The sequence below is a fragment of the Rhipicephalus microplus genome, chromosome X, assembly GCF_043290135.1.
Source record: "Rhipicephalus microplus isolate Deutch F79 chromosome X, USDA_Rmic, whole genome shotgun sequence".
In the NCBI taxonomy this organism is placed as follows: domain Eukaryota; kingdom Metazoa; phylum Arthropoda; class Arachnida; order Ixodida; family Ixodidae; genus Rhipicephalus; species Rhipicephalus microplus.
The window spans coordinates 124,723,452-124,845,347 of record NC_134710.1 but is presented as its reverse complement, the minus strand read 5'-3'; the positions used below and the strand labels follow the sequence as shown (position 1 = coordinate 124,845,347).

General features: G+C 45.5%; 3 protein-coding genes across 3 annotated transcripts in view; 1 reads left to right on the top strand and 2 right to left on the bottom strand.

Moving 5' to 3' along the window:
- Positions 1-890: 890 nt before the first annotated feature.
- jub (LIM domain-containing protein jub) lies at positions 891-95,124 on the bottom strand. Its single transcript, XM_037427662.2, has 10 exons — positions 93,819-95,124; positions 33,490-33,591; positions 30,991-31,058; positions 27,678-27,740; positions 27,220-27,350; positions 22,212-22,263; positions 22,078-22,146; positions 18,512-18,646; positions 11,634-11,699; positions 891-1,031 (listed from the first exon to the last, which is right to left on the bottom strand). Exons 1-9 carry the CDS (start codon positions 94,951-94,953, stop codon positions 11,655-11,657), a joined length of 1,800 nt encoding a protein of 599 aa, XP_037283559.1. The 5' UTR covers positions 94,954-95,124; the 3' UTR covers positions 891-1,031; positions 11,634-11,654.
- Positions 95,125-96,049: 925 nt separating this feature from the next.
- On the top strand, positions 96,050-112,742 carry Pfdn4 (prefoldin subunit 4). The gene is made up of 4 exons (XM_037427661.2): positions 96,050-96,263; positions 97,094-97,198; positions 100,114-100,184; positions 107,795-112,742. Exons 1-4 carry the CDS (start codon positions 96,237-96,239, stop codon positions 107,994-107,996), a joined length of 405 nt encoding a protein of 134 aa, XP_037283558.1. The 5' UTR covers positions 96,050-96,236; the 3' UTR covers positions 107,997-112,742.
- A 7,798-nt stretch (positions 112,743-120,540) lies between these two features.
- Positions 120,541-121,896, bottom strand: part of mRpS17 (mitochondrial ribosomal protein S17) — a 3,959-nt gene continuing 2,603 nt past the window's right edge. Inside the window, exon 3 of the mRNA XM_037427660.2 lies at positions 120,541-120,834. Within this exon, the coding sequence (XP_037283557.1) occupies positions 120,616-120,834 (219 nt within the window). The 3' untranslated portion in view covers positions 120,541-120,615. The remainder of the gene's footprint in view (positions 120,835-121,896) is intronic.

Below are 121,896 nucleotides of genomic sequence, written 5' to 3'. Positions count from 1 at the left end.
TAAGCGTGCTGAAAGAGAGAGAGAAAATACTTATCTAAAAAAGTTTGACGTCCAAAGAACTGGAAGGTGACTACAAGATCTCCAAGCTAATAATGCACAATTCATAAGTTCCCTTTGCAAAAACGACAATCTAAAGTTTCGGAAGTGAAATGATAGTCACTGTAGAAGATAAAGGGCAGGTGAGCGGAACAAACTTTCCCCAACTGAATGGCTGCATTCAAGTAGTCTTAAAGTGCATGTGGATTAATTATCGTTCATTCACACCAGATACTTCACGTGTGCAGGAAATGTCACCTGTATGCCAGTATATTGTGTGTGTGCTTCAGAGCTTCTTTATTCGGATAAAAAAGAAAGAAGTACACAGAAGAAGAAAAAAAAATACAGAAAAAAATGGGCTGCAGGCGTGACAGTGGATGCTGCTGCTTTGGACCCTCAGCATTTGACAGAATAACGCTTTATGCACCATGCCCAGTGTTCTTCATATGCAAGTGCTATGTACTATCGGCGTCAAATGAAACCCGAACAGCGGCAAGCCTCTGCGATAGTATAGTGCATGTCGTCCAGTTATCACCGTTGAGAGGCGCGCGCATCCTGTCCGGCATCTCTGCGCATAAGTGTGTGCCTGTCCAAGGTGATAAGTGGACGGCACACACTATACCATCATAAATGCTTGCCACTGTTCGGGTTTCATTTGACGCCGATAGTACATGCTACTGCCGTGCCACCTAGCACTTGTACGCATCCCTCTGCTGCCGGCGACTGGAACATTGGTCATTTAAACAAGTCGCCCATGGGGTCTCTAAACAAACCTTTCATTCACTGAGACAAACAAAAAAGAAAAGTGCTGTGCATATACATTATATATATGTATATATATATATATATATATATGTATATATGTATAAAAACATTTCTCGAGGAGTTGAATGTTGTATTGGCACTGCTTGCTGCAAAAGAAAGGGTGCCCTCCATCTTCAGGCAACTCTTGTGTTTTATTTTGTTTGTTTAGTTGTTCCTCTTAAGGACCAGCCCTGAAATAAATAGTAAGGGCCAAGACAGACTTTCAGGTGACAAAAGCAAAACAGATGGATTAGAACAACAGAAATCCTCATTTCTTGAATAAAAGATTGCAATAACATTTTACAAAAACACACACAAAAAAAAACAAATATGGAGACTGGACATGACATTACATGAGCTTGCACCAAACTTAAGAGGCCCTCATTACAGTTAAGTAACTTTGTGCACTGCTAGTATTCAAAGGTGCACCAAAAGGGGGAATGAAGTAAACTGCAAATCTAGCTTCATTAAACTTATCACTGTAAACAGCAATTAGGCAAGGGTTATTACAAAATTGAAGTTTCTTCTTGAATGTGGTATTTAAAACACTTGCAACAGCACACTACGGCAACTTCACTGAGTTTTACAATGAACCATACATAATGTAAGTGCACAAAATATGGATGGAAACGCGAGAAGCGCAGAGTATCAACTGAGGCTTTATTGCAAGAACAAGGTCATCTAAAGGGCAGGATAAAAAGCGAGAGAGAGCAAACGGGGGAGGAGAAAGAAAGGCACGAGGGACCATATCACAAAAATATAAGCCACATCTAAGCATAGCACGCCCATATACAAAACCCAGATAACTTAACTCTTTATCACGTATGGGGACAGATGGAACACAGATGCAAGACTCAGATTTCTCGTGAATAAGCACAGTCTCAAAAAGTTTGAGCACTCTTAGGTTCTTATTCCGGAACAACACTGAAGTATCACTAAAGAGCGGAGCACAGCCGCATTTCTTACAGTGGGCTGCTAAATGAACGACAGATAGCCTTTTAGAGAATAAATATGTTCTCTAACATTCAGACAGTGACCTTTTTGGCTCACGTATACACGACTGCATGACAAAAGTATGGAGAAGACAACCCCGGTTATAAAGAACACATAAATATTGCCACGTTCCATTTCCCTAGTTTTCGTTATCGTCCCAAAACACCACACGATTCTCAGCGCAAACCGCGCCTGCAGTTTTCGAGAAGGTTCCGGACTGTAGTAGATCATTTCGATAAGATCACGCCTACTGTGCGAACGGTACAGATTGTTCTGGAACCTACGCCACCGCCAGCGATAACGCTAGAACATTCGATGGCAAGAGTATAAATGCCGACGCGCTTCTAGTTGAACGAAGGCCGACGCTCTGTTCGCCGCTATCAGTCCGAGACTGCTGCTGTAATCGGACTTTCCGTTTACTGGGCACAGGTTCGCCCAAATAAACAGTTAAATCCCAACACGAAGTCTCCTGTCTTCGGCCACGTCACGACCCCGTGACATCTGGTGGAGGTGCTGCTTCGTTCATGTACCGGACGCCCCCGTCGAGCCGTGAACCCAGCCCACGTCGCGGAGAAGACAACGACGCCAACCAAGAGCAGCGAACAAGCCGCCGACAGCAAGGTCTCCCACCGGAGTACGGGCTTCTACAAGACAAGGCGCGGAAAGCCAAGGCGATGACCTCTACTGCAGCGACTATGACAACCGGAGCATCCCAGCCCGCGATCGTCATTCATCAACCCAGGGAACCACCAACGTTTCATGGGTCATCGTTTGAAGACCCGGAAACCTGGCTAGAAACATACGACCGTGTGGCCGCCCTCAACCACTGGGACAACGAAGAAAAGCTCCGTCGTGTGTACTTCTACCTGGAAGACACCGCAAGGACCTGGCTAGGGAATCGGGAGTCCACGGTCCGAACGTGGGATGTCTTCTGCGGCGCATTTCTGCAAACGTTCGCGAGCGTCGCTCGCAAAGAGAGGGCCGCTGCTCTACTAGAGACCCGGGTTCAGCTACCAAATGAAAAGGTTGGAATTTTTACAGAGGAGATGACCCGCCTATTTCGTCACGCTGACCCAGACATGCCTGAGGAGAAGTAAGTTCGTTTCCTCATGCGAGGGGTCAAACAGGAGCTCTTCGCGGGACTAATGAGGAATCCACCGAACACCGTCGAAGAATTTGTATCCGAGGCGACCACCATCGAAAAAACCCTGGACATGCGCACCAGACAGTATAATCGTCGCCTGACTCCAGAATGCGCTGCTGCTCAAGCCAGTGACTTCGACAACCTGCGTGAAACGATCCGAGCGATCGTGCGGGAAGAGCTGCGCAAACAGTTGCCTTCGGCGCAACCACAAGTGGATTCGATCGCCGACATTGTGCGAGAAGAAGTTCGGCAATCGCTTCGAATTCTCCAAACACCGATGCCCGAGCCAGAAACTATGACATACGCCGCTGCAGTGCGCCACAATGCTCCTCCCGGTCAAGGCCGAAACGCCGCCCCGTAGCACTTCCGTCGCCAGACACCACCGCCGCCACCACCCCCACCGACGACCTGCCGTTCGCCAGCGGGCCAGCGCAGTGCGCCGAGGAAAACCGACGTTTGGCGCACCCCTGACCACCGCCCACTGTGCTACCATTGCGGCGAGGCCGGGCACACTTACCGCCGTTGCCAGTACCGACAGATGGGACTGCGTGGCTTCGCCGTCGATGCACCACGTCCGCAGCCAGGGGAACGACCACGTGACATCGCCCACTACCTGACAGGAACTCAATGGACACCACGAAGTCCTTCCCGTTCGCCGTCGCCCAGCCGCCGCATGTCACCGCACCCCCGGCAGTACTCCGGCCCAACGCGGGGCCGGTCTCCTAGCTCGTATCCGGGAAACTAAGGGCAGCAACCGGTGGAGGTGCGGTTGCTGTGGTGCGACGAACTACCGAAGATCCTCCGACGACGACGACGCCGCGACGGAGCTTTCCGAACAAAACGCCAACCAGGCAAAGCCCTGACGGCGAAAGCTCACTTACCGAAGGTGGCCTGACGACGCAACATGGAAGCAGCGGAACAAGCCGACGCAGCCGTGACCCAACGCCACGCCCTAACTGTAATGCGAGACGGCGAACTAGCAACCTCGACGTTCTTATCGACGGCCACAGTGTGACCGCTCTCGTCGATACTTGAGCTGACTATTCTGTCCTCAGTGGGCCGTTCGCCGCGAAGTTAAAGAAAGTTAGGACAGCTTGGAAAGGCCCTGAAATCCGCACAGCTGGAGGTCATCTCGTAACACCTGCAGGAATCTGCACAGCGAGAGTCACCATTAACGGCCGTATTTATCCTACAGACTTCGTAGTCCTCCAGCGTTAACGAAGTGAAAAAACAGCGCGTAACACAGGACACAGGACAGAGAAGAGACGGACGAGGCGCTGACTTACAACCAAAATTTATTTCGTACAGGGGTGTATATATAGCACACGAAAAAGAGGGAGAGAAGTCGAGTGACATGAAAGAGTAATTTTTGTTATGATTGTATGCGTATAACAAATAAACTGTGATTGCGCACTCATTCGCTTGTCAAATACGCCAATTCCCTGGTGAGGAGCGTTATCGAAGGTGCACTGACACACATATCGCCTTTCTTGATTATGCAGAATGCCTCATAAATCTCACGTGTCCTTTTATCTCTGTAGCGTCGAAGTATCTTGCATTTGTCAAACAATGCACGGCATCCACAAATGGAGCTGTGCGCAGCTAAGTGGCTGCCAACAGAACCCCGCATTAGATTGCGGTGTTCCCTGAGGCGGTCATTTATACAGCGGCCAGAATGCGTTGCTCCAGCGTTGCTCGAGAGATGCCATCCTTGGCATGGACTTCTTATGCCTCCATGGTGCTGTCATTAACCTACAAACAAAGTCGATAACGTTATCCACAGAAGAAGCACTACCGCCGCGCACGCCGTCAGGACAACATGCCTTGAATGTGCTGGAAGAACAAGTCACCATTCCGCCTCGCTCAAGCGTAATTATTTCAGTCGGCGCTCATAAATCACCTGACTTGGAAGGCGTCGTTGAAGGCAGTCAGCATCTGTTAGTCACCCGAAATATTTGCGTCGCAAGAGGAATTGCAGAGCTGCGGGGAGGCAAAGCAACGGTTATGCTCACGAATTTCAGCAATGAGTACAAACATGTGAACAAAGGAACAACGGTCGCATACATCGAAGAAATTGTCGAAGCCACCAGTGCTTTCGCCCTCGCCGATTCTGCGGAACCTGCTCAGAGGAACCAAGCCCCTCCCATAGCTTTCGACGTCAATCCCAGACTTCCGAACGATAAACAAGAACAGCTCAAGGCCCTGCTCCTGCAATACGAAGATTGCTTTTCGTCGTCATCGAAAATTCGGCAGACCCCAATCACGAAACATCGCATCATAACCGAAGAAAATGCCAGACCACACCGTCAAAGTCCGTACAGGGTTTCGACGCGAGAACGTGAGGCCATGAAGAGACAAGTAGATGAAATGCTGATTGATGACATTATCCAGCCGTCCAAGAGCCCATGGGCATCCCCCGTGGTGTTAGTGAAGAAAAAGGATGGGACCCTACGTTTCTGCGTCGATTATCGCCGCCTGAACAAAATCACAAGAAAGGACGTGTATCCTCTCCCACGAATAGACGACGCACTTGATCGGCTCCGTAATGCCAAGTACTTTTCGTCAATGGACCTCAAGACTGGCTACAGTCGCCGACCGTTTATTCGGACGCCGAAAATTCGGACATGCCCGTTTATTCGGACATCTTCGTGGCACCGCCACTCGCCCCATTGAACCTAATGTAAACTCACGACCGAAAATTCGGACGCCCCGCTGTGCGCCGTTCGATTATTCGGACTCAGTTTGACTGACCGGATGCGTCGCCGTACGCCATGACACGCTGACAGGGACGTTAACAATACGTTTGCTAGGTTGCCAGCACTGATATGCTGCACTAGCTATGGATGGACGTCGGGCCAGTGTCAAAATGCACGCAGAAATCGCCATTGCCGATCTCAAAGGCTATGTTTGGCGACACGTTTTTTTCGGTTTTAGCCAGTCGAGCGGCCAAGCCAAGCCACTTACGGAGTCTGTTCGCTGTGGCGTTTGGCGTTTGTGTCAGCGTGTCAGTGGTGTCAGTCAGTTGCTTCTGCGGGTAGGCCTGGTTCGTCTTGTTCTTTGTGTTCTCGCTCTCTTGTGTGTTCCGTGGCGTGCTGAAATGGCTCCGACGCCACCCGTTGCTGCGCCGTCGGGAGTGAAGAAACGCGGCCAACGTGGGAGCTACAAGACGCTCACGATGGCGAAGAAAGCGGAGATAATTCGCCAGGTAGAAGGCGGCCGACCTCAGTCTGAAGTTGCTCGGGAATTTTCCATTTCCAAGCAAACCGTCTCGGACTACCTCAAGCAGAAGGCCAAGATCCTGGAGGCAGCTGAGAAAGCGTCTGCGGGTACGCAGAAAAATTTCCGGGACGGCAGCCACCCGCAGCTTGAAGAAGCGCTGAACATGTGGTTGAGTGCCACGGTGGCTAGGAAAATACCCGTGTCTGGCGATCTGCTGAGACAGAAAGCAGAGACGCTCGCCCTGCGCATGGGTATTACCGGCTGCAAGTTCAGTGACGGGTGGTTGCGCAACTTTAAGAAAAGGTACGACCTGGCCTTCAAGCGAATGTGCGGCGAGAGTGGTTCCGTCGACCAAACGCTCGTGACCAACTACCGCGCCGACAAGCTGTGCGCACTGCTGCGCCAGTATCCACCAGAAAACGTCTTTAATTGTGACGAGACTGGACTTTTCTATAAGATGCTGCCCGACAAGACGCTAGCTTTGTCTGGCGAACCCTGTCATGGGGGGAAGCATAGCAAGGAGCGACTGACAGTTGTTGTAGGAGGCAACATGACGGGGACGGAGAAACTTCCGCTCCTCGTGATAGGGAAATAAAAAAATCCAAGATGTTTTAAAGGCGTCAAATCACTCCCTGTGTGGTATGAAGCGAATTCGAAGGCGTGGATTACGCAAAACCTCTTCGAACAGTACCTTCGCAAGCTCGACCGCCGGTACGAACAGCAAAATCGCAAGGTGCTGATGTTCGTCGACAACTGCGGTGCCCATGGGCATATCGACAACTTGAAGGCTATGACAGTGGAGTTTTTGCCGCCTAACACGACAAGCGTGTTGCAGCCCATGGACCAGGGCGTGATCAAAAACTTGAAAGTTCATTACCGGTCGCGCCTCCTGAATCGTGTGCTGTTATGCGTCGACAATAACAAAAACTACGTCGTGGATGTTCTGACGGCCATCAGCATGTTGTCCGATGCCTGGAAGTCAGTGACTCAGGAAACGATCCACAACTGCTTCCGCCACGCAGGATTTATTACTGGGATTGAGGAGGACAGTGCCACAGGCCAGAACCCCGCGGTTGAGAGTCCGCCTACCGCAGCAGCGGACATTTTGGACGACCTTCGTGCTAGCGGGGTCGATGTGGGGGCGGGTACGTTTGAAGAGTTCGCCAACTTCGACAGTGCCGTTTTGCCTTGCGCAGAGATGGACGATGACGAGATCGTCCGTCAGGTCTGCGAGCCGGCGCTGGCGGACAGTGACTCCGACGATGACGCGCCGCCCGCACCACAGCCATCAAATGCGGACTTAGCGCAGGCCATATCGATGCTGTTGTCTGTCTACAGCGACGGCCAGACACTCGCAGAGGTACAGGCCGACGTGGTCGCGCGTAAGCGTGCGTGTATGCAGACGCGCATAGACAGTTTTTTCGGGCGATCGGGCCAATAAAAGTGCTTTTTTTCGAGTGCATCCGTTTTTTCGGACTCCCGATTATTCGGACTTTTCGGCGGTTCCCGTCGAGTCCGAATAAACGGTCGGCGACTGTATTGGCAAATCGAAGTCGACGAAAGAGACCGAGAGAAGACGGCGTTTATAACACCGGACGGCCTCTTCGAGTTTAAGGTGATGCCATTCGGCCTTTGCTCAGCGGCTGCAACTTTTCAACACGTTATGGATACAGTACTGGCAGGATTGAAGTGGCAGACTTGCCTTGTGTACTTGGACGACGTCGTCGTGTTCTCCTCGAGTTTCGACGAGCATCTTCGGCGCCTTGAAGCTGTACTTCAAGCCATCAAGACGTCCGGACTCACACTGAAGCCAGAAAAGTGCAGATTTGTGTATGAGGAGCTCTTGTTTCTGGGGCACGTTATCAGCAAGTCTGGAGTTCGTCCCGATCCACGGAAAACAGCCGCCATCGCCGACTTCCCGCCGCCCACTGACAAGAAGGCCGTGCGCCGATTTCTGGGCCTGTGCGCCTATTATAGGCGGTTCGTGAAAAACTTCGCCCGCATCGCCGATCCTCTCACTAACCTTACCAAGGCCGACGTGGAATTCAAGTGGGAAACGCCACAGGAACACGCTTTCCAGGAGCTTAAACATCGCCTCCAGACGCCTCCGTTACTTGCCCATTTCGACGAATTCGCCGAGGCAGAAATACATACTGACGCAAGCAGCGTAGGTCTTGGCGCCGTTCTTGTGCAGAGGGCTGACGGACTTGAAAGGGTTATTAGTTACGCCAGCTGATCGCTATCCAAAGCAGAAGCAAATTATTCCACAACAGAAAAGGAGTGCCTCGCCATCATCTGGGCTACGTCGAAATTTCGCCCCTACCTCTACGGCAGGCCCTTCAAAGTTGTGAGCGACCACTACGCCTTGTGTTGGCTAGCCACCTTGAAGGACCCTTCAGGTCGCCTCGCACGATGCAGCCTGAGACTTCAAGAATATGACATTACTGTCATTTACAAGCCCGGCAAAAAACACTCCGACGCCGACTGTCTCTCTCGTGCGCCTGTCGACCAACCACTACCAGACGACCCGGATGACGACTACTTCTTGAGAACGATAACTACAGACGACTTCGCTGAACGACAGCGGGCCGACCCGGAACTTAAGGCCCTAATAGAATACCTCGAAGGCAGGACCGCCGAAGTCCCGAAGGTATTCAAGCGCGCACTTGCGTCGTTCTTCCTACGAAACGGTCTTCTACAAAAAAAAAACTTTTCACCGCTTCGAACTCAGTACCTCCTTGTGGTGCCTTCAGCTCTGCGACCAGAACGCCTGCAGGCCCTGCACGACGATCCGACGGCAGGGCACCTCGGTGTTTCTCGCACGCTCGCGAGGATACAAGAAAGGTACTACTGGCCACGTCTTACCACTGACGTCACTCGTTATGTGAGGACATGCCGGGACTGTCAAGCGACGCAAGACACCGCCGACAAGGCCAGCGGGACTTCTGCAGCCAATTGATCCACCTTGCCGACCTTTCCAGCAGATTGGTATGGACCTACTAGGGCCGTTCCCGACGTCGGCTTTCGGAAACAAGTGGATCGTGGTAGCTACCGACTACCTTGCCCGCTACGCCAAGACAAAAGCCCTGCCAAAAGGCAGTGCATCCGAGGTAGGTAAGTTCTTCGTCGAAAATATCGTCCTACGTCACGGCGCCCCGGAAGTCCTTATCACCGACAGAGGAACGGCATTCACTGCCGACTTAACTCAAGCGATCTTGGCATACAGCCAAACAAACCACCGCCGGACGACAGCGTACCACCCACAGACCAACAGCCTCACCGAGCGGCTTAACAAGACGATCGCCGACATGCTGTCAATGTACGTCGATGTCGAACACAAGACATGGGACGCTATTCTTCCATATGTGCCCTTCGCATACAACACGGCGGTGCAGGAGACGACACAGATATCTCCATACAAATTGGTCTACGGAAGGAGCCCGGCAACGACGCTCGATGCCATAATACCCAACGTCACCGACGAAGAAAGCCTCGACGTGAGCGAGCACCTTCAACGTGCGGAAGAAGCCCGACAACTTGCGTGTCTCCGTATCAAGAATCAACAGACGACAGACAGCCACCGTTACAACCTTCGAGGACGCTTCGTGGAATACCAGCCCGGTGAACGTGTTTGGGTGTGGACGCCGATACGCCGACGTGGACTAAGCGAAAAGCTTCTGCGACGCTACTTCGGACCGTACAGGGTGGTTCGACGTCTCGGCCCACTTGATTACGAGGTTGTCCCCGACGGCATCACGAACTCTCAACGACGCTGATCACGACCTGAAGTCGTGCATGTCGCGCGCCTCAAGCCGTTTCATGCATGTTAACAAACTGAAACAGTGTTTTTTATTATTGTTTCACCGTAACTTATTCATTGCACTTTCTTGCATTATCATTGTACCTTCATCTTTAGTTAAAGCATCGGGACGACGCCTTTTTTCAGAGGGGGGCAATGCCACGTTCCATTTCCCAAGTTTTCGTTATCGTTCCAAAACACCACACGATTCTCAGCGCAAACCGCGCCTGCAGTTTTCGAGAAGGTTCCGGACTGTAGTAGATCATTTCGATAAGATCACGCCTACTGTGCGAACGGTACAGATTGTTCTGGAACCTACGCCACCGCCAGCGATAACGCTAGAACATTCGATGGCAAGAGTATAAATGCCGACGCGCTTCGCCGCTTGTCAGTAGTTGAACGAAGGCCGACGCTCCGTTCGCCGCTATCAGTCCAAGACTGCTATCTGTGCAAGACTGCTGCTGTAATCGGACTTTCCGTTTACTGGGCACAGGTTCGCCCAAATAAACAGTTAAATCCCAACACGAAGTCTCCTGTCTTCGGCCACGTCACGACCCCGTGACAATACGATCATGACTAATATTGCATGTATCTTGCTGAACATTTTGCTAATTTGCCACTCGTGTGTCTACTATGGTGCATAAAGTGGATAACTTTTTCCTGGCAGAAATAAGCACTTGGACGTCATATCTTGATGCAAAATTTTTTAGGCGGTGGGGAAAACCGTGAACATATGGAAGAGCAGCAAATTTCTTATGCTGCGCCTTCTCATCCAACTAACAACCATCACCAGGACCTCTTTTATTTTCTTAATGAACTTCTCGCACACCTTTAACTATAAATCTCGCGGGAAGCTTGCTGGTTTCAGTTTTTGGACTTCTCCAGAAAAAAAAATTTTCAACTAAATGAGTGCAGGATTTCTTCAGTGCAGAGCTATAACATGAGAGTGCAATAGGATTTTTTACCAGTTTCGTATAAACCGATTTACAGTTCAGCACAAGTTTCACCGCAGCACCAACACACATGCGTGGGCGACAACTGCAGCTGTAGACCGATTAATTGGGCACATCGGTCAATTAAGTATTCCAAAGTAAACTTCAAGCCAAGGCTCTACTGCTCAAAACTCTTTGGAATACCTGCTGACATACCTTCAGTTCCCTTGCGGAAAAAAAAGCGTGCCTCGTTCTTGCAATAAAGCTTCAATTGATAGTCTGCGCTTGTCTATCCTTCTCACTGATTTCATGTTTTCATCTGTTTTTTGCAGAGTTACATTATGAATCATTACTAACTCGCCCAACTTACAGTCTTCTTTTGACAATGAACAATTCGACATAATGACAGCACAGCAACATATAAATTGCCATAGATTGACAAGTAAATACTACACATATCAACTAATAGACAACAATTCCAGCTAAACTAATGGCTCATGTGGAATTAAATTTTGCATAATTTTGCAGTTTAAAAATCTTGACTACACATACTTACCTAGCCAATAATAACTGCTGTACCACCAAAGCTACTAGAATTATAATGAAAACAATATGCTATTTTGCAGACTCAAATATACACAATGAACACTGTGACCAGTAGAATAGTACATGCATAAAGAACAAAAGGACTACCGTGATTGCTTACCTGAGAGAAATATACCAAGGCCTAATGTAGCTGTGCTCCATTCCATACAATCTGTGCTTGTGCCCCCTAAAATAAAACAATAGAAATGAACAAATATGCCTTGTTCATGCCTAAAAATCATTCTTACCATAATTCTGCTTACAATTCAAAACTTAGAACATATCTGCATGTTTTCAGGGGCTCCAATGAAACACATAGAGTTCATTGAGCACAAGAATAGCTTCAACTAACAACACTGATTAAAGAAGCATTATCAATTGAACGAAATAGACTTTATAATGAGTGCACACCCAGGCATCGTGCAGGATGTGGAAGTGGTTGGCAAGGTACGATGCAGTTACCATAGAATGGTGCGGTCTCGAATTCGCCTAGACTTGAAGAAGGAACGACAGAAACTGATAAGCAAGAAGAAAATCAATGAGCTAGCACTGAGAGGGAAAGTACAGGAATTCAGAGTCTCGCTCCAGAACAGGTACCGTATTTACTCGATTCTACCGCGCCCTCGATTGTAACGCGCACCCGATTTCCACCCCGAAAAAAAAAAAACGCAAGACATTGATTGCAACGCGCACCCATTTTTCTCGCTGGCCCGCACGATCACGCCACTCGAAAAAACGACTCCTTTCGGGAGCGTCTTCCACTTAAATATGAGGTACGGGCGAAGCTTGTGCCCTTCTGACGTGTAACAGAGCATTGCCGTCACTGTAGTTTTACCGTGGACCGATGTCAGCACGCGAACTTACTTCGCCCCCTTCTTTTCGACGGTTGTAGTGCCAGGCATGTCGACGTAAAGAGGCGTCTGATCGGCATTCCCGATTTGCCCAAGCAGGTAGCCATTGTTGTGCTGCAAGTTTAGGACGAACCTCTGAAAACTGTGAAGCTTTTCATCGTACTCCTCCGCAAAACTTTTCACATATGCCCGTTCCCCTTCGGAGGCAAAATCCTTTCCTCTTGATAAAGTTAGTTAGCCTGCACCTGCTCGCTTTAAACTGGCTCCGCATTAAACTTTTTTCTAAGGCTAATTGCATAGCCCGCACTTGGAGCACTTTTGTCGTCACGGGCCGCTGTGCCGCTCGGTGCTCAAGCACATCCTTGCCAAGCAGCTCTTTAATTTGCGGAAACCGACCCTGCTGTGGTCCACTGAAGCCTTTGCGTGAAGCTCTGCTGTCAACAATCTTCTGCTTTTGTTTACGCCAGTCCCGCACGCACGTTTCGGGAACTCCGAATGATCGTGATGCGGCCCGATTTCTGTCCGTTTCTGCACACGCGATGACTTTTCTTTTAAAAGCGGCATCGTGGTGCACTAGAGTTTTTGGAGTCGGCCCTTCCATGCTGTCGATGCTAATGCACTACAAGATGGCGAACTCCTCAGCACACGTACTAAGTGCTGCACATGGGGAACACATAGGCAGAAATGGCCGACGCGCCATGCCGACGCACGTAGGGGGCTGCCATTTTGAAAATTTCGATGGCAATAAAATGACCGTATTCATTTTTTTTCGTACTCGATTCTAACGCGCACGCGATTTATGAACTCGCTTAACCGGAAAAAAGGTGCGCGTTAGGTTCGAGTAATAACGGTACTCGGCTCTTAGTGAGGAAACCAACCTTAGCGTAGATACAATGAATAATAATCTGACGAGTATCATTACGGAGTGTGCAGTGGAAGTTGGAGGCAGGGTAGTTAGACAGGACACTGGAAAGCTTTCCCAGGAAACGAAGAATTTCATTAAGAAACGTCAAATCGTGAAATTCTCAAGTACAACAGACAAAGTAGAACTGGCAGAGCTTTCAAAGTTGATTAATAGGCGTAAGGCATGCGATGTAAGAGGTATAACATGGAGAGAATTCAACACGCTCTGAAAAACGGAGGAAGCGTCAAAGCAGTGAAGAGGAAACTTGGAATAGGCAAAAATCGGATGTATGCATAAGGGACAAAGAAGGCAAAATAACTACCAATATAGATAGGATAGTTAAAATAGCGGAGGAGTTTTACAGAGATCTGTAGAGTAACCGGAACAACCACAACAATAATACTATAAGAACTAGCAGTAACCCAGATCACACCCCACCAGTAATGATAGAAGAAGTCAGAAAAGCTTTGGAGAGCATGCAAAAAGGCAAAGCTGCTGGTGAGAATCAGGTAACATCAGATCTCCTGAAAGATGGAGCACAGATTGTGTTAGAAAAACTAGCCACCCTGTTTACGAGGTGTCTCCTGACTGGAAGAGTACCAGAGTCTTGGAAGAGCGCTAACATCATCTTAATACATAAGAAAGGAGATGACAAGGACTTGAACAATTACAGGCCGATCAGCTTGCTCTCTGTAGTATACAAGCTATTTACAAAGGTAATTGCTAACAGAGTAAAGAAAACATTAGAATTCAATCAACCAAAGGAACAAGCAGGATTTCGAACAGGCTACTCAACTATCGAGCACATTCATACTATCAATCAGGTAATAGAGAAATGCTCAGAATATAACCAACCACTATACATAGCCTTCATAAATTACGAGAAGGAGTTTGATTCAGTAGAAATATCAGCCGTCATGCATGCACTGCCGAATCAGGGCATCGATAAAGTATATATAAACATCCTGGAAGGAATCTAAGGGGGGTCAACTGCTACCATAGTGCTTTATAAAGAAAGCAACAGAATACCAATCAAGAAGGGTGTAAGGCAGGGGGACACAATCTCCCCAATGCTATTTACCGCATGCTTACAGGAGGTTTTCAGAAACCTAGAATGGGAACAGTTAGGAATTAGAGTTAATGGAGAGTACCTTAGTAACCTGCGCTTCGCCGATGACATTGCATTGCTGAGTAACTCAGGGGACGAACTGCAACTCATGATTATGGAGTTAGACAAGGAAAGCAGAAAGGTGGGTCTTAAAATTAATCTGTAGAAAACAAAAGTAATGTACAACAACCTCGGAAAAGAGCAGAGCTTCGAGATAGGTAATAGTGCACTTCAAGTTGTAAAAGACTATGTCTACTTAGGGCAGGTAATAACCGGGGAGCCGAACCACGAGATTGAAGTAACTAGAAGAATAAGAATAGGGTCGAGCACATTCGGCAAGCACTCTCAAATTATGACAAATAGATTGCCACTATCCCTCAAGAGGAAGGTATATAACAGCTGTGTCGTGTCGGTACTTAGCTCAGGAGCAGAAACCTGGAGACTTACAAAGAGGGTTCAGCTTAAATTGACGACGCAGCGAACAATGGAAAGAAAAATGGTAGGTGTAAGCTTAAGAGACAAGAAGAGAGCAGAGTGGATTAGGGAACAAGCAGGGGTTAAGAATATCATAGCTGAAATCAAGAAGAAGAAAAGCAGGGGTTAAGAATATCATAGCTGAAATCAAGAAGAAGAAATGGACATGGGCCAAGCATGTAGTGCGTGGGCAGGATAACCGCTGGTCATCAAGGGTAACTAACTGGATTCCCAGAGAAGGCGAGCGAGTTAGGGGGAGACAGAAGGTTAGGTGGGCAGATGAGATTAAGAAGTTTGCGGGTGTAAATTGGCAGCAGCAAGCACAGAACCGGGTTAACTGGCAAAACATGGGAGAGGTCTTTGTCCTGCAGTGGACGTAGTCAGGCTGATGATGATGATGATGATCAATTGAAATGGGCAATATACATTAGACTCCTTTTAAACAAAACCTGAAGGGACCAGGAAAATGTGTTTCTTTTAATAGAAGTTTCGTTTACTGAAGATTAATAGGGGTACAACATTAAAGTAGGAAACCAGACGTATTAGTGGCAGTTGCTCCATTTAAGCAGCAATTTCATTTAAGAGAGTTTCACTTAACGGGAGTCTACTGTACTACACATAGTTAAACCTCGATATAACCACGTCGATAAAATAAGAAATTTACTTCATTACACTGAAACTTTGTTAACTTGAACTTCCTACAAGCATACCTGCTTGAACTTCAAGCAGGTATGGCTGCAAAAGGCTTTGTTTTGCACAGGAAGTGCCAGGACAATGACTGAACAACGCGAGAGTGAAAAAATGGAATTTTTTTATAATGAAATACATTTTCTTGATTTGGAGATCTGACAACTGCAAATCTCAAAAAAAGACCTCTTCACAGTAGCCAAACACCGCGTGTAAACGCAAAACAAACGCAGGCCAATCACACAATGGTAATATGGAATAGGTGAAGCTATCGTGCTTGTTCTGCCACCGCGGCTCATTATAAAAAATCTGGTGTTGCCCGCAGTAGTGCTACACCAATGCTATCATGTTCCCCGAACTGAATTACTTGCTTTCTCCTTACTTTGATATGCGCCCAACGTCGATAGCAATTAAACATCCCAAAACCAAAAGAGCTACAGTCTAAAATCACATAAAGAACTGGAATCACGCAATACTACGAGTGGTCCCATTTCAGATTAATAAAAAAAATCCGATAAACACTTACAAAAGAGTTTGGGACTATTTGAATTTATCTTATAGACTCAGATTTTAAGAGCCAATATGATTAAATTCCCATTTTTACCTAAAGAGCATGTCCTAAACAGTCATTGATACATCAGCCAGCTTGGCTTATGTAAACTCTATTTACTTGTCATACCTTACACGTCCCAATAAGACATTGAGTAAGGGAGGGGCGAGTGCAAAGTAAATAGAGAAAAATATATCACTATATACAAGAAAATAAATAAACAGAAAAAATAATACACTGCAAAAAAAGAAAAACAACTAAAGAAGCGAAAACACAGACAAGCGCACACACACACGTGCACACACACACACAGTACAGTGCAAAGCATGTTCGGACTAAACAATAGCATTTTTTATTCTATGAAAAACAGGTGACGACACAATGCTATTTCAAAAAATATTTATGCAACCGATCCAGACTATCTTGCAGACAGCACCCATAGCACGTTTATGAAGACCTTGTCACGCACAAAGGGAGAGACATCAACATACTACGTGGGGCTTCTTGGAGCACGGTCCCCTGGTGGAACTCGAGCATGGCAGACGACATTGGATACAACACAGTCCTCGAAAAGTATCCTTAGGTCTACTACTATAACAAACTTTAAGCTGATAATACACACAAACATAGGTGCTTTATATTCAAGTATTTGTGCTTGTGTGCATACGTGTTTGTATGCTCAAACATTTGAGACAACTGAAATACCGTATTTACTCGATTCTACCGCGCCCTCGATTGTAACGCGCACCCGATTTCCACCCCGAAAAAAAAAAACGCAAGACATTGATTGCAACGCGCACCCATTTTTCTCGCTGGCCCGCACGATCACGCCACTCGAAAAAACGACTCCTTTCGGGAGCGTCTTCCATTTAAATATGAGGTACGGGCGAAGCTTGTGCCCATCTGACGTGTAACAGAGCATTGCCGTCACTGTAGTTTTACCGTGGACCGATGTCAGCACGCGAACTTGCTTCACCCCCTTCTTCTCGACGGTTGTGGTGCCAGGCATGTCGAAGTAAAGAGGCGTCTGATCGGCATTCTCGATTTGCCCAAGCAGGTAGCCGTTGTTGCGCCGCAAGTTTAGGACGAACCTCTGAAAACTGTGAAGCTTTTCATCGTACTCCTCCGCAAAACTTTTCGCATATGCATGTTCCCCTTCAAAGGGAAAAGCCTTTCCTCTTCATAAAGTTAGTTAGCCAGCACCTGCTCGCTTTAAACTGGCTCCCCATTAGACCTTTTTCTAAGACTAATTGCATAGCCCGCACTTGGAGCAGTTCTGTCGTCACGGGCCGCTGTGCCGCTCGCTGCTCAAGCACATACTTGCCGAGCAGCTCTTTAATTTGCGGAAACCGACCCTGTTGTGGTCCACTGAAGCCTTTGCGTGAAGCTTTGCTGTCGACAATCTTCTGCTTTTGTTTCCGCCGGTCCCGCACGCGTGTTTCGGGAACTCCGAACGACCGCGATGCGGCCCGATTTCCGTCAGTTTCTGCACACGCAATGACTTTTCTTTTAAAAGCGGCATCGTGGTGCACTCGAGTTTTTGGAGTCGGCCCTTCCACGCCGTCGATGCTAATGCACTACTAGATGACGAACTCCTCAGCACACGTACGAAGTGCCGCACATGGGAAACACATAGGCAGAAATGGCCGACGCGCCACGCCGACGCACGTAGGGGGCGGCCACGGAGGAAGGAAAGGTTTTTCCTTCCTCCGTGGGGGCGGCCGTTTTGGATTTGCCGATGGCAATAGATTGACCGTAATTTTTTTGTTCGTACTCGATTCTAACGCGCATGCGATTTATGAACTCGCTTAACCGGAAAAAAGGTGCGCGTTAGATTCGAGTAATTACGGTAAGATTCGTGTGTTTTTATGTTTTTTTTTGTTCATATATCAGTTCATTTAGGATATTGGAGTATTGAGAATAATGCAAAACTGAACAACTAATATCAGGGAAATGGAGATTAAGGAAAAATCAACTCCAAAAACACGGAACCCAACTTAAATGTAATGAAAAATAAAGATTATTTGGTAGCAGGCAAGGAGTAAATATTTACCATTTAAGACATCACCATGAATTTACTGGGTTTAAATGTAGTCTCCTACTGTACATTCACTAATGCAATCCTTTCAAGAATTTCTGCATCAAACTGAGTATTCTACTGCTGTCATACTTAAACATAAGAGTTTCTCAGTGGTGAAAATCTTGGAATATTCAGATGGTAGACAGTACTGAAATGACAGAGTCGCGATGGCATAAGTGACATTAAATGACCTTTATCTTTTGATCTACTGGTCCGCTGTGAAGGGCGCAGGATTTCTACTTGGCTCATCTTACATTCTAATGGCTCCATCTGGAACTTACTCTAAGCTAATAACATGTAGATTAATGCTATTGCAATAGCTGAGTAATGAATGTAGATTTTCACCTGAGGTGGTGGCTCCCCTCGGGCAGCAGAGCCCTGAGCCTGCAGCCTCCGAACGTGACAACCCTGGCACAGCAAGTGGCCGTCCAGTGGGTAGCACCGCTTATCCCGCTCATCTGTCAGCTGCAGGTTGCACTCCTAAAATGCCAGTAAACAACAATACACTTAGAATGCAACCAGAAATATTCGGAGAGTAAATATGCACTCCAGTGCAAACTTCCATGTTGAATCATGTCAAACAAAAATGAGAAATAAAGGTATCTTGTAAAGCACAGCGAAGATTTATGCGTTTTGGAAAGAAACTTTATTTCAGTGGGCGCTACCTATTGAACAGTGCTTGTGATGATAGGCATATCAGCAGGGGGGGCATGGGGGCACAAGCTTCCCCACTTTCAACAGTGTTCACTGTTGGTTGCACGCTAGTGAAAACAACAACTAAGGCAAAATTTTCCTTCACCACTGTAATCGCCCAATCATAATGTTACGAGAAAAAGAAAATAGTACGAGGCAAAGGTACAATATGCAGTGATAATTTTCCATCATTCCAGCAGTGAATATTTTCCTTGAAGGCTATTTGCGACGCTTTCCGCCCTGTGCTGTAGCACTGCAGAGCAGGCTAGCGCTGAACAGGGGCCCTATATATTGCATCACTTGTTCATGTTTTCATTCTGCTGTGACTGGCCGATGCAGTTATAGATGGAAACGAACAAACTTTTTATGGACTGGTCAAAGCATTTCAGGAAAATCATTTTCTTTCATCAAAAAGTATTACCATCACCGCTGCTCTGTCGAACCTGCTGTGAGCACATGATTGCGACTAAGCTTTCTAAATATTTTAGGTTTGCCTTACTGGAAGCACCAAAAAAAAATTTCCGCTTTAAGGACCTGGAAAACCAGCGACAACTCGTCACCAGGGCCAAGAGGGCAGCCGAAACCAGAGGGTTCCTTGACTAGAGAACCCTTCCACCTTAGGGTGACACCGGGCCATGCTCGGAACACTGTTTCTAAATAAACGTTTATTTCTCTCTTTTAATCTCCGATAAATCTGATCAGCCTTGCTTATGGCAACTTGGAGAGATAGAGGCAACTTGCAAAGCGACGACAAATAAAGCAGTGTACTCGAGCTCAGTAGAAAGCTAAAATAAGTAGATAGAAATGCTCAAAATACTTTTGGTTCCTCCAGTAGTGCTTCACATTTAAAAACTGAGATCTTTGTGAGCTGTTTTTAGTCATTACAAATTTTATTCAATGATAAAATATTTACAGTTGAGGAGGCTGCCATCAACATGATTGTACTCATGCGGAAAGTTGTGAAGTGATGCATAAAAGCGTCGTGCGTAATATTATTACATGCATCATGCATGAAAGACCTATATGTGTTGTCCCAGTGCATGTTGCTTTAAACTGAGTGTCCTTTTTTTTTTCCTTGTTTTTTATGCTACTGAACAAGTGCTGTGTGTATGAAAACCCAGGTGAAAGAGCGAGCACGAGGTAGAAGTGGTCTCTCTCAGATTATATATATATATATATATATATATATATATATATATATATATATATATATATAGTTGGTACACCACTGCTTGTGATTCTGCAAGATGTTGCTAGCTAGACCGAGAACTTGGTGAATGCTAGAGCCTTGCCTTCGAGAGTAGACCCCGATAGTGTGATGAGGCCACATTTGCATCATCTCCCCTTTTGTTTACCTGGCTTCACTGCTCAGTGGACAACTGTATTGTGCTGCGAGGAAAGGCACATCTACACATGTAACACTTTTTTAATGCCAAATGCAAGTACAATTTTGAAGTGCCAGTTATGGCATAATTAATTAATTTGCTAAATATCAAAGCACCCTCAGCCTGCTCATAAGATAGTATATGCACCTGCGCAGCTGCACACTTTTGTGATGTTGCTGCTGCTCCTGATGATTGATTAAGCCTGAGCACTTTGTAAAGGGTGGGCCTTGAAACCACCCACTCTATCGTGTGATTCTACAATTCTGCCATGTAATTCTATAAATGAAAAAATGACTTCTTACACTTTATGACAACTGTATAGGTTTCTCTCTCTTTCTTCTTCCCCCCCTGAAACAGTTTACACTTTGTGGTATAACACCTCACAGTCATGCTGAAGGCGTGGGCTCAGTTTTAGCAAAGAGCCACGATTCTTATTATTTGCATTCATCATACTGTTTTGATTATGTACAATAATACCACTGATGTCAATGCCAACACCAGAATTTCTATACATGCTCTTTAACACAGTTTTTTGCATAATACCAGTATGCGGACCACAAAAAAAGCAAGAAGACAATGAAAGTAAACGTTTGGTGACATCATGACTGATCTTTTACACTCCCGCAGAAAACATTACAAGTGTTAGTGCCCCCCCCGAAAAAGAAAAATTCTGGCTAAGCCCCTGCCAACAATCTTTTTTATGACTTTGACTGATTCTGGAAAAACTACTGTTTTATAGGAACTACAAAAGCTTTCAGACTAGAGGGACATCTGCTGGAAGGGTGTTTGCACAAGGGGACACGTGACAAGGCAGTGTATCTGTTTTGATAAATGCCCCTCATGGAAAGGGATACATCCCAGCTTCTTTTGGACTGCAAAAACTTGACCCCATGTGCAGGTCTTCAACAATGGCAAACATTGCAAAACATTATGATATCTTATTATTACTTTCAGTGCCAATCACACAAATGTGACATATATGTCATAGCTTCTGCACCACTTGTACGATCTTAAACATATAAAACAACACTTCTTTAAATGGACTTCTCTTTTGCCATTGGCTCTCATATAAAGACTATATAAAAATGTAAAAACACCAAACCAGTCACGGTAATCCTTGCAAAATTTCAATACACTGATTAGAACATTCGATAACTCAATTTGCCTTCAATACTACAGAGAGAGGCAATGACAACACATGATGTCACCAAAGCACAGGAATTTCTGTCAGTATAGCAAGTCGTCTGATTGATGACATAGTAGTTAGTACATAGAGAAGGCTCAAATCCTTCAGCATCAAATAATTGCCACCAAAGGCATGCATGCCGATGAGGGGGAGGGGGGGGGGGGTCAAGAGGCCCCCTACTATCTCACTTACCTACCCAAGGTTACTCTATACTTTTAATTATTCAGACCTGCCCTGACATTGTTTAAAGTGTAGATATATGACCATGCAGGTTTTTGATAATGGCAACAAATGATTTTTGATGTAGCATCCGCAGAACAGTGTACTGTAACCCCAAAAAACTAGGAAGCAATATCAGAATAATGCTATGTGTCTACATTCGCTTCATTTTCATTTCTGCAAAAACAAGTGGGCGGCGGTGAACCTTGCCACCACCACCCGCTGCCACTACTGCACTAAATTTGCATTTGGCATAGGTGAATAGCACCACAGGAGGAGAAAGATGTAGAAAGTGTGTTTTAATTATAGAAAACTAATAGAACCTTTCTCCTCAAGTATCATATCTAAACTATGGCACAAACCTCTTTAAATCTTGCATGAACATCACTAAATAGAGTAAATTGCTCATTAAAAAAAATTCACTTTACCTCACAAACATAGCAGTCCACATGAAAATCCTTGTCCATTGAAACAACTCTGACAGTTTCATCAGTTCCCTGTAGAAATGAATATCATAAGTCAAAATAGTGCTTTCAGGGAATAGCAAGCAGACAGCTCTCACCTCCACAGGTGTAATTGCCTTCCCACAAGCTGCACACTTCGGCGCAAACATTCTGGAAAAATAGACACAGGTTGAACCATATAAATATATGCAGCAGGAGTGATAAATATGTACATTTCACCAAAGTAACAACCATGACAAGTGAAGAAGAGCTGGTTTTGAAAAGATCCATTCTTAAAAACTGAGCCATCTGCCTGATTGAATGTGGTGCTTCTCAAGGAATATATTTGTAAGAAATGTTTGAAAATAAGCCATGCATAACGATATGAAAAGTAAAAAGTTTACACTCCCTTTCAGCTGTCAACTCGTTGGTTCTAGTCAGATGGGACAATGCGAACAGCAAGGTCCGGCCTATCTAAGAGACCGTGTCTATTTCCTGCAGCACTTTAATAGATACCCTGCCGAGGTTCGCACATCACAAAAGTGACAAAGAATGAGAAAGATGCAGTGACATGACAAGTGAAATTAAGAACTGCTGCTTACTGATTACACATTTCCGGAAGCAAGGGCATACATGCATTTGTGAGCTTTCTCAAAACACTAACTCTATGTCATTATAAAACAATCTTCCAACCGCTCACGTTTCTGGGTCATCACATCTGCCGTAACATAATCGCTTATGTTAGGGAGGAAAAAATGCAGGGACCTTAAAAGGTACCGATAAAATCAAGTGACCAACTATAAGCTAAGTGTATGTAATTAAACATTTTTCTTGCAGGTTCATGGCCACAATGTCTAAAGATAGGTAACATTTTCTTACTGCATTCAAATAGTGTTTCTGTGACACATTACATATATGTTAGTGAACACCGTGTTGAACAGGGCACCTGAGTGAAATCCAGTCAGAGTTTAAAAATGCGACAACACACACGAGGATGACGAGACCAGATGCATGTTGTTGACTATTGCATGGAGTATATCGAACTATACTTGTGTTCTATTAAATATTTTAATTAAGAAATACTGATTGATATTCATTTGAAGCAATAAACTTGGACAAAAATTCCAATCAGGAAGTTGTAGATTAGTTTGCAAAACATCGAAATGGCAGTTCCTAGTATCTATCTATTATTTATTGGCGTTCTTATGTTTACTAGGGAATTCTGCGAAATACAATAATACAACATGACATGGACACTTGTGCACCACGATCACAGTGCTTCCTAATGTTCCATGTATGCTCAAACCTCAATATATCAAACCTAGATATAATCAAATATTGGTTATATCAAAGTAAACAAAGTATGGTCTCACTATAGATATGGTGTTAGGGATATACATTTATAATGAATTTTCAGATATAACAAACCTATTTTCATGTAAGATGCAACTTTGTTATCAAGAGGTGTGAGTGCACAAATAATATGCTTCTCTCATAGCGGCTCATGACAGTGATAAGCAGTTATCATTTGTGCAGCTGAAAGCAACAGATTTGTCATTGTGCATCCACCACCTTCGCCACTGCCATGTTGCTTTTAAGCAGCAGCACACATGACAAGTACTATGAAGCATGAATCGTTAGGAAGCACTGCAATCATGGAGTGCACAGGTGTGCAAGCAGGCATGTCACATGGTATTTTTTAAAATCTTGTGGACAGCTGTACCAAGCAGAAAAACACTTAAACTTTAATAAATAGAAAGACTGTCTGATCAAATGTTTTGGAAACTGATCAATAATATTTAAACTTTTTTCTCCCTTGTTGTTCAAAAAATTTGTAAACTTTGTTTATAAAGAAATTAAGTTGAACACAGCAAAGTGCAACTCACTTCATGCAATAAATAGTCAGCAACATGCATGAAGTCACATCATCCTTGAGTATGTGTGTATATTTTTAAACTCTCGCTAGAATTATCTGAGGCATCTTTTAATCAGTTAAAGCTTGTTCACTTGAATTTCGCAGGACAGGAAGAGACGTATGATTTAAATGCCAAATTATTAAATGTATCAAGAAAATAATAAACTAATGTCTGTTACATCCACAAATTTTCATTTTCTCGATGAATAAGTCAATTCTGTTCTTATTTTGTATAAGAGCAGTGTAAAAGCCACAATTTTCATCATCCTGTGATTTCATTCTCAGTGACTATGTATAATTAGCCTAAAATGAGCTCTGAACTGCTTCCTTATTATGTATTGCCAGAACCACTATGTGCATGTGACAATAGTTCTTACGGAGGTAAAATGACCAAGAACTAATACTTCATCTATCCCTATGCAGCAAACAAGCTTTATGTGAGCATACCACCGTAGCTCAAAGCTTTTAGCTTCCTCTTTGTTTGAGTTTTGAGACAGTGCATGCATTTCATCATTGAAATGATGCTGCTGAGTGCTGGATCCAGACGTGGACAAAACCGTGGTTACTAACTGATGAAAATAGAAATGTGGACAGTACCGTCTCGCTTCGGTTGTCTGTGAACGCCGTTTTCGCTTTTTTGCATCACACATTTGCAATGCATCGCGCTCTCCCAGGATCGTTCGAATGAACCAGGCAGAGGCCAAATGTGACAAAGAACAAGTGCTTCATGTCATCAAACAATGCATATGCTGGCTGGGACAAGAGAACACGTCCAAATCAATGTTGGCCGAATTAATGAGCTTTTACGGTATCTACTTCTTTATTGATGTGATGCATTATACTCAAATACTACTGCAGTGGCTCAATATTTTCACACCGCCTTGCAATGCACTGTTTATCATCAACCATCATGCAGTTTCTATGGAAATAAATAAAGCAATATTAGCATCCCTATTAATATTTCGTAATATGTGCCTCTCTATGAGTGTATCAGCTATACATGCTTTTTAATGCTTTTAAAACGCTATGTGCTCTTATCTCTGTGCTGGAGGTCTGCTAATATGCGAATTTAACATGGGCCTTTAAAAAAGACTTCCATATTTTTCAGTTTAAAATTTAAACTCGAACTATGGATGACATAACATGCACACCTACGGCACCTCATCCTCGAATATGGCCCTATAAATATTAATACAATGTATGATAATGCTGACTATGGTGATGAGGCTCAGGCTTTCAGAGAAGCTGGCTTTCTACAGCGATCAGGCTTTTTTTTTTTTTTTTTAGGGGCGAAGCTCCTTAGGGCGTGGGCTGTGCGTCCCCTGTAGCCTGTATGTAGCCACCTCTAGTTTAGTTCTTGCAGTGTTCACTAGATGGCGGTACCGTCCCCTGTATGTAGCCACCTCTAGTTTAGTTCTTGCAGTGTTCACTAGATGGCGGTACCGTCTCCTGTATGTAGCCACCTCTCGTTTAGTTCTTGTAGTGTTTACTAGATGGTGGTACTTGTAGCTGATGATGAAAAGATGCAAGATGTTATAAACTAGAAAGCGGTACTTGTAGTTGATGAAAGACGCGAGATCTTATAAAATAGGAATGATGTCACATATGGCGCGTATCATTGGTTGAAGGCAATCGTTCGATTTAGTGTGGCGACGTACGCTAGGGGGAGCGTTGTAATAAAATCCGTTCGCTGTTGGCGCGCGCTCGGAGTCGCCGGATGGATAAGGCTGCACAGCGGAGAGAGCGCAAGGCGACAGCAGCGCGCGCTCGCAGACAGAATCTCGATGTGCGAGCGCGCGAGGCAAGGGACATCGCAAGCGATCCATCCTCTAAGAACAAATAAAAGTTGATTTGTGTATATACACACACAGCGTTTCTCACGTCTTTACATGATCATCGACTGGGCGAATTACACGAAAGATTCACAGTTTACCGATGAATCCCTCCGGAGCTTCGCCCATTCATCATCATTCACCCCGTGAATATGCCGTAATTTTTTTAGTGAAGCTGGTGCTAAAATTAAATTTCTTTTTGCAGAAAAATTCTGGCGATGTTGACATTTTAGATGGCTGCGAAAATGCTCAAAGCCTGCGTACTTAGATTTAGGTTGCCCTTAATGAACTTCAGGTGGTCGAAATTTTCGATGCTCTCCACTAAAGTGTCTTTCGATCATATTGTCATTTCGGGACATTACACCCTATAAATTATTATTATTGTTTCTGTAGAAATGACATACCAGATCCATTACTACTATCTGTGTATGTATGATAGCTTACAGTACTCTCAGCTATAAAATATAATAAGAGAAGCAAGAATCACTGCTGAAGTGACAAAGCATTGAGATGGATTACAGAAGCTTTGCAGAACAGTAACAAAATTCTCAACCACGGCTAAAGACTTACTTATTCAATCAACAATTTTATAAAATGCAATTTTATAGAACACTTTCACATTTTAAGATGACTATATTCCCACGTTTCATTTCCCAAGTTTTTGTTATCGTCCCAAAACACCACACGATTCTCAGTGCAAACCGCGCCTGCAGTTTTCAAGAAGGTTCCGGACTGTAGTAGATCATTTCAATAAGATCACGCCCACTGTGCGAACGGTACAGATTGTTCTGGAACCTACGCCACCGTCAGCGATAACGCTAGAACATTAGACGGCAAGAGTATAAATGCCGACGCACTTCGCCGCTTGTCAGTTGTTGATCGAAGGCCGATGCTCCGTTCGCCGCTATCAGTCCGAGACAGCTATCTGTGCAAGACTGCTGCTGTAATTGGACTTTCCGTTTACCGGGCACAGATTCGCCCAAATAAACAGTTAAATCCCAACACGAAGTCTCCTGTCTTCGGCCACGTCACGACCCCGTGACGATATACTTTCACAGGCAGAAGTTAAGGACCACTTTCTATTTAATTTCTTAGAAAGCATCATTTTGTGTAAACATAGACAAGAAATGGGCTTTTCATGTCTTTATGTTTATGCATGTCTAGTAAATGTTTGCACTGCACATACAAACAATAAAATAGTATGAGGAATGGTGTAGTGCAAAACCTACTCAATAATAAGGCACCAGCTAGCATAAGCTCCAAGCTTTTCTATGCAAGAGCAATTAGTCGAATTAGTTTCATTGCTAATAGACACAATAAAATGGCAAAGAACACAATAAAAAAGGAATAAAGAAAAAATGTCATAACACAGAAACTAACTTGTGGTAATCGTTGACGCAATATATTTTGTTGTCCATGTCAATTGTGAATGGGACCCCATCCAAGCATTCATTGCATATGCAACAGCGAAAACAGCCAGGATGATAAGACTTTCCCATGGCTTGCAGAATCTGCAACAAAATTGCACATTTATGTACAATAGAATATCAGTGCTTCTAAAGAAACTTCAGAGAAAAAGAGCTCAACACTTCTGTACCAATGCTCAACAAAACAAAGCACACGCATTTTGTTCCAAGTCAAAGCTTTAAGAGTGAACTTGTCGGCTAGTTGGTTAAACATATCATAGGAAAGCAGCACGGAAGACAAGTCCGGAAAAGGACACATAAAACCACACGCAGCACTATGCGTGGCTGTGCTTGCGCCTTTTTCGTGCTTGTTTTTTGAGCTGCTACAATAAAGCTTTATTACTAAAGGCACATGGTGAGTGTTGCCCTTACCATTTCCATAATCAAGTGTCCACAAACAGCACATTTCTCTGCAGTCTGCTGAAAGCCAGAGTACTGTAAAAGAGGCAGGGAAACAAAAAAATTTACATTCTTTTACCGAATGAAATTTCAACAGCCGAAGCTTCAGCAATGAATGAAGCTCATTTTACTGAATGCAAGGGCACATTGCACAAGAGTATGTATGACTAGGTTGATTTATGGCAGCAGCTAAGTTGTTTGGCTTCCTGTGCTTATCAGGTCACAAAGAGGTGCTTTCAGAGGTCTATTTTAGTCTGCAAGCCATAAAGTTAACACAACGACATGAAGACTGCTGCCACATTGTGCGGTAAAGATACCGGCATGCTAGCCTTGGGTGCAGAGCAGTTGTATGTCACCTTTTAGAAAAAAAACTGTGGTACAGATGGCACCATTCATCCACAGTCATGAAGGAACAAACACAATGAATTTAGAGGACTCATATAGATGTATAATGACTATGCATGTTTCAAGCAAGGATCTCTCTTCATGTGTGAAAGGAATCATGTGCAAGAAATATCATACAGTGCCCTGAAGCAATGAAATAGTCGAGATTTGAATGCATGTCTGAATAGAAAGCTTTTGGAGATTCTTAATACAGCAGAATCTTCTACGTGGCCTCAGGAGACCGCAGAAGTACATTCAGGATAGTGCTGCACCTGTGCACATCTGCGCACACCTGTGCCCTTTTAAAGCTGGTAAGGTATACTAAGCACCATGAAGTATATGTAGTGGCTAGATTTTCCTGTGGTTTGGCCGCAGTTGACAGCTACTGTATTTACCACTCCTCCCTAGTTTCTATTCCACGGAGGCACCAACAAAGTTTGAAACATAGCTCTTACTGCTTCAGTTGGTGGCTCAATAACCCATGGCATGCAAGACAAGCCCAAAATACTAAATGATTCCCTGCAAGCTATTGAAAATTTGGGCTCTACTTATTTTTATCTATGAGGGTGAGTGATGATGCTATGAAGCTGTACTGGCCTGTGCATGGTGTTCATTATAAGACTATCCTGTCTTTGTTTCTTTTAGAGTTTTTGATTACTTTTAAAGATGACTTTCAGGAAAGAAAACAGGTGCAGCACAAGAGATACTCCGAATCCTACATCTTTCTAGGAAAAAAAAAAAACTTGCTTCGGTGGTGCTAGTTATAGAGAGCCATGAAGTTAAAGAATGTTACCTTACATAATCAAGTGTAAAATCGACCAAAGTACACTCAGTACAGTAAAACCTTGTCAATTCAAAGACACTGGGACCGAGAAAAATCTTCAATTAAGTGGGTTTTCAAATTAACAGAACATACAAAGTGTGGAATGCAATACAATTAAAATTATTCAAATTACAAATTAACCAAGGCTGGTCATTTGCTGTGCCAACTAGTTTGTTGCTCCAAGGGTTATCTTCTCCAGCAATACCTGGTTACAGCTTTGCCGCAAACAAGGGAAATTCCGGACCTAACTGCTGTCCCGACATAAAAAAAAAAGTTGCAGCTTTGCCACAAAGCAATGAACGTAATAGCAACAAATTAGAAGGTCACACCAAAAATTGCAAGCAGATGAAAACGTGCCTCGCATTTCTCACTAACAAATGACGCATGAAACATACTCACAGGCACAGATGAACGCAAATAAGGGTCTCGGTTGTTACTTCGCTGGATGAGAAAAGCACGCTCTTTTCGCAAACAGAGACTGTGCAATGAGTGCGTGACCCTTGTGCGCCCGGTAACTATAACAGAATCGTTCCGGCGAAAGCCCAAAGTTTACGATTGTCCCCACCGAGAAATAAGCAAGCACACGCGAGAGCGTCCCCTCTCCGCGAAGCAAAGTACGCGTGGGATATGAAAGCGCACACCACCGCGTCATGATGATCTGGCAACGCGTGCTTATGGTGCCATCTTGCTGGTAATGCTGAAAACACAATAGTAGTTCCACTCAGATGCCCATTGCCAGTGGTAAGTGTTAGAATAGAATAAATAGCCTGCCGTTTGAAGGTTGAAGCAGGTGCTCCTTCGTGGCTCAGTGGTCAACGCTTCACACTTCAGAGGTCAGAGGTTCGATTGCGCGTGCCGGAGTCTTTTTTTCCGGGTTATCTTTGTTTCTTGCACTTTCATATATATGGATATGTATCCATACACGGTGAATGACGACAATGGCGACACCAACGTTAACTCTGGCGGCAAAATTTAGCCGAGAGTGTCCATTTATTGCTATCACAATAAAAAAAAAGTGATCAAATGAAATGAGCGCCTGTGGAAACCAAGACGCAGGCAGCATGTCGCCTACTCCTCGTGCCAGCACGTCATGATGCGACCATTCGATCATTCTTTCTCGTAAAACAAAGAATTCAATAATGGACAGTGTGACGAAATTTGCGATGTGTTTTGGCTGAAAAACATAACCACTTAAACTTTCGACCCGAGTTTTCGCAGTAGGCGTTGCAGGCAAGAACTCTGCCAGCTGTGCAAGTGAGCGAATTGCTCGAGCAACCAGCACTCGAAGGTTCGCATACATTGCAGATTTCCCCAGACTGTCCTTCATTATATTTCTTCAAATTCCCAGAAAGAATGGATAAATCGTGACGCCCTGACGTTGCGAGAAGCATGCAACATGCTGCCCACACGTCACTGCTGTTTTGCAGTGAAGCATGTCTTGCTTTCCACAGGCGCATATTTTGGATCACGAGAGCGTTTTCTTTTATATAGAGGTACTTCAGCTACTACTCAATAGTATCATTAAAATACAATGCCTGGCGACTCCTAAAGGCCACCGTTTCCGTGGATTTGCAGCTAAATTGGGAATTCGCACACTGCACGCAAGGCTTTCGAATTAACCGGACTTGTGCTGACCGCCACTTCAAATTATATGCTCAAACTTACATTACAAAATACGGGACCGAGGAAATGCTTCGAATTAAGTGGGATTCCAAAATAATTAAGTGGGATTTTAAAATAACCAAGTTCAAAAGAACGAAGGTTTACAGTACAGTTTTTTCACATTTTTCATTCAACATGATTCTTTTGTGTATGTGAAAGTACAGTATGTGTTTGTACCTATACAACACTGCATAATAAATACACACATAGAGATGAGGCACTTTGAATCACATATGCTTCCAATGCTTTCATGTAACGTTTTGCCCAGAATTCAGCATTAAAAGCAGTTGGTAAGCATGCAAAAGTCATCAAAAATGCTGAGACAACTTGCTCGGAAATCCATTTTCAGAACTGTTGCCATACAGATTCCCACAGTTAATAATGTTATAACAAACGGGAGGGAAAAATTATACACACCAGGTAGTCTTCTTCACAGTATACCTTTCCATGTACATTATAGAATGCCTTGCCTCTCAGAGCACGCCCTGCAGGTAAAGATTTCAACTTCTGTTAGGAAAAACACTAATTTAGTTAATATACATCGAAGTTCAATCCGTTTCATGCAGCTGCGTTTTTATACTGCGAGGGGAAATTTAGTATGGACACTTGACAAGAACTTCAAGAGCAATAAGCTCCCAGTTTGAATGCCACAAAATTATTCAACATGTGTAATATTTTTAAACATAAACATATAAGTGGCTTCCTCACTATAAGTGGCTTCCTCACTATATTAGCAATGTTGTTTTCTAATTCATCCTAATGTTTTGCATGCAAATTCATAAATAATATTAATCTAAAAAATAATAAGGACACCACAGAAACCAGTGTCGTTGCTTCTATTATTACAATGTCCTGGAAAGAAAGAATGTACCAGACAGACTCTCAAAAGAGCTGCACACCGGCTCTGCAGCTCAAAATGTGGGAAACGAAGAAAAAAATATCGCTGAAAACAAAAACAAAAGAAAAGCAAACTCTCAGTGATGTAGTTTGATGCAGAAAAATATTACAACAGCCAAACTCTATAGGTGACTGCTCTTACCAGCTAGTTAAAATAGGAGGAATCTAACACCTGGCACTGAAGACAATCAGTCCATAAAGTGATGGCAAATGGTGTGTAAGTAATAGTGGCACCAATAACAAAAATCAGTAACCAATTGAAAGGCCTTCATGAATCAATAGATTCACCCTGAAAAGGTTAGCATTTCAATTTGAGGTGAGTGATGAAAAATGACACCAGATTATTGCAAATGTAAAAATTATATCCAATGGCTCTGCTCCATGTAAGAGCCCCAGCTCATCGAAATTTCAAAAAAAATCTGGCACTCACAAGAGCCTGACCAATATAAGTTATCCGTCCATTCAAAGGTTCCAGACTGGCAATGTACACATAAATATTTAACAATACTAATTTCTAGAACAAAAATCTACACAATGCTCAATTGGGCTCTTTAAAAGTGCACTGCACATAGTGGCCAACAGAATCAATACATAATATATATCCATCTCATTTTTAAGGTAAGTGCATGCATATTTGATAAACCGTTCCTCTAATATATCTTTTATTTGGAGCAGAACCTCATGCTGCCCGACAGAAGTATGCTATATTTTCGCACATGAACAGTGTTTAAAGCTGGGAGGTTCTAAACAAATAGCCTGAACCCCCCAAAATTCAATATGCAGTTTGGCAATTTTTGCCTTGTGATCAGAAATACATACATACATCCTCTCCCAACCACAAATGCATGCAAGCACCCCCATATTGAACAAAGCGAGACTTTACGAAGTGCGTAAGAAATCAGGAGACAGAGAGAACACAAGGAGAAAGGCAGGGAGGTTAACCAGGGCTGAGCCTCGGTAGGCTACCCTGCACTGGGGAAGGGGAGAGGGGGAAGGATAGTTATAGAGGAGGAGATAAAAAGTCCCTGACTGGGCCGACGTGTAACAGTTTCACCATCACAAACGATTGCCTGTGTCTTTGAGAAAATGCAACAGTGCTTTTGTTGCCTTTCGGGAATTGGATGGGCAGTGCCATGGTCACAATACTTTCTCGACAGTGAAATCACCTCTGTCCAGTTGATTTAAAACACTGCGCAGTTGGAGCCTCTCGTTTGTGTATGCCGGGCAGTAACATAAGATGTGTTCAAATAGTCTCATCGATGGCACAGTCGTTGCACTCCGTGCTGTTGGCCATCCGTATCTTAAATGAGTAGGCATTGGTGAAGGCGACACCCAGACGCAGACGGCACAACACAGTACCTTCCTCCCTAGAAAGACCAGAGTGTAGCCGCAGTCGTATTGATGGATCGAGAGAATATAGTCGATGATGTGCGAACTGTGATGACTGCCACTTCTGGAGTGTCATGTCCTGCGCCAGCTTACTTAAGTATCTAGCCGAGTCAATCCTAGATAAAGGTACGGACACAGGGTTTGCTTGTACGTGTGCATTTCTGGCTGCTTCATCGGCGAGGTCATTGCCGGAGATACCGCAATGACTTGGTATCCACTGGAACACAACGCTGTGTCCTTGTTCGGTCGCATAGTGCAGCGTTTCTCTGATCTCCCATACCAGTTGTTCGTAGGACCCGCAACGAAGTGCCGACGAAAGACATTATAGAGCCGCCTTGGAGTCACAGAATACTGCCCATCGATTAGCCGGTAAGAAATCGAGATTTGTGTGAAACCATGGAACTAAACATCAGGGCACCTGTTCTAGTGTCCCCGCTGTGTAGCACATAGCATGTAATGTCCAGGCTTCCACAGCCTCAGCCGAAGCTTCAAAGCAAATAAAAGTTAGCACCTGAGAGCTCCTTTAATGAAGAGGATGTGTATTAGATATTAAGAGCAATGCCCAGGAAGTTACAGTAGTTACTCATGAAAGGTATACGGATACAATGCACCGCAACACAGCCTCCTTACCACATGAACAGCAAATGAAGCAGTTAGTGTGGTAGAGGTTGCCCATTGCTTGACAGGCCTGGCCAGCACCCGTCACTTTTTCACCACATGTATGGCAGATACCTGAAAAGAATGAAGACAATAATTTTTATTTGAAGTGAAAAACACTAATAATGCTGCTCACATGGAAGTTGGAAATTGCCCCTGAAAGGGGCAAAGTTTTACAGTGCATAGGCTTACAAACTGTACTGAATCTGAAATAAGAATGAAACAGTCTAGCACAGGTGAGAAAAATAAAAGCTGATGCTCAGAGAGGATATTACTAAATTTGCCCCTATTGGACCAAAATCACACTAATTATGTGGACCACTTATGTGAAAAGTGCTTCAATAGAAAATCAATGAACAATGGTAATTTCAGGTCAGCAAAGAAGTGAAGATAGAGCTATAGTTTTTGCTCTGTTGAGTGCTGTAGACTGCCATTCTGTTTTGACTTCTATGTCAATGCGATTTTCACATTATAATTCATTTCCACTTGACTGGTTACCACTCAGGCTATCACAAAAATGAAATCATGCTGCAGCAACGAATGTAACACTATGGCATGATTTCATTGAGACTGTATTCCCAGCAGGGCTTCTTCTATTATTCTTTTTTTATAGCATTCTCAATTGGACAGGCTACAGTTCGTAGGCAACTGGTGCACAATTTATGGTAGCTACAGACACTTATAGAGATGCTCAGCTCTACTATTGTGCTCCATGGAAAGGGCTTTTTTTTTTTCTTTGAGATATAATAACCAAGCAAAGAGTGAGGGCGAGCGACACTCTATCAAACAGTAAGTGCAAACTGAAAAATGACCTTTTCCCAGAGTGATGTTTACACATCATTAATATACATGATGCCTGAAAGGCCACGAGTAAACTAGGTTAATGATCCAGGCCCTGGGTAATCATCATATAAACAGACAGCTAGAAAGCTGCTACTTTTCTGAGCGTAACAAAAAAAAAATTGCGACTGTCATGAAGTGCTGAAAATATCTTTTTTTTTTCAGTGAGCACGTGATTTCCAAATACAAAAAACAGCTGTCTCAAAAAAAGACTGCATGTAGCAGGTACGACAAACGAAACCAATACTGTAATGAAATATAGCATGCGCGCAGAGCAGCTTCAGTGCAAACTTTTAGGCGTGAAATCGGGGCGGAAGCGTCACGTAAAGTGAGAAAAAGTTGTGGGACGGGAAATGCTGATAATAACAATTGCCGGAAGCGACGCGCAACGAAGGCATGGCTCCTCGGTATCGAGATTACACGTCGCCCGCGGAGGAACTTACGTCACATCCGCTAACCACCTGGTGCGCGCGTCGTCTGCTTGGATGCTGTTTGAAATGAAAATTGTTGGGATTTTACGCCCTGAAACCACGATAGGATTATGATGGACTTCTTAGTAGTGGGCTGCAGAATTTTAGACCACCTGAGTTTTTTTTCAACGTGCACCCAAACTTTTATAAAACGGGCTTCGAGAATTTTTCGCCTCCACTGAAACATGGCTGGGATTCAATCCTGCTTCCTTCGGGTTAGATGCGGTTTGAAAGGCTGCTAACAAGAGAGCTACACAATACCAAATACTGCGGCTCGGTCTAACGACAGCAAGTTCCCGCACCTACCACGTGAACCGACTGAAGCTGGCAGCCTCCAAAACTTCTCCTGTACCACGACAACAAAAATACAATAAAGTACTTTGAATTTTACAAGCACACAGTAATGACTGAGCAAAAAAAAAAATAATCCGACTTTCATTTGTCCTTTTGAAATTAACATCCAATAAAGCAGCGTTTGCTATAATACTTCAACAATTGATCGCACTCAATCCTATACTTTCCGTATCCCTCCAACGTTATAACGCTTGAAAAAGCTCACAAATTACGTTCGGAATGACCACTTGTCACAACCGTAACAATGCACCAAATCCACAAACACAGCAACAACGAAAAAAATATATACAAAGCAGCCATGCTTTTCAAGTCTAAAAACGAATGCTGCGCCTCTTTAGCAATTTTTATTCGTACAAACTCCCGTTCGGAAACACAGGCTACGTTTCCTGGGCGGACGCAAGTAAAGCGAAACAAAACGACACAGTAGTGACGCATGTGGCAATTCCCAAGCAAGGATCGCACGCGCCCCTCCCTCGTTCGATTGCCGCCAACGCTCGGGCGCGACACTCCCGTTATCACTCATGCGGCGTGGCCGCGCACACCAGAAGTCGCGCCACCGACAACGAGGAAAAATGAACGAAGAAAAAAAACCAAGTAGCGTTGTACTTTAAATCCCCCCCCCCCACACACACACACAAAAACGAACCGCGAGGAGGAAGATCACCAGAGCACACATGCACTGCGCGTGACTCAAGCAAGCAGCATGAGTCAGTGTCCCTGGCTGCCAGGCGCGCACATAAACCAACCACCACCAAACCCGGCGCCGCCAGCAGAGCGAACGGAGGGGAACCTCAAGGCGATTGGCTCGCCTACCTGTTTCTTCAGCGGCGCAACGGCAAAGCAGGGTATTCTCCCCCTGGAGCTAACGAGCCGCGGTGAAGCCCATTCGGGCGTGACCGCGCACGGTAGTGCACACCGCCAGCCAAGCAAGAAGGGCTCCGGAGCCACAATCCTCGGAGCTCCGACGAACAACGAGCGGCCTCTTGTGAACAGAACGGAAACGCGGCAGTGCATGAGTTCGAATTCGCCGCGCTTCAAGCATGAATAAACAGGGTATATATATATATATATATATATATATATATATATATATATATATATATATATATATATATATATATATATATATATATATATATATATATATAAAGGGAAAGAAGTGTATACCTAAGGGCTCGTTTCCCCGTGTTTTAACACAATATTAATGAGATCTAACAGACAGTAATGCCAAGGAATGTACAGGGGAAGTTAATAAACCAATGGAATGTTGGAGCATCGAACGCGTTATTCGAGGGTCGTAGGTTCGTTTCCTGCTCACGGCTGGTTATTTTTTCATCCACCTTTCTTCTTTCTTCTTATATATATATATATATATATATATATATATATATATATATATATATATATATATATATATATATATATATATATATATATAGTGCGGGCGTGCGGGCGCGCGCACGCAGTGGTGGCATTCGTTTTCTCATGTACTCGCCTATTTCCGTTACTAGGCGGCTTGTACGCGAATGTAAAAAAAAAAAAAACTAAGCCAAACCAAGGAAGAAAAAAAAAGCCCCAAGCAAACATCACAGTTATCTTATACATGTTCTGGGAAAGGCAAAGCCGTTCACAATGGAGGCAACGGAAACGCATCTAAAGTTACCGCGAATATGGTGGGAACGGGCTTCTGCGCCTGCGCACCGTAACCTGCGCCGTTGCCAGCTCACCCTTTCGCCTACATAGGACACACGCACAACAGTGCTGAGCCAACAATTCCGGCTCCTGTTCTTATATTCACTCCCGCCGTCCGGATGGCGTCAAAAGGCGCAGAGAACGGCGGCGACATGCGACTGCGCCCACATGCAGCGGCCGACCTCGCGGCAAACTTGGAAAACGCCCAAACGGGCGATTTCCGGCGGTCGAACAAGATCACAACGATCCGAGATCCTCCTTGCCCACAATGAGACCACTGGATTCGGGCTCATCGGGGCGCCGCTTAATATTCTGCACAATGCGCACTTGGTGCACGGAGAGAACCGCACAGTACACGTGGCATCATCTATTGGGAGCTTGAAGCGAGTACAGCTGCGAGAAAAATACTGCCGGTGCCACGCGGCGCAAAGGTGATCGCGCCCGATCGAGAACAAATTTCTGAACAGCGATTAACAAAAGTAATTGATTGATTGATTTGTGGGGTTTAACGTCCCAAAACCACCATTTGATTATGAGAGACGCCGTAGTGGAGGGCTCCGGAAATTTTGACCACCTGGGGTTCTTTAACGTGCACCCAAATCTGAGTACACGGGCCTACAACATTTCCGCCTCCATCGGAAATGCAGCCGCCGCAGCCGGGAATCGAACCCGCGACCTGGCGATTAACAAAAGTAATAGTAGGGGTTTGACGTCCCAAAATCACGATGTGATTAATGACGGACAACTAGGGCTCTGAAAATTTCGACCACCGCGGTTTTTTTAACGTTCACCTAAATCTAGGTACACGGACCCTGAAGGAGTACCTTGAAGAAAAAACAAAAAAATTTTCGGGGCGCCGTCCCAGTGACATGTCATACCAGTGTGACGTCACGGGGCGACAGCAACTCGCGAGCGTCAGATTCGTCAACTGCTCGTGGTGCGCGTAAACAAAGATGAGTGAATTATTATTGTGCAGCAACCCCCACTGATTTTTTTATTTTTATTTTTTTTTGCGATTTCAGCTGCGTGCAAGACGCAGAGTTCACAAATTCAGCGAAACTGTGTTGACTCGTGGGTACAATGTCTATTGCTGTTATGTTGGCTTTCTAATGTTCAGCGAAGAAAACTTTAAAATCGAACTAAAAGCTTTGTCCGACTCCGGTGTGTAGAGAGCGTAAACACTATACACCAAGGAAACGAAAAACAGTCCTATTCCGATCGGTCCTCAAAATCGTGCGAGTACTCCTTTGCGCATTTTGCCTCCATTAAAATGCGGCCGGAATTCGATCCCTCGACCTTCGGGTCAGCAGTCGAGCCCCGTAACACTAGACCACCGTGGCGGGTTCTCAATAGTGGTTGGATCTCTTGTGCAGCTTATGTAAAAGCGCCAGCCACGAAAAGGAAATTCGATCCGGATAAAGCCCGATCGCGATCTCCAATGACCGAAGTCGGCTCGCCTCCCTCTCGCTGGCGCCCGCATGGGCGAGCCGCCGTAGTAGAGTGCCCAATGTGCCCAACATTGCGAGGAGGAGACGTCTACTCTTCCCTACTTCCCGCTGCGCAAAATGTGACGCAACGGCCTGTCAGTTTACTCCTTCGTTCACATAGAGAGAGTCTGTATATTAACTTTATCTTCCTCTATGTACACCATACACCGTGTGGCCGTCCTCGGAACGTCGAAACTTTAGCACGTTTTCATTATCAGTGGCAAGATGGCGCGACGGGCTCGCGTTGGGCGCGCTCTAAAGGTCGTCGCCAAAGCCCCTAAAGGTTCTTGAGAGGGAAAAGTGAAGAGAAAAGCGCGGAGCTGTTATTGTCTTTCAATACGAAGGCACCGTCACGGCTCCACGCGGGGGATGGGGAATGAAAGAAAGAGGAGGAAGAACTTCACGAAGTAGCGACTTACGTGGTTATTCACGCGCCCCCTCTCTTTTCCCCTCCTCCGACCTCCCCGAGGCCGGTATTGGTCAGATGCCGTCAAGTGGGACCGCTCGCAGTGTTCATTTGTTTACAGTCGCTCGCGACTACTCTCCAGGCGCGCACTTCTTGGGGCTCAGCGCATCTGTTTCGACGGGTACGAACTCGTCCTTCCGTGCGCGCCATTATTTAGTGAAATACTTTTCACTAAATAATGGCGTCGCTGTTCGTTACTGTGAATGGTTTCTGCGCCTGCTGATGCCAGAACAAGTACAGTGACGGCCGAGAGCACTTTATGAAACCACCCGTTAAGCGCAACGAGTTGCGACAAAAGACATGGTTGCATAGAATCGGAAGTGAGAACTTCAGGCGGACATTGTCGAATCCACTTTGCGAAGTAATTTGAGCGTCTTTCATTATGAGTGTGGTTCGATGTTCGCTCAATTCAATGCCTGCATTGACGCCGCAGGCAGACGCAGTTGATTGCGCAGGAGGTCGCGATCTCTCACTCAGGTTTCATAAACGCTTCTGCTGGGGCTGCTTTATTTTTTTATTTTTGCCAACAATACATGCTCGCGCGTTCTGCTTGTCGTCATACGCCGACCGGTTTGTGTTCGCAGTACTGGTTTGTACACTTAGCACGTACGCGGAAAGACGCTAGAAATTGTAATTTCGAAACGTCACAGATTTCGCGCTGCCGTTTTGAATAAACAAAATTGCAGTGCAACAACTCACACTAAGACTGATACTCTCCGCTGCTTTTTGTTGCGTGCTCGTACATTTCACTGCAAATTGCTCTCTGTGGCTTCTTTTACGTTGACCGATCACCTGGGGGACTCGCGAAGCGAGGGCAGCTATGCAAAGCGTGCATGCCGCCTTCGAGGGGTGCGTGGATCATTTAGAAACCACACACACGCCGTGCCACTTCGCGTAGTAGTTTTTTTTTTATATTTCGTGTGAAGGTTTATATCCACGACTAGAGCTCTCGTGAAGTAATCACGTATGGTAGCACGCTAGTTCATTCATAAGCTAGCTACTTCTTTCAGCGATATAGTTCGTACGTGCACAAGGCGCACTTGTTAAATATGATTGGTGCGTCTAACCACTTCACGAAACAACCACAGAAGTTCGAGTGTATCAACTGTGCGCCTTCAGACACATTATTATTGCTTTAGATGCCTCCCCAAACGCTGAAATTGGCCGCCGGCGACATCGCCGTCCCGCGTCGACAGCGTCAATGCAACTTGTCGCTTCCACTGCATGACATCACTGTGAATGCTCTCAGCACACACTGTATACCGAATATACGCCGAAGCTTCCTCCATCCGTGCGCTGAGTAAGGAAATACAGTCGCACTGTCCCTTCGGGCGCTATTGCACCATCTAATAGAAAGGTAAGCCATAAGAGCCGCACATGAACATTTCAGCGATGTTATTTACAGTGTAAAACTTATTCTAAGGCGCGCTAAACGATGGGCCAAGAAAAAAAAAAGGGGGGGGGGGGGCGCAGTGGTCTAGTGGCTAAGGTACTCGGCTGCTGACCCGCAGTTTCGATGGAAACGGAAATGCTTTAGGCCCATGTGCTCAGATTTGGCTGCGCGTTAAAGACCCCCAGGTGGTCGAAATTTCCAGAGCCTTCCACTACGGCGTCTCTCATCTAATCATATGGTGGTTTGGGGACGTTAGACCCCACATATCAATCAATCAAGAAAATGGGGGTTCTCACTAACAATCACATCTTTACGTTTAAAAACATACATACTAAGGGGTGGTACGCACAAAGTTAACATTCGGTCACTGCGACGAAGATTGATTCGATCAAGGCTTGATCACACGTACGTGCTGCGCGTGGCACTAAACAGAGCTGTCATGAGCCAACGTCACACTAGTTAAGATAATTTTAGGATGAGTAAGACGGCTGGCGCAAATTCTCTCAGCGTGCTGCCTGCCGAGCAAGCGCTCTCGTCGCCAAAGGGCGTCTGCTACGCAGGAGGCAAGGCAGGTGGCGCCACGTTCGGAAAGATATTGCGAAGGAGAGGAGACCGGAAAGAAACGAGAGCGGAGGAAGACAGTGGCGCTACTTAGCGAAGTTCCGATTGACCGCCCCGCCGGATAGCATGCATCACCAAATGGGGCCCTGGACGAAGGTTTTCTCTGATACATCCCAAGCAAAACAAAACAAAATTCTACGCTATGGCACTACCCCTGACGACCATCCACGAACGCGACAAGTGAATAATGACTGATATGATGATATGTGGGGTTTAACGTCCTAAAACCACCATGTGATTATGAGAGACGTCGTAGTGGAGGGCTCCGGAAATGTTGACCACCTTAATACTTACAATGAAACACAGTCACGAGTATGCATAGTATGCCTCAAAGTATAGCGGTAAACAATGGTAATCCGTCGTAAAAACGAAAACGATTCTACATAGACAATGATAGATTGATATGTGGGGTTTGATATGTGGGTAAACACACGGTTGATATGTGGGTAAACACACGATATTACGCCATGTCATCCGATGTTTTTTCGCGGTTTCAGAACACAAAAAAACACATCAGTCATGAGTATGCGCATTTCTTAACATTTTAAACATTTTTGTTCGCACAGCCCAAAAACAATAGAACGGTTGGCAGCACGAGCTATATATTCTGAACTATTATTTTGTTCGAAGAATCTAATGGGTGAAAGCAGGGGCTAAAAGTTCAGCGCTCTTTAGCATGTATGTCACTCAAGAACTCAAGTGTATTTTTGCTCGGCAGACCATGTGTTTCGTGTCTACGCAGAACCTCCCTACCTCCCTCTTTATTTTTTTTTTCTATTGAGTGAATAAGAATGAAAAAGTAAGCCTATTTTAGCACCACCTATACTCAAAAACGAAAAAGCTTGTAACGACGAGCCTAGTAGTAACTGCCGCTGTTACTAACCTTTTTGGACGCTGATTTTTCACTACCTATGTTAACAGACACTTAAATGCTTCAAAGGTTACTACCCCTCGAGTACCATTAGTAATTTTTTGGCATGCACCTGTTAAACAAACTAGCTAACCTAATTTTAGAAGCTATTATTACGAGCTTCTTACAGACCATTTACTAACACGGGGATCTATTCAAGTTAATTGTGGCGAGATTAGTAAGAACCCCGTCTCGGGTCTAGTATATTAGGTCATTTGGAGGCGATATTATGCAAAATAGACGGAACATATTCTTTGTCTTAATATTCTTGGTTAAAGTCCTACGCTAAGTTGTGTCAAGCACCTAATAATTTTACAGGCAACATAAATATAGGCGCATAACCTAAACTATAGACCCCAAAGCCTTACTTCTCAGCGGCGCCACTGCATACCGCGAGGAGTAGGGTAGGGAAATAAATGCTCGTGGAACCGCTTACGAATTATACGTGTCACGTAGCCTTGTCGCCGTGTAAAAGTGCTACACTCACGAATGACAATCTGTGATTAACTACTTGATGATACATCGCAACGTTGATGATCGCCAATCGGACCGTTATAAGAACAAGTGATTCGTGAGGCGAAACAACCATAGTAACTGCGTTTTTGTGGCGCAGTGCCCATTACTACTTCTATTTTACTAGTTAGTAACGAGAATGCTAGCAAGTGCCCAGTGCGTTTTTAACGTCGAGGATTGTAACGGTTATAAACCTCCCCGTTATTAACCCCACTTACTACCAGAGTAGTAACATACGTGACAAGTAATTATTAAACCGAAGTTAGTACGTACTACAACATTTATTAAGCGTGTACAAGCTACCGCGAGGACCCAGACGGTACGAGACAATAACACTACGCACACTAAAACACAACTACCAATTACACGTGGGGTATCATCGCAGGTGCCAGCACCGGAAGCGTCGTCCAGTTTCGCCAAGATCGTTCTTGGCCTCGTTGCTACCTGCTGCGAGACGTAATTATCGCTAAAAGGTCGCACACCAAAACACAGACACGAAGGAAAACAATCACCACCCGCGTTGTCGTGGCGAGCGTTTTCCTTTCCTCCCTGCTTTCGCCTGCGACCATTTAGCGGCAAATTATGCCTCGCACAGTCAACAACAGTGTTAACAGGAGCACCACAGGGTGCCCCTACGTCGCATTTAGGCGCAAGGAATATTCGGCTGCCAACCAGACCCCCTACATCCACCACGGGCTGTTAGAAGTAACGCCCCCCCATAAAAGACAAATTTGAGCATATCCTTCTCAGGTACCCACGGCTCTCATTCCGTCGCATTCATACCTCGATAATTATGCGGGCAAAGCGCGCGACATAATAGCGGGGCGACCGAAGGGAGACGCCCTGAAAATTCGCAGAGTCCTGACCGCAGCCGAAGCCCACAGCCTAGGGCCGCAAGGACTCGGATACGATGGTGGAGAACCTCTACACGCTGAGTTTCACAAGCCGCGTTAAAGCGCATAGAGTATACTGACAGAGGAACGGTCACGCTTCCTAACCAGCGTCGTCCTTGAGGGCGTTTTGCTGAAAAGAAAGAACAAAAGCAACGGCTGCTGTCGTACCAGGAAGCCATTCGAGTTCTCGCGAACACTTCTTGAGAAGTGGACGTGAGAAGCATCAACGCACGAGTTAAAACCCGTAGCAGCGATGAAGATTTTAATTCTCTTTTTTTTTTTTTACTACTGCAGGGAACGTGACCACCTGCAGCAAAACGTATACTAACGGGTCGCGCTATACTATAGCGTACACTAGCGGGAAAAAACAACAACGAAAGAAGGCAGCGCACGCACTACTCGCTGAAAAAGAAACATGAGAAAGGCAACAACCGCATGCGAAGAGTAAAGCTATTACGAGGTATCGCGTTGCGACTGCCGGATAGTTTATCCGCCGCTGTCATTCGGAGAAGTTGCGCCGCTACACATCTTGCCAGCTGTCGCGGGTTCGATTCCCGGCCGTTCCAAAGGCACATGGAGGCAAAAAAAAAAACATCTGTGTGTTTCAAGACATTACTTCGCACCCAGGCCGGCAAAATAACGCGTTCATCGTAACTACAACGGGCTTCATATAAAGCTCCATCGTGGCGGCTATAAAAGAACATCGTGCTATATTAGAAGATTACATTCTGTGGAACTGCAAATAGTCGTAACTGACACGCGTGCGCAGGTTCAAATACATTGCAGAAAGCCACACGCTTCGGTGACGTCCACGCGCCAGCTCCTCGTGACGTATGTATACGATTTCCGGCGGAAGTCACATTTCTATGGAGGAGAAATGCTAGAGGTACTGTACGATAGTCAGTGCACATCAAAAGAGCACATGATGGTCGAAATTTCAAGAGCTCTCCAATACGGCGTCCACCATAATCATATCGTGGTTGTGGCCCGTAAAACCCCAAATATTATATACGTAATTGCGGTAGCGTTCACTACACGTGGGCCAGTTCTTTTTTTTTAATTAACAAATATTACCCTCCATAGAATTCTCAAACTGGCAAGACACTAAGCTGTAACACTGGCAACTTTTGCAAGGAGAAAACGGCCTTTATAAGTACGCTAAAGCACTGTCAAATTCGCAACGACGAACAAGAGTGACGGGTTTGATTGATTGATTTGTGGGGTTTAACGTCCCAAAACCAACATATGATTATGAGAGACGCCGTAGTGGAGGGCTCCGGAAATTTTGACCACCTGGGGTTCTTTAACGTGCACCCAAATCTGAGTACACGGGCCTACAACATTTCCGCCTACATCGGAAATGCAGCCGCCGCAGCCGGGAATTGAACCCGCGACCTGCGGGTCAGCAGCCGAGTACCTTAGCCACTAGACCACCGCGGCGGGGCCAAGAGTGATGGGACTCTCTTGTTTCGTATGAAGCGAAGTAACAAACAAATCGAAATAGGAATGCCCGAAATTTCCCTGCTTAGTTCCATGGCACGTGCTATATGGTTGAGAAATTGATCTGAAGATGTCAAATCCGCTTTCCGCAGCATTTTTAATTTTTGTTCTCTTCAGATAGCCCTTTTTACCACATTTCTAAAACAGGTTTCACCTCCAGGTAGACGCTAAGCCTGCAGTACATAATTGTTTAGCGTCTGACACATTCATGTGCGCATTCTTCTAAACAGTAGTACAGTAATCGCTTGTTTTTAATATTTTCCGTACAGCGACGTGTTTTGCGCACGCAAAACGACGCACGTTTCGACACGATTCCACGTCACACGAGTACGGCGAGAGAAGCAACTCTTTCGCGTAGAAAGAAATCGAAAAAAAAAACTGAAACAGGAGGAATTGGATCTACGAAAACACCGCTTTTAACCATAATACTCCCCCTCGGATCATTAGTGTCAAAAGCACGTCGAGACGGCGGCGCCCACGCGAGAGCGCAGGTAAAAATAACAGCAAATAAGCAACATCCGTCACACGTGCGTACTTTCTCAAACACATTTATAGAAAAGTGCAGCGGCAGTGTGCGCGCAAGCAATGGCCTTGGACGATGCAGTTCACTCGCACAGTTCCGGTCGTTTGCGAGCTTTATTTTTGTTGATGATTTTACGATATAATACAAGATCAAAAAGAAAATAAACAGCGTTCTTTATTTACACTACAGGACTTGCAACATTTATTTTTACTTTCTTTTTTGAAGCGCATACAACTTCCTGATGCTTACACTGAGCACGACGTATTTAAACAATTGAGCTTGTTATTTCAATTTATTTATGGAACATGTACGACTGCGGCATCTGCAGGGCTCCTTCGTATGCCCTACGTATGCCGACGACAAAGAGACGAACAATGACGTTGATCACTGACGAGACAGAAGGGAGTATCGAATATACGGTCAGATGTCGAAGACACGAGAGGGAGGGAACCACGTAGAATCGAACTACGGTGTAAATACAATCGAACCGGCGTGGGACACAAATTTATATGCATCTACAGCGTCGCAAAGGAACTAATCCGCTGTATGGTCTGGCTCACAAAAAACGGATCAGCAGGCACAGTTGGCGCCTTGGCAAACGTGGCTGCGCTAGTACCCATCGCCGAGCTTCAACCTCAAACCGTTAACGAGGAGCGAGCCTCGCCGCCTTGGGCAAGATGAATGCACGCAGCGTGTCGACCGATCATTCGTCCTCGGCGGGTCATATACCTTCCCACGGTTGCGGCGCTCGGAATCATCACACCTCGGCCGCAGCAAAAGACCGTGACGGCCGCCAGCTGCGGCGCGTCTCGATCAGCTGCTAGCTTCGCTCCTGCTATACACGCGCGCTATACGGTACGCGCACGCTGAAAGGCTCCCGACAGCGGCTCGCATCACCGGATGCAGTGCTTGCGCGATGAGAGCTAATGCGCAGTTTCTACGCCGACAGTCGGATCGAATACTACGAAGGGAATACTGCCAAAACCTGCCCATGGCACGTTCTAATTACATACGATTCCTTGAGAGACAGCGCCGGCTCTGCACGTATCACCTAAATACTAAAAAAGAAGTACCTTCTTCAAAGAAACTTGTTTTCGCCAACATAAAAACAAACTCGTACATCAACGAGTGCAAATGCACATACTACACACTTTTCAAACACAAGCTAAATTGCGCGGCTTTCATGCTATATGGCACAGTTCCCGTATATACACTATACGGAATTTTCTACGACATATTTGCTCCTTAAATTGTTATCATTATTCTTACATCCAGACCACCTTAATTTAATCAGATGTTTTTTTTTTCCTTTTAAGACACATACACGGATGACGATGTGCAACGGTTGACATGTCTAGGGGCCGAGCTCCTCCTAAAGAAAATAAGTAAATAAAAGAGGGCCAGACCCCCCCCCCCCCCCCCCCCCCCTGCTCGCTCCCTGATTTAAGCCCTGTTCAAAGCGTGTACGTGACATGCACATAATTTCACTGATAGCAAAGTAAGGTATTGGACTCGTCGGTTATTCATTATTAAAAGACTGCGCTACAGTTACTGCGAAATACGAAGTTAGGGAGGAGACACAAAGACACGTAGCGTCCACTTCGTTTCGTGTCTCCTTCCTAACTTCGTATTTCGCAGTAACTGCAGCGCAATTTTTTTTAATCATTCTTTCATTGCACTGGCGCGTCACGAATAATTTCGCGAAGCTTCGTTGAAAGTGAATGCCCGATCTGAAAACCAGGATGCTGACAGTTATTAGCTGCGATGGAAGCACCATTTTGATTCTTGGAGCAGATTCTGCAGCAGAAAAAACATTGCTTTAGAGCGGCCATCGGAGCAGGAAAAAAAAAAAAAAAAGCTAGTTTAGAGCAGCTATAGGCGTTTTTGAGGCAGATGACAAAATATTCCAAACAACTCTCGGAGTAACTGAAACATCATTAAAGCATCTCATAAATATTATTATCTACTACTCACAGGCGTGCGCACGAGAGGCACAAGGGGGAGCACGCCCCCCCACCTCCACCCTAGCCCTCCTTAGGCACCTCAGAGGAGGGCGCAGAGTCATCCTCATACATTGACATAGTAGGGAGGGCGAGGGCGCTGTGACTTGGAGGGGGGGGGGGGAGCACAGTCAGCCTCTTACATTGACGTAATTGGGGGGGGGGGGGCGCTGCGACCCCCCCCCCCTAAAGGGGAACCCTGCGCACGCCTATGTACTACTTAAAGTATTCCGCACGACGGATTCCGCTAACGTATTCCGCTAACGTATTACGCACGACGGAGAACCGCGGTTACGCGAAAAACAGGAACAAACTTCGGAGCAACACAGTCGATACTATGACAGAATCGTACTATAGTATAGGCGCGCTGTTCATAAACGTACCACGCTTGTAATCAGTCGTCATTTTAAAAATGCCACTTTATTATTCAATCCGAGGATCTTGCTAATGTTCGCCGTTTAAAACACAGGCCGTCGACGAAAACTTGCTCTATATTCGAAAAAAGACGCAATTCCATTCCCATTCGATTTGGTGCGAGAATCACTAAATTGCGTTCCCCTTCCATTACTCAAAGCGTTGTCCCCCTTCCATTCCGGGGTCGCGAAAATGTGGAATGATTCCAGAGTCCTTCCCATTCCGCCTGACATTAACAGTATACATGTAGCTAGCTTTGTTTTCGTTAAGGATCGCTTAATTGTTAAGGCACAATTAATGCTCGTAATCATTAGGACATCAATAAAGTTCACTGTGTTCAATTTCCAAGCGCGATTTTGAAGCAGGTTCGGAGTAGGTATTAAAAAATATTACAGTTCAGAGCAGCATCATTTCCATCACTTTAGCGACGCTCGATATTGCGCTTTTCCGAGCGTTCATCAGATTTACAGTCACTTTAGGTGTACAGTCATAAAAGAATGTTTGGCGCTGAATATTCTACAGCCGTTCAGTATAAGCTAAAGGCCTATTCACAAAAATTTTTCTTTCGTGAGCGTTCTTTCTCATTGGTCGGCTGGTTTCTCTAACGGTAAACATTCACTCCGTCTATTTGCACCTGAATAGTTCGGGGTCACGTGGTCTGAGCAGAAACCTCACGCATGACTTCACTGGTTAGAGCGACACATCACAGTCGGATGCTGGCAAAATGGCGAGAACCACCAAGTGGCGTAACATGTAGAGGGTCAAATTTTATGGAAGGGAGAACACGGGAACGCGTGGCCAGCGCGCTCCGGCGGCTGCTGGCAGCGCCTTCAAGCGGGAGCGAGAGCAACCACAGTCTCTTGTCGCGTCACCTCGCATGAGCAAAACAACCGTTCGCCGCTGATATGGAACCAGCAGCAAAGTTGCGAGCCTCTTCCCCATTCAAGGTGATCAGCAACGAATGGTTGTTTTGCTCGCCGCGAGATGACGCGAAAAGAGACTGTCGTCTCTATCGCTCCCCCTTAAACGCGCTTCCAGCAGCCGCCGGAGCGCACAGGCCACGCGTCGCCGTGTTCCCTTTAATAAAAGTTGACTCTGTACATACGTTAATGGGCCCCCAGAACGGTGTAAGAATAACTTATTTTTACACCGTGGCCCCCAGTTACACGGTCATTGACAATGGCAAAAGGAGCGATGCTTATGAAAACGTCAGGCCGTGCCTTGCCTTTTGTACAAATTGATTGATTGATTGATTTGTGGGGTTTAACGTCCCAAAACCACTATATGATTATGAGAGACGCCGTAGTGAAGGGCTCCGGAAATTTCGACCGCCTGGGGTTCTTTAACGTGCACCCAAATCTGAGCACACGGGCCTACAACATTTCCGCCTCCATCGGAAATGCAGCCGCCGCAGCCGGCATTCGATCCCGCGACCTGCGGGTCAGCAGCCGAGTACCCTAGCCACTAGACCACCGCAGCGGGGCGACATTGCCATCGGGCGTCAGAACATGTGATTATCATAACGACTTCGTGGCTTAGTGCCGGCCCTCCATTGCAAAAGGCACAGACGCGCGTATTCCATTTAAGACCACGCAGTCGGAGTCATAGCAAGCTCGAGAACATTTCACGCGCATAACTGCTCGTGACTATTACACGCGAGCTTGATGTCACTGCGGAGAGGGGCCAATCCTATGGTTGCAGTCCTGTTTGCTATGCTACCCATTACACAGAATGCAGCCATGTGCGAAAGCTTCCCTGACACAAGCCACTTTGAACTTTCTCAATTACATTGTCGTAATCCAGAATTTAAACTTGTCGAGTAAGATCCTATAAAAAAGCATACACTAATTGGTTAAGTACGCACTAGGGATCGGCTATCATAGCTATCGCGGTCAACTCTTACATTTATCGCTAGACACAACTACGTGAAAACAACGGATAATGAAGTCAAGGAACGCGAAGGACCTTTATTTTTTAAAATTAAAGAGTATAAATATAAAATGAAGCAAAATAGAAGTGGACCAAGAAATATGTCATAGTGAAGCAGTTTGTTGAGCGATAGCTCGGTTTCACTTGCTTTACTTTTGGAAATTAGGAGATCATCGGTCGGCAGAGATATTACTGTATTGCGCATCATGGTGCCCCTCCGCGGTGGTCTAGTAACTAAGGTACTCGGCTGCTGACCCGCAAGTTGCGGGATCTCGGCTGCGGCGGCTGCATTTCCGATGCAGGCGAAAATGTTGTAGGCCCGTGTGCTCAGATTTGGGTGCACGTTAAAGAACCCCAGGCGGTCGAAATTTCCGGAGTCCTCCACTACGGCGTCTCTCATAATCATATGGTGGTTTTTGGGACGTTAAACCCACATATCAATCAATGCTCATCATGGTTTAAAAGCAAGGACGAGCATGGCTAAGCAAGGAAGCCAAGCCTTCAGCGTCGAGCTGCTCCGTGCTGCATGAGCAACTGAAGCTCGTTCTTATCTGCAGATACTCATGCGCGCACGCTTTTTCTTCAGCGTAACTAGCACTTCGCTGAAGCTCTTTGAATGGCGTTGCAACGACACGCGATGCGCGTGGAACTACAGGCCTGAACACAAGTACCCGTTGCAGCACGCCAGTGCGTGGAATTTTGACGCGGTGCCGCGCCCTCTCCCTATGGAGAGAGAGAGAGAGCTTCGCGTAGCTACGGGCCCTCCCTCTCTTTCCACAGCGCTGATACGCTGGAGAAATGTCGGCTCGAACTTTGACTATCTCGCGGGCAATGTATGTGTGAAGGATTTTCTGTGACGTTGAGGCAGCTCAAGAGACGTTGGCAGTGATTCACAGAACGAGGCACATTACGCACCTCGAATTAAGCTGCGGTCAGCGATCGCCGACAGCGCTGTCAAACGCTGCCGGTAGAGTTCCATCGCTAAAAAGCAGTACTGACAGCTTTTTGCGGTGACTTACACTGTTCGCCATTGGCAAAGTATTAATCTTACGTATTGGTGCCGACAAGTCAGGTGAGGGAGAACGATCGCCCAAACAAAATAAACGCACAGCCACAGCTGCGTGCGCACGTAGACAGCAACAATAAATAGAAAGGTCTCATCCACGCATCACAATCTACAGCGCCAAATGGCGCCACCGTTAACGCGCAATCGGAACCACATAGTATTTCATTCCAGTCCGTGGCGCACCATCGCACTGTCGCAAACTACGCCTGCTGTACAGGCCTACGACACGCTACACGGTTACTTAGTTCCGTCGTGTTTCGGGCCATGACGCTTCGACGAAGTTGGCGGCGGCCGCTACTCGTACCGTGTATGTAAGCTCGCGTGAAATGGGTGCTGCACCCCCCGCGCGCGGGCAGGCCGGGGAACTCGGCACGCGAAAGGATTCCCCCCCGGAGCTGCCGGTCCGGGGCGTCCGACCGACACGGAGGGGCAGCAGCTGCACCCCCGGAGGCGCGCGGGGGGCCACGCAACGGGGGCCAGCTGCAGCCGAGAATGCGCCGCCGTCCAAGGCCGCATACCTGGCCTCTTCCGCGTCTGCCCGAACCCCGGTCGCCCTCGCCCTCCGAGGAAGCGCGCGCGCCTTCGCAGCTGGCGCCCGGCGGGAGAAAGCGACCGCCGGAAAGGGGGCCGCCTTTTATCAGCTGAGAGCGCAGTTTTAAATACAGCAATGTCAAGGATTCCACCCGGGACCGATATGTCCGAACGCACGAAACACTCTGCACCGCTGGCAGCACACGGACGCACACGAGGGGCGCAAAATATGGAAAGGCCGAGCAAAGGTCCTCCCAATCTTTGAGGCTATCGTGAAAACATCGCGTGCTTCTTCTACACCGAGAATAGCACGTGTCCGCAGGTTGAGTGCTTCTCAGACACAAAGATCTACATCGCCAGAACAAACAGAAAATACCATACCGGGGCCGCAAAACTTGCTTTTTACGCGCTTCCCGCTATCTTAGGCGCCACTATACATGTTCACTGACCTCAATAAGAATTCTATTTATTTACTTACAATATACTGCGGTCACTGAAGACCAGGCAAGTGGGGAACATTACATTCGACAATATATGCAGATATCGAGAAAAAAATATTGGAATAAACTAATTTGCAAAAACACCAAATGGGCGATACAACAAATATACAGGGTGCATACCAATTTGCTTTTTTCGAAATTCCCTGAATTTTCCAGGTTTTCCATGATGTTTAAAGCAAATGCCATTAACCTTACGTCTTCTTGGAAACCTCTGTGCACTGGAAACAGACCTTCGAGTGATGAAACCAAAATCAGGCGCTCATAAAAATAAGTAAATAATTGTAACACAAGTGTGAGAATCTGAGCACATGCGGTGAACATGAAAAATGTGTATATCTAGCCAAAATGAAACCTCCAAGTGAGAGAGTAAGCAAGTTGGCTGCTTATTGTTTCGAAGAACCAGAAAGCAAACACACCAGTTCATATTAGCCGGAGCTAAAAATTTAAAGAAGCCCACGAGAGCCCTACAATGCAGCCAAAATCAGCTAGAAAACGTAGAAGTGGCACCATCTCGTGGCATCTGTGTAAAAGGAGGACGCCGGGGTCCGGTCGGTTCCACCACTGGAATACATTCTAGTTCACTATAATGGTTACAGCCCAGGCCGCTTAGGATGTGGATTGAATTAGATTGACCTGTATTTACTGAATTGACTATTTATGATGTGGATTGAATTGGATCTGATGCGACATGGATTGCGGTATTTACTATTGATTTGCGTCTCCACCTAAATTGCACACATTAAGCATTTACTTTTCAGGCGAAAAAAATTGGCCCCATATGTGCATGTTACACTGCAGATGTCGTCGAAATGCGATAGCCTTCTAGTCGAGCGAAATCACGGTAAAGATAAACATGCACAAGTTTAACGACATGAACTATGTTGTGGTTGGAAAGTCAGATATGCTCTGTGATATGTAGACGCAACATACATCAACACAGTGTATGTACTAATATGGAAGCTAGTGAACACTTTAGACAACGTGAAGGACAAGTTGTCAAGAAAAATTTTCCACTGTCCTTTTTTTTTACTTTAGGCTGCCACAATTGTGGCCCTGATTTGACACAATTGTGACACTGCCACACGGTGAGACCACTGATTTTAAGAAAAGACTTACCCCCTCCCCCTCATTCATCATCATCCAGAAACGACCATCTACAAAAAGTTTATATTCCTCACTGTTAAAAAAAAAACACAAATATGACGTCAGCAAACTACGTGACCTCATATGCCCTCGCTAAACATGTGGCTTCTACAGGCCACCAAACTGACTGGTCAAGTGTGCGTGTTCTGCCTACAAGAAAGCTTGCATCGTGCCTGCACATGGAATACCAGTACATGCAGACAACAGGAGTGATGGGACGCTTCCAACAATGTACTTCCGGTGCTTACGTCACGCACTTAGGCACAGTTCATTTCATTTTTTTTTCATTTTCAGTATATTGTTTTCAAAAAAAAGTAACAAGATCAACAAATATACAGGCGAGGGTCCGAAAGTAAAAAAAACTGTAGCGGGACGCTATGCCTTTTTTATGGCTATTTTTGTGAACAAGGCTCCCGTAGAGGGTGCCATAATGCCAGTAAACTTTGTATTCTTTTGGTAGGTGTATCATTTCCCGTCTTCACTAAAAAGCAACAGTTGCGCACAGCTTTTTTTTTTTTTTTCACACAACTTTTCGCTGTTCACTGTAGTTGCAGCCGAAGGAGTGGCTTTCTAAACTTTGATTTATGGTAATGCTTATTTTTGTCATGGTCGCACAGGCTACAGTCAGTTTTCATGACCAATTTTTTCAGAAATTTCCCGACCTTTCCAGGTTTTCCTGGTTGGTAGAGACCCTGATATAACAAAAAGATAAAATCTATATATAAGAATAAACAATGGCAGAAATGAAGTGACGAAGAAAAGCAGTATTTACATACGCACAGACAAATTTACACACATGTAAACGCCTCAAGTATAACAAATACTTGGCACCAACAACCCCAAGAAGTAATATTGCATGAACACAGAGTATGGTCATTATAGTTGCACTAGAAGTACAGAGAAGGTGCACGAATCAGTTGACTTAAACTTAAAATAAATAAAACGTGCAGCGCGTCTTTGAACCATTTCAAGTTTTTTTTTTTTTTTTTGTAAAAAGGGTCCTAAACCCCTGATGCATATTCAAGTTTAGGATAATATAAAGTTTGTATGCGAGCATTTCAATTTCGGGGGAAGGGGGGGGGGGCTTTTTTCAATTTGTTGCCTCAGAAAACCAAGCTAACGAGAAGCTGATGCGCAGACATTTGCCATATGTGCGGTATTTACTCATTTACTTCCCGTACTAGCGTTCCTTGGACGTGGTAGGTAAAAGTGAATGTTTCTTTTTTTCTTATCACACGTAGGAGTACCGTTTTGTGAAGGTTTAATGTTTTCAATCAATCAATGAGTTTTATTATGACGAAAATGATGCACACAAAGTATAAATATACAGACGAGGGTTCGAAAGACCGAGTACACCGCTCACTAAAATGTGTTAACACAAGATTGACATCAACCTGATCCTGTTGGCTTGTCCTTTTCTTATGGAGATATATATAACACAAGCGCCAGCGAACAATCTGATATTAATGTTAAACTCAACCATGTACGCTATGTCATTATAAGAAAAAGAATCGGCCTTGGAGAACACCTGATAGTACCAGTAATGTGTTGGAAATATGTACCCCCGCGTCAAGGTACCGAGCGCGATTTGAAAGATAAGCATCTATCCAATTTATGACCAAAGATGGAACATTCAGGTTTCAGAGCTTCAAGAGAAGTTTGCCATGGCGAACGCGGTCGAATGCCTCGGTGAAGTCTAAAAAAATTAAATCAACATGGCCTGAAGAATGAAGTATTTGTGCGATATCATGAACTGTTGCAACTAGCTGCGTACACGTTGATAGTTTTTTTTCCGAAAGCCATGCTGGGCTGGAGACAACAGGTTACAATTTTCAAGAAAATCGGTAATAAAGTGAGCAAATTATGTGTTAAAGTACCTTGCAGCATGCAGACGTAGGAAAATTGGGCGGTAGTTTTTTTTTTTTTTTTCAGCAGGCGATCACCTTTTTTTATGCACAGCTAACACTCTGGCGAGATGCAAGTCATCTGGTAATGTCGGCGTTTTGAGTGATTCAGAGAAAATGGTGGTAAAAATATGCGATATTGGTTCAGCATATCTATGCAAGAAAGAATTCGGAATGCCGTCAGGGCCACCAGAGAGGGCCACAACTTTAATCGAAGCGGCAAGCTGCAGAAGAATTACATCCTCTCCCCCTAGACGGCAGCTAAGAGTCCTAGGGCCCTATCGAAATCTTCGGCTTGTCTGGTCACTCGTAGCTGGTCCTGGATGTTTGAGCTAAGCAGCGCGGTCTCCCACTGCTGTGCGTTGAAATATTTGGAGTTTGGCCCCTTCGCGAGGTTACGACCGGCCCAGATAACGTGTTTGAGGTCCGCCCGCTGATTGCAGAGTTTACATTTGTTGGAGTGGAGATCTGAATAGCAATGCCTATAAGCAATTGGGTTTGGGACGGTGCCTGTTTGTAATAGGTGCTATGATGCTGTCGCCTGCTGTTTATTCAATGAGGTATGTGACGGAGACCATGCGCTCTCTCTTCACACACGGTCTTCACGTAATTCCTGCGCAGTTTCTCGTTGTCCGGGTGGGAAGAGTGAGCGAGCGTCCATAAGACATAGAGCCCTCAGTGAATGTTGGCCAGAATTCTTTTCGCCTCTTTCGAGACCCTAACATGAGCAAAATCATAAATTGTGGTTTACGCGTCGCTGATTATAACGCTGGCTGTCGTAGATACATGCACCAACGCTACGGTCGCTTTCTCGGCGATTTCTGACTTTCCTCATTCAATGTAACTGCTGGCGAGCAGGTGGCCCGCTTGATTTGAAGCGACCAATGCCATATGTTGACCGTCCAGATACTCCGCCGCATCCACAATGAGGATTCTTCTTTACGCGAAGTAACAGTGATAACTCACCCTCAAAGCTTACGAAATCCGAATAGGGCAAGGATGAAACAAGTTCGATATTTGCGGTATCTTTTGAAGAAAACACAGAATGAAGATAATCATTCATTATGTTGGAAATTCCTGTTAAATCGGTAACTGCTAAGCAATTATACCTAATTTTTTTTTCTAAAGTAGGAGCTTTATTTCTCAAATATTGCCAAAAAATTCTAGATTATTCTCTAGGAAACTCGGTAACGTCGATGAAAAATATATGTCTCGGGATGCTGTTAGTGCGCAAGAAAGTTCAACTTGAAGTTATCGAATGACATCAGGATTCCTGTTCAATTTATTTTTGGTGCACTTTAGTTTCCGCTGAATGTGTACAAGTACTAAAAATATACGTGCCAAGCGATATGGCTAGAAGTCAGCTTATTTTCCTGAAAATGAATTTGAAATATCGGTAGCGAATTCCAAATCACGCATTTGAATGCGTGTCACCCTGTGTTTGTGACGTTTGTACATAAGGTTTCCCTAACTCGCTAAGCGCAGCGGCGGCTTAAAGGAAACCGACCATCTTCCCGCGCTCAAAATGTCGCTGAAATCTTTGCTGTCAAGTTCCGGAAGACTGGCATAGCTCAATCCAGTTTTAAGTTTCCAGAATGCAAAAGGGCGATAAAAATAAAAAGAAAATAGAAACGGCTGCTATTGCCAACAAAGCTAAGGTCAATTTCCTGCTGAAGAACTGCGATCCACGGTACCGCGGAAAGTACGCCGCGGTGGTTAAAAAGAGAGAGAAAGACGAAAAACTAGGGCATCGAACAAACTGGCCGCCCCGGTGGTTCCCAAAGCAGGCATTTCCGTAAGCGGGTCGCACTGTGCTTACGGGCGACAGAAGAGACGGCCGCGACTCGGCGCAGCATCCACAACTAACGACCGAGGCAGCGGGAAACCGGGCGTAGAAAATGGATGTGCGGAAGAATCCTTTCTGGCGCCACCGTTGCAGCAGTCAGCGACAGCTGCCGTGTATCTGCCCGCCTTTGGTCACAGCGCGCGCGCCGGCTTCCCGCCAAAGCGGCGGGAGTCTCCGAGGCGCACTCTCTCCCCTCAACGGAACAATAATGGGCTGGTCGCTTTCCACACTGCAGCCACGGTGACAGTGGTTGACCGCCCGAAGCTCACACGGCTGCGGGTCAATGGTTAAGACCGAACTATTTGCAGTGTTTTTTGCCGGCGTTTCGCAGGCCAGCGTCGCTCGGCGCAAACACTATGGGTGACGGTGTCCGAAACGTCCACTTCTGGACGGTGAAGATATCTACAGCGTGGGCATCGACGCCGGAAGCGGTTCGATGGGCGGAAAACCAATCAGTGCACGCTTGGCAGCGACTTGCGCTGCGTAATGGTGGCTGCAGCCCAACTCGGATATATTAAGTCGTCGGCGTGCTCTGTGTGACCCAAAAGTTTTCATCTGATTCTTGTACTTGACTTAACTTGTTCCTCAGAAGCTTCGACAACATGCGCTCTGGAGTTCCTCGAACCATTTTAGAGCGCCATTATCAAGTTCATCGGTACGCTTAGGAGTCCCGAGTGTACTGGCTGAATACGCGGCCTCGACAATTCACAACTTCCAAGCTCAGAGGCCGTATATTGCGAGTTTCTGGTTCTTATTCTCAACAACTGGCACTACAAGTAAAAAAAAAAAAAGTCTTGTGGTGGCACGGTTCCCTCGTCTCGGAACTATGAATGAGACATAAAACCTATTATCAGAAATATTTCTTGAGTCGCGGGATCAAATCCCAGCTGCGGCGGCTGCAGTTTCGATGGAGGCGAAAATGGTTTAGGCCCGTGTGCTCAATATGAGTGCACGTTAAAAAACACCGGGTGGTCGAAATTTCCGGAGTCCTCCATTACTGCGCCTCTCGTAATCATTTGGTGGTTTTGGGACGTTAAACCCCACATACCAATCATTCAAAAATATACCTTGTTGATCCATCGACAAATACTGCACACTACTTGCGAGGTGTCAGGTTTATTCCATTTGGTCGCAATGTGTGACGCTCAGCTGGCGCTGGTCTCCACGTTGTACGTGTGCTAGGCCGACCTGTCCGACTGCGTGTATGTCATGATGGACGAGAGACGCAGCGCCAGAAACCGCCGGTAAAAACGGTGCATATAGTTCGGCCTTGTGAAACAAACGCCGTTCAAAGTAGACCACCTCTACCATATTTACCAGACACAGCCGGGCCAGGCTCCAAAGTCGAATCTCTCTCTCTCTCTCTCTCTCTCTCTCTCACACACACACACACACACACACACACACACACACACACACACACACACACACACACACACACACACACACACACACACAAAGCGTCGAAGATTACATCAACCAAAACAGCGAACACGGCCACATGGAATAGCATTATAAATGCCCACTTCTTCCCGTTTCAGTGCAATGCCTATGAACAAGGCGCCGCCGGTGTACGCTGAGTCATCGTGCACTGCGCTCCACAAAACCACGAGACAATTCTACAATGCGATCATTTGTGATGTCTAGATGTCTGCGGCTGTCCCCTGAACAAATGCGAACCGCGCAAGCGAATTAGTGCCACGTACTACAGCCTCTACAGCGACTGTTTCACTGCTGCTGAATACGGCGAGCATGTTCTCCAGCGCTGCGCGAATCGCGGTCAGGCTATTTACATCGCCCGCAGCATAAGAGGACGTTAGTCCGGAAGTGATGTCACTCGACTGCAAACGCAGAGATAAGCATGCGCGCCGCGGTAGTGCAGACAAAACAAGCGCGACGAAAGAACGCAAGATGCGCCCGCGCTCCCATTGCTCGCCACGGATTCTGCAAACACTTCACGGCCAAAGCAAACGTTCAATCATCCACTTATGATGGATTGCGTAAACCCTGGAATGAAACCCTACCGGACACGAATATTGAACTGATGAAATATTTAGTGAAAGGAAAATCGTGTAATACGAATGCTGCTCAGTACATTTGGAGTTCAAAAAGCATGTGCGCGAAGGTTTTGTTTTATGGACACGCCACACCGAAGGCCTGCAGACCTCTTTGAAGTAAGCATGGCAGATTGGGCATGTCGCTTTAGTATATCTGAAGTGCGCGACGAGGACAGCGGACAGAGGGAAAGTACAGTGCACGTCTGAGTGTTTTTACTCGCCCTCTGTCCGTTGCCGTCATCTCGCCATACACTTAAAGGGGCGCTGAGACACTTTTTCAGGAACCAGGGAAAGAATTAATTCACTGGAAGAGCTTATTGCCTCACGAATTCAACGCCGAAAAAATTTTAAGAATTCGTCCAGTGCGAGTGGAGTTACAAGGGTTTGTCGCATGCTGCAATTGCATTCTCTCTTCTCTCGTCCCGACGAAAGCGCTGGAAGCAAAGCACGGAGGGATGGCAGGGCCACAGAAAAACGTCACGCACGCCTCGTGACCTTGATGACTTTTTTTTTTCTTCGAATGCGCGGCTTTTTCAGTGTGATCGGGCGCACACGCGTGGACAAGTAGCGGCCTCCCAGGGCAATCTCTGTAACAAGCGAGCGCGCCATGTTCAAATCAACGAATGGCTGATCGATGGGCTTACTACGCGTGATTTTTCGGACATATTGCGTGATTTGTCGAGAGAAGAGAAAGCAATTTTTAGCTGACTTTGATAATTTATTGTGAATTTCAGGCCGAGTGCTGCGCTATAATATTTGTATCACGTGTTCTCGGGAGCCTCTACTACCGATCGGCAGCATTTTGTGAACATGCTGAAAAAGTGTTGCAGGGCCCCTTTAAAAAATGTCTGTTGGAAGGATACTCAGTTCACACAAACTTGGAGCCACTTGTGAACCTACGGAGCACTATTTTTCCGCACTGCGAAAATACATTTTCGAAACACTAAAGTTGGCGCGGGCAAGAAACGTTTTTTTTTTTTTCGCTTTGTTTTTCGCTGCATGCGCTAACGTTCCACTAAACGAGTCACAGAATAGAAGCACCCAACTTGGAGTAACGTTGACTTGGACGATGTTACAATGAATGCAGTTTCTATGGCTCACGCAGAGAACACGTAGTTGACGAAAGCACGTTACCGCAAGCGCGGTCAAGTTAGATTGCGCAAGCAACGTAAATCTAACAAATGACGACACAACTACCCATGAAGGGCATTTTCCGAAGTATATTTATAAATGCAAACTATTGCCTTACGAAAGCGCACGTAAAATAAGGTATGTTCTATAAACTGCCGGATGTGAAAAGCACAATAGCAGGAATCTCTTATCGAGGAGAAAAACAGCCATGACGACGCACCTTCCAGCTTTTTGCGTGGTTCAGGATCAAAATTATGCTACGTATCAAAGAAAAGAGAAATACTTTCTGGTTATCTCAGCTGCGTAGCTAAGTTTGAGGTTGCCATGCCGAATATGTAAAGGTATCTTATTCCGCTTCTGTTCGCACACAAAGCGCGCCACTGGTTTTATAGCCCATAGTTGGGACGAAGGAACCGTCCGGCGCGCTGAGCCAACAAAAGTGGCACTCGGCAGCGAACAATGGACGGCGCATCACGGCGCCTCGTTCACTGGCGCATGCCGGCATCGCCACTGTGAAACGGGGCGCGATTAGGACGATCGCGGGGCCCATCAAACGAGGTCTCGCAGACAACGGCCAAAGGTCGACAGGACTGGGTATCTTCCAGTGCAGAAAGAAAAAAAAAATGCACGCTCAGTGGGAGGATGTGCGAGTGCGAAAAGCGACAGCCGGACATTTCTACAACTCCCGTCAGTGTATCCAAGTCGATTTTGACGCCCGTTGGTCCAGCTAAGACGTCGAAATAAAAAAAAATGGAACACGATTTCCAAAAATGGAGCACGGGCAGGCCCTGCGCCGTGCTCCCGACCGGCGCAGGAGGGCCGAACAAACGTAGGCATGCGCAACGAAATACTGCGGGCTGACGACAAAGCGACAGCGATCGACCGACCACACGCTCTCCTGAAGGTGCACTGCGCCGTCTTGGAAGCACAAGCCATCGCCTAGCATCCGATGTAAAATTAGACCTTGCGGGGGCGGGAGCCGTCGACACACATCCCGTACTGGGTAGAAGCGGGGGAAGGGAGAAACGGAATGCCCGACGCACATGTTTCGCGGCGGCAGCCCCCGGGAATGCGTGCAACGCGAGCAACGCAGGATCGTCGGCGCAAGCAGTGTCACTGCACCCCGCACGCAGAGGAATGCCGCGTCGGAACAAAAGTCCGCCCAAACGAACGCATCCATGGCAGCGACAAATGTGAGCACGCACCAACGCGTTAGATTTCGCTACGCCGCTCAGGGGGGCAGCAGTGTGCCCAGAATACTGCACAATGAAGCATATCTCGCGATTCTAACAACGTTCCGCGTGCTTTGAAGCGAGCCGGCATTCCGGGATCTTTAATGAGCTCGCTGTGTTGCGCTTAATCCTCGTCACACTCCGTCAGGGGTTGCTTCTCGTTGACGTGTTGTTTTCTTGTAGGCGAATTTTCCCTCGGCCGCGAAGAGGGGAAGGCTGAATGCCATCAAAATATGGCGAGGGACGTTGGAGGTGCCCTTCGTCCGCTGCTCAGAGCCCGCGGCGTTGTTGCCGCGTAGAGAGAGATTCCTCCTCGCCCGCGATTCAAGCTCATCCCCACCCCCAGCTGCCCACGAAGGGCCAAGATCACGAACGCACGTTTAAATCGTACACTGCCGAGGCCGGATAGGTGGCCAGAAGAAGAACCGCGCATGCGTGCTGGCCAGCGGCGCCCTCTCCCTTCTCGCCGAGGTGGCTGACCCCGGGCGGTCCGGGAGACGGCGGCGGTCGCGCCTTCCCCTACGCGATGGACACACCACTCCGCCTCGACCAACAACGCTCCACGGCAGCCGCCCGTCGCCGGAACTGGACCGGCTGGGAGCCACGGTTTCAAAAGGGAGACACGGAAACGGGCAGCGACAGCCCGGGGAGGTCCTCCACTCCTCCTGAACACGTGGCCGCGACTCTCTACACACGACGACGCACGTCAGCGGCCATCTGTCGCTGCTTGCGGGCCCACGATTCGTGACGAACGATTTCTTGGCAATACTGCCGACCTTCGATTGTGAAACCACACAAATCAGGAGAAATTCGTTAAATGACTCAAACGCTGTAAAAATCATTCGAGATTCCCCCGAAAACGATGAACACGACACCAACGCCGATTGATAAATGATAATTTTCCCAATGATGCCAATTCTTTGCGGCTGCCAGTACGATACACCTTCTAAAAGCACCTTTGCTTACCCAGTTTGTGCGCCTTTACCGTAACATTTTGCAGGAAGGCTGCACATACAGCAGTAGATTACAAATGCAGGGAAACGTGCCAACTTTAACACGCCACGTTGTTAGGACCGGGGGTCTTACGGTGTCCCACAACTGCCACCAGTTGTTAGGACTGGTGTCCGACAGCAAACCACCTCTGCTGCCAGCCGGTTCGGCTCGGGTCCGGCGGGTCTTGTCGTACGAAGGCGCATTCTTCGGGAGATATTTACAGAGGTTTATTTTACATTATTTACAAGCGAGCGTTTCTCGGCCCATGACGAACGTCTAGACGCAGACGTCGTCCTACATCGTGACGATCTCGTCGAAGGCTCTACATCGAAAAGGAATCAGCATCAAAATCACTGCATCAAAATAACACACGAAGCAGCCCGCGAGGGCTGATTATAAACAGTCCCTTTTCCCAAGATCTTTGGATGGGAGAAAGGACACTAAAATCACTGTCCACTCCCAAGATATACACCACCATAGGCCCTACGCCGTGCTCCCGACCGGGTTGCAGAAACTAGGTGCCTTTCTCATCTTCTAACCACTACAACCACCACATACACCACGCGGCCGCCCGCACACGCCAACGCTTTTTACTGGGAGGGGGGGGGGGGGGGGGGAGTCACCACAATTCTACCATGGGGTCCTGTTTGAGCGTACCCTTAACTTCCCTTAGAAGTGTGGCAGCTTGGGCTAGTTGGTATGGCATGACGATAGTTACAGCGCGAGAACAAAACGACGACACAGAGACAGTGCCTTTCGTGTCCTTCTTGTCTCTGTGTCGTCGTTTTGTTCTCGCGCTATAACTATCGTCTTAACTTCCCGTCTTGGAATAACAATGCCCTGGCAGGAACGGCTTTCCGCTGGCCAGCAGCCCCTCAGCGACTCGTTCGCAGCACCCGGAATCCCGCTTCCCCTCTCGGCCGAAGCGCCATACCTAACAACGTCCAGCCTCATGTGATGCAGGAAACAAAGATGCGCGGTTATACCACACTGTTCGCAATGAACAAGCAAGAATAACGGTCTACATTACGTTATGATGGATGGATCTACGATTATGCTAAAATTCGTGTGCGCGCGTTAATGACATGAATGGCCACGAAAAAATTGGCCCGAATCTACATGTTACACTGTAAATGTCGTCGAAAGACGATAGTCTTGCGTCCGGAGAGAGTGAACAAAACGCTTATTTGATGTTCTGCGACAGAAAATCGGTCAATGGTATTCTGCAGGCGCTGCGTAATGCCTAGTTCACACTGAAACATCCGCTTTCTACAGCGACCGAAATTCCCCTGCCGCCGAAACGCAGCGTCGTTCGCACTGGACGCGCCCCGCGCCGCCGAATATGCCATCTACTACGGGGCGAACGCGGGATGGATGCGCTGTCACCCTGTTGTGGTCGCGGCTCGCAAACGCCACAACGCTATCCGGTGGTGTATACTTCGACGATTCTCGTACGCAAGAAGCAAGAAAGACAGTACTGCTTTGCTGGCAAGTGGCTGTCTTGTACACGAAGAGCAGAAAAACCACCGACGCCAGCGGCGTTGGTGGGTTCGTTTTGCTCTGCAAGACCGCAACAAGCTCGGTCACGCCAACAACAAGCTCAGTCATCTTTCACGAAACACGGAGGCGAAGTAGGCACAGAGAAGGTTAAAGTCCCGTTGGTTTCAACATTCAGTTACGTGCACTGCGGCATAACAAGTGAGTAGGGCTTGGCCACCATTTTTCGAAATTCCTTGACTAGCGCTCCTTTTGGTCCGCGGTGACCGATTCGGCGGCAGACGCCGCAAAAATCGGTCCGAGAGCGATCGGCGCGGAGAGGGCCCTTTCGGCGGATCTCGCCGCCGCCGAACCGGATTCGGAGCACTTTCGGCGGCCGGAATGCTCAGTGTGAACGCGCCCTTTTAGAGTGCCTCGAGCGTGTGGCGGAGGCGAACGAGCGCATCTAGGCACGTTAGACACAAGTGCCATCTGGCAGTTATCTTCGAAAACGGAGGCGTGTAGCCCGCGGATAAAGATGCGCGCCAGTTTCGGAGAGATAAGGTGTAGAACGCAAAACGACGGGCAGGTGCCACCACAGTGACGTCGAAGCAAAGCGTTGGAAACACCTTTTTGAGCATCGCGTTGCACTGTCAGCGCAGCGCGATTAAGCGCTACATTCCTTAGAGTTACTTGTGTGTGCCTCTTCTAGTATAAAGGCAGACATAGAAAACATCGAAGCGTTGTTGCGGCGCCTCAGATATGCGCAATAATTGCTTTTCAATTGACAATCGCACAACTATGAACGCTAAACCTTCAGCAATACTGCTGGGCGCTGTGGATTGGGTTGGTCGTTTGGAGCCGTTTGAGGTATAGTTAGGGCGGACACACAGACAAATGTACAGACAGACAGGCAGACCCAAAATTTTTCCGTCGAAGGTCCCCAAAAAAGACTATCGTCTTTAAAACACGTCAGATAATCGCGGCAGCGTGCGACGTTAAACACGTAGGTGTTGCACGACTTCTGAGAGTGAGGTAACGCAGCAAAACCGATAAGGCAGGAAAAAAAACGCTTGTGTTTTATCTACACATAGCCCCGATAGCCGTGCTCTCTTTAATTCCAGAAGGAAATGTGATGTAAACTGCATCGCCACGTATAACGAAACCACGGAAATGTTTCCGTTTCAGCTACGGCATGCGTTAAAACATAACACCAAAATCATGCACACTTTTAGTATACACTGAGGGAACGATGCCCCGAACGAACTCGGGCATCGTATCCTTTCAATGGTATGGGCACATTCCCAGCTATCTGGCAAGACAACTCGCCACGTGGAGGGCAGAATCAAAGCTTCATTTTAAGAACGAATTCGAACTCCAATGACCGAATTCAAGTGGGCGATTGATTGATATATAGGGTTTAACGTCCCAACGCCACCATATGATTCTGAGAGACGCCGTAGTGGAGGGCTCCGGAAATTTCGACCACCTGAGGTTCTTTAACGTGCACCTAAATCTAATCACACAGGCCCCAAACATTTCCGCCTCCATCGGAAATGCAGTCGCCGCAGCCGGGATTCGATCCCGCGACCTGCGGGTCAACAGCCGAGTACCTTAACCACTAGACCACCATGGCAGAGCGAAAGACTGCGTATGACGTATAGTGAATACTGAACAAACAAACAAAAAATCTTCACTTGCTCAGGTAGAACACCAGCAATTCAAAATAAGCAAGAACTTATAATGGAAGAAGAAAATGGCGCTAAAGCTGTATTCCACTTCCACCATTTACACCACGGACGTCATCGCGGACGAATCGGTCACGTGACATGCGACGTGATTCGGCTTTCTCCGCGATCAGCGTTCACACGGTAAGGCGAGAATTTGGGCGTTGCTCCTCGAGGATCCCAAATGTGGTTGGAGCCTTTGTCGTTTGGTGACGTAGTACGCAAACCGCAGGCTCGAATCGCGATTTGGTCTGTCGTGTGAGTACAGATTAACCATTGATGCGAGAAAAAAAAAAAAACGTGTCCCCCTCTATCCCACCCACTGCGCAGCCTTCCCGTCAAACACGGCAATGCAACGACGCAGTTTATTCTTTTTTTATGATGAGAAAAACCACGCCAAGGACAGGACGTGACAAACAGCGGACACACGGCATTTATATCACTACCGACCAAGCTACGCTGTCAAAAAAAAAAAACCATCAAATTACAAGTATCCAATCAAGACAGAAATAATAGATTATTTCTCTTTCCATCCTAACCCATTCACAGATTGCTTCCTTCGTTTGGTTACCGGACTATCAGATTGTGGTAAATGTGGCCCAGCACGTAATAAATAAATGTAGCCATCTATTAGTGGCCAAACGTTTCGGACGACTCAACGACGAGGTCTGAACTAGGCACGCTCACGATCAGCCAGTACATGAACGCAGAAACCATAATTGTGAACGAACTCAATTTTTCATTTGTCGTGTTAACGAGGTCAGACTGTGCAATGTGAGTACATAAGAGTACTGGAAAATCACGGCGACCGGCGCAGATACAAAATGCCACATCTTTCGGCATTCACCTACAGCTGCGTGCCACCGGAGTGGTCTTGCCAGTGGAAGACACCTGCAACTTGCGATCCTTTCTCGGCTGCTGCTAACACAAGTGCACTAACGACAACGTTCTCTATATTCAGCAAACATGCAAAAAACAGGGCAAACACTAAATATCGCTACTGGGTGAAATCAGAAAAGATTACAACGATACACAGCGAATATTAGGAGCGGACCACAAGCAGCTACATGAGCGATTTAAAAACAATGGTATGAAATCTTTTACTCTGCCTTCGTTCACAAAAGTTCTTCGTGTACAAACAAATTGAGGGGGAAAATAATGAGATATAAACTGACAGCAAAGGAACACAGGGTGACAAACGCGCACACAGTCGAAAACAAGCGAGCAGACTGTTTTGAAAGAAAACAAAACCCAAATAGGCAGTCACTTCGTCAAGTGAGGTATACATATATGTTCTATGACAAGCACGAACTGCACACGTGGTACAAACGAGCGAGAAGAGGATGAAAAAAAGGCAAAGCAAGGCGGGCAACGTGAGCGGCGTTTCCGCGGCGGCTACAGCGCATATGGCTGAGCGCCAAGATGCGACTGCTCGGCAATGCGACACGGACACTGAGGCCAGTCGAACGCGCCACTGTGGCTCCCGACAACGTGCCCGCGAAGGTCGTTGCACAACCGTCCGCCGCCGCCGCCGCTCCGTAGTCGCAGCAATCAGTGATTTTCGTATCATTTTACGCGGTGGATGGCTTAGGTGGCACAATGATGTCGTACTAACTAGCCCAATCTTTCGCCCTCCCAAGTGACACGAGAGCTCGGGTTAACCTTTCGCCGGGGCCCACGAACGACAGCGAAGGGGCCGTACCGCCGAAAAGCGCACGTCTACAGGTTCCCATTCGCGGCACACCGATAGCAATGTCGAAAACGGAGAGCCACTGCATCAGCACCGTTATCGGCGCTGCTATTTCCTGCCACTACTTCAGAAATTCTCCGCAAAGCAAGGAAGCAGGAACCGAATGTATTAAAACAAACGATACCGCAAAGTGTACCGCAAAAAAAAGATATCTTTTTTTTTTTGCGATACCGCAAAAAAAGATAAAACGGCATCCCAATGCCAAATAAAAACACGTGCATGGGGTGCCATTTCCGGTGACCTATAGCAGACAGATGTAAGAAGCGAAATATAAGCTTATGGGACACAGCAATTATACGGTTTTTGACTATTAAAATAAAGATCGTCACCATGTACATACAGTAAAATGACTTACATAAGCCGCCTAGCTTTGGCTGTTCCCGACCATCCGAAAAAAAAAAAAAGAAGAAATGAGGCCGTGACAAGCGTAGCAAAATGTACGAATCAGCGGCGCAAAACGCCTGCCAACTGCAAGCTGTCGCGGCCGACGCTTCCACCACCGAACAATGGCAAGCAACGCCTGAGAACAAGGCGACGAGAACACACGGCAGCAGTGGTCCGGCCGCAGACGGGTTTTCCTTTACCTGGCGCCACCGCTTCGGCCCACGGAGTGACGACCGGGGCATCGCTGGCTTCGGCATCCATAACCAGAATGGCGGGCACACGCCGAAGGACGTCGCCCGCCACCGACGCGCTGGGACCGCGGGTTCCGCCAGCCTCGGGCCTGCTCGCCTCTCTCTGGAGCCCTCAGCCAGGGCCCCAGACGGCCGCCCAACGACGCCGCCTCCCGGCAGGCCAGAAATAAACGTCCGCCACGGATGCCCGGAGAAGGTACGACGCCAAAACAAAGATGGCACGCCCAGGGGAGCAGTGTGCCAGACAAATAACGCGAGCCTGCCCCGCTTGCTGCCGGCAAATGCAAACACGCCGCCGCCGCTCCAAGAGGCATTCCACCCGCAAACCCCGTTCTCTCTCTTCCGCTAGGGAAACACGCGTCACGAGCACACACGCGCCGCAGCACTAGGGGGGCCCAACAGCTGCTTCGTATTTATTTACTTTGCTTATTGCGTGAAGCATGGTCGACTCGAAGGGCGACGTGACAATTTCGCAGAAGTGGACCCCTATGCATCTACATTCAATTAGTATTCACGCTGCAGTAGGCCTCACGCGTGATCGTGCTCCAACACCTACATCGGGGATCTCTTAATTTACCTCAGCTAGCTGCGCCACAGTACCAGACAGTGAAGGAGGAGAGAGCGGAAGGGGGGGGGGGGGGGCGGTTGTACAACTTATCCCCTAATGCCGCCATTTGAAAGAACGCCTTCCTCTTACTACATATATGGGTCATTTCTGAAGATTCGACTCAAGGTTTCGAAACAACATATCGACACTGATTTCCAAAACGACTAACATCTGGGCGCCGATTCTGAAATACACGGAGTTTTCGTGGTGTTTAAATCCACGGTGGTGTTTCACTTATACAGTGCCCAAATGGGGTGCCTGATGACGAAAAAAAAATGCCTGTCACCACTACCATCTCTGTAGCATACCCTAACAATGCTATTAATTGCAACAGACCAGAAAACAAAGCAAGTACCATTAAATAGTCACAAAATTTTATTCCGTGTGAAGCCGCGGGCCGCTATCCAAAGGTCCGCGTGTTTGAGACCTGCTGATCTACACCATGCTACCCAGTACAAAACCACGCCGGCCACGTAGGTAAACATATGAATGAGCTGGTTGGCGCTACACCTAGACCAAAACCTCGACGAAGCACACGACGACAAACAAGGAGCTTCGCGGCGTCAACGCACGTCGTTCGGCTGTTCCCTGCCCTTCGTCTAGTGATACAGGCCAACTGTCGTCGTGCTAACAACGCCTGCTGTCAAACTAGTCAGCAAAATGTGACCGTGCGCAAAGCACCTGTCAGTGCAGGGCATGGTTATCCCTCAAAGCACTGCGTCGTAATGAAAGCAGCATTGTTCGTCGCATCCACTGAGTGCGAGTAGCTGACACGTTTTGCACTCAACAGGATGGAATGAAGTGGACCTCTGTAGGACTATTTACATATTTGGCCAGTGACGGCTCTCTATCTTTATGTTTGGCCAGTCCCCACAGCACTATAAATAAATAAATAAATAAATAAATAAATAAATAAATAAATAAATAAATAAATAAATAAATAAATAAATAAATCACATCAAGTTTACAATGTTCCGTAGAAATTTATATGATTAGCTGCCCGCGCTCTTCTTTCTGAAGCGTTTACAGTAATCATACTTTTTGGACAGGTAAGCAGAAATAAAGGGAACGTTGTAGTTCTCAAATTACAAGCGAAGAGGTATCGCTTACGCAGAGCTTCGCAACGAGTGATCGCCGATGTTCCATCTCTTTAGCAGCCAATCACGTGCATTCGCAAATACACAAAAACGAAGTGAACGATGGTAAGGACATGAGCAAAGCAACAGTCCACATTGGCTCTTATTAGACGAGAGTACACGCGGAACAACATAGAGAAATTGATTGATTGATATGTGGGGTTTAACGTCTCAGAACCACCATATATGATTATGAGAGACGCCGTAGTGGAGGGCTCCGGAAATTTCGACCACCTGGGGTTCTTTAACGTGCGCCCAAATCTGAGCACACGGGCCTACAACATTTCCGCCTCCATCGGAAATGCAGCCGCCGCAGCCGGGATTCGATCCCGCGACATGCGGGTCAGTAGCCGAGTACCTTAGCCACTAGACCACCGCGGCACGGCCAACCTACAGAGTCAGAGAACTTCAAGCAAACAACCATTATATGGACATTCATACAAATCCTACGCGCACATGGTGTCTGCAACGACGTATGACCACATTCCCTTTTTTCCCGCTTATTTCAAGCATTATCTATGCATAAAAATTATCGATGTGTAAGGTGTGACACGACAATTATCTCAACCCTAAAGCAGTCATTGAGTGTACTTTCGACAATTAAAGACATGTGCAGTGGTTTCGATTCGCCAAATGCATACACAAAAGGCCACACCCATTCCGCCAAAGGATACTTTGTTGTTTTATTATACCTGGAAAGCTAATGTGGATTTCGTATTTGCAAGCACTCTAACGAGCTGTTATGCAAACGAACAGACCAATATTTAGTAACTTCCGTACGCGACTCTTCTATAGAGGAATTTCGCTTTCATATGTGCACAAGGAGCTGTGCCGCGAGTGTGAACGACAGTTTCGGTTCAAATCGACACAATAGGACCAGCGCGTCATCTGGTCCCGCATTTTCTCCTGATCACGCTTGAGCATATTCGCTTACATAAGGCGCAGAGTGACTGCTCAAAGAAGCGGCGTGAATTGGCTCGACCTACTCGTGGTCAGTAATATATCGCTGTTTGATCACGGTGCCACACACTGGCAGATGGAGCACATGAATCGGGGTGCTTGCTATCTGCCACCTTCGCCGGCTTCAGGTCGGGAATGCGACCATGCAGGAGTCAACGCTCCGTTCTGTCTTGATGGGCTGCCCAAATCACGTGTTCGGGAATCACCTTGACTGCAGACAGCTTCTCGCGAATTAACAAGAGCGTAATCGTCACACAGCTCGACCGGACATCAGGTTATTCCTGACGCAACTGTCAGCAGGGGTCAGCGGTAGCGCGTAAATTTTCATGTCACTAAAGAGTCAGAGCTCGACCTCACGGCAGAACTTCACATAGCGAAGAAGCACAGACGCAGTCAACAAGTACTGAACAGGTCAGCGCGCGGCAATAGCCGTATGTCACGGTACGGAGCCCGCGGTGAGGCGCGACGGCCGCAGGGCGAGGCCAGACCGTGGGCAGCAGCGGCGGCGACACCATCCGCCCACGGAGCGCACGATAAGGGATGCGGTACCTGTATGGTACGCATTCATGAAGCGGCTCGAGGTTTTAAAGTGGCTACAAATGCCAAACACCCACGCGAACGGCTTCGAACCCGTCTGTGGAAGGGCACTCCGATGACCGAGGAAAGAGCGGGATGGCAGAGGCAGGAAACACGCCCGCCACTGACGCTCGTGCAGGATAAGGACAACGCACTCCGTCACTTGCTCGTTCCATGTGGAAAGGCCACCAGAAGTACCATCGGCATCCGCTTCTTTCAATGATAGACGGGCGATCATGGGATGGGTCAAGCCCCCAGAGACCGATCGTATCTCAGATTTTGCACCCACGTACGCGAGCGCGCTTCCTCACAGCGTTATCCGTTCGGCGGAATAACTGGAGTCCTAGCTCAGCATTCTATTTCATGTATACTCGTCCCTACCCACTTAGGACAAAAAGCAAGGCAAAACTTGTGCGAACCGCTGTCTCCACCACAATCTCTCAAGGAACTCGCCCTCGTATGGTGGTAACACAGCGATGTAAAGCCTGCTATGTATCGCTTCATTAGCGTTCATTCCGCGAACTTCGTGCATTGTTTCACTGCGCTGCCCAAAAGCATCAAGCGAACAAACGCATGGATCTGCATTCCGAAGCAACATTCTTTACTAGGGATACCAAACTCGGAGGCCCTGGCAGTGGTTACGGGCTTTCAGTTTGAAGCGCATGCTATTATCTGGACAGGAGTGCTTTCGCTCTGAAGCTCGTTAAAACGCGACAAACACGTCTTTATATCTTACACGAAGAACAGTGACGTCAAACGACCAAGGAAGGTAGTAAGTAGAGTGGAAGACGCAGCTAGCACAGCCATGCCTCATGCAAGTGCCCTTTAGCTGCAACACAAAACGTGCTTGCCTCCGTCCCGAACTTCATGAACTTCAGCAAAGTAGATCTGCTCTCATGACGAAACGCGCTTTTTTTTTCCTCTCTTGCCTTTTTTCACTCGACAAAGTTGTAGCGACGTTTGGAAGCCAGCTTCCGCGCGCTACTAAAGCCCACTTCATCAAACATAGGGAATATGGCACGTAATAACGCATGTGTTTGCACTTAAACAACAAAATATTACTAGTCGGCTACAGCAAACTACTCCACCTAGTAAATAGATCTAAAACATAAGTCCGGAGGGTCAGCTTCGGAATAGAGAAAAAAAAAAAAGCATCCGCGGAATACAAAACGTGTCACGACGCTTTGTGCCCACTGGGAGAAGAGACTTGATGGGTCGACCACGAGGGGCGATAACAAAAGAAGCTCCAGATTAGTGCGACAGCGGCACGACGCTACTCAGTGGTGGCGCAGAGATAGGGCGCCACACAAGTTTCGATAACGAGCCGCGGTCTGCGAGGTAAACACCGGTGGCGAGTTCCGGGAACATTTTGCAGTGCTCATTTTTCATGCGGCAGCAGCGCGAGAGAGCGCGTCGTTTGTCTCTCCGGTCCTCAATGAGCTGTTTGCAGAAAAAGACAAAAGCGAAACAAAAACACGGCTTCGCTAGACGCGGCGGCGAAGGAAGCGCCCGCAGTAGAGGCCTTTCCATTTCCTCGCTTTCGCTTCGGAACATAGTTGCGCAAGCGTACAAGACGTCAACGACAAAGAACGCGACACCCAGAGAAAAAAAAATACACTTCCTACAAAAGAACTGCGGCGAATGTGGGGGGGGCGGGTGGGGGGAGGGATAAGCTACCTGGCCAACTAAGTAACCGCAGCGATACTCAAGGCATTCCGCGCGGCAGAGGAATTCCTGTGTGTGCGGGGTGGGGAAAGGGGGGGTCGCGCGCTTTTCCCTTTCTTCAGCGACGGGTCGCGCGCCCGGCGAGAGAGTAGTCGACGGCAGAAGCCCCCGGCGAGAGTCCGTGACCCAAATCCGCTACGGCGGCGTCGGCGCGTCCGCGACAGCTCGGACGCGCGCTATTTGGCCCCGGCGAGGCTGTGCAGTTGTCGTCCCGCATTAGCGGACGTCGGTGCCGCGAGACCGCCGAGTCCCGTCCGGTATTACGTGGTCGCAAGGGCCGGCTGGTCACACTCACCCGCAAGCGCGCCCCGCAGCGTTTGAAAGCCGCTCGGGGAGGGAGCGTAATGAAAAGTCGTCGCTCTACTGAACGCTCGCGGGAATGGCGAATGAGGATGGCAGCGCGAAACGGCGGCTTGGCGGAAGAAGCGTTAGGCCATCCAGACACTTCCGTCCGCCTCTCGCTGCTCTCTTTGATGCTGCGATAAATTACGCATGCGGGAAGACCTCTTGCAATGACAAGCGGCAGTCTGTGAGAAAAAAAAAAGCATAGCGAAGCAACGCCGCTGGACGCGTTCCGCCCGAGACTCGAGTTTTTAGTGCGCACCCATGCGCACGCGTTCTCGGTTACCCTACAATCCGGTTAATAGCGTACACACCGATTTTTGCAGGTGTTATGATAGACGCCCCGGCATCGGCAAACGGTTCCACCTAAATTTTATAGTGCACAGCTCGGTTAATGTTGCACGTAGAAGCGAGGTCTTTTGAAACTCAGTTGCAAGCGACTCGACTCGTACTTCAAACGCCAAATGTTTTTTTTTTTTAATCGCAAGTCCAAAGACACCCTACGGTTTACATAACATTTTCCAGTGCTACTATTTTCGAAAAATCGCAAGCCATGAGGATGCGGCTGCAATGCCTGGCTTAAGATAGACACTGGCGTGTCTTCGAGCATTGAAAGAGAATATGGGGTAAAAAAAAAAAAAAGAGGGCATGCGCGATCAAGACAAGACTGTCGCCGGAGAGATAGTCCGTTCAAAGAACTTTCGAAGAGTGGCGCGACCCGTGCGCTACTAAGGCAGGCCTGTGTTATCAAAGCGCCGCGCCAGCTATGTGCCTGCAGCCGTCGCAGCAGCGATGGCAGAAAACGACGCCCGTACTTAACCCGAGACGCTGAAACGCTCCCCTGCGGGACGCGCAGTCGCATCCAGTTCAGCGCGACAAGACGGGGACGCACTACTCTGCGAGAAAGGAAAAACGCGACAGCGCCGAGGAGCTGCACCAGACTGCGCGACGGCAAACCGACCGATGAGGTTGTCCGAGCAAAGTGCGCCGCGCTGTTATGTCTCGGTTGGCTTGCGAAGGACAAACTCCGACACCAGCTCACAGGTGCCGCCAACTGAGCGATGTGTGCGCGCATTCGCGCTCCGCAGCACTTGGTCCGCGTGGAGAATTCTGTAACACTGCCGTTTCCGAGCGCACGGATGCCATCGAAAGTGTGCGCAAGTTACCTGGTCTACCAATTAGCGCTAAAATGATTGTTTTTTCTCGCAAGTTTCTTCATGAGACAAGCATAGGACATTCTTTCAATTCCCAGGGAATTCAACAGTTGAAGGCAAACGTATCGGCGAGCCCTTACGCGCCAGTGATTAAAATAAGGACACTGCACTCCCAGCTCTGTGAAAACGGTAGATCTGAAAGCGCACGTAATCCGGACTCGTTGGCGTGTCGCGTTCAAGGACATTTTCCCAACTCAACGACGAGAGCCCCACCCCAGCTGGTCGCAGGGAGCCACGGAGATTCGACAGGCGCACCGTAGTGCATGCCCATGCTAGATGCGTGCATAGACTTTAAAAGAAGCGCTCTGTGGAACGCGAAAGCGCGACAGTTCGATTCAACGCATCCTCCACCGCTGCTGAAAGCAGAGCGTCCTACAATGCGGAAGTCACGACCGCTCGGCCGGGCTCCTCGTCAGTTCTCGCCACAATCCGTCGTCGTTTCGCGGAGAAACAAAGAACGGCGGCGCGGCAGAGGGAGCCACTCGGGGACGACGAGTGAAACTCGCTAGACCTGCTCCAGCGCTACCAGAGAAACGCCCGCCGCCAACGCGAGGAAACCGCTACGCATCGGCCGTTGTGAACGTAGGGGCGATCCTTACGCACGGAGGGCTGCGCGGTTCCTTACACCGCGACGGTCGTCTCGCCAGCAACAGTCGGCGTTCTTTCCACCAAGTGCACAGTGGCGTGGACATGGGGGTGTTTCGGGAGTTTCAAACACCCCTCGAACTTTTGAAATGTTGTGTGCGTAAACATGCGCGCACACTAACTCACGAACGATTATACGTGCATGTCTTTTCCTTTACATGGTCATTTTTTAACAAGAAAACTGGCCCTTTCCATACCCTTATTTAGTTCCTTATCAAACGGCATGTAAGTCGATGAAAGCACGTCAAGATACGGTAGTAACACATCGTAAAAGATTGCACCATTAATCACTTCAGTAGACGCATTTATCGGAGTAAATGTGTGTTCCTTTACAGAATTCACACCCACGCTCATTCTGCGAACTTGCCAGCTTTCTTCTCAACCCCCCCGTTCGCTTTTCAGGATCGAAGCCACCTGTACCAACCACGACATTTCATGAGGTGTTCAACCATGTATATGCCAGTACACGCTGCTGCTTAGTGAGAGAGAGAGAGAAAAAAAAAAGGTTTCATATTAACGATAACTGTCCCCCACGAGACCATTTTGAACAACGGCATGCAAAAAGTTCGCTCATCGCGTAGCGAAATCTCCAAACGGACGAGCGAATTCAGCCGGAAATCTAGCGGCCGAGATGTGACAGGTGCCATGGCTCGTCAGCGAGACGCGACAGGCGGTTCCTGCCGGGTCTTCCCGCACTTTCGAACAGGGTCGGTGCTCCGACGAGCACTCAATAAAGGAATGCCCGGAATGCGCGCGCTCTCTCGCGTAACTTGCCCAGCGAAGCGGACTGCGACGAGGCGTATCGACTGTGCCGCCCGAAGTGAGCGCACTCCCAAACGTACGCCACTGAAGCTTCAAGCAGCAACGCAAGCTTACAAACCACCGTTGTTATGTAGACAGAATTTGACTGAAACACAGGGAAGGTGGAATGGATGACCATTCCTACACCGCAAACGCATCTTCGAACTACAATTTTACAACCTCGAATCGGACCGCAATTAGCGACCCACAGTGGAATTTAGCATTCACCGTACTGCCAGTCGTTCCGCATTGCAGCGACTGCAGAATGAATGGCCTTACAGCGACAAACTTGAAGAGAAGGCGAGCATTCCTCCTTGAGCGAAGTTTGATCGCGAGCTGTGTCGATAGGATTCCAGCGAATACCACCACGCACGTGGGGTAAACGAGGGAAATAAAGTGGCCGATCGCTTTGCCAAGAAGAGCTAGGTGACGACGCAAACCTCGCTCCTCGCCAGGCAAAAGAAACGAAACACATATCGTGAACCCCCCCCCCCCCCTTTTTTTTTTTTTTCGCTCGAGAGACGACATTGACGTTTGCAGATTCAATTCCTCCGCCATCAGAGAACTTGCCAAGACATGCATAAGCGCAACCTTGCACCCAGTGTTCGTACATGTTTCCAAGACGAAAATTCAAGGATATTTAAAAACTTTCGAGGACCTGGCACAAGTTTTTTCAAGAACTCAAAGTGGAATGAAAAGTTGCAATTTTCCCACATAAAATTATCGAAAATGACTCATTCCGCGTACAATAACAAAATGGACATAGCAATTACAACTAAAACATCGTCCTAATAACTTTTGACGATCACAACATGCAATTAAAGCTCACAAAAGCGGTCGAGATTTCTTCAGCATAGGCTTGAAGTTACTAAAGTACATTCAAAACGTCTTGTGTAGTGTTATTTCACTTATGCAAAGACAAATAAATGTTCATCTTAATTAAATAAAAATGAGTATCCTGGATTACTTACTAAGTTCAAAACAGTAAGAGAAAAAAAAAAGCTCACAACACAGTGTCCTCTTACAACAGCAGTTCAGATTTCACCACTGTATGCTCTGTAAAGTTTACCAGACATACTCAAAACATTCAGCTTAATGTTATTTGACTTTAACAAAGATTAACAACCGTATAGGAGACATGAATTTGACGTCATGTGCAAGGAGCAAAAGCGGCGGGGTCGCTATTTTGTAGGTCCGTGCACCAGCCGCACGCGAAAAAAGCCTGCAGCACGTGCTAGAGCGTTTTTGTTTGTTTTGTCCCCCCCCCCCCCCCCGTTTGGAAGTAAAATATAGGACGCAAGGCGCGAAGTATTGTGCTAGAGAGGCTGGGAATTTATGCGAGCCCAGATTTCGCTTTCTCAGCAGGCCTGTCTGGCTGTTTCAGACCCGGCAGCCGTGGCGACATAGGGGATACAAAGCATGTCTGTTGACGGGTGACAATTTCGCTCACTTCATTTAAAGCCGTTCTTCAGCGTGGGCTGGACCCGATTTCTTTTTCACGAGCTCATGTAGCTTAAACTGAGCGTTGCGGCGATTACCTTCCGTAGGCGCCGAGCTATACACCCACGCAGCACAATCGTAGCTGCGCAACCGAAAGAACCTTTCGATATCACCTCTGTGTACACAGCGTGTTGAATTCACATCAGATTTTGTGTGGTTTGTAACGCGTTCATTACTGCTGCACACAATTACCATTCATAAGTTGGTGGAAATCACATTAGTAGCCAGAAGCCACACCAAAATCGCGGCGGTTGCCTCGATAATGCCTCAGTGGCGCGGTGCAGAAGATTCAGTCATGCCCGCTTGTGAAATTATGTGCACCTCCGTGCGATTGGGACGGCGGAGAGAAACAGGTTGGCCCAACATCTTTGAGGCTATGCTCCATGCGCAGCAGTTTTCAAAAAAAAAAAATTAAGAGCGCCGGGTTAGCGTCGGGTCGGGTTAAGTAGCAACTGTGACACTTGTTACTTCAAAATCATCCTGTACGTACCTGCGCATTCTTTTCAAGCATCCTTCTTTGTGTTTAAGCAGCACACTGCGAGTGTAGCGTTCATCCTGTGCATGCTGTTTTCGTGCGTCCTTTGTGCTTAAGTGGAGCACTGCATGTACCAAGTTGCTTGTTGTTGTTTGTGTAACATTGTTGCTTCACTTTCACTGCTTTGCCCTCGCCACCAAAACTGTTTTTTCACGCGCAGTTCTGCAAAACAGAACCACATCAACCACACCGCATTACTGCTCTTCACATGGGGAGTTTGGCAGGTTGACCCGCCGATACAATGCGTTTAGGAGGCCGCATTGTCGATATGAGAGTGCATTGCTCAGGAGTGTGAGTATGAACTTTATTGAGGTCCTGAGAAGAAAGAAGGCGGTGCCGAAAGCCCCGCCAAACGATTCGGCGGCTCCACCAAGGCCGGTACCGGTAGACAGTCTTTCGGCGACGGACCAAGCCCTCCGGACAGCCTTGAGCTGAGCGATGAGCTCTGTGCTTCGCAGGGCGGAGTCTCAAGAGGACTGATCAGAAAATTCTGTGCACGCGTAAGCAGGGCACAGCCAGATCATGTGGTCGGAATTGTTATATTCGTTGCCACAGTGTGGACATACAGTGGAGAAGTCAGGATTGATCCTGCTTAGTGTCTTTGGTGTGACGAATCTGCAGCTGTCTGTAAGTGATTGCTTGTGGTCTGTTCAGATTTGTGTGACGAGGAGGAAAAGTTGCACTGCTCAGGAAATTCAAGGATTTTCAAGGACGGGAAAAATTCCGAGACTTTCAAGGACCTTGAAAACACATTTTTTCAAATTCAAGTGTTTTAAAGGATTTCAAAGACTTGTACGCACACTGTCATGACGTTTGTTTTTGCAGACGAAAGCAGTGGTGCCGTTAACATTCCCCACTTTTTCTGGCTTGCATGGGATTATCTTCTCATGACACATATGAACTTCATCACATCGTAAATTAAAGCGCATTAACACAGATAAGGTAACTGTTTGCACTATGTTGACTACTGTTTTTTTTTTCTCTCTTTTCCGAAAACCGCAATATATAGATAGGTGGATCATGCAGCCAGCTTTCCGCTGCGCTCCATTTGAGGCACATCGGAGCAACTTCTGAGAATGAATGTAATTTCATTCGTATTTTTGATTAGGTGGGTACTGTATAGTACGCAGAAGTGAAGACAATTCAATGTACAGAGGGACCACATTTGTACTACTTCCGTCATAACGGCGCCTCTTAAGAAAGCAAAGCGTCTTAGCCTCACCTAAAAGCGCTAAGCGCGCGTATTCAGTTACGACAATTACGACTAAACAAGCGTGGATTGCTTTTCGTCCACCCCCATCGCTACCAACAGCCTTTTTTTTCGTTATCATTACTATTATTATTAGAATCTGCCAACAGCAGCAAAACATTTATAGGTCGATCCTGTTAGTTCGCTATGTCTTCGTTCAAGCACGGTAATGTAACAACAAAACTAAGGATACCAAAAGGAGTCGGCCGGTAACGTCGACTACATATCACGTCAGATACCCGAGCAACTATGCCTGGTTCAAACAAACGACCTACAGCCTCAAATCCGAGCATTCTGATCACTAGAACCCGTCCCCTTTGCTCAGAGCAAACAGATAATACTCGCACATAGACGCCTGCTGTGTCCCTGCGTCCTCTCCCCCATTCCCCTCTTGAATATAGGAAACATACGCCTCTGTTTGCATCGGTTGCTGACAAACGTCGAGCGGCGGTTATTCGTCAGCTTTGTCTCGTAAACCATGACTCATGCAGCTTCATTATACGGCAAGAAAGGGGGGGCGGACTACTGCGCTAAAACGCAGGCGAGCTCCGCACTCCTCCGCCGGCTCCCATTGTTCTGCACAAGAGGAGGAGGAGGGGGAGGGAGAGGAAAACAACGACAACTTTCTGTTTTAATTAAAAGCGAACTTAGTACCATCCACCCCGTAGGGTTTGATTACTAGGCGTCTTTGCCTTTTGCCAGTGAGCAGCATGGGCGAGGGGGGGGGGGGGGGCAGCAAGTGTTAGCTGCTGCACGATTTCTCGAATTGCGGTTGTCGAGGGGATCCCAAAAGTACGGCGGCGTTGGAATCCGAGGAGAATACCTCGGAGATGTGGAGATAAAATGAGACCATCTTCAAGGTGTACTCATAAATGCCACTCGCAGTAGCCGAGTTACGGAAATAAAATGGCAAATGAATACCAGGGACGTTTCTATCACTCTCGCCTTCCCTCCCGTAAGATTGTTCTAGTCCACGCAGAGTAATTGTTCATGAACAACGCAAAGCTCGCTCCTGCTTGTTAAAATCAACGCCTAGAACAGGTAGGAGCACACGAGGAAAGGAAAGCCGAGCCACTTCGCATGCCAGCTTTCGGCGATCTCTTCGAGGAAAGCTGCTGCTGTCTCCACGAGGGCATGCACCGAGCAACAAGAGCGCCAGCGAGGGTGCGCCGCTGTAGGCAGCCACAAGGGACCGCGACGACCGCCACGGCTTGGTGCACGCCCCTAGCGCCACAATGGCTACAGAATAACGGAAGGGAGCTGGTGCACGCGCCGCGACCTTGCTGCCAGCGTCATTCGGCTGTCCAGGCGAGCTGTCTTTACGCGCGCACTCGGCATGCAAGGAACAAAGAAAGCGTGCGCGCAGCTAACGCTTACAGGCTGCACGCGATTCGAGCAGACAAGCCGCGCCCACTCTAACTTGCGACTGCAGTGCATTTCTTGCAAAGATCAGCTACTACAAAGCTCGGTTGCCATTCGCGAACGGGACATTCGACTTGACGCGTGAACTGAGGCCCGCGATAATTATAATGAATGAGCCTGCTTGAAAAAGTTTTTTTTTTTTTTTATGCACCAGGCACACCGTGCACACAGCCGACAGCTGACGCAGTGACAACGCCGATCCTCACAGCACACGCAAATTCCGCGTCCGTTAGGGAACCGAGGACGCGAAACCCAAAAAGTTTTACCTCGCTATAAATCAGAGCTGTTGCGGAACAACTTCTTTCAGAACGAACAGCCTTCTCCTACGTGGCATTCAAAGCGATTCAAGCCAACGCTACAGGATGCAGATAAAAGAGGTATAAGACTCTTCTAGAGCAGTGATACAGCGGAACACCGATATAGGTGCTTCGATGCGTGCAATCGTATCGAGGCACTCGGTTGGCTTTGAGGAACCCACACGGACCATGTGCAACCACCTCCCTACGGCGTCTCTCATTGTCTCATTGGCCTTATATATATATATATATATATATATATATATATATATATATATATATATATATATATATATATATATATATATAAGTGAAAAAAGTGTATACCTAAGGGCTCGTTTTTCCGTGTTTTAACACAATACTAATGAGATCTAACAGACAGTAATGCGAAGGAATGTACAGGGTAAGTTGTTAGAACCAATTGAATGTAAATAAGAAGAAAGAAAAGTGGATGAAAAAATAACCAGCCGTGAGCACGGGGTTTATGAGCAGCTTCCTGCTCACGGCTGGTTATTTTTTCATCCACTTTTCTTTCTACTTATTTACATTCAATTGGTTCTAATAACTTCCCCTGTACATTCCTTGGCATTACTGTCTGTTAGATCTCATATATATATATATATATATATATATATATATATATATATATATATATATATATATATATATATATATATATGTGTGTGTGTGTGTGTGTGTGTGTGTGTGTGTGTGTGTGTATATATGAGATATAATATATATATGAGATCTAACAGACAATAAAGCCAAGGAAAGTATATGGGAAGGTATTAGACAAAATTGTAATGTAAATATGAAGAAAGAAAAGTGGGTGAAAAGATAACTTGCCATGGGCAGGATCCGAACCTGCGACCTTCGAATGACGCGTTCGATGCTCTACCACTGAGCTACCACAGCAGCTATCCCCCAAGCCACTTTATTGGGTTTATATTCACACGTTTAAGTTCACATATAAACCCAATAAAGTGGCTGGGGAGAGGGCGAGCGTGACCGGAACCCAGGAGAAATTTAGAAGTGTGGCAGCCTGGGCTATAACTATCGTCATGCCAAGACAAACGTCCCGCGGGATCGTCGTGCTCGTATCAACGTTGCGTTTTCCGTTGAAATAGCGCCGAGGGGTAGTGGACGTAAATCCTTGGTACCCGGCGACGCGATGAAGACAATACCACACGATGTGGCCTGCTTCCCCACAATGGAAGCACAGGGACCTGTAGTCAGAGGTGCGCCATATGTCGGTTTTGCGGAGTGGAGGTCGCATCGGCGTTGACGTTTCCCTGTAGTACCAAGGCACTGTCGGCGGCTGTTGCTGGTGGTACTGCTGAGGTGGCGGCACGTTAGGTGGCTGTCGGCGAAGAATATCCGCATAGGTTGGCCTAACCGTGTCAGTGTTCGGCTCGGGAAGTGAAAGCGCTCGCCTCATCTCTTGGCCCACAACTTCTGTGACCGACGCAATCGCGCAGTCATTCGGTGTTGCGGCGAGCTTCTTCACCTCTTCTTGCACAATTTCACGTATCAGGTCACGCAAAGAACGCTCGTCACGTGTCACAGTGGTCACGGCGGTTGCGCTGATTTGTCCGCTGTTGTTTGGGCGGTCGTACTGGCGGTAGCGTAGCTGTAGTGTGCATTCGATGGCGGTCGCCTCCTTCGAAAATTCGTCGACGCTTGAAGGTGGGTTCCGCACGAGACCACCAAAGAGCTGCTCTTTAACACCGCGCATGAGGTGGCTGATCTTTCTGCACTCGGACATATCGGGATCGGCTCGATGGAAGAGACGAGCCATGTCCTCAACAAACATTGCAACAGATTCGTTTGGCTTTTGAATCCATGATTCGAGGAGTCGTTGTGAATCCTCCCGCCTTTCGGTGTTTGCGAAAGTGTCAAGGAACTTCCGCCAGAACTCGTCTCACATTGACCACACACGATTCGTGAACCATGTGCGAGCCCCGTCCTGAATAGGGAAATACAGGTACTTCTGGGCGGCGTTCCACCCGTTAACGTTGGCTGTGCGCTCGAACTCCTCAAGCCAGCCATCTGCGTCCTCATATGTGTTGCCGTCCACAGGAATTTCAGGGGTGAAAACAGTCACCTGTGTCATGCTTGGGCTGGTCATGGCGGGGCTACCGCTTCCGGGCGCGGTCATGTTTTCCGTGCAAGGACCGAACTCTGTGCTCAGGCCTAACAGGCGGCGGCTGGCGCGGTAGAGGGGTGTTTCGACGAGCGGAAGTCGTCGTATACTAGATCCCAGGCTGTTGGAAGGTGTCCTGGACATGTACCCAGTGCCTCCACCAGTGTCACGACGCAGCAGAAGTCAGATATTTAGAAGAGCTCACTTAAAATAAATTCAAGGCGGTCGTAAAGAGGACCAAGTAAGAACGTCTTTCTTTCTTGCTGCGCGAGCTCTTCTCTGCAGATTCAATGCGGCAATATATATATATATATATATATATATATATATATATATATATATATATATATATATATATATATATATATAGAGAGAGAGAGAGAGAGAGAGAGAGAGAGAGAGAGAGATTTCATATACAGCCACCAAGGCCCATAGTGTCAAGTGCAAACCTTCCTCCATGAGCACGGACAAACAAAAAAAGGCGCGAATGATGGCACGCACGCGGTGAGTGACAACACACACCACACACTATGCAGCGTAGCAGATGGGGGAAGGTACATCTGCATCCGTATGAACCATTTTTTTTTTTTCGACACACCAACGCATACAGGAAGCTGCTCATAAACCGATCCGTATGGAGCTTGCGCATTCCAGTGCAACAAATGAAACAATGGCGTTTGGGGCGAAAAACGATTCCGCACAGCCGACAAGACGCCAATATGCAATGTGGAAAGAATTTCAAACATGCCGCCACGGAATTTCGCCCCCAAGGCCGGGTCGTTATCGGCCATCCACCGATTTCCCGACTGGCGTGCGAGCGCACAGCCGTCAACAAGCACTCGAGCTCAACCACACGCGACTGATGTGCCAAGCCTATACCCCTGGACATTGTGCACGAGCCGTCTCGAAATTTGAAATCGCCGTTTTCAAGTATTATACTCTATTAAAAAAAGGTGGTAGTACTTGCTAACTTTGGGGTAGTAATGGTTTGTCACATATGTTACAACCCTGGTAGTAAGCACAGTTAGTAACGGCGAGGATGGTAACAGCTACTACCCTTGCTGTTACTACCAGCATTTAGTAACTGTTACTACCTTAGCCATTACCAACCATGGGTAGTAACTTTTAAAGGTTTCAAGAAAAAAAAGAAGTGACCAATACTACCTTGTTTATTCATTTTGGCATATTATTTCTTCACTGCTAATAATCAATGTCTTATTAGTTACTAGACAAGGTCGGGTAATGAAGCGTTGTGTGTCATGAGCGCGAAGAATACATAGACATAAGAAGTTCACCATTTTTTACGCATACACGTAGTATGAAGTATGCATGGGGTATATATAGTCCTTACTTTGCAGGGGCATGTCTGGCACAGGGGAGCACTTGTGTTTTAAGATGAATTATAACAAATTTTAACCTATAGCACTATAATATACTACTTGGTTACGTATGTTCTGGGACGTAGCACAAGACTTTTAACCAGCTTTAAATATAAAAAAACAGTATGCTATATTTATTTATTACAATAGGGTCACAAAAAGGCATTGTGGACAGTGGCCGAAACAACATTATGAACTCCTTTTCAATGCATTTGAATGCTTCACACGGCTAATATATCAGCGTTTACAAGGTAATATTAGTTTTTGGGGTTTGACGTGCAAAACAATGATAATGTTTAGAGACACGCCGCAGTGGATTGATTGTGACCATTTCCGGGGCTAATTGTGACCGCCTGGTTATTGTGATCCGCTGGTCTTAATATATTTTAATTTACTAAGTTTGTTGTAATTGTCTATTGCAAAGTGTGTACACTTGCCAATGGTTCGTTAACTTGTACTTCTCTGTTTTGACAATATCAGAATCACATTTACATATCTCAGTTGCGTAATTTAAAACAAGATGTATTTTCTTGATCTATAGATATCTTCTGCGCCATTTTTTCGTTCAATGATATACGCCGAGACGATTCCTCTCATAAATAATCAGAATCGGAGTCACACACTATTTTGGATTAAATAGCCAACAGCCGGGTAGCAAAAAGGTAGTAACAGGGCAAGAAAGGCAGTAACGGCTGCAGTTACACCTTTAATTCCATTTACTAACTGTTTACTAATGTAGGTAGTAAACAGGTTGCAAAAAGTTAGTAGAGGTATCAGCTAGTAACTGTTTAATAACGTAGGTAGTAAGCAGGTAGCAAAAAGGTAGTAACTGTTCAAGTAAGGTAGTAACCGCTGCAGTTACTATCTATTTCCTTGCAGTTGCTACATTTTTACTAACCTTTTTTAAGAGTGTACGAAGTGGTTTTGCCACAAGCGATATTATGCTTCTAGGAAAGACTTTAATTTGTGCTCAGCTGCTTGCTATAATAATACTGCAGCCTTTATGGGGAAGTGGGGGAGATTTGCATATTACAATTTTCAAAAACCACGCATAAAGGTTGGACAAATAAAACTTACAGCAGTCTTGTTACAGTTACAGAAATGCACCACACACTGTTTCAGGTTTTATGCCACAACTACGATGCTTGAACCTGCTAGTGAATGTGTCCCACAGATTTGCAGTGCAATGTATGGGACACAAGCATAACCATAAGCGCGCAGAGGTAATGACCCTTGATTAAACAAGTGCACGTAGCGTTCTGATGAATTATTCATAGCAGATCACGACAGCTGCAACTTAAAGGAACTTTGATATGTGGCCTTCACTCGATTGCTTGTCATGCATAAGTTCTTTAAACAAAGTATGAATGTCGTCCGTTACGTAAGTGCTATTTTATTTCAAAAGCAAACAGCATACGATGGCTCAACGTGGCACCCAGTGACATCAACAGTACTATGAAGATAGCAGTCCCTGCCCTGTCCACAACGTTTCTATGAGCTGTGTTCTACCAGCATGGGCGTAGCGGGGCGTCTCCAGGTGCGTTCTCATCGATTCTCGAACCGACGCCCATTTCAGAATCGATGCTTTGCTATAAAGATAGATGCGAGAAGGATTCACGACGTTGCAAATCCCAGCAATTTCCAATCGTTCAGTGCTTTCTTCCTCACTTAAAGACACTGATGAAGGCGGCGAAGACGATGGTGGTGACGAACAACACGGCTACATGTGCGTGCCTAGCAGACGAAATGGCTGAAACTTACATCACCTTATCGTATGACCACGTAATCAAATGGGGTGTGACCACACGAGGTGGCAGAGCTACGAATTGGCGGGCTTAGCACCCATTTTAAATCACGCGCGACACTGGTCCTACAAATGAATATGAGGGATATTTATTCGCCCCTCCGTTGCATTATCAGTAGCTAATCATTACTAAGAGGTCGATAACTACAATTTGAGGCAAGAAACGCGGCATGCGTAATGATGATGGCAGACTTGTTTTTGACTAGTGTAACGACGCCAAGATGCTTTAATTACAGGGTGTCTACCAATTTGCTTTTTCAAAATTCCCTGACTTTTCCAGGTTTTCTATGATGATTTGAAGCAAATGCCTTGACCGTCACTCACGCCTGCTTGGAAAACTCTGTGCACTGGAAACAAACTCACAAGCTGTAAAAAAATCAGGCAGTCCTATACAATGAGTAAATAAATAGGCTGCACATGCTGAAAATGTTATGAATGCGCAAGAAATATATATATATATATATATATATATATATGGCCAAAATGATAGCTCTGAGTGAGAGAGTCAGCAAGTTGGCTGTTTGGCAGAATGCAAAGACAAGAGTTAAAATTAACCGCAGCTGAAAGTTTGAAGGAGCCTAGATAGTCCTACAGCGCAGCCAAACCTGCTAAAAAATGTAAAAGTGGCACCATCTCGTGGCATCTGTGCAAAAGGAGCACACCTGAGCTCAACCGGTTCCACCACTGGAGTATATTCTAGTTCACTATAATGGTTTAAGCCCAGGCCACTTAGGATGTGGATTGAATTGATTCTGATGTGACTTGGATTGCTGTATTTACTATTGATTTGCATCCCCCCATAAATTGTACACCTTTTAAATATACTTTTAGTAAAAAAAATAATAACTAAATACTACTGGTGTACTCTGTGTAACTTGCTTTGAAGATGACTAATAATGTTGCAAGAACGGAGCCGCATTGCATAATTTTCTCTCTTTCTCTCTTTGGTGGTTCTGTAGTTGTACTGCCTAAATTTAGCTGATGTTGCTTCAAATTTCTTTCTTTTTGTATGACAAGCACATGCATATTAATGTTTTATTTTTCTGGATTTCGACACTTAGGTTCAACAAAGTACTGAGATGCCTGCAATAGAAGATAGGGGTAGCATTTAAAGCAATGACATTTCAATATGTGCTGGCAAAAAGGAATCTGTCTGGTCGCAGCAGCTCCCTTGATTCCACAGATTTATCACAGATGTGGGCGGTTACCTTTGTTTGTGTACTCTTCTATAGACATAATGATAAAGACTAATCCATACCTGCCAGGTTGGCAGCGCAGGCATTAGGGAGATGCAACCGGGGGGGGGGGGGGGGGGGGGGGTCATGGGGGATGGAATTTTTGACACGCTTTTTCTCAAGATTGAATTTTTATGGAGTTATCATGACACAATAATGGTATAGTTTTTGTAAACCACCAACAACCTACCTCGCTGTGGTCACCACCACTAAATCTTCGACGTGGGTGAGGCCACCTTTATCGAGAAGTCCTTCGAGCACTGTCGGGCATAACAATGTTCACCGCTGCCACTCCAACACTTTGCCAAAAGAATGTTTTTTTGCATGGAGAAAATGCACGTGGAGTCCAACCTTAGCGCCATGCTAGTCCAAGCTGTCACTCAAAGAACAGTCCAAGCTGTGTCACTCGCAGTTACATTACTGCTCAATTTTTGTTGTGGCAGATTTGGCCCTCTTCAAAAACTCCTCAGAATATACCTGTGAATAACACGGTCCGCGGCTATGAGATTTGGCCTGAAGTAGTTGCCCAAGTGTCTTGTCTGACATGGAAGCGCGGAACTCTGTTCGAGTCTTCCTCACAATGCTGAACTGCCGCTCGCATTCAGCATTACTGTGTGGTACTGAAAGGATTCCCAGCATCACTTGAGCAATGCGACTGAATTTCATAAGTCCATCTTCGCCTTTCAGCAGCGAGATTTTTCTCCACTGCACATCGGCCCGTTCCTCTTCCAGTATATTTGTAGGAATTTGGAAATACTGCATCTTCACAAATTCCATTTCCAGTGCATTAATAGCTTGACCTCTGGTCTCTTGCTCGTTTTGTGGCAATAACGCTGGAAACCGCTCAACAAAGAAAAGGACATTCTTAAATGACATGTTATCCATAGCTTCAATATCCGCAACACGTGCATTGATCAAAGCCTCATTTTTAAAAGGAAATTTGAGGCGCATGTAGTCGCATGCAGCAACCATGTACCTTCTAACAGCCTCAAAAAATTCCTTTTTGTCACTTGGCTTGAGCTTTTCAGCAACACACTTAGATTGGTGTCCAATTACCAAGTCTTGCTCATCCTTTTGCACATTTCTGCTGTGATAGTCTATCAAACAGATGTCATTGTGCTGCTTTAGCAGTGCTGGCCTCACAAACCTTGAAAGGATGTCCTCAAGAAGATTTAGAAATATAGGCTGTAGCTTGTGTATTAGGGGTGCCTGTGCTTGCACGCGGCAGTTGACTGTCTCAAAAGGAGGAATAATATTATTTAAAAACAGACAGCAAGCTTTTCTAAGCTCCGAGCTCAAGAACACGAACAGTCGTTCCTCACGTGTTATGCAAGTTGATCCAGTCTTGCACACATCAGTAGCCTTAACATTCTTCACAGGCACAGGTGTTGATTCAACAGACTTCTTCCTCTTCTGTCTGAACTGGTGCTGCTCAGTGTCTTCAGTTTGTGCTGGCATTTTGGGAATGTCGTAGTAGGTCAGAAATTGGGACCCTGTAGTGGCATCTCTTTTCACTTCTTGAAGGAAAAAACTCAAGAGCAGTGCCCACTGATATAGGAGCCTTTCCAGGCATTTTCCCAGCGAAAGCCATCTGGTTGGAACGTGCTTTAGAATCTTGCAAAACTCCTTACTGTGCAGTTCGTGAAAATCTTTAAGCAAACTTTTTCTTTCAGCAGTTCTTTCTAAATAATAAAAAAATGTCCACAAGGACTTCGTCCACCTTCGCTGTGAGACAAGAGTCTGCCTTTTCAGCCGCAATGTTTATTAAATGGCATGGGCATCCAATTTTCCTAAATGCTTTCATGGGCCTCGGTTACGCTGCCGCTACGCCATTCTTATTGCCCATCATCATGTTGGCATTGTCACAGCAAAAAGCTATGCAATTAGACAATGGCACATTCAATGACGCAAAACTGTCCATAATTAACTTGGCGATGGTGCGCCTTGTTAAAGGGCCTTCCACAGTGCTTAAAGTAAGCAGTTTGCTCTCGATAAGGCCCGATTCTTCCGCAAAGAATGTGGACACGATGGGGCACAGCTGTGCCTGGCTGTCATTCGAGCCGTCAGTGGCAACCGCAAAAACTCGTCTTTTCAAGGCACTCACCACACACTCTTGTGCAAGGCCTGCCATTTTGCCAACAATCATTGTAGACTTATTTCTAGCACAGCCGTAGCGCTTTTGCAACATTGCATTTTCGAAACATCTTCCGCAGCAAGGGTTTCACGTGGTCAGAGACACTCAACGGAATGCTGTGCTCAAGCAGAAAAGCGGTAAACAAACATTCCGCACGTATCACATCATTATCGCCGTCTTGCTTACCGAAAAATTGTTGCATTAGATGCTGCTTCTCCTGGCACTGAACGTTGTTGGTGTGCTTCTTCGACGAAACGTGCGCATCCACGTCAGTCCTGCCGCCGTGGGATATACTGATGTCGCACATACAGATGGTGCAGAACGCATGGTGCTCACCTTTCCGCGAGGCGATAACACAACCGAACTCTGTCATATACTGCTTCAAAAACACCTGAAGATATTTTTTTCGCTCTTTGCTGAGTGCCATGGCAGACAGCAACGCGACACAGCGCTAGCCACGCTAACAGCGCTTGCGACACAAGAACACAAGCAATGCTCAGAGAAAGAACAGCAAGTCGGTGTGCCAGCGGTGTCAGTGCTATCACTCAGCAACATCAGCGTGGAAAATACAGCAGAATCTGACGCTAGCGCCACCACACCTGCCTTGCGCCTCATAGCTCACAGAGCAACGGCGCTGCATTCACATACTCGGAGAAGTACTAGCAGGCTTGCTCGCTTTTGCGACGGCTCCACTTGGTCGACTAGGCACAATCGAGCTATTCAACGATGGCGATGACAATCGGCACTCCGCGCGTGTGCATTCGTGCTAGGTTGCCAAACTAGAGCCCGCTTTGAGACAAACACGCGGGCACTTCCGGGAGATTTCTATCTCAGTCGTACAATCGTACAAAGCGGTCGAAATTCGGGAGACTCCCGGGCAAATCGGGAGACCTGGCAGGTATGCTAATCACAGATTTATTAATACCATCTCAAGAAACTGAAATGAGAAATTTAGATGAAGTTACCCAACTTTACCCTTGACCTGCGAGTGACCAGCAATCAGTGCATGGCTGAGGACGTTTGCTGTTGCATCGCCAATAATAAAAATGATAGTATTATTAACAAAAAAGAATTAAATAGTCAACAAGCCTCAGCTAATGGCAGTTCTATCCAACCCAGAAGGCCTTCAAGTCGAGCCGAAATCATGGTCAAGACAAACTTGCACAAATTTACCAACGTGGATAATGTTGAGGGTGGAAAGTGACATATATTGTGCGATGTGTAGAAGCAAAAGACAACAAAATAGTGAATGTACCAGCATGGAAGCTAAGGAACGCACTAGACAACGTAAAGGACAAGTTGGCAAGTGAAAATTTCTATGGCCTTTTTTACACTTTAGGCTGCCACAATCGTGACAACCAGTACATCAGTGAGACCACTGATTTCAAGAAAATTTAAACAATATGAATATGACGTCAGGAAACAGCACGTGACCTCATATACCTCGCTAAACACGTGGAATCTACAGGCTATCAAACTGACTGGTGAAGCGTGCATGTTCTGATCAAACAAAAGCTTGCATCTGCCTGCACCTGGAATACCAACACATACAGACAACTGCCCGTACACTGAACAGGAGTGATGGGACGCTTCCAACAATATAGTCTCGGCGCTTATGTCACGTACTTAGGCGTTCCTAAATACTCTGTACCTTTATTATAACTATTATTGGGAACAAGTCTTTCATAGCGGGTGCCCAAACATTAGTAAACTTTGTATGCCTTAGCTAGGTGTATCCTTTCGCGTCCACACTAAGAAGCAACAGTTACGCACTGCTTTTTTCACGCATCTTCTTGCTGTTTACTGCAGTTGCAGCCGAAGGAGTGGCTTTTCAAGCTTTGATGAATGGTAATGTCTATTTTTGCGACGACCGCACACTCAGCCCTTAGTTTCCATGACTAGGCCAGATTTTCAGAAATTCCCCAACTTTTCCAGAAGGGTACGAATTCCCCGACATTTTTCCAGGTTGGTAGACACTCTGCATTATTCGGCACCACGTTGCACATTGAAATAAAATACGATTGCGTGCAAGATCATAAGCAAATTAGCATAAATTTCTAAAACAATCTTCCATATGATGGCAAAGACGAAGAAGCGGACTCAGCGCAATGTTCAAGCATTGATTCGAGTGCACTGATCAGCCTGTGTACGTACACGTCACGCTAGTTTCTCATTGATATTACAATAAACACGATATGCGGCTACCATGCCCCATTGCAAATTAAACAGCAGCTGCGTTATTTCACGTAATGCGACCCAGCTTGCGCACTTGATGTCTTGAAAGGCATCATGGGCAGTTTATGAAGAGGAAGTGGATAAAAGCGCGCCATCTATGCTATACGTGATGGTTTGTCACTCGTAAAAACAAATCGCTTCAAGCTGTAATGTGGTGAAGGAATTCTGGTATCTCTCTGCAGGAGTTTGTAAACTTGAATTATTTTAACCACTTGAATACAATGGTAAGATCATATGATTTATAGTGAGCATTAAGCATGTTAAAGAAATAATTCACTAGTGTTGTCAGTTTTGTGAGGAAGCTTTTGCATTCTTGTTTGAAAAGATCCATGTTTATTGGCTGAAGGGGGAGGCGGGTACCTGAAATCAGGAATTAAGCGCTCAAGAGATATTAACATATGTAAGCTTATCTTAAAAATAATACTACAACACATAAGATTCGACCAAGACGACTCGATAACATCGTAGAACTCATTGCTGAACAGTGCTCAGAACAGAAAAAATTGCAGTAATACGTTTAAGCGTAGAGCGTGTGTGAGTTTTCTATTTGCACGAGTCCAGTTTGTGCATTCTTGTTCTCCTTTCTCTATTTCTTGCCATTGAACACAGTCAACCATATTGAAGCGGTGCAGACTTGCCTACACATGTCCGATCTTGATGTACTTTACCGTGGCATATTTCACTAGTAAGAAGGTGACGATATTTTTGCCATGAACCTACCTGGTTTGTGCACCAGACCATGACACCCGTATGTTGGTTATTGCCACCCGATAGTGGAAATGGCTAACAGAGGCACTCTGCCTGCATGCCAGATGATGGGAGGGTCTGCACTAGCCTCGTGAAAGCGCTGCTCTGTTTGTTGATCCTCCTCGAGGCATGTTTCTCTCTATACGCTGTGCAGTTTATGGACAGTGCAAATACAAACTGGAACACAGTTGTGAAGCTGGCCGATTTCATCATAGAAAAGCACTCGCCTCTACCCATTTATTGGATCTTGTACATATTGCAAGATCCGCGTCGCTACTGCACTGTGCAATAGCGACGCGGATGAACAGAAAATGCGGATTGTGGTTCCCCCCCCCCCCCCCCCCCCGTTTTTTCTTCATCTGCATTATTGCTGTGCTGTGCCTTGAATATGTTGAAGTACTGTCACCAATTGGCCCAGCCTTCAATTCTTCTACATCTTGCAGTTCACATAAGCAAGTGCACCAAGTTTAAACTTTTACACAGGCCTCCCAATAGAGTGTGCTTTACGTCCGAGGTACTGCTTTGAACCCACTACGAGTTTTACGTATCTAAGACCCGAAACAAATTGTTAGTAGTGGCTTTGAACACATCGCAATGCTGATTTTTTTTTTTTTTTTTTAGAAAAACGGGTTAGTGTTGTTTTGTGGATTGAATGTTCCTCTAAAAGTGAACAAAAAGTCTGCAATGGGAAACTGTTCAATGACCAAATTTTGCCACAACTGCAATTTACAGTGGCAAAGCATCGGCAATTCTGTAATGAGAAATGGACAGTGAATTATAAAATTTTCATGAGGTGTAGTATGCTAATGAATGATGAAAAAATGGGAAAGCTTGAGCATGACTAGTGCTAGTAAGTAGTGCAGATCTCTCATAATTTTGTTCTTTCAAAGCATCCACTTAGAATAGTCAGTAATGTGAAGATAATACAAAGCCAGACCACAACAGCTGTCCCAGTACATTCCTGCAAAGTGCCTACCTGCAGCAAGTGCAGTGTGAGAGCATGACAGGACTTTCAAATAGTGTTCCATGTGCTAGAATACTAAAAAGCATAAAAGCAAAAGTATAGCTCAGCATTAACTACAAATATGTAATGTCAACTGATTTGGACAGGAATTATGTGATATAGCCTTCTCACATGTATGCTGAGGGAGGTAAATGTCTTTCTAAACATAGCAAGCAAAAGAAAATATATTTAGTTTTTTGCTTTATTTTCTTATTTGTTTTGATCAGCGATAAATGTGAGTACGTGATAAGAGCAGTAGGTTTTCATGCGACCCACCAAGCCGGGCTAGTAGGGGTTATGGTGCTCGACTGGTGACCGAAGGTCGCGGGAACTGCATTTTCAATCGAAGCGAGAATGCTAGAGGTCCGTGAACAGAGTTTAGGTACCCGTCAATCAACAGATGGCCAAAATTTGCGGACACTGGGCGTCCCTTTAATTATATCGCTGTTGTGTGACATGAATCCCCAATTAAGCTTACAAGTGAACAGCCCAAAATACAGAAGACAACGTGCTCGTAAACAAGCACATTGTCTGCTGCACCGAGTGCCCATTGACAACCGAGGTCCTGAAGTCAGTGAGCACGCGCCGTCCATGCCGTGAAATGAAACGACCACTCACCGAAGAACTCTCCCTCCGGCGGGTTTTGCTCGAGTTCGTCTTCGATCTGGCGCATAAGCGCCTCGATCTTCTTCTCGGCCTCCGTGGGACCCTTGGGCCGCGGAGGGGTCACGTTGTACGGCAGCAGCGTCTTGGTGTTAAGCGTGTTGGGCTTGTAGCCCGGGTAAGGGGGCGGCGGCGGGAGCGCCTGCGGCGGCACTTGCGGACAGGCCGACTGGGGGCTGCGCGCTGCCAATCCCCCCGCATCGCAAGTCTGGCTGCGAAGAACCTGCTGCTGCCTGCCGATCGGGTACGAGCAAGACAGGCTGTTGCCGCTGCCGGTCGTCGAATATCGCACGCTGGACGCGTACGATGACGGCTTCTGAGCACACGGCCTGACCAGTCCGTTGCGCTGCAGCGATGGACCTTCCAGGTTGGCGTAGATGGGGTATTCGGGAGGTGGTTTCGCGTGCGGATACGGCGGCGGTTCGCAGTGGCTGGCCCGCGGGCTCGGCGGCTTCGAATCCTGAGAACTAAGCGACGACCGCGGGCTCTGCAAGGCCGCCACGTTCTCGTAGATGGGCGCAGCGCCCGCCGAACTGTTCGAATGCTGAGAGTCGCGACTCGACGAACTCACGCTGCTACGCGGACTGGAATGAGCGCTATCCGGCAGTCGTGTTTTGCAAGCGGCCCACCGTGCATAGTCGGGCGGAGGCACTCCACTCACTGCTTCGGAGCAGGGTGCTTTGGGCGTCGCGAACTTAGAGGCGGTAATTACGCTAGCACGGTCAATTCTGGCGTACACCTGCAGGTCTTTGCCGTCGGCTAGGCTCTCGATTGCACCCAAAGCACGCCTGCTGGATGGCAGATACCGTCGGGGGCTACCGAGCACGTCCGCCGAAGCGTAGCTGCCCGCTGAGGTAGCCGCCCGAGAGAGAATGCGTCCATAGTCGTGATCGGCCGCCAGCGCGAAGTCCGGGTAAGACTTACTGTTCATATTAGCGTATATTTCTCGCTTTTTCTCGAAATCTTCGCCAGCCGAGGTGTCCGTACGCTTCGGCGTCGCTGCCGTCAAATGATCCCTGGAGGGCACTTCGAAGAGACTCAGATCTTGCAATATCCGAGTCGCGTCGCTCGCCAGCTCGTCGTCGTACATTGTTGCCTCGCTCGTCTGTTGGCCACTTCACTCGTCCACCACGAAACGAAAAAAAAAGGAAAGTTGCTGATCCTAATGGCTACCGCCGCCGCACGGTTTCTATAAACAAAACGGGGCACAGTAAGTTTACATGTTTCCACATGCACACCTGCCAAAACGCAGGACACTAACTTTCACCATTCTTCTTCGCAGCGCCTCACTCAGTCGGACGCACACGAGCGCAACCAGCGGAACACCGCCGGGTGTGACGTCACAACAAAAGCTTTGCTTTGAGCGCGCGTTTCTTACGAGCTGAAAAATAATCCACAATGTATCGTCGTTGTGTTTCTTTTTCAAACAATGCAAACGTAAGATGCAGCCATACAATATTTTGCCGTAAATAGCAGCAAACAAATACAAGAACTTATCTGCTAAAATTTTTATTGAGAGATTTATTAAAATTTGTGTCCATCCGCGGCCAGAGAAAGAGAGAGGGTACGCGTTAAACCAAAGCTTCCTAGATTTTCTGTGCCTGCCGGATGAGCGCGAAACGCCGGTCATCTATGACGGCGCTGCCTACGTAGAGATAAGGGTTTTGTACTCGGCCTTTGAGATTGGCAGTTTTGGCGTTTGCTACTAGTTTCAGAGGATGCCTTGTATTAAAAACTTGCTAGCTGATTGATAGCGTCACTTACGTAGGGTTAAAAATAATTGCGTTTACGCCTTTTTAAAAACTTTTTAACGTTATTTTTGTTGCGTATAAACTTCAAAAACATAAAAACCTATTTGAAAACACCCCTACTTGAGTGGCGCCATCATCGTAGTTTCGACGACCGCCGCATCCCAAGTGACCATCGATAATCCGGCAGGCACAAGAAATCTAGGAGGCGTTGGTTAAACAGAAAGTAACGAAAAAAAATAAAACGTTCGTCCATGCCATCGTTCGGCTACGTTAGTTTAACACTGATTGAAAACAAACACAACCATAATAGTGTGTAGTTGTAAATAGTCTTTCTTTTCTACTAATAACTTTGCCCTAAGAAATGTGGCCTTCAAAAATTAGAAACGTTTTTTTTTTACTTCCATAAACACGCACAAAACACGCGAGAAGCTAGTGTCATCTGTCAAATTCTTCAAAAAATTGTTAATAATATAGTTAATTTTTCTAGCAAAAACTATTGTCTTAGTTATCACTTTTTACGTTACCACCCAATTACAAACGATTGTTCATTTTCTAAAATTAATTTAATTTGGCCGCGCCACACAACACCTACCAAGCCGCGCTCACAAAAACGTGTTTCAAGATGGCCGCAGCGTTCAGGAAGCAGGGTGTAAGTTCAAAAGAATAGCAAATTTGCAATTTGTACCGTTATTTTGAAGCCCAAGCGTCAGTCACTGCGGGAAAATGCTCGCGTGTCCGTAATTAACCGTTCTTGTTGTGTTTGTGTGTTGTTCATAAACGTCGAGCAAGAACTGAGCCGCGTGCTCCAACTCCTCTCACATTTGTTCGCTTTTGCTAACTAGCAGCGTGAAAGCCAAAGCTAGCGAACACATCACTGTCTAATTTCCTAACTGCATTCACTGAACATCTTCATGCGTTAAAACCTACAATCTTGCCTTCTTGTTTCGCTTGTCGCGCTGCCTGTAGCTCACCTTGGTGCAGTACTGTTGCCTCGTGTGACTGCAGAATCATTCGGTTCTGGCGGTTTTCCAACGTGTGTGTGTGTGTAACCTCGTTCGATAAATCACCCATCACTCCTTTATTATGTCTCGTGCGCCGTCCCACGTCATAAAAGTTAAAACTACTAACATCTTCATTTACTAGAGCGGACTACCGGCACATGTGTTGCACCCGCCCACTCTCTCCAAAAGCAGCCATTTAGGAAGAAAAAAATGATTTAAAGAGAAGAAAGAAACAAATCGAGCAAATACTTAAAGGCCGCTAGGTTCAGTCAAAATTATGGACCGAACTGATATATTCGGGGCATCTTTAGTGAAATTAACCAATCGATAATCGTGCACTGAACCTACTGGCCGAATTTTCGTTCTAAATCGGTGTGGCGGATCTGACAGCCGTGACTGTGCCGAGCAAATTGTGAGTCCCACATTTTAAAATGTTAGCTTGCACGAGATGCAGACTGAGGAGCTTCTTCATTTTCAGGAGGGCGATGTAAAAGTCACGAAAGAAGACCAGGAGATGATCAACGATTTTGCTAGGCAAAATGCCAGGCTTGAAGACGCAACAGAAGACATAAAAGAGCTAGAGGTACGGCTGAATCATTGCTGTTGCATTATCACCATTAAGAAATAGTGTAACACAACAAGATGACAAGACTTTGATCACTAAAACAGAAGCGTGGTGCTTGTGTTCATGTGGTTCAAGTATGAGATGTATTTTTCATTACTACGCATCTATAGCTCCTCGCACAATTGTCAGTCGTACTTGCATTATCAACATGTCAACATGCAACATCTTCAACACTGAATGAACTGAGCTGACTTATTCTTCTTCATGCAGACCTGAAAGTAGTTTAAGCTCTGCACGTCTTTCAGATGATGTGTGTGGTCTTTTGTGCTTGTGTGTATGTAGTTTCAAATAACAGGAAATACCGTCAAAGAATGAAGTTTAAAGCACGGGCTTTTGTAGCTCTTTATTTCAAAGTGGCACTCAATGTGGGGTGAGTGCATACTTCATGCTGAAATCTATGGTGAATGTGAGAGTCCAAGCTTCATGTTATGCAAGCGATTTCAAACTGGCCTTGAGGTACGCACAGTTATGAGCTCACTTGAGTACCGTTAAGTGTGCCCTCATCACATAACATTATGATCATATAAATTGCAAGATGAATTGAACAGACTAAGCAGTATTTCTAAACTGTCGCTATGGCTCATTCCTTCCATATTGCCCATTCATGATACACCCCAACCACTATAAGAATATCCAAGGTCTTTGCTTACCTTGCTCTAGGCCACTGGCAGTGGTATTGGTCACCAGAAAACTTATAAAAAAGTTGCATTGTTACATTTTCATGATTCTTGTGCCATTGATTGTACTTGTTTAAGTTTATGTGATATACCTGCACAGATGATCTAAAAATTTGTACAGTGATAGACAATTGAAACATTAACAAGTTAGCCTAAATTGAAATCCATTCTTTCGTTATTTTCACTAGTATGCTTAATATCAGCATAATTTCAGCTTGCATGCTTAATTAGTGGCCTCAGATGGTGCTCTCATGCAAATGCTTGCACAACCTATTTTAAATTCAAGTTTCATGTTCTTGTTGCATTTGTTAATGACTATAATATCGCTCTGAGTATAAGCTACACCACGGGACCGTGTGGACAAGCGCATCGTAAGGTTTGTCTTATCGCGATTTTACAGTGGCGCCAATTGTGACGTGGTTTTTGAGTTATCAAGTGATTTTGGCAAGTGCGCATTACCTTGGCTTGCTTTTACTCTCATACTCATTTTGCCCTGCAAATAATGATGTCAAAGGTGTAAGCAAGTGAGAGTGGTGCATGCTTGCAGCAAAAGCCACTGGCTCTCCTGATAACCCGGAAAAAAAAAAAAAAATGTCGTGATCAGCACGACTGTACAACAGTGCAGTGCTTTTGGGCACACGCTCGTCTATTGTAGCTCATATTGAGCATGATAGTAGATGCCACGCAGTTGGCATGAACACTTTTTAACCTGTACCATAACTGATAGCACAATTGCTGCATATCACATATGCATTTTATGCAGAATGTTTATTAATGCAACTAGCTTTAATCTTTTTTAGAAGAAAATTGCAGAACACTTGCTTTGGATTCAGGATTCCTCATTTAGTAAATGTACACAGTGCAGTGTAACTTATTGGGACACATATATTTACCGAACTGGATGTATATAAACCCTCTGCCACTTGTTTTATGTCAGGTTTAAGAGAAAGGAGTGGCAGCAGATACGGCACAAATTTTCCATATTTGGATTTGCTTGAAGCATTGCTGTGTAGCTGCACTGGCAATCTTAAGTTTAGTAGTCTGCACTTCAGCTGCCCATGACAGTGTGGTGAAGTGGTAGTGCCAGTGATATACAAGGCAGAATTTTTTATTGATAATTCAGGAGATATTAGCCTAGTTTGTTGCCTTGCTTGCCTGGAGAGTTTTTCACTAAAGTTGACCTATCAAAAGGTTGGAATGCAGCATGAATAGGGGTCAGTACATTCATCATATTATTGTGTGCCAGCTGCATGGTGTCACATTTACTCTACTGCTTGGCTCATATTGCATGTGTACTCATTGAAATTAGCACTTTGGAAAGCCGAAATCCTTAGCCAACCAAATTGTAAGCTTTATTAGCATTATTTAATGTCCTTTAGCCCATCTCACATGTGTGTGAGGGGCATTCATAAAGCTTGTATTTTTAGCATGAAGAAAGAGAGACAAACAAGCTAAATTTTGCTGAAAATTTGTTGTTTTTATGTATACTTTTCTCCAAGAATTATGCGCTCCTTCTTATGATTCATAGGCAGGTGCAGCACATTGAAGTAGAACTCTGCATATTCGATTCTTCGAAAGAAAGAGGTTGATTCGAGCAGTTATTTCTTCGTTTGCACCTAAAATGTTCCCGCAAAGGAAGAGGAAGATGTCACTTAGTCTGAGGTGATGAGACTATGGCAGGTGAGACAAAATTTTGTAGCCTAAAAGGGGTATGCACTGAGCCTTTATCCGCAAAGGGGCAATACCATCATATGCCATTTTGATGGTCCTTTCGTACACGCCTTCCTGCTGTCTGTGCTTCAACGTGCAGGAAGTGTTCCGGAGGTCTATAAACATACAAGTTGCCATACGGATCTCGGACACAGCTTGTGCAGAGAGATTTTTGGGCATGCGACGAGCATGCGAACCGCCGGTGACCCTGACGCTAGCAATCCTCATAGATGACGTCAAGTGGATACCCTCTATAAGAAGGCAGCATGGGTCACTGTCAGCTGTTCTGAGCGAGGCAGACTTTCCCAATCAGTGCTGCCGTTTTATTTTGGTGCCATAGTAGTTTTGCATTACTCTAAAACTAGACAGATGCAAACTTATTGTGATGCCTATCGTGTACACCTTTTTTATATCTATCACATTGATAATACGAACTTTATGAACGCCCCTTGTATATATACTACTTGTCTTTTTTCATTCATGCAGAAGGAGATGCGCAACTTAGAAGATGCTGCAGGTGAAATTCTTCTGGTGGCTGAAGATGACATCCAAATACCATATCCTTAAATACATTAATTTTTCTGGTGCTTATTGCCTGAGTATTTTTGGTTTTCTTGCTCCCCAAAATATGCTTGTTTTCACAGATGATGTCAAGAAATAACTGAACTGTTTCCTCTTTGAATGCAAGCAGTGGAATTTAGTTGAAAATTCTTTTTAACAGTTGTTTGAACGGTTTCCAAGGAACACTGGAATAGTATAAACGACTGTAATATTTGTTTATTTGTGTTTAAGCTTTCTAAAATTTGTAGTAGTATACAAAATGTAAATTTTACGATAGTTCTTGCTGGTGGTAATAGTCATGTTGACACCTCTTTGTGGCAGCACAGTTGGTTGCCCTGTGGAAGTGTAAAGAGTGATGATGAAGTTAAATAAGAATTTGTGCTCCAATTAAAGAAAAAAAGATGATACTGGTGATGATAACAATAACAATAAAAAGAATAATTCAATGACCAGTTTTTGAGTCAGCCCTTCATTTGTGAACAGAGTGCCAAGCAAACTTCAATTTTAAAAGTATGGCATATTCCACGTACAATCAGAATCAATGTCATGTGAAGCATAGAGAGGGAAGGTGACTGTGTTGCAATTTTTTGTTGAGCGAAACATAACGTAATAACACTAAACATATGTACAGATGTTATACGTTCAGACATGTATGTTGAACAGTCGCATCTGTTTTATATAACCAGTTGTTTACAGTTGTTACAGTTGTTTAATGGGCCCCGCCTCGGTGGTCTAGTGGCTAAGTTACTTAGCTGCTGACCCCCAGGTCACGGGATCGAATCCCAGCTGCAGCGGCTGCATTTTCGGTGGAAGTGGAAATGCTGTAGGTCTGTGTGCTCAGACTTGGGTGCACGTTAAATAACCCCAGGTGTTCGAAATTTCCGGAGCCCTCCACTATTATGTCTCTCATAATCATATGGTGGTTTTAGAACGTTGAACCCCACATATCAATCATATCAAAACAGTTGCTTAATGGTGCCAACAGCAACATGAGTATTACCAACATTAGAAGCAGTAAGCTGAAATCAAGCGCTTGTGAGGATGGTAGCCCTTTACAGTGCTACATAGACAAATTTCAGTGGGTGGTGCTTAACTACAGTTAATGCTAACCAGACATGATGCCTCCATCATTAGAATGCTTATGTAATCTTTATAAAATTAGATGGGCAGCACTGCAACCACAATTGCTGTTGTGCTTGCAACAACATTGTGCTTTCATAGGGTCTTTTTCCGAAGGAGTTCAAAGAGCTGGCTTGGCTTTGTGGTAGAATACTGGATTGCCACCCAGAATGCTTGTGTTCAATTCCTGCTGGGACCATAGCATATATTCTTTGCATTCAATCGGTCAATGCGGCCAATGTCAGTTTTTCGTAATGCCCTCCCACTTAAATTACCAATGTCTGTACTCGCCGTTCCTCAGTAGAAGCTAACAGTCAAACACCTGTGGCGCATACCTATGTAGTGCAGGCCGTGGCATACGGGTATGCGCCACACGTGGCTGGAGGAATAGCTTTGGCATCGTATGCGACGGGATTTTCACATTATTCATGTCGTGGCCAGATAGTCATAATCACCAAACCCTCTTACCCTCGCATACTAATTCTGGTCTGTCCCAAAAATTAAGGAGGTCATCACGAGAGCATCCAGACATAGGCAGCTATACTCGGCGACAACTTTTCTTGACAGCACTGTGGAAGCTACAGAACCAACGTGCATGCCTGCTAGCATGCCAAGTTATCGTAATTAGCTTTACCGATAATTTTCTCATTTTGCCATGCAAAAATTGATGCTGCTTTTTTTTATGAGACTCAAACATAAGCAGGAATCTGTATAAAATATAGTTATTATCCTCTCAGTAAGAGTGCCTTCCTTTTCTTTCGGTTTCTTAGTACCACTATTTTCCGCACAACCGTCTTTCATAGTAAACAAGGTTTTCTTGAACTAGTAGATCTCTGTGCGGTCGCAAATTCCCCATTCAGTTCTCCAAGAAAATTGTGCTTGTAATATGGCTCAAAAATGTACTCTGAACCATCGAAATCTTTGTTCCATTTTCATTACTTGTGTATATAATATTCCAAATGCAATAACAACGCGAGCGAGCAAAACCGAAATCAACCACAAGCTGGTGTACTACTGGTGGAGCAACATGAATCTGCGGAAGCCCCACCTCTATAGCCTTTGCTCCAATGTCGAGATAAGTTGTCGCTGAGTATAGACAGATAGACACAGATAGAAATAAAAGAAGAAACGAATGCTCAAAGTGTCTGCAGTACGCAAAGAGATGCTTTCCATTAAAAAAAATAACTAATTGTGTGGTGTGTATGTTTTGTTATTCATTGCTGAGTGAGAAAAGTAGCTGCCTATCTTGTCATACCAAAAAAAAAAGGGGGGGGGGGGGGGGATTCTCTTCCTGTACCTGGAAAAGAAGTATGGTGCCTAAAACATTGTTTCTTGTGAGGAATCGTTGCAGGTCGTGTTGTGCAGTTCATGTTTATGTGCCCCTTGTTTGATGGTGATAATGAAAGCTTCCGTATTCAAGCACACAGCTTTTTCACTGTTTTATCCAAAACTTTTTCACTAATTATCTTTCTGGATTTCCACCTAGCCAGAATCAAACGTGGAGGAAATGCGCATCAGACTTTTCTTCATTCGATTTGTTCTTCAATTTCGTTCTCAGTTACTATAGCACCAAGCATGCTTTCACCCTTAGAGGGTAAATTTTTTTTTTTGCCAGATGTGACCTGCCAGTGTTGATTTCTTTTGAATTGCCGATTTAAATTCTTCTGGTGAATCTGTTTGCATACCTGCCAAGTCTGCCAGAAAATCTGGGAGATTCTCAGATTTCGACCGTTTCTTCCGTTTGTACTGCTGTCATGAAAATCCCCTGGAACTCAAAATTTCTGTACGTAATCTGACCGCATTGACGAAAATGCAGGTCAATCCACTCCAGGCTTTCTGCGAACCTATCACATTTTATTATAAATGAATTTAGGAGGCGTTCATCTAAATGTACAGTAGAATCTCAGTGATGCAATACCGTGACAGATACGAATTCGTGAAATTCCCCAGCCATATCACACTGTGTCCACTGGGCCGAAATTCGAATGTTACGAACACTTTCCTTAATCGCAGTGGGTGATGTAAACTTTAGTACCGAAACCGTTGAACTAAGACTGAGAGCAGCCTGCTCGAATATTCGGAAGTACAGGTACAACCACTGCACGCACTGTCTTCTACAGTCCTTCTGGTTGTCGCCACAACCGCTGTGGACGAAACTGCGATCATTTTTGACATGGTCATGCATGACTCTGAAAATGTGCAAAACTCCGAAAATGTGTGCGCGTCCAACGCTCAACCAGTCAGATCAAATCAAAGCTACGTTGATTTGATCCTGAAACTCTGCGGACAAAACCGCGTCAGATCCTATCATAGATAACATAAAATTAATTAGTTGTGAAGACACGTGCGAAGCCAGCCCACAAGGATCGAAAACGAAACTACCATTCGCCGCAACCGCCCCTCACAAGACCGCGGTCGTGGCGACGTGATAGCGATCTTCGATCTCTGAGGGTACACGGTTAACGCAGCGGTATATTAAAGGCAGCAAAGGTGTAAAAAAGGCTAGACGCAATGTGGCGTTCCTGTCCAATGAATCTAGTAGTGACCAAAGCTTTGATCTGCCCTTTCGCGACAGCCAGCTGCGCCGTACCGTCTGTTCATGTGTGTCCCAGGAAGACGTATGCGAGTTGTTTTGATAGAAATGGATTTTGCTAGTTGTTTTCATGACTCGAAATTTCGGAAGTATTTGCACTCCCCTTTTGAGACTCTCACCTTGGAGAGAAAGAAACCCTACCCTCGTGTGTTCGTCCAGGCCAAGCCATTACAAGACCGCAACGCCAATTTTTGCATTTGCGATTAGGACCTCCCCTGTCTTGTTTTTCATGATGTTTTTTTTTTTGTTTGTCTTCATTCGGTGCTAAAAAAGGACAAATAATTCAGTGCAACCCCCCCCCTTTGTTGTGGAAATCTTCCGTATTCAGAATTTTTGAACTTGGCAGGTATGTCTTTGATTCGGATGCGAGTTTTAATATCCCAAAACTGCCATATGATTATGAGAGCCTAGTGGAGGGCTCCAGAAATCTCGACCACCTGGGGTTCTTTAAAGTGCACCCAAATCCGAGCAGGTGAAACTACTTTTAAAAAAAGTTATTTTTTTGGTGACCATAAACTGACAAATAGTTTGTACTGTTGCATATACATGATTTTTTTGTGAGAAACTGCGTGACAAATTCTTACAAGAAAATGCGACTTAAAAATTATATATTTCAGTAAACACCTCTGCAGTTCACAGACATACATAAGTCGCGTCAAGAAGTGGAAACACAGAAGGAGAAAAGCGACTTTTAATTTAGTAAGCATAGTGTTGCTGCGCACACTTTTGAGAATGTTGCTTGCTCATCAACATTTGAGTATTAACTCGCAAGTAACTCCTTGTATGATAGGTTGAGATTTACTGGATCAGATATTGAGTCCGTAGTCGAGCAGCAATTCACTTGTGGCACAGAAACCGGTGCGCACTTTCATAGAGCAAGTAAACTGTGTGGGTGAGCACACTGAAGAAAATTATTTATTTGTTTATTTATTGAATACTGTGAGCCTAAACAGGCCCATAAAGGAGTGAACAATGAATACGTAGGTTAATTTCACAACAGCATAAGAGAAATACAGTTATCACACTTCAGCACAGTGTTATGTGACAAAGTCTTATACATTGATTGAAGTGAAAAACAACAGAGAACAACATTTTTACATAAAGCATAACAAGTTCGAAACCTGTAATAATAATTCATCTTATCGCAAATGAGACTGAAGCAGTTTTTGCAAGCCCCCAAAACAAGAAACGCAGCTACATAGTGGACTCATTTGTGTCAGTCAGCCGATGCACGGAAATAGGTGTAATCGTGTACTGGGGAGCAATAAACAAGAGAGTAACAAATTGGCCACTTTTCGAAAGATTATAAATTAAAGAGACATCAGTTTGCGGCTGCAATGAGCGAGAACCAGCCCCAAGACAAAACCAAAACTAGCTGATGGGCTGCTGTAGTAATGCATAAAAAGAATTTAAAAAACAGAGATACATCCGCACTATAAAAGAGTTCCACGTATTCCCAGTGTGCCAGCACATGCGAAACAAGAGTAGTGACTGAAAAAGGTGCGCATTTTAAACATACAGGCAATGACGTATATGTAGATTCAGGACTTAAAAGGTTAAAACCACAAAAGTGAATCACCATGTTGTTGTTTTTTTCGTAGACAAATTGGGCAGCCTTCATATCTCAAAACAGTTGAACCTGTTAATCGAAGAAAAACTTGCACAATAGTGCAAAGAAAACCTTGTATGGAAAGTGTCGACCAGAAGAACTGTTGAGCTGTATATCTAAGAGGCTGAGAGTGCAGCCAAATTTTTGCTGATACTTGTGTATGCAACATTTTTTTGTGCAGAAAATGCCCAGCCTCTTTATAATCTCATTATAGGGCACCTAGCTGTTTTTTTGTTTTCTAGATTTGTAGGCTTCCAAAGCACTGAATGTGAGGTTGGAAAACACAAAGCACATTTGTTGTAATGTATGGTCTGATCAACAAGCTTTCAAGGGAAAGCTTTAGCCTAGCACTTGCTGCCAGTTGAGATTTTCCTAGAACGATTACAGTGTCTCATTTAGGCCAACGTACCGTAAAAGCCCGCATATAGCTCTGAGCCTGATATAGTCCGGGGTGTAATTTGGGGATAGCAAATGCAAGAAAAAGTTTTCACCTGTATATAGCCCGAGTAATACGGAAAAATGCATTTGACACACTTCATTCATCGTCGCCGTCGAATGCACCCTTTTGAAGCTTTCTTGTCGGAAACGTTCTCCCACTGCACATCATCCTCAGTGCCATCAAGCACGTTCGAGCTGGAGCACTTTTTGAACGCATGGTAAGCGAGCGCCTCGGGAATGCAGGCCTATGCCTCGACTATCCACGAGCACAGCATTGCTGGCGAGGCCCATTTTAGCTGTCCGGCAGAGGTCACTTCTGGTTCTCCGGACCTCATCCACTTCGCATACAGGCGCTTGACGTGGTCCTTGAATGGCTTATTAAGGCACACATCAAGCTGCTGCAGCTGTGATGTAATCCCTCCCGGGATGACGACGAGCTCGGTGTGGGAGTCACGCAGCAGTCACTTTAAGGAGTCGGTCAGTGACACTGAAACCCGTCGAGCAGAGGCATAGAAGGAAGCCCCAACAGAGCTCCGGGGCATTGACACCACATGGACTTTATACAGTCAAGCACTGGCAATTCATACATCCACCCCTTCTCCTGGCAGCGGATGAAAACATTTTTTGAGAACTTCTCTTCCTTCGGCAGCGTCTTTCGTTGAACATCAAGTAAGGTGGTAGCTTGCAACTGTCTGCAATGCCGGACAACATTACAGTCACCCGCGTTTTTTCTTTCCCAATCGATTGCACAATAACTTGCCTGGAGCCTTTCTGATGCACCGTCAGCACCGTGGGCATATCTAGGTGGACCGGTGTTTGATCCACGTTGCCGATCTGGCCCAGCTGAAAGGGGACAGTCTTCGCAACGCAATTACTTTTGAAACTCCACAAGGTCCTCTTCATAGCTCTTTGGTAGCTTCTGCAAGATCGAAATATGCGATGTAGGGAAAACACAGCACGGCACATCAAGAGAGACACCCGGTGCTTGCTCGCTTTTAAATCCTCCGGCTGAATGCCTTTGTCACTGGCTATCTCCCTTGCCTTCGCTTGTAGCAGCTCGATGTTAACAGCGAGATATGCAGCTTGCTGCTCCCACACAAAGTCTGAGAGTTCTCGTTCACATCACGAAATGCTCCATTTTTGGTCCGCAGAAACTTTTTCGCTTGCAGCTGCAAGCAAAGAGGACATCCTTCTGCTTCCGCCAACCGCGAATACTCCGCTCATTGACTCCAAACTGCCGCTCCGTGGCAGAGCTGCCTATGGTTTCGGCAGCAGCGATAACTTTCCTTTTAAAAGTAACCGAGTACTGCCTGTGTAGTGCTGACATGATGTAAAATCACTGGAGCAAAATGACCTTCTTTATAGGCACCAAGTTGAAGCAAAAGCCACTGACCACTGTTGCAGGCGTGGGTCTGTAAGACAAACGCCTGCTACCGCCGCTAACACTACCTAGCATCTGAACCAAAACTGAATTTCGGCCGAAAATTCTTCGGACCCGCATATAGTATAGGGCCGAAATTTCGTACCCTAAAATCCAGAAAAAAAATCCGGGCTGTACACGGGCTTTTACGGCACCTACAGCATTTACGCTGTGTATGTTTCGAGGCCTGTCTGCATGGTTTATTCCTGGCAACAGTTTGTGTCTAATTGCTTCACAGAGCAACAGTTGTGAGCTATGTGCATGCATCTGTGCAGTACTGTTTCTGCAGTATTGATAACTGGTGAATGTGTGTAGCATCGCTTATAATGATCAATTTTGATAGTTCTGAAATGAAGAAAAAAAGGCATAAGGAAAGGGTTTGAAAAATGTGCGACTTCTCCACACTAAGTTCCTTAGCGAGATTCACGTATAAGCTGGGAGACATATTTGTCAGCATGGACCCTGAGGAAGCCCAACAGAGGATTGAACGAATTAGGGAGGAAAACAAAGCACGGACCAAAGTTCTTGAAGAGGAGGCTCGCAATATTAAGGGCATCATGGCTGAACTGAAGTCTCAGCTGTATAACAAGTTTGGAAACAGCATCAACCTGGAGCCTGATGACAGCTAGCCCACTTAGCTGTGTGTGTGAACACAATCTAACTTAACAAAAACTGCTTCTTTTTTTTTTTTTTTGTCAGCTTGTCTTTTGGAATGTTGTTCCTGAACTTATTTAATGTTCTGCCCCTTCAAAGTTCAGCCAACTGTACTTGAAGGCATGTGCTGCTTCAAATAAAACCCCGTTGTGTGATAAATATAAACATTGTGCTGAATATCACTGAGTATCACTCAGTTGCAGCTCATAAAATAGGCAACAAATAAAATAAACCTTACAATGTTTTCCGGTTGACTCAGTTGACAGTATCATTAATAAGTATAATCCTATGCCTGGAAGTACTTTAGTGATTTTATCAATGTAACAAACTTGGGTGGCTCATATTTCACCAAGGCCATTGGTGTCAAGTTATGGTTTAAAATCATTTTTGTGCATTTGTTATGATGCAACCCTGAATTGTATTACAAGTATGTGTTTCAATTAACTCTTAGCTTATTATGAACTGTGGTCATGTCTCCACTGTCGTGACTATGCTGATACTTGAATCCTTAAAATATTTTGATCCACCCTGCGAGGCACTGTCGCGCCCAATATGAGTTGCAACATACTTCCCATGGTCTAAGTGGCGGCAATGCTGCGTGGCTGCATCGATGTAGAAAACATTAAGTGGTGGAAACACTCTTTCGACTGTTGGTATTCGCAAAACCCATCTTACGTTTGCCGATGTTGCAGTGTTGGCTGGAAGCCCCTTCAAGCATGGCCACAGTGTTGCAACTCGTATTGAGCCCCACTGTACATTCCTCATTGACTTCAGCCTATATAAAGAGATTTGTTCATTCCAATTGGTTGGACGCACAGTTTTTACATTTTTACACTAACCCTCGAACCAAGGAAAAAAAGTACAATGTGCACAGTTTTAATCTAGATGGGAAATGTGAAAACAAACTTTGAAAGGGTGAAGCTAGCATGGAGCAGGACTTGACCTCTGAAGCATGCGGCAACAACACGTGCCAACAAACCAACATGCGCCAACAAACCAACCTCACCTGAAAAACCATGAGTACAGGCCACAACACAGTCGTTTGTATATGGAAGCTTCTGCTGCGTTTTTGCGGTTTCATTGTGCCTAGCATATTTAGTTTTCAGAAGGATCTGACTTTTTGAGATCTTCCATGGCTTAAATTTTACGCTGAAAGAAATGTTGAGAGATAGCAACTAGCTTGGACCATTCTTTTTTTTTTTTTCTTGCAAAATCTAAAAAATTAAGCTGAAACAAAACTTGGGAGAAACTGTGCTGCTTGTACCATAGGCAGAAAAATATCCCATAACTCTTAGCTCTGTCTCGTGCAATTCAGAATATTTACTCCAGAAATTCCACGAGACTCGTCTCGTAGTTTGCACAAACTGCTTAACGGATATCTCCTATTCTCTTCAATCCCGTGTGTACAAGGAAGTGGGGGAATGGGGACCTGCTGAGATAAACCTGTGCCCTACCCCCTTGTCCCTGACGGGGACCCCTTTACACTAAATGGTACTTCAATCCTTGTCTTCATAACATCTGCTGACAAATTAGTTGATGCATAGCTTGAACGGTAATCAATGGTACAAAACGAATGCAAAGAAGGGACACGACAAGCAACAAGTGCTTGTCCGTGTTCCTTCTTCATTTCGCACCTACGATTACGTTCTCTTCATGAATATCTTCAAAGTCGCTTCACCACTTGCACACACCTTTGGGCAATCCTCGGAAAAACTCAAGTTGCCTTGTGCAGTCATTGCAATACAATCCCATTTGTTTCCTTAAAAGAATGCACACTTTTTCATTTTACCGTCAAAGCTGCTTCGGAAATAGTTGCTGATCCATCCCAAAAAATATCGTCATAAACGGTTAGGCACTACAAAAACTGGGACAATTCCACAACTCGCCATTGGTCCACTAAAGAAAATTGGGGGAGGGGGCCTTAAGCGTTGCATTTACATTGTAAAACATTGTACATGTATACAGTCATTGTTTCATTGCCATTAAAAACAAAAAAAACAAAATCGCACCATTCCCTGAATGAACAGAGAGAAATATTGCAGCTATCTCGCTGTGTTGGGCATCTCAGACGCTCAAAAGCAGCGACGACCCCATTTATAATGCCAGATTCACATCTGCCAAGGAGGAACTTAAACAGAAAACAAAGCTTGCCTTCTATAATGTCGAAGTATGGGCACTCTTCAAAAATAACCCACCAAAATTTTGGCATCCTGTCATACCTATTACTGATTCTGCATCTTCATTTACTATTGAAATGTAAATGATCCCATGCGCATTTCTAACACATTTAACTAATACTTTCATTCTGTCTACCCATCTGATTTTCAATCATGCGGTTTTTGATATTTTGATCACTGGATTACAGACATTGCATTAGTGTTAACACTGTTCTTAATTTGATTTTAAAACTAGATACCAAGAAATCTAGTGGCTCAGATGATGTTCCTAACTCGTTTTCCTGCGTTAGTCTCGATGGACCTCTCGTAACCCTGCTATTATATTTAGGAAATATTAAGAAACTAGTACCGTTCCTTTGTCTTCGAAGCTTGGAAGAGTAATACAATTGTATAAATCGGGTAGCAAGGCTGACATAACTATTTATAGACCAATTTTTTTTACTCTGTATTCATGCAAAATGTTGGAGCATATATTATACCAATACATAATGGATTTTCTCGAGTCAAACCATATTTGCATCGCTTCAGAGGCGGTTTCAGCACCGTCACCCAACTAAATTAATTCACTCACGACATTGCGTATCGTTTAGACCAGAACCATCAAATTGATGTGCTTTTTATCGACATCTCCAAAGCCTTTGACACGGTACTGTATTCTCATCTTTGTGGTGGCTGCATTTCCGATGGAGGCGAAAATGTTGTAGGCCCGTGTACTCAGATTTGGGTGCACGTTAAACAACCCCAGGTGGTCAAAATTTCCGGAGCCCTCCACTACGGCGTCTCTCATAATCAAATGGTGGTTTTGGGACGTTAAACCCCACAAATCAAATCATGTATTCTCATCTTCAGCACAAACTACACATCTTCAAAAATTCATGTCTGGTTGATTGCAGTGCTAGTTTTCTTCATAGTAGTTCTTAATATGTCGACTTCTATTCCACAAGGTTGTCAGTTCTAGAGGTAGGCTCTGGGGTCCCACAAGGGTTCGTTCTGGACCCCTCTTTATTTTTAATTTTTATAAACGACCTTCTAGAACATGTATCCTTGAACATTCGTTTTTGTGCAATGACTGTGCTTTATATGACGTGTTCGTTTCTGCAGGTGACAAAAAGCATTTCAATGATTCCTTTACCTTGTATAATGCCAGATTCACATCTGCCAAGGAGGAACTTAAACAGAAAACAAAGCTTGCCAAGAACTTCTTCTATAATGTCGAAGTATGGGCACTCTTCAAAAATAACCCACCAAAATTTTCGCATCCTGTCATACCTATTACTGATTCTGCATCTTCATTTACTATTGAAATGTAAATGATCCCATTTGTGCTGGGTGCGAAAAATGGAAAATGAACATTAATTTCAAAACAACTGTTGTTTTCTCATTTACGAAAAAAGTAGTGCTGGTTATTGCAACATACTCTTTCAATGGTCTCTCTTTAACCCAAATCATGCAGTACAAATATCTTGGCGTCACATTCACTCATGATCTTTTATGGTCTACTCACATTACCCCTTAACATGTTCTAAAGCCTCAAAGTAAGTAGTATATCTTTGTTGAACTATACAGAATGCCCCAAAATATACTAAACTTTTAATGCATAAATCTCTTGTTTTTCCAATCATCGATTATGCCTCCACGATGTGGTCACCTTACAGACAGTACAACTTAATCAGGCTAAAAGCAGTTCAAAAGAAAGCTGCTCATTTCTTTTTTTGCAGGTATGACCGCTGCTTCTCGCTGTCATTAGCATTACATGAGCTAAAGCTAGAACCTCTTTCGGCACGTTGTAATGTAGAATCATTCTTGCACAACATAACCCACCTTTCATATAGCAATTCAAACACAGCCTTTTTGTCATTTGCCCAGTCTTCCTCTATCCGCAACTTCCACAAGCTTAATCTTGCTATATTTTTTGCACGCACAGATGCATTTAAGTATACTTTCTTCTCCTGAACACTAGAAATATGGAAATCCTTACCTGGTCACATTTGATCACTTCCCGTGAATGATTATGTGACTATTCTTGTTGAAAATGATTATGTAACAGAAGCTTGATTCCTTTATTGTTATATATTTGTTTTATTGTTATTCTGTTGTTACTTCTCATGTATCGTTTCTGTTGCGATTTTTTTTTTTTGCGCTGTATAACCCCACTCCTGCAATAGCCCTTTTAGAGGGCTACGGTATGTAAAATAAATAAATAAATAACTTTAAGAGTTGAACGCGATAGCGATATCCTGTCTGTAGAGCGTACTTTAACCATTTAGTGCATACTTTTTATTGTATGATGTTATTCTAGAAGGATTACTACAATGTAATCAGTAATGTTGAAAGTGGCTTGTGTCAGTGAAGCTTTCGCATAAGGCTGCATTCTGTGTAATGGGTAGCATGCTTTCAATCTGGAACAGTTATGCGCGTGAAATCTTTTCGAACTTGCTGTGCCCACTGGTGGTCTTAAGGGAATATGTGTGTAACATATGTGCTTTCTGTAATAGGTGGCCGACTTTAAACCACGAAGTCGTTATAATATACCCGATGGCAACATGTTGTATTGTGAAGCCTCTATACAGGACGCATGTGTTTCTAAGATATGAACGTTATTTTCACTGCATTTCGAAGCACAGGAACTTATTTTAATCATATTTACAAGCAGACGCATAGCTGTGAGGTGGAACACCTGCTTGCCACGCACACGGCCTGGTTTGGATCCGTGCTCGAACCTGGAAATTTTCAACATTTATTTTTTATTTGCATCTTTCTCGATCTTTTGGTCATGCAGAAGTTGATTTTTCGCTACAACCAGTGACACGGATGCCAGAATTTCTGCGAAATGAGCTATTTAAGGGATCTTAAAACTGTTTTTTTTTTTTTTAAGTTTTTTTAGCGTTTATGCTAGAGCACCATCAAACCATCCGCACAACAAATTAAGCAACAAGCCGTTTACCAAGGCCACTACGAACAATTTACCCTCCTTCTCACCTCTGCTGTGCCCCCTCAACTCTTGAGACGCTGGCGATTGCAGTGCTCTTGTGAGCGCACTTGATGATTTGAGCCATGGAAGAAGGAAAGTTTATTCCTTCCTCCATGACTCGAGCTTTGCCAAAAATTTGCCTCTAAGATTGCATGCCGACAGGTTGTGCACAATCTCGTAGGCACCCGGCAGCAAGCACACCGTCTGGCAACAGAAACGAAGATCGCTGAGTAGTTGATATTTGCTCCGAAAGGTGCTGCCACCCTACCTGCTGATGTTAGGTGCATTCATTCCACAGCCAATAAGATCAGCAACCTGGGTGATGTCGCGTTACCAGACGATGGCATACTGTGAATAAGCGGTTGAAAATGCTGCATTCGGCTAAGCCGCAGTGATCTGCAGCAATTCGCCATTTTAAAGCATTGTATTAAACTACGCAGTTTATGCAGAAAGCTTAAATCAGTCTGTAAATGACCCTTAGGACCTGGTCTACTGGCTCAATGTGTTTGTACAAAATCATCAAAACCATTTTAGGGTCCCTTTAATGCTATCGTGCTAGAAATGAGGGAAACAGTTGTTTCAGCAAACAGGTACGTGCCATAGAAGTCGATGTGGGCTATCAGAAAACTATCATCATCATGGATGCGCTTGTGCGTAAGAAATTTAATAAATCCCACTACATGCAACTTCCACTTTCTGCTCTTTGCGATTACCTTGCGATTATACAAGCTAGTGTACAGATCGCGGCTTACCATATGTAGCCATTGCACACCTGAAGATAAATTGCACTTCCCAGGAAGAAGCCGCAATTCAAGAATAAAGGCTTGCCATGGCAAGAGACCGGCAATGGCAGCGCCAATTGGATCCTGGATATCATGCTCAAGAAACGGAACTGAAGAGACTGCAGTGGCACGAGGTCTCGAATACAAAACATGTCAATGCAGATACAGCAAAATAGTTTTGAAAGCAGATAGAGCAATAAATAAGCATAGGATCAATCAGCTTTGCTGTGTATGAAGCATTGCACGGCTCAGTGCAAGCTGTCAGCCATCTTTTTTTCCCGATTGATGTATGAAAGAATCCAAATTTCATGCCAACATTCAAGTGCAATGGACTTTTTTTTTCTGTAAAAAACATAGCCACTTGTCAAAAATATAAGTGGAGAATGATGATAGGACTAAGGCGTTTTGAGTGAGTGGCTGTTATGTCTCATGCTTGGCCAATTTTGAATGGCCAGTAATGGACACATTGCAACTGTGCTTTGAGCAATAAATTTGCCCCTTTTTCACTTATTTACTGTGAAGCTTTCTCTATTCTTGACCACCCATTGGTAGTGTAGAACTTCACAAAAAGCCATGAGGTGGCTTCTTGTGAAGTAAATTTTGCGATGGTTAAAGACCGGAATTACAATTCAGGCCAAATGCCTATTATTTCCTGGAGTCCATTTCGAGCCTATTTAACATATAAACACGATCTAAGGGATGAGAAACATGTTAATCATGCATTTAATGTGCCTATAAGTGCCCATTTTGTGGTTCGTGCCAATATCAACTATTTAGCGCCTAAAAATACCTTTTCGCATTCGTCAAGTAAACGTTTTGCCTAAATGAGCTGTTAATATAGAGGAAAACAAGTAGCACTTGGTGTGGCCAAATTGACGACAACACGTGCATAGCACACTAGTTGTTTTTTTTCTGCTCATGTTTTTAGCTCCTGGTAAGGTACGATTATGGTTCGACGTAGGGTCGACTTGCGCACACGCTGTGTCGTGGAAAAAACATATCATAAGTCAACGCACTGCCACAGCCCACGTATAACTACACTCGAATGATACACTCCAACGCATGTGACGTTTGCCAACGCTCCGATAACGTCGCACTCTAAACGCACTTTTACATGAGTGGAGCTTGTACCCCAGCAAGGCTAGCATCTGTAGCGCTAGAGGGCCCCCCAAGGAGACTTGCGTTGCTTAGTTAGAGAGTAGTGCAGCATGGCGGTTGCATGAGCGTGGCTAGAGTGCACTGTAGCGAAGCGGGAGAGGCTAACGCTAGTGTACCCCCTGCCCCTTGAAGATCCCCATCGCTAGGTTCGAGAGTAGTGCAGCTCGACGGTTGCGTTTGGGAGCCTAGAAGAGTACAGTACAGCTAGAACGTACTCTAATCAGCCAAACTAAGCTAGGCTAGCACTGCCGCATACAGCCTACACGTAAGTTTCGTTGGCAGTTATGTTCTTCATGGACTAGTGGATCACAGCGCTACTCCGTCGTTAAAACATATCCTCAGGTATGTGGATGACTTCCTGATAATCACACATGGCGTTGATCCTTCCCAAGAGGTAGTGACCGTGCTAAAGCTGTTTAAGGAAATTAGCATGGGCCTTGAGTTCAATACTGAGCAACCTAAAAATAAGAGTTGCAATTCTTGGATTTAAAATTGAAGCTTTGTATGGAACACATTTACTGTTGTTTTCAACAAAGAAGTGCCAAGCCAGGACTAAATTACGCATCTGGGCACTCCAGGTTGGTAAAGAGGGGGATAGCTAAGTCTTGTATTATGTCAGCTTTGCAGAAATCATGTGGGCATCTAATCAGTGAAAGTTTCAGGGGTCAGGTAGAAAAATTCCAGAAAGCAGGTTACCCAAAACAGTTAATTTTCTCAGTGTGCACGGTCTTATCCAGAGAAATAAAGAGCAAAAAACAATGTGCACAAAAATACGTGCACAAGTTGGCACATAACTTAAAGCACGTTGGAAATAGATACAGCATAGACGTGGTTTTCGGCAAAAACCAAACTAGCAAGCCTGTGTCCACGCGTTAATAAGCTTATAGGTTTGAAAGCCTGCTCCGTAAAACACAGAAACATGTTCGTTGAGTGTGTAAAGGGAGTAGTATATATGACACTTTTTTCTTGTGGAAAAGTCTACATATACCAGTCAGGAAGATGCGTGAACGACCGCCTTAGAAAACATCGCGCATCTGTTAAGGCATCAGGCAACAGTCATCTTGCAGATCACTGTAAAAACTGCAGATGTTACCTTGTGTTTAAATAAGGAGAAATATTATTTAGACGCAAGGATCAGCTAACACGTGAGATAGTGGAATCTTACTACATCCGAAAGAGGGGACATGACTGTGTTAGCTAAGCTACGATTGTGCTGCATGATAAAGAATACGTGTATCTCGACACCCAGTACTTGTAAAATATAATAAATGACACATAATATGCAAAGTTTTTGTAATCCCGACACGAGTGGTTTCTGTTGCACCCTGTTCTGATGCACATGCGGAAAAGACCATGTATCCGCTTTAAATTCTTTTTCTGACTAATAAACCTTTAGTTGTGAGAGCAAGCGCTGTCCTTGTCAGCTTCTTCTGTCGGTCTGTTTTTTAGTGCGCTTCAACAAAATGTTCAATTATGAACGTAATCCAACTGGCCCAACTTGCCATCTTGTTGACAGAAAAGGCGACTTAAAGGTAAATTATTTTTTGAAATGAAATGAACAGATTTTATTTCTGGAGAGATACAGAAAAACGAAGCGAAGCTAAAGGCCGTTCGGCCTGACGTGGCTTCGCTACGCGAAAAAAGTTCAGCAAACAGTGCTACATTGAATAATAATTATCACAATACAAGGAGCAGCATAATAACAGAAACACAGAAATAGCATAAAAGCAAAAATAGGTGACATATAAGTACAAAAAAATTGGCTACATAGACACACACAATCAGACATCGGGGCTCTTTTCATTACTTATAAAAAAAAAACATACATATTGATATATTCATATAATACACTCATATATTCATACATACATCTGCCCATATGTACGTACATGCTACTGTATATACACGCGTTTTGTGCCTAAAGATGAGAGTATATGTGGAACCTAGCCAGAAGTTAATTGGAAACATGCTGTTTACTATACTCAATTGATGAGGAGATGTTTTATGTGATATTTAAATTGCGTTAATGAGAGGTCTAAATTTAATTGTTCACCCTAAATGATTTATAAGCTGTGGGGCGCGGTATGCAATTAGGGCTCTACCATATACAGTCCTAGTAGCAGGAACGCGAAATTGTTGCCTACGGAGCGAGTATTCGAGTGCGTCTTCCGGTGTCGTGATAGTGTGGAGTTTATTTTTATAAATGTAAAGTAATAGCTTATATTCATACACCTGTCTTGCTTTGAGTATACCATGTTTTATGAATAATGGACCGCTAGGAATTTCCCTTGGGTTGCCATAATAATCATCGAATAGACGGAGAACTTTTTTCTGTAAGATTTCTAGTTTATTTAAATTCTTCTCACTTGTAGTGCCCTATACTAGCATACTATAATTGTAGTATATCTTCTTTTTTTAGCCAAATTGTTTTGAGTGGATTTATTTTAAATATACACCCAACAGTCTTACTTAGTTCGGATGCGAGACTATCAACATGAGTATTCCAAGACAAATTTTGAAACCTCGAAATGACGTGTTGCTCCTTTTTCTTTTCTTTTTTTTCACATTAATCATAAGAATGTCAAGAGAGTGCTGCAAAAGGTGAGATATTGGAGATGTGTACAGCATATATGACGAAAGTTTCGAGACATTATATAATTGCAAACACCAGTGACCAAGTGTACTATGATTCGTTTAAGCTTTGGATAACAAGGTATACAAAATGAAATAGTTTTTTTACCTCCACTTGCTCCACATGAAGCGGGCACTCATAATTGGATTCATCCGACAACATGGCCTCATTGCTGGGAGATGCAGCTCTGTATTTCAGTGGTACTGGCACCGTAAAGCAGAGGCGCATGTGTGAAACGTCACAGATGCCACATCGATTCGCCAATGTCATAGGTTTGGTACTCTACATCCTGCTGCCAACGCATAATACTTATCCCTCTGGTTACTCACAGGATTTCCACCACTTGGTGGAAATAATAGAGATTGTGAAATGCACAACGGAATATATGCAGTATTGAGCTGCTCGGGATGCAATTGTGCATTTATTGGACATTATCATGGTGGCCTTCCGCATTCAATAATACAAGTGTCTCAAAATGTGCCGCCCGCAGCTTCAACCAGTATAGAATTTTGTGGCTTTGCTAAAAATAGTATTGGCAATATTTTCCCACCTACTGTAATTATTAGTGCTTGTTTGGGCGAGCGACAGGAACAAGACTTTTCTCACATTTTTTTTTTTTTTCGTGAGTCACCCCATGCAGTTGCAATGAGATGAAGCATAACCGGAAAACGAAAAATCTGAATTTTAGAATCGACATCCAGACTTAGTCACGGTGGAAATCGGCATCGATACATTTTTACAAATCTGACATCGAGTCCCCTTGAGAGATGGGAAAGGCATTTCAAGCAGCAAGGTTAGGTCATATTTTGCTCCAATCCTGTCTGCCCCTCTGCTCCCACCACCTTCACTGCCTCGGCCCTTGTGGGACTAAATTTATAACTTCGGCCCGCCAGCTGAGACGAATTTGAGACCCCTGCAGTAATACAATCACAGAGGATTATATGCATACAGAAAGCTTGTTTCTAGACACGCATTGCCAAATTAACCATCCGATGGAGAGTTGTATGTCTCCAGCGTTGAAAACTATGAATGAAGTGATAAATTTTCTCATTCATGAAGGATGTGACACTGTCTCTAAAAGAAAAATAATAAACAGTGGTGAGTTGTTTGTTGTTACTTTTCTAGATGGTGTGAGTTTGTGTTCCAAATAGCAAAGTGCAAAGCATTTGGTAATGAGTCTTTATAAAATCTGGCATGGCTGTTGGGCTGTGGGAATTTTAGATATTGGAATTAATTGTGCTATCTTCCAAACATGGAGTTCATGGAGGAGTGAGGCGCTCTGAAAAACAGTAAAATTGAGGTGCATCAAACAAAACATGAAAAAAAAAAAATTTACGGCACCATAAAGTGCAATGTTGCCCTGTGTATTCGTGCTTCAACTTTTTCACTCAAATGCAAGTTTCTTAAAGACATCTGCAGAACTTTTGAACATCCTCGGAGAATGGAGCCGATCCGTAGGCAGGGTCCTGGGTAACACACGAGCTGATTACAGCTGTATAAGCAGCAGGGAATCCCTGATTGTAGAGTAAAAAAAACAGAGCCAAAAACCTCTGCTTTCTCCTTTGCGATGTTCATCCCAACTACAGAGCTAGCACGTTCACGCCAGTAGATGATCTTGGCAGTCATATCACCACATGCCGGCATTTCACACTTCTAGTCTAAGAAAAGTGACCATTATGGCCAAGGAGAAAAAAAAGACTTGGAAAAGCTCAAAGCCATGAATGTGGCCATGTAAGTTATATTTGGATAAATTTGGATAGCAATACTGCCCCACGCAATTACTGCCCACACCCCTGCACAGATTGCAATGTGCGCACAGGAACAAAAGGAAAGAGAGAAAGCACTCATTTGACGTGATAACTCCACTTACATGTAAAGCAGTCTTGTATGATGTGCTTAACATTTTAAAACAATGCGGCTTTGTAAATACGCTTCAGAATTACGCAACTCTACTTATTCATCACTCAACACCTTGAGGCTGGTACAGCATAGCCTCACTGCTTTTACCATGAAATCTTATTCAACTAACTAACCTAATAGATATAGAAAATTTCAAATTGTAGATGATTCGCGAAGCAGCTCATACCGATTGTAAGGTCAAGCCATGACCAAGTTAAGGTATCGCAGGACCCCTTTAACTTTAGGAAGAGCAGGACACAATGTTAAATGCCTGCCTTGACTTCTATGTCAGTGTTTTGCAAAAAACTGTTTTCTTGTTAATTACAAAGTATTGAAAAGAAAAAAAAAACGATAAGGTGTGGTGGTTCTTCAGTAAACAATTCTCTACTCAATGAGTAGAGGACATGAATCAGATCAATGCTCAAATCAATTGGTTGATATGTGGGGTTTAACGTCCCAAAACCACTATTTGATTATGAGAGACGCCGTAGTGGAGGGCTCCGGAAATTTCAACCACCTGGGGTTCTTTCACGTGCACCCAAATCTGAGCACACGGGCCTACAGCATTTTCGCCTCCATGGAAAATGCAGCCACCACAGCCAGGATTCGATCCCGCGACCTGCGGGTCAGCAGCCGAGTTCCTTAGCCGCTAGACCACCGCGGCGGGGCATTGTGCTCGAAGCAAGTGTCACACAAGTCACTTCAAAGTCATAATCTTGGCCAACTGCATCAGATGGTACACATTATGTGCAACGATTCAGAACATTTTCATATCGATTGTGCCAGCAAACTTGTCAGCATTACTCCAAAATTTGCACCAAAAAAATGTGGATATTAAATGCTAATAGCAGTACACTCTTTAGTAAATGTAGAAACTATGAAACAACCAAGGTAACGTCATTTCACATATTTACAAAATTTATTTCTATATCTACAATGTTGCATTGAGAACAAAGCTCTATAGCCATGAAGACCTTATTTATTCGATATTTCTTTCACTTCTGGAGTGTCAGGGAAAGCTTTGGCCTTGTGCGGTGGGCTCAAACCAAAAAGTTCACTTTCCTTGTCAACATCTTTCACAAAATCTGTGAAAATGCATTTCTGGCCAGTCAAAGGATCAATAATGTTGCCGTCCTTGTAGACAATCTTCTCTACCTTGTGGGCAATCCTCAGGCTGAGGCGTTCTGGTAATTCCTGCACAAAAGAAAAGTGTGCATTTATGGTTAACGAAGGCAGCTTTATACACTAGACCTTTATGAACATGACGTGCCACGGTGGACTAGTGGTTAAGGTGCTCGGCTGCTGACCCACAGATCGTGGGACCGAATCTTGGCTGTGGCGGCCACATTTCGATGAAGGCAGAAATGCCCATACTTAGGTTTAGATGCACATGAAAAAACTCCAAGTCGTCAAAATTTTTGTAGTCTTCCAGTATGGCGAACCACATAATCATATCACAGGTGTTGGGACGTTAACCCATCACAAATTTTAACCTTTTCAAACATGAAATATTGGTATGTGCTGAATTCTAGCCACAATGAATTCGACAGAGTGATTGAACAACAGTTTGATCAACACACAATAACTGATGCATGAAATACAAGGGCAAAAGAAGATGTTAGTCATGCAGGTCATGATGTAGCAGCAGGGAATCCAGAGGGAGGGCAGCATAGGTGATCACCCCATCCCCATCTTTACAGTGCCTGTCGTACCACATACACCCATTAAGACAAATGAGTGGGGCCACAATGAGCATTAATTAACAGTATTTATTTATGACGAGGTTCTCGTGATGATAGTTAACAAAAGAGTCAGGAGCCCCCTCTATCTTGTTTTACTTCAATGGAGCCCTCCCCCTCCCTACAATGAGTGGCTGGATCTGCCCATGTGATGTAGATCACGCTTCTTGTTATTGATGTCACGCTTCTCGATATCATGTCACGCTTCTCGTTATTTTCTTTAATATTTTTTTACTGAGCAAAAACGCTCTGATTAGACTTTTTGTGTGCTTACAACTAAACTGCCAAGCTTCTCGTTAACTTCTTTCATAATTTTTACTGTGCAAAAACGCTCTGATTAGACTTTTTGTGTGCTTACAACTAAACTTGGTTTAAGGTAAACATATTTCTACTTTTTCTGTTTTAAATGTTCTTGTTGTGAGTGCTTAACGACGTTTTTTTAGTATAAGTTTTTCCACATTGTTGCCATAGTACGTCCTCCTCAGCCAGGTGCTTTGACAGCCACTGGTGACTCTAG

Excerpts from the sequence above, each read along its gene's own strand:
- jub (XM_037427662.2), bottom strand. The coding sequence starts at position 94,953 with ATGTACGACGACGAGCTGGCGAGCGACGCGACTCGGATATTGCAAGAT. Across the intron at positions 27,741-30,990 it reads ACTGTGAAGAAGACTACCTG|TACTCTGGCTTTCAGCAGAC; the intron begins GTGTGTATAATT and ends CCTCTTTTACAG. Across the intron at positions 11,700-18,511 it reads GAGGGGAGCCACCACCTCAG|GGGGCACAAGCACAGATTGT; the intron begins GTGAAAATCTAC and ends GTTTTATTTTAG.
- Pfdn4 (XM_037427661.2), top strand. The coding sequence starts at position 96,237 with ATGGCCGCAGCGTTCAGGAAGCAGGGT. Across the intron at positions 97,199-100,113 it reads AAGACATAAAAGAGCTAGAG|AAGGAGATGCGCAACTTAGA; the intron begins GTACGGCTGAAT and ends TCATTCATGCAG. Across the intron at positions 100,185-107,794 it reads GAAGATGACATCCAAATACC|GTATAAGCTGGGAGACATAT; the intron begins ATATCCTTAAAT and ends AGCGAGATTCAC.